The sequence below is a fragment of the Medicago truncatula genome, chromosome 8 (assembly GCF_003473485.1).
Source record: "Medicago truncatula cultivar Jemalong A17 chromosome 8, MtrunA17r5.0-ANR, whole genome shotgun sequence".
In the NCBI taxonomy this organism is placed as follows: Eukaryota; Viridiplantae; Streptophyta; class Magnoliopsida; order Fabales; family Fabaceae; genus Medicago; species Medicago truncatula.
In genome coordinates, this window is record NC_053049.1 from 42,560,943 (window position 1) to 42,677,526 (window position 116,584).

General features: G+C 32.6%; 12 protein-coding genes across 14 annotated transcripts in view; 5 read left to right on the top strand and 7 right to left on the bottom strand.

Annotated features, from left to right (window-relative positions):
• Nucleotides 1-1,522, bottom strand: part of LOC11436175 (probable WRKY transcription factor 51) — a 2,180-nt gene extending 658 nt beyond the window's left edge. The window contains exons 1-2 of the mRNA XM_003630070.3: nucleotides 1,068-1,522; nucleotides 524-670 (exon numbers count right to left, since the gene is read on the bottom strand). Of these exons, the coding sequence (XP_003630118.1) occupies nucleotides 524-670; nucleotides 1,068-1,303 (383 nt within the window). The 5' untranslated portion in view covers nucleotides 1,304-1,522. The remainder of the gene's footprint in view (nucleotides 1-523; nucleotides 671-1,067) is intronic.
• Nucleotides 1,523-7,705: 6,183 nt separating this feature from the next.
• LOC11436176 (ras-related protein Rab7) lies at nucleotides 7,706-10,449 on the top strand. Its single transcript, XM_003630071.4, has 7 exons — nucleotides 7,706-8,146; nucleotides 8,272-8,298; nucleotides 8,693-8,792; nucleotides 8,894-9,040; nucleotides 9,654-9,734; nucleotides 9,822-9,967; nucleotides 10,083-10,449. Exons 1-7 carry the CDS (start codon nucleotides 8,082-8,084, stop codon nucleotides 10,144-10,146), a joined length of 630 nt encoding a protein of 209 aa, XP_003630119.1. The 5' UTR covers nucleotides 7,706-8,081; the 3' UTR covers nucleotides 10,147-10,449.
• A 595-nt stretch (nucleotides 10,450-11,044) lies between these two features.
• LOC11436177 (iron-sulfur assembly protein IscA, chloroplastic) lies at nucleotides 11,045-13,297 on the bottom strand. Its single transcript, XM_003630072.4, has 3 exons — nucleotides 13,037-13,297; nucleotides 12,286-12,504; nucleotides 11,045-11,422 (listed from the first exon to the last, which is right to left on the bottom strand). Exons 1-3 carry the CDS (start codon nucleotides 13,209-13,211, stop codon nucleotides 11,280-11,282), a joined length of 537 nt encoding a protein of 178 aa, XP_003630120.1. The 5' UTR covers nucleotides 13,212-13,297; the 3' UTR covers nucleotides 11,045-11,279.
• Nucleotides 13,298-15,476: 2,179 nt separating this feature from the next.
• On the top strand, nucleotides 15,477-19,452 carry LOC11436178 (probable ATP synthase 24 kDa subunit, mitochondrial). The gene is made up of 7 exons (XM_003630073.4): nucleotides 15,477-15,635; nucleotides 16,146-16,248; nucleotides 16,501-16,645; nucleotides 16,789-16,899; nucleotides 17,883-18,029; nucleotides 18,598-18,720; nucleotides 19,070-19,452. The coding sequence occupies exons 1-7, from the start codon at nucleotides 15,597-15,599 to the stop codon at nucleotides 19,134-19,136; spliced, it is 735 nt and encodes a 244-aa protein (XP_003630121.1). The 5' UTR covers nucleotides 15,477-15,596; the 3' UTR covers nucleotides 19,137-19,452.
• A 1,427-nt stretch (nucleotides 19,453-20,879) lies between these two features.
• On the top strand, nucleotides 20,880-24,249 carry LOC11427448 (violaxanthin de-epoxidase, chloroplastic). The gene is made up of 2 exons (XM_003630074.4): nucleotides 20,880-21,232; nucleotides 22,724-24,249. Exons 1-2 carry the CDS (start codon nucleotides 20,945-20,947, stop codon nucleotides 24,023-24,025), a joined length of 1,590 nt encoding a protein of 529 aa, XP_003630122.2. The 5' UTR covers nucleotides 20,880-20,944; the 3' UTR covers nucleotides 24,026-24,249.
• A 353-nt stretch (nucleotides 24,250-24,602) lies between these two features.
• Nucleotides 24,603-36,755, bottom strand: LOC11439952 (RNA cytidine acetyltransferase 1). 2 transcript variants are annotated; one of them, XM_003630075.4, is made up of 27 exons: nucleotides 36,633-36,755; nucleotides 36,423-36,532; nucleotides 36,061-36,152; nucleotides 35,775-35,946; nucleotides 35,552-35,674; nucleotides 34,963-35,136; nucleotides 33,875-33,985; nucleotides 33,637-33,770; nucleotides 33,455-33,548; nucleotides 32,499-32,594; nucleotides 32,226-32,362; nucleotides 31,951-32,042; nucleotides 31,319-31,442; nucleotides 31,146-31,233; nucleotides 30,955-31,054; nucleotides 30,814-30,866; nucleotides 30,441-30,617; nucleotides 30,309-30,346; nucleotides 28,732-28,825; nucleotides 27,734-27,913; nucleotides 27,534-27,642; nucleotides 27,375-27,444; nucleotides 26,948-27,095; nucleotides 26,263-26,391; nucleotides 25,747-25,872; nucleotides 25,466-25,531; nucleotides 24,603-25,344 (listed from the first exon to the last, which is right to left on the bottom strand). In XM_003630075.4, exons 2-27 carry the CDS (start codon nucleotides 36,525-36,527, stop codon nucleotides 25,087-25,089), a joined length of 3,090 nt encoding a protein of 1,029 aa, XP_003630123.2. In that variant the 5' UTR covers nucleotides 36,528-36,532; nucleotides 36,633-36,755; the 3' UTR covers nucleotides 24,603-25,086. The 2 variants fall into 2 exon arrangements, with proteins under 2 accessions (XP_003630123.2, XP_024629454.1); XM_024773686.2 differs by lacking the exon at nucleotides 36,633-36,755 and having other exon boundaries at nucleotides 36,423-36,623.
• Nucleotides 36,756-39,698: 2,943 nt separating this feature from the next.
• On the top strand, nucleotides 39,699-41,538 carry LOC11427449 (glucan endo-1,3-beta-glucosidase 8). Its single transcript, XM_024773126.1, has 2 exons — nucleotides 39,699-40,024; nucleotides 40,431-41,538. The coding sequence occupies exons 1-2, from the start codon at nucleotides 39,699-39,701 to the stop codon at nucleotides 41,536-41,538; spliced, it is 1,434 nt and encodes a 477-aa protein (XP_024628894.1).
• A 3,258-nt stretch (nucleotides 41,539-44,796) lies between these two features.
• Nucleotides 44,797-50,978, top strand: LOC11439953 (S-adenosylmethionine carrier 1, chloroplastic/mitochondrial). Its single transcript, XM_003630077.4, has 12 exons — nucleotides 44,797-44,953; nucleotides 45,784-45,885; nucleotides 46,466-46,548; nucleotides 46,978-47,054; nucleotides 48,215-48,305; nucleotides 48,588-48,641; nucleotides 48,731-48,826; nucleotides 48,936-49,025; nucleotides 49,385-49,436; nucleotides 50,108-50,169; nucleotides 50,298-50,378; nucleotides 50,548-50,978. Exons 1-12 carry the CDS (start codon nucleotides 44,908-44,910, stop codon nucleotides 50,686-50,688), a joined length of 975 nt encoding a protein of 324 aa, XP_003630125.1. The 5' UTR covers nucleotides 44,797-44,907; the 3' UTR covers nucleotides 50,689-50,978.
• A 2,701-nt stretch (nucleotides 50,979-53,679) lies between these two features.
• On the bottom strand, nucleotides 53,680-54,853 carry LOC11432179 (phosphatidylinositol 4-phosphate 5-kinase 8). The gene is made up of 3 exons (XM_024773127.1): nucleotides 54,849-54,853; nucleotides 54,331-54,463; nucleotides 53,680-54,231 (listed from the first exon to the last, which is right to left on the bottom strand). Exons 1-3 carry the CDS (start codon nucleotides 54,851-54,853, stop codon nucleotides 53,680-53,682), a joined length of 690 nt encoding a protein of 229 aa, XP_024628895.1.
• Nucleotides 54,854-61,876: 7,023 nt separating this feature from the next.
• Nucleotides 61,877-88,089, bottom strand: LOC11432180 (uncharacterized). Of its 2 annotated transcripts, XM_024771996.2 has the most exons (26): nucleotides 87,944-88,089; nucleotides 87,509-87,672; nucleotides 85,080-87,227; nucleotides 83,790-83,865; nucleotides 82,653-82,775; nucleotides 79,266-79,521; nucleotides 78,713-79,177; nucleotides 78,452-78,637; nucleotides 78,043-78,339; nucleotides 76,967-77,575; nucleotides 75,094-75,490; nucleotides 74,838-74,965; nucleotides 74,388-74,558; nucleotides 73,562-73,762; nucleotides 72,697-73,251; nucleotides 72,563-72,622; nucleotides 72,137-72,465; nucleotides 71,049-71,481; nucleotides 68,993-69,460; nucleotides 67,938-68,054; nucleotides 67,717-67,838; nucleotides 66,900-67,635; nucleotides 66,555-66,809; nucleotides 66,067-66,249; nucleotides 63,624-63,965; nucleotides 61,877-63,073 (listed from the first exon to the last, which is right to left on the bottom strand). In XM_024771996.2, exons 2-26 carry the CDS (start codon nucleotides 87,663-87,665, stop codon nucleotides 62,324-62,326), a joined length of 9,564 nt encoding a protein of 3,187 aa, XP_024627764.1. In that variant the 5' UTR covers nucleotides 87,666-87,672; nucleotides 87,944-88,089; the 3' UTR covers nucleotides 61,877-62,323. The 2 variants fall into 2 exon arrangements, with proteins under 2 accessions (XP_024627764.1, XP_024627765.1); XM_024771997.2 differs by lacking the exons at nucleotides 87,509-87,672; nucleotides 87,944-88,089 and having other exon boundaries at nucleotides 82,653-82,791; nucleotides 85,080-85,145.
• A 6,802-nt stretch (nucleotides 88,090-94,891) lies between these two features.
• On the bottom strand, nucleotides 94,892-97,131 carry LOC11442562 (probable WRKY transcription factor 13). The gene is made up of 3 exons (XM_003630083.4): nucleotides 96,751-97,131; nucleotides 96,195-96,443; nucleotides 94,892-95,371 (listed from the first exon to the last, which is right to left on the bottom strand). Exons 1-3 carry the CDS (start codon nucleotides 97,038-97,040, stop codon nucleotides 95,206-95,208), a joined length of 705 nt encoding a protein of 234 aa, XP_003630131.2. The 5' UTR covers nucleotides 97,041-97,131; the 3' UTR covers nucleotides 94,892-95,205.
• Nucleotides 97,132-109,570: 12,439 nt separating this feature from the next.
• On the bottom strand, nucleotides 109,571-115,410 carry LOC11427451 (neutral/alkaline invertase 3, chloroplastic). Its single transcript, XM_003630086.4, has 7 exons — nucleotides 115,232-115,410; nucleotides 114,115-114,857; nucleotides 113,203-113,368; nucleotides 112,880-113,091; nucleotides 110,610-111,103; nucleotides 110,478-110,526; nucleotides 109,571-110,192 (listed from the first exon to the last, which is right to left on the bottom strand). The coding sequence occupies exons 2-7, from the start codon at nucleotides 114,811-114,813 to the stop codon at nucleotides 109,875-109,877; spliced, it is 1,938 nt and encodes a 645-aa protein (XP_003630134.1). The 5' UTR covers nucleotides 114,814-114,857; nucleotides 115,232-115,410; the 3' UTR covers nucleotides 109,571-109,874.
• Nucleotides 115,411-116,584: the final 1,174 nt, after the last annotated feature.

Here is a 116,584-nt window from a genome sequence, read left to right on the forward strand (position 1 = left end):
AAAATTTCAAATATAAATAATTTAAACGTGAAACTTATTGAAGGAATTGATGACATGTTTGCTGTGATGAAACGATGCTTGAAAATCATTCAAAACACTAATCACAATAAATATCGTCGCTTTTTTAAATAAAAAGTTTAGGATTTTCCATATTCTTACTATTGGAACATTAATTCATGTTGTTTCAACAAAGTCATAAACATAAAAAATTAAATTAGACTAAGTTAAGAATTGAATTTCTAATTACTAAACTAATTAACAAATTAAAAGAAAGTAGTAAAAAGATATAAGTTAAATTTAAAGTAATACTTATATTCATTTTTCTTCGTTCTTTTTGCAGATTCAACCTCAAATGAGTCATCATTTAACATCGTCAATCATTCTTAGTCAATCATTGTTAGAGTTTCAAATAATTTTCAAATATGCAAGATATTTCTCCACCGTAATGCTACTTTGTTCAAATACAAAATGAAATTTAAGGTGTAAAAAATTAAGTTTATACATAGTATTTTCCTTTTATTACCTTAGGTTAGGACTGTTCTTCACGGACTTCTTCCCGTACTTCCTCCACTTGTATCCATCATCCATAATCTCAAGCTCTGATCTTGTTCTAAAGGCTATCTTTTGCCCCGCTTCCCCTTTATTTCGCTTAATCCCATTTTTGTATTTTCTGCAAAAACATTATTCCCCACAACCCAAAATATATACACTTTATTAGCAAAAAAAAACTGTAATGTTTATACGAATGAAGTAATGAACCGATGGTATATGCTTCATTAATCCTTCAATAAATAAACAGTCTTACACATTGTATAGTACATGATTGCATTTCCTTAAGGGAGCTTTGTTTATTGTCGTGATTTCTTAAAACAAATCCTTTCAAAGAGTACACTTTTAGACGATAAAAAACACCATTTTGTTCACGTTTAAGAAACTATATTTTTCATGTTGCAAAGTGTACTTCTGAATGAGATTGGTTTTTAAGAAACTTGGAGGATAAAAACAAGCTCCCTTTTCTTAATTTTAAATGAACAAGAGAAAAACAAATTAAGGGAGAAGGAAATTACATGTTATTGTTCTTAGAAGTAGCATCATTGAATTCTTGATTGACATCATTGAATGTTACCTTCTCTAATGATTCGGTACTTTGTGACCGAGATTCTTGATCATGGTGATCAATACAAATATCATCAAGCATAAGATAATCAGATAGTATAAACTCAGAAGAGGGATTAGGAATCATCATATGAGTAGAGTGAGCAAAGTTTGGGGTAGCATGAGGGTTTACAAAATAGTAGTCCATTGCATAGATAAACTCAGTTATGGGTTGTTGGTATATAAATGGTAGTGTGTGCAATTGTGCACATAATATTTTGTTTTTCTATGACTATAGGCCATTGATTTCTATATATACACTATTATATTGCATTATTATAAAATAATGCTAGCATCTTTATTGTAGAAGGATGAAAATAGTGATTTCTCTGATATGCTTTTCTGTTGATCGTTCCAAACACCTTCCTAGATGGATTCCATGAAGGTTCCTATCTTGGACTTTAAGGTGGCGTCATAATGATGACGTTATTTTCTAATTGAGGCCACTAAAGGTTACTGTCTACTGTCTAGTATCAATCACCGTTATATTAGACATAGATCAGAATACATATTTGAATTAAAACTATTTCTTCCATTTTAAGTGTCTTTTTATGATGAATTTTTCGTTTCTATTTAAATGTTTTTTAATTTTATTTTAAGGATATAATTTGTCAATTATATTATTTGTCAATTACTCTTATCTTTTTTAATAAAATTAATTAATGTTATTTATTTCGAAAATTAAAGTTTATTTTTTTTAAACAAAGATTGTTTCTTGTTATCTTCAATTTAATAAAATTTTGTTCCGAACAATGGTTCCAAGATGAGTTACAATTCTATAAATAAGATGGGTAACAATTGTTAAAAATTTCAAATGTGACTCCAGCATTGGTTGAAGCTTTAACTTTTAATTAAAGGAGTTAAAAGAAAGTTAATTTTTTCTTAAATTTTGATTAATGTGAAGTTGGAATAATTTTTATATTGACTTAAATTAATTAAAAAGATGTGCACAATATTTAGAAAGTTGACAATTGTTTGTTATGAGAGAGCGCAAAAAAATATAAATTTGTTGGAGAAAAAGATAATAACGACAATTGTTTGTTATGAGAGAATGATAACATATTAAGTTTATTGGAAAGATAAAGTGTGTGCAAAAATTAAGAATTTATCGGTGGATTAAAATGAGGGTATAATAGAAAGAAATGTGCAAAAATACACATTGCTATTTTGATGTTAATTTCTAAAAAGACACTTAAAAAGGAACGAAGAGAGTTTATTGTATGTTTGATCCTACGTTTATTTTAGGTTTTAGTTTTAAATAGGTTCCGTAAACTTTGTTTAAATAGTTGATCTCCCCGTGAGCTTAACTCAGTTGGTAGGGATATTGCATATTATTTGCAGGGGTTGGGGTTCAAACCCCGGATATTCCACTTCTTCACAATTAATTGTGTGAGCTCTAACCACTGGACTATTTTAGGAATATCCATGACCGTCTTAAACACTTTGAAAATCCTATTTTAATGAATTTATTTTCTTGAAATTCTAGATGTAGGTATTGACATGCACAGAAATGTAGGCTCTTAAAATTTTGGACCCTCAAAATTTTGGATGTTAGAATTGATATGAAATAAACAAATTGGTGGTGTTATTCCCCAACAAATTGTGTCTTTTTATAAAATAAAATAAAACTCATATCCATTGCAGATGAGAAATAATTTTTCATGAGTTTATAATAGTGTTTAGTCTCAAGAAATATATACTCCCGTGAGTTTAGCCCACTTGGTAAAGGATAGTACATAAATCATAATATAAAAAAGGGTCAGGTTTGAACCCTAGACACCTCACTTATTCATTTTAAGGTAAATTTCTTTAGCCGTTAGACTACTTGACAAATATATATATATATATATATATATATATATATATATATATATATATATATATATAATAAATGTGTTTAGGATTCTTCTCTTAAAAAAAAAAAATGTGTTTAGGATTTACCATCATTGCAATGGTTCGATGTGTAGAAATGCGCCCCATTATGTAGAATCACACATGGTCAGTGTCCTGAGTTCATATCATAAAAGTTTCATCCATTTTTTTAAACTTAAGAAACTATACATGCAGTTTAACTTTGAATTTATCATAATTAATTTGTATTGCAGCTTTATTATCACATCAATTTCAACCAAATATTTCTTACATAGTTATAGCTATGACAACTTCATTAGTCAGAATAATATTCCTAATCTGAAGATCAGTGTGTATGCAAAAAAATTATTCTAGTTACTTCAAATTCAGTAAATTAATGAGATGATGATGAATATATTTCTTTCTTTTTCTTTCCATTGTTTCTTTCACTTTTCTTCATTAGTTGTCGGTTTCATGAGCTATCATAAAAAACTTCTGTTGATCTTTGTATTTTTAAACAATTTATCGGTAAAATTCACATACATTAAATATTAAATACAGAGAAGTGAGAGCATTGTGAGTTTAAAGTCATGTTCATGTTATCAGGAATTTTTTCTTATAAAAATTGTGATTACGAGAGTCCTATATAAATATGGATCGTGCTAACAAATGTCCTAAAAATATTTGTTAAAAAGCAAAAAATAAAAATAAGTGACAAACTCAAGATAAAAAAAATCAACTTTTAAAGTTTAGAGTGTTAAGTGCGTCATTTCTAAAATAAAATATCTTTTTTAAATTTTTTATCAAGTGTCATTAAGGAATCTCCCTATAAATATACACAGGCACGTGTATGTACTTTTGATTCTATTTTGAATACCAAAATTAGAACTTGGAAAAATTAAAAATAGACATGCTCTTATTTTTTCACTTTTCATATAAGTTAACAAAAAAACTTTTAATTTTATTTTTTTTGTCAAGAAACTTTTCTTAAATTTACTCATTGAATGTGGCGGCTTGAAACTTGAATGAAATCAGGTCCAAAATGTCTTTAACTTATATTGATTGCTTTTTGCACCCATTTGTAATTTATTTCGTATACACTTCATCCTCTTTTTCTCGATTTTTATTAAGCTTTATTGTTGGGAGTAGCATTCACAAAACAAAACATACCGGATGGAAAGTACAAGGAAATAATTGAACTGATAAAAATCATTGACTTTTGTTGTAAAAAGAAACGTGGACTTCGTTCACCTAACCGTTATTTTTCATCAGCCCCACCATAACGAAGCACGCTTTGGTTATTGTTAATCCTATCCTCTTAATATAAGAAAGAAAGATGCTGTGGAAAGCTTATTTTTGCCCATCAATGCTTGACTGCCACGTCCCAACTTTAAGGGTAAATCAAGTTCTACGCCTTTTGTAACTAAATGATCTCACTTAACTGAAATGAGATCTTGTTACTCACCCAAAAAAATACTCCACTTTTAGCTATGTTTGGTTGCAAAAGGAAAGTGAGAGGAAAGATAGTGAAAGAAAAGACTTTATAAAGAAAGAAAGTGAGTAAAAAGTAAGAGGGTTTTTGGAAGGTTTGAAGGGTTTATATGAATTCTTCAAAATTAATTTATATGGTTATAATATTCTTAAAATAAAAAATATATTAATCATAAATATTAATTTACCATTTTCTAAAAATATATTCTTTAAAAAATTATGAGAGATTTCTCCATTTTCCTCTATATTTCACACCCTCCAAATCCCTACTTCCCCTCCTTTCCCTCCAAACTCTCAGACAAAGCCATAGGGATTTAACCCAGCTGTCTCAAATCCCCTTCGTCTTGTCAAACCTCAAAAATTAACCATTAGATTTCTTCGTATTGTAACGGTCCAATGACTCCTAACCAACGCCAGAATCCTTCATTGATGGAGCGCTAGTTCTAAAGGCCTCTCATCAATTCCACAAGGTGCATAAATACTTTGGCAATTCCCATAAAAAGCATGCTTGACCACCATCACAAGGTGTACAACTTTAATCCTTTCAACACCTCCATTTTTTTGTTGCAATTATACTGACTTAAACGTCAAAGTATTTGCATGTACCTATCAACTCATATCTCAACCGAAGCTGGCCTCTTTGATCTTCTCGTATCACAGACGATTAATCATTATGCGCACATCACTTATGCCTTAGGTTCAACCACGAGATTTCTTCATCAATTGACTATATGTGTATTTCATTGTATATATTGATCGAAGTTGTTATTCTTCCGGGTATTGCTTGAAGAGCGTATCTTCTTTAAGATTAAGCTTCAAATTTTACTCGCATCAAAAGGACAAAATTTAGGTACAATTATGTAAGTACTTTTTGTATGGTTCTTAACTAAAAATACATCTTTTTTTGGATATAACAAACTTTGAGAAAATTACGAATTTAAGAAAATCATTATGAATTTAGTTAAGAACCATACAAAAAACACATAAGAAATTGTACTAAGTTTTTTCAATTGCAAATTTTGTCATACAAGTTTTGCAAAGACAATGTTGCAACTTTCTCGATTATAATTTTTGCACGAAAAAATTACAAATTATCTCATATGACGCAATCACTAAGCCATTGTTGTACCCAAAAGACTAGAATTATTTTTGCTAGGTGTAACTCTTTCACGACTACTACGACACAAAGACTTCAAAGTCAACAAAAATTGTGCCAAGTACATGTTAATTAGTCAAATAAAATTAAACCCAAACTGAGAATGAGAAAAGTAAAGCCATCGTCTAAGTCAAAATACATAGATGTGATCTACTTCCCTCTTTAGTTTTATTGAATAATTAATATATTTATACTATAATATAAATTAAATATATTATTTATTCAATGAATCTGAAAAAACAAAGTTAGCCTCATTACCTGCACAAACACATTTGAATTACAAAATATTCCTGACATACGTTTTGGAAGGAAAAAAAACCTGAACGAACACGGAGCAAATGGATATGTCTTGTTCCTCATTTGGAAAAAATAAATCTGGACTGAGTGATTTTAGTTTTCTTATAAATAAATAAATACCCTCTCAGTTGCTTATGCCGTTATGCCATGTTACTCTCTGCATAGTGCTGGGTTTTATAGTTAAGAGTAGGCTTGACCGACACTAATGTATTATTTTTTAGGGAAAGTAAATGTATGTTTTGATTTCTTCACGATGTTTTGGATTTTTCAAAATGTTTTAGGAATTGGCGGAATATGTTCCCGTGTATTTAGTGTACAAAACCTGAAGGGAAAAGGTGAGATTTAAAAGAAAAATGAAGATACATGGACTAGGCTGGTATGAGGGCACAAGTAGAAGTTTCCACTACGAGAAATGATTGATCTGAGAAGGTTAGTTTCCACTATAGAGAAGGAAGAACAGGGTGTAGACACAAGACAGAAGACACATGCATCTTACAATTGTGCACCTTACAGTTCCAAAGACACACCACATCCCAATAGTGTTATTGTACAAATGGCAGGTGTCTTTGGTGCATAATTGACAAATATCTTGCATTATGTAAAATGTTGTTTCTACCATTAAATCAATAATGAAATATGCTGAAAATTAATGATTCAATGTGACAAATAAGTTTGTGCATAATGTAATGTCATACTAATTTACTTATGAACAGTAGATAAAGATTTTGAAAATGGAGATAGAAGAAAGAAAATGTTTTACCCGTTATTCAAGGGACATCACATGTCATGTCTCATGTGTGTCTAACTAGGATCGTGGCAAAATATTAAAAAGCTAACAACAATCGATGATAACTTAAGAATTACCATAGAAAAACAGAGAAAATTTTAAGAATGATATACAATGGAGCTAAATAATGGATATAACGGTTGGTTTTACTCTCTCTCTGATTCTAAATTGAAAAAGGAAGAGTTCAATGTGATTTATGACACGGAATTGATTTTGATATCGATTGAACTATATTTTATCTCTAGAAATTTTTTTATCAATGGAAAATGAAAGATAAACAAACTAATCAATTAGTTGTCTAAAAACTCTAAAGAAGACGGTTAATTGAGTAAAAAGTAATTGTGACAGAAGAAGTTTAAGTAATCGATATGTTGACATTCATAGTCTAAAATATAGCTAGCCAATTAGTACATTCATTGTCTTCCCTCAAGGTATGAAAATGAGACCCTCCAAAATAATATATTTATGATCAAGGTCTCATGTCAACTGAAGGCCTCGTCAAATGGCCAAGAGTTCAGCAAACATATTAGAAATTATACCACAAAAACTAGAAAAACCATGAATTCAAATCTCATTAGAGTCTCTTAATGAACCATCAAAACGTGTATTACATGTGTTGCCAAAGGAAAAACCATGCACATTGACTTTGATGTAACCAAAGGAATTAATTAATTTTAATTTTAAATGACTTTATATTCAACTCACTTTAAACTAAAATCAATTTATATAAAAACAGTAAATTTTTGTCCCTACAAAATCAACACACAATAATAAAAAAACACGTAACGTTAAATTAAAATTAAAATTAAATGCCAGCATTATAGCTCCTCCTCCCAAAAAGTATTGGAGCATTTTTCTCTAAAATAAATATAAATAATATCACACAATTCACAACCAAACATAAACTCATTTCTCAACTGTCACAAAAAATCCAGCTAAACCTGTCTTCTTCTTTAGATCGAACAACTAGAGGCACGCACGTACATAATCCAATTTCATTATTAAACTTTATAAGTCATCAAAAAAATACTTTATAACATTGAATATAATAATGATTCGCTGTCACTAGAACGTTGGTTTTAGTTGTCAAAATTCACATGATTCTCACCTTGCATCATTCAAATGCAGAAGAAATACACACAAACAAAAAGTGTTATTACCTATCATCATTAAAGAAGAATCAAGAACAACCTCCAACACGGGATTCCCTTTTCTCTGCAACCTTTTTTTTCCCTTCTTCTTTTCAATAATTACTTCACCATTCATTGCTTGATATTGAAAAAAAGAAGAAAATTGTTATATCTGCTTCTTCTGTTAAGTGCTTTTGAGTTTTGAATCTCCAACATGGATATTTCTAGTTCACACAGAAAGAGAACTTTGCTTAAGGTCATTGTCCTTGGAGATAGTGGGTATGTTATCATTTTTTCCTTCTTCATATGTTTGATCATGTCATTTTTATGATATTATTATTCTTCATGGAGTTGTTATTATTGATAAATGTGAATTAAATTTTGATTTTTATATTTTGTTTCAGGGTTGGGAAGACATCTTTGATGAACCAGTATCCATTTGGCATTTTCAATAAAACAGAAAAGAAAAAATTAATAAAGTTAAAGTTTGTAATTTTTCTGATTTTTAGTGATTCATTGTAGGTGCATTATTAATTCCAAATGATTAATTTTTTTGGAGCTTTTCACTGTCTTCCTTTTTTAAAACGACCAAACTTGGTGAATGAGTTGGCAATCTTTTACTTGTATGGAACAGTATTTCAGTCCAGCTGGCAAATTATGATATGTCCAATAGATCCTTTTTTAGGATAATGTAAATTTGATGAAATGACCATGTCAAAGTGTAGTTTTAAAAAAATTACAATGATACATTGTGATTCCACCAAATTCACATGCAAATTTTTAACATAAAATTATGGTATTGTGAAACATTAACTTTCAATTCAGATATGTCTATAAGAAATTCAGTCAACAGTACAAAGCCACAATTGGGGCTGATTTTGTTACAAAGGAGCTACTAGTTGATGATAAACTCGTAACCTTGCAGGTGAGTAGTTTTAAATTTCATTATTTATGAGTAAATTATAATGCTATCACTTTTATTTTTAGGGGTAAGAGAATGAACAAAAATTTACAATGGTATGGCAGATTTGGGATACTGCAGGACAGGAAAGGTTCCATAGTCTTGGAGCTGCATTTTACAGAGGGGCAGATTGTTGTGTTTTGGTATATGATGTAAATATACACAAAACATTTGATACATTAAACAATTGGCATGATGACTTTCTCAAGCAGGTGTGTGTTTTCTATTTGCACAAGTTGTTTTTTTACCTTTGTTTGGCTTACAATCTGGAGGTTATGTGATTATTGTTGCTAATCTTATATACTTAAATAAATGAATTGAAGTGATGGTAGTTTAGAGATGAGAAATGTTTAAAATCATCTGGATCAAATGGAACGGCTTAACCGGTTGAAACGGAAACTAGTTAGTTTGATCCTTTACATTGTAGTTGGGTTGAACAGAAATTGAACTAGAATTGAATTGAATTGGTTTTCAAATCCTAGTTCCATCCCTGTCTTTGATCCTTCATAATAGTTTCGCGTATAGTTTTTCTAGGTCTACCCCTACCTCCAGTGGTTTGACTCTCCTCCATCTGATCTACTCTCCTTGCTACATAATCCACGGATCTTCCAAACCACTTAAGTCTAGTTTCTGCAATCTTTTGTACTATATTTATTTATTTGTATTCCGATACAATCGTGGTTGAACTGATCAAATCAATTGAACCATGATCTGGTAGTCTCACCGGTCCGATTTGGTCCAATTATTGAAATATTGATAGACCCAACTTATTTGAGTATGTAATTTTTTCAAACTGCTAACCATGTGATGTGAAATTGATCTCAGGCAGATACGGGCAATCCTGATGCATTTCCCTTTGTACTACTTGGGAACAAGGTTGATGTAGATGGTGGAAACAGTAGAAGGGTATGTAAATAATTAATTTTTTCAAAATGTTATAATTGAACCTTTTTCATGCAAAATGTTCACCATTTGCCTTGTCAATTGTTGCAGGTTACAGAGAAGAAAGCTAGGGAATGGTGTGCTTCAAGGGGTAGCATACCATATTTTGAAACCTCTGCAAAAGAGGGCTACAATGTTGATGATGCATTTTTATGTGTTGCTAAAGTTGCATCAGAAAATGACCATGATTTAGACATGTAAGAATCTAACTTTCATTTTTCTTGTTAGGCTAATAAGTTCACACAAAAAAATTGGGCAAATAATGAAAAAATCCAAATCCTGTTGGTGACCAATATTGTTATTTTTTGGCAGTTATTTTCGTGGAATCTCTGAAACCCCTTCAGAAGCAGAACAACGAAGTAATTGTGCATGCTGAAGTTGTCGTTTAAGGATGAATGAATAAATTTTAAGGAACATAGTTTTGTTCTTTGGTACAGTATCTTTAGTTGTTCAAATTGTGTTTGGTTCAGGTTCAATGGGTATCTAATTCTATTATCCGTAAGCATGGATAACCCTTCTGTTTTTCTTTAGGTGAACTTGTATTTTTCAATCTTGGTGGTTGAATTAAATATTTTTGTAACATTTTTTTGTTTATTATATTTGTAATTAGTAATTGTATTGTATGCATTACATTTAGGTAAAATGATAATAATTCAAACCTCTATCAATATTGTTTTAATTCTTGGTTAATTCTCATTATTTTGTTTCGAGATTAATTTGTGGATGCATTCAATCAAATTACACTATAATGTTTAGCTAGATGAGGTTTTGATCATTGTCCCCTTCTCCTTTGTTTTAGAGGTTCTCCTTTTGTTCTTGTTTCAATGGGAAGTCACAAGGTGTTCTACAAGACAAACGACAAGAATCAAGTCTTATTCCACTAATAAATAACTTAACAAATAAATACTTTTTTCAATTCACTCTTGTGATTTAAGAAAAAACAAAAAGTTCATTCCCATACCAAGAGCACACATAATCAAAACTCAATGTCCAAAAGTCCCAATGATGCAATAAATGTCTTACCATAAGCATTTACTATCAATCGTGAGACAAGTTCACCTCTCTTGCAACGTTATTACGACATACGTGAAAATGTTATAAGATAAGAACACATTGCAACTATTTTTATGAATTAACATAACAAGTTGCATAAAATACCTCACTAGTTAGTTAAATTCTCTCGTATTACAGCAGGTAGGTTCGAGTACTAAATTTTCATTTTACCACTAATGCAAGTAATGCCATAATCGATGCATCAACAAAGAAAGTTGCTCTAGTTAGTAAATTCTGCTTGTCCGGTATTTATATAATATTGATCATTATTTATCAACAATAAACTGATGCACCACAGGCCACAGCAAACAAACAGAAATGGGAATAACAAACGAATTCAGTGAATTTTTTCTAGACAATTCCTATAACATGATTGTAATAAAATCCTATAATTACTCCCAAGTATCGCTTGAAACATTCACCTTAGTATTGTCACTATTGTCTATAAACATGATTTTACATTTCTGCATTAAATGATTTACCACATCCACAGGTTTGTGTCGCATTAGGATTCTTGAAATTGAAGCCTCCCCCGATCAGAGCATCACTGTAGTCTAATTGCATTCCAAATACGAAGAGTAGGCTCTTAGGATCACAAACTGCGAAAACAAACGAAGAAGTCAAATATGTCATGCGGTGACTTAAAGAGTTTATGAGTTGACAAAAATTGGAACATGGAGCGTTGCAGTTGGTACATTAACAATAGAAATACACAGAAAAGTTTCCTCTACCAAAGTCACAATGTTTTTGCCTGAGAGCCATAAAAAGCAACCTTCTTTTGATATATGTCATACGATAGAATTTAAATGTTCCATCTTTCGTTTGCCAAATATAGTAAGCTTAATTACTACTAAAATCAACCCAAGCACAGCCATAAAAAAAAAGTTTTAACTGCTGTTTAACCAACAATTGCTGCAAAAACCAGTAAAAACAGCTTAAAACGAAATGAAAAAGATAATGTAGAGGTGAACAAGCTTTCAATCAAGTCTTAAGAGTTAATTTTTTTTTCCTGCTTAACAAAGTGCTGGCAGCTGGCTTGCATTTCTTAAAAATAATACTATGACAGATTAAACTTTGTTGATACATGAAGCAAAGACGGATATGATAGTTAATAGAGGAAGATGTCTCTAGAAAGATTAATTAATTCCTATCAGCGAAAAAGTTTAATTTGAAATCGAACCACTCAGTTTCTATTATCATTGAAGCACTAGTTTGATAACATTTATACTTGGTTGAATCTCGCTCTCCCATAGAAAAACAAGCCAAATATTCATACCCACATTGAAACAAAACAGCCACACCCGCTGTGCAACAACAACAACAACAAAAGTTCATAATTAAGATTTTCATCGAGACTGAAACCCATATTACATTTGAAGATATTGCATGCAGCTAAAGCATATCAGCTAAAGAATTAAAAATGTTAATACTTAATGATAAGAAATAGAATAGGAAGACATACCAATTACAAAACCTTTGTATTCAATGATGGAGTCATCTGGCCTTGCATTAGCCCTGTCCTCAAAATCCATTGTGTATGACATACCAGAGCACCCACCCTGTTTGACACCTATTCTTAAACACAGATCTTGACTTCGTTCAGACCTCATCTTATTCAAGTGATTGAGTGCATTATCGGTAAGCGAAATTGCAGGTGCCACGGCCCCAGATGCAGGTGCAGCTAAAATATAGTATGAAAGCAAATGTTGAATAAATACATGGTGGAGACAGACAGGGGAAAATATCACAATATATAGTGCACACTAGTAAATAACAGAAACCGAAATACTTCGTTGCACTCCGATTTTTCTCTCTTTATTTTAGACTCATAGCATGGTATCCAAAAGTCACAACGAACCCTGACTAATCCGAGTGTAAAGATAATGTCTAGTTATGATTCGCAGTAAAGATAATTACTAAGCAATAAACTGATTTTAACAAAGAGATAAGAAATCACCCATGTAGCATCGGTGTTTGACACAAACACACATGTGTCCAACTCTTCATAGGAAATAACAAAACATATATGGAACCTTAATCTTTCAAAAAAAAAAATTAAGGATTAATATAAAAATCCAAACCTAGCAGCAAGTAAGTAAATTACGAGATGGAAATGAATTTAATTGCAACATCATTCATCTCATCCATCCACGATTTCATAAATTAGAAGAAAGTGCGTAAAGTAATAATTGAAAGAGGGAAAAGGGGCTTACCGGAAGCAGAAACGGAAAGTGATCGAATAGAGAGAGGTTTAGGGCTAAAACGGCGATTGAGAATTGGTGTTGAAGATCGAAAAGAGAGAGAGGTATGAGTGATTGGAACGCGAACCAATTGGGGAGAGCAGTGCGCGGTAGTAGTAGTAATTGCAAAGAAAGCAGCACCAGCCATGTTTAATTTGATTTGTGTAGAGAACGAGAACAATAAGAAGAAGAGAACGTTTCCAATATTTTGTTTTGTCTTAATTTGATTTGATGATCATGTATTTATTGAGGGCCCTAGATTTTTGTAAGAAATTTAAATTCACAATCTTTTGTTTTCTTACAAAATTTAGATAAAGTTGTTATAAAAAAAAAAATTAGATAAAGTTGTTTAGAATTTGTTCTTTTTCATTTAAAATCCAAGCTTTAATTTGCAAAACCTTAATCTCCACTTATCTCCAATCCCTCTCTTAACTTAACGACTACATGCTACATCTTTTCTTTAGGTAAATGTGATTATGATGTTGAATATCAAAATCAACCAATGTAATAAGTGATAAGAGCGATACACGAATTTAACTGAGGAGAAAATATTGCCATTTTTTTAGATAGACGTAAAGACGGTAGTCATTGAAAAACCTCACATACAAGTGGAGACTATCCATATTAGCAACTATTGATAAACATCTATATTGTGTTCAAATGTTCGTGTTTGCGTGGTATTTGAATATTCATGATTTTTATTAATCATGATTTTTGTTTCAAATCACTTGTGTAAATCATGTTTATTTACGTTCAAAATTATGGTTAATTGTGTTTGATAAGTGGTCAATTGAACTCATTAATTATTGACTGAATGCAATCAATACGTATTAAAATAATGTTAACCACCGTTTAAGTAGTTGTCGAAATTTGATGTCAAAATTGTTAAGTTAAAATATCATCTCTTTCAAAAGTTCATGACATATTTGATTTTATTGTTGGTCAGTTTACCATATGTTTCTTTTTATTTGAGATAAACTTATTGATATGTGTGGGACGGTTGGCCATTAAATACGAGTACATCTTTCAATTCAAATTTGAACATTAATTTTTTACATTATGGAAATTTAACATTTTCCGTTAGACTTCACTCATATTGGTACTTATATAAGTTTTTTTTTTTTTTTTTTTTTTTTTTTTTTTTTTTTTTTTTTTTTGCGTTAACTATAGGTTGACATTCAACCAAGATACAAGTAAAGTATGACAAAAAATTGTTCTATTCAATGATGAAAATTCAAGTTCATCTGGATGTTTTGTTCTTAAAAAAAGTTCATTAAACATTTAAACTTAATCATGGATCATACATATACAAATTTATGACACTAGTCTAAGCACATACTCCTTCCAATTTCAATTATAAACAAAATTACACTTTTAAATTCATTTAATAAATTTACTTAAAAAAAATCATTTAATAATTATTGATACAATACATATCAAATACATTCATTATTGAATGAATCTAAAAAGTGAACTTTTATTTATAATTAAGACTATAGAGAGAATCGAGCCCTAATCATATCGGCCTTTTATAGGTCTTTGGAATAAAAAAGATAAAATTAACAAAAGGAAGGGAATTGAGTTTGAGATAACATACCAAGTTATGGAATTCAAATGGTGAACATGACAAATAGTTTGACAGAATCCTAGTATGATTATTGATGTAATACTTATTGGACAAACTATATTTACCTCATCAATAAAATCAAGGCTAAATTACATAGGGGGTTTTTAAATTTGAGGTTTGTAACATATTTATCATTTAATTTATTTTGATCACACATAAATTTTTAAGTTTGAGGTTTGTAACAGATTGATGTTTTAAGTTTTTTTTTTTTTAATTACTTCCTTGAATTGGCTTAAAGCAAAAAAAAATTGTTTTTCCCTTTAATTATCATTTGTGGTGGCAGCAACCCCTTGCTTGTTTGGGCATCGGTTGACTGTCTTTTTTGTAAATATTCATGATATTTGGTTTCTTGTTCTAACCTTCTAGGCACATATTGTGCTAGAAGGTAGAACCTTTTTTCTTTGTGGTAATACATCTCATTTTTGCTTGTTTAAAAAAAAAGTTATTCTTTTTGAAAATTTGCTTTAAGTTATTTTGGTCACATATAAAATCCTTTAAATTTGTAAATGTTTTCAATTTAGTTATTCTATTAAATAACTTAAAAATTAATATGTTACAAACCTCAAACTTAAAAAATTTTACGTGACCAAAATAACTTAAAGATTATACTATTACTAAATTCAAATTTAAAGAATTCATAATTTAACCTGAAATCAATGACTATTTCTTGGAAATTAGACGGTTAGAAAGGAAGGAAGAAAGAAAGAAAAAAAAAAGAGAGAGAACAAGAACCGTAGATTTTAGAATAATATCGAACGGGTGAGATAAAGTAAAAGCTATTGATGAGGAATAGGGTACACCTTCACTTCACCATTGAATAGAGAGAAGAACAGAATCAGCATCACAAACAAAGAGAAAGAAAACCCTAACTCGCGTTACAGAGAAAGCTCATCATCATCATCAACCATGGCACTCGCTTCTCGCCTCGCATCCAAATCCAAATTGGTTTTTTCCTCATTTCTTCTATTCATTCTCGCAACCGATTTCATTTCTATTCTTTTTCATATTCCAATTTCTGATTTTCACGTCATAAACTTTAACATTGGGATCTTAACAAATTTTGTATTTTATCCGATTCTCAATTCCTCTATTTGAAACAAAAAAGATTTGTTAAACTAACTAGTTTTTTCATTGGATTTCGATTGTTAAGATCTCATTTTTTTTTATTCCCCTTTGTCTAATTAGGTTATTATTTTCTCTTATCAATCGCGTATTACAATTTCATGCATCTAGCTACAAGTACTCAATCATCATTAGCCATAGCCACATCATAAAAATTAATTTTTTCAGCTAATTATTTACTAGTTGCATTATGGTCACTGAAACTGAATATAATTTTACTGGTTGATATGAGTTATTTGTTTATTAAATTAAATGCGATGGGTTCTTTAATCCACCTACTGATTTTTATTTTTTTTTGCTTGAATTGTGCCCAATTTTCGACTCTTGGTATAGCTGTATGGTAGTCAAATTCTTTTGCAAAGGGAGTTTGCTGTTCCGGTTCGTCACTTTGCTAAAGGGTCCGAAGGGTCCGACCTTCCTGCCCTTAAGGGAGATGGTGAGTTCTCCTTTACTTTAGACTTGTATTTTTTATATTATATGAGCAATCGTAGGGATTTTATGTCGGAGACAGCCATAGGCATGTTGGTGTTTGATTCAGTAGTTGTTTGTCTCTACGTGTTTGTTCAACTTGAGCTGATTTATGCAAAAGAAGAAAAGAAATAGCCACTTTGATTTTCAATAGAAATTTTGTACTTTTTTACTTGACTTTCTGAATTCTGACAAAATACTCTTGATTGAATGACAAAAGAGATGCTGAAGAAGATTTATTTGGAAGTGAAGAACAAATTTGAGACTTCCATCGGAATATTAAGGAAGGAGAAGATCACCATAGCTCCAGAGGATCCAGCTGCTGTTTCTCAATATGCGAAGGTCATGAAAACAATCAGAGAGAAGTGAGTTTCTCCTTTACCTTGTTGTTTTTAATATAGTCTTCTCAGTATTTACCAGTATATATTTCGTAATCTTTAAACATTTAATTTTTGTTGTTTACAATACTTAATTATGTTTTGCCTGCATTTTGTTGTGCATTCTTCAGGGCAAACTTGCTGTCAGTGGCTCAAGATGTCAAGGCTGACATTGATATAGAGACACAAGATATTCCTGATGCTCGGACTTATCTTTTAACCTTGAAGGAAATAAGAACCAAGTACGTGATGTTCTATTTTACTCTCCATTTTTAACTAGATGATGTGCATACATATATATATATATATATAATGTACATTATTATTACTTTTTAACGTTGAAGATCTTTGTTTTTGTGATATGTACTATAATATGATTATTTCTATTCAGTTTACCTTTTTCTCATTGTCAAAGGGCTTTCTCTTAAGGTGGTGTCTAACATGGGCAATCGGTCTTTGTGGTGATGCACAACATTTTTCTACTTATCGATTGAGGGTTTTAAGCAATTCTGACATACTCCCACAACACTGTAGTTTTCTCCCCTTCCCTCCTAGTCACTCTATCTGTCCCACGATAGAACCACCCCCACACCTTCTACGTCAAAAATACTGAAATTCCAGTAGCGTGTTTCAAATCAAATATTTTAGGAATTATATAATGAAATTTGTGAAGATTATTGTTATTCCCACACCCACTTTCTCCTGCCCAAGTCAAAACAATCAGTACCAAAAGAAAGAAGGTAACAGATGAAACAGAAAAAAGAAGAGAGGATATAGGATAAGCTTAAGGAACCAAGAAAACAACAAGAGAGAGATACATTCGTAAACCCAACGCCGGTACCAGTATATCATTTCAATCGAGATTTAGGATATATGGGGAAGGATTCAGCATGGAAGGAACGCCATAGAATCTAGTGAGACTTCAAAATCAAATGATAGACGCAATGTACCACTTAATGTAGTTGTGTCTGTTACACAACACCTTCTTTTAAACATGCGGTTCTTAAAATTGTCAAATCACTCTGTTCTTTACTCAAAATCATGAATTCCCTGAATTATTATTATTATTTACCCGATTAGCTCTCCTTTTCAAACTTAGGTGCGTGCATATGTTTTATATATTTACAAATGCGAGAAAAGGGAACATGATGCAGACATCCCTTGCTTCAGGTTACATCGGGCTCTAGTCACATTGGCTCATATATCTGGGTACATTTCTTTTCAGGAGAGGTCTTACTGATGATCTTGGAGCAGAGGCTTTAATGTTTGATGCATTGGAGAAAATTGAAAAGGATTTAAAGAAACCCCTATTGAGAAATGATAAGAAAGGAATGGACCTTCTTTTGGCAGAGTTTGATAAGATTAATAACAAGTAAGTTCATATTCCTATATTGTATCTTTTCTAGCTTTTCTATGTAACTGTTTTATTGTTTATGTTTTCATGCAATTTAACGGGATACTTTCTATATATTTGGTGATTTTTAAATATTATTTACTGGTGTAGTTGTATTTCAGTATCCTCATTCTATTGTAAAATGATCATTTCATCTTATGCTGTAGAGGAAACAGTTTTTTGTGATAAAATGTATTTTTGAGTAGACAATATCGACCAACTCTTATAATTCATGAAGGTATTTACATGTTTTTGTTCTTTCCAAATATTGCATTTTGTGGGCGCTTGTGTGGGAATTTTATAGTCTATCCTCTATGTGTGGTGTGGTCAATTGTCCTTTCTGTTTCGTTTGGGATTCATTCCATTTAGTTGTTTGAATGCTAGCCTTTGTTTGGGTAATTTAAATGTTTACTTTGCTAGGGAGGATTCTAAAGTGTTTGATTATTATTATATTCATTTGAGCAGAATGAATTACTGGGTTATAATTACTTTACTTATTTTGGTTTTCCACTTGTTGTTTTTTCACCCCTTGATGGTGCCATCTTAGACTTGGAATTCGAAAAGAAGAATTGCCAAAGCACGAAGAGCAGCTGGAGCTTAAAATAGCCAAAGCACAGCTGGAGGAGTTGAAAAAGGATGCTGTTGAGGCAATGGAAACTCAGAAGAAAAGGTATTATTCACAACACCCTTTTTTTAAGAGGCAAAATAACCACTCACAGTACCATTTCTAAGTTCTAACTTCTGTATCTTTCCCTTCTCCCTGATTCTCCTGCTTTTTTTTTTTATTATAACAAAAACACCTTTTTGTTTTTATTTTCTGCCTGATTCTAAAATTGAAGATAGTAGTATAAAATATCCCTACGGCTTTTGAATTTGGAATATATGAATTTCACATGGACCAATTGGTTTGTTGGAAATAGGACTATTGTTATGGTTAGAGACACTTTACTCGTTTCACTACGAAATAAATAAAATTTTAAACCATTATATGATTTATTTTTCCTTGTCTGCTATTTCAGGGAGGAATTCAAGGATGAGCCTGCGGCGGTTGACGTCAAAACTTTGGACATCCGGAACTTCCTTTAAAATGTCTTCAACGTATTTCTATACATTATAAAATATTGCATTTGGATAATGGTGAGACCATGTTTCTTCAATAAGTAGACACCAATGAAGCCAGTTTGAAGATTCTTGAGTTTTCAAGTTCTTTTTTATTCCAAATTCTCGTGAAATCTGGAAGTTGAAGTAATCAAATGTTCTGAGTTTTATTTTTTGTCAAGTTGTTTTTCCCGGATTATTCTTATTAATGTGATGGATGTTCCCAATTTTGATTGCATCCATCTATTCTTCGATATAGGCATCCGTCATTTGAGTATTTTAAATAATAAAGTATTTGAATTCACAAGAGAGAAGACTGGGATGGTTACATTTTGATTCATAACTTGTGGATATGATCATCCAACATGATGATTACTTACATTTGAAAGCAAATTGAAAACCATGTTTATTTAGATACAGGATAATCTTTGCTTCTGCATTTATCCCTCTAAAAATCTTGCAGGGAATTTTTGCCCTTTTTTCTTAATAATTGACTATTTATGGATGCTTATAAGTTCAGGATTAAGTTTTTATTTTACTGGTCAGAACATTTGAGTTTTTATTTTTGCCCTTTTATTTTTTTTTATGTGGTAAATTTAGTTATGAGGGAGAGGATGCTGTACAACTGACGCTATGAATATATTTATATAAATATATGCATTTGGGATTTTGCAGACGTGACATTGTTCTAATTCATCCTCCGATTTGTGTTTCCCGGACATAATGATGTAATGATTGGGTTGCATAGTTTAGTTGATAGAGACGATGCATTGGAATATATATGTAGAGCCGGTGGTTCGAACTTTAGACAAATGAGAATTTGAACTTCGGATACACCAATTATTAGTTATGAAATAAGGATTTTATCTGTCAATTTATTATGAAAAATAATTAAAGGAAATTTAGTTTAAATTAATTATTTTTTTAATTGAAGTGCTAATAAGATTTGGATGAGAAAATTGACAAAATGTGTTAACTTACTTAATTCGTAATCAATATAAGTAACAAAATTAGAAAATAAAGTGAGTATAATAATTATACACGACCTTTCAAAAAAATATGCAATAATTATACGTGAATTCCTTCTTTTCTTTTATATGATAATTTCTTCAAAATAAAAGTTTTTTTTAAGGGTTCAAAATATAAGTTATGCACACTAATGATACAAAATATTTTGGAAAGTAATATTAGCTCAAAATATGAAAGTAAAATATGTTGCATAAAAAAGCCGAACGAGAGTTTGTCCAAAGAAAATAAACCCAGAAACCCATATCCATTTTTCTACATAACGTTAATAATTTTTTTCCACTCAAGAAAAATCAACCATGAACAAATTCCAATTCCGTACCTAAGCAAAATAAACAAAAATTGGAAAAAGAAATGGTAAATAAAGATGAAGATAATTAGATGTTGTGGGAGTCTTTACTAGATTGATGAGAGAGAAAATAAAGTTGACATTGATGAAATTTTTATGATGAAAAAGAGATTGAGCATTTTATAGATAAAATAATGAGTTTTATGATGATTTTTTTGGGATTTTTTTTTATGAGTTTTGTGGATTTTTGGTTTTTTAAAATAAAAAATTATAACGATGTTAACATTTTAATATTTTATAATTCAAATGATTAAATTGAAAAGAAAAAAAAAAGATAAAAGACGAAATTAAATTAAGAAATTAATTGTGTAATTTTACCAAAACATTAAATTTGAATTCTATCTGAAAATAAAACCTGAAAAGTAGGTAAGAAGCAGTGAGTGGCTGTCTGTCTCTTGTTTTCCAAACATTCCATTCTAAGATGTCCTTCAAACTGCAACTTCATCTTCATCTTCCCACACATGTGCTTCAAACTCAACACTACTTTCTCTCTTCTAACCTTTTTCCCTTTTCCCATTCTTCTCCATGCTCATTCTCAATCTCTCTTTCTTCACATACTACTACTCCTTATTGCTTTCCTCCATCATCAACAACCGTGGACTCTGACATGACGACGGATGAGCCTCCTGTGAGGATGGTGGCTATAGTTGGCCATGGAGCTGTTAGCCCTCTCAACTCTGCTTCTTGGGAACAAGTCATGCTTCACACTGTTAAGTATTCTATTTCCTTCCCTCACTCATATTGATCTTTTCTTTGAACTTTCTCATTATTATTATCTATAAGTTGTTTCTATATGAGGATATTATATTGTTGAATAATTTTTATGTGTGTTTTTTGTTGTTGAGAATATTTAAATAAATTGAAAATTGCAAATGACCCTGTTTGGATAAACACTTTGAAGATAAAAAAATAAAGTCCAAATGTTTTGGTATAAGTTGTAAGTTGTTTTCAAAAGCTATCTTGAAGATCTTGTGTAAGTAAGCTGAAAACAACTTATGGACATGTCATAAGTTATCTTATTTCTATATGCTCTCACAAACACTTGTGTCAGTAGATAAGCTCAAATAAGTCATTCCAAAACATACCCGTAAACCCAATAACCAAATTCAGAGCTTCATGTAATCCAAGACTGCTATTTAGGAGAGTATTATGCGTATAGTGAAATGAAAATTTATTATAAGTTTGTGGTGGAAAAGAAAGAGAAGGCAATAATATAATGTATGCATATAAAACAGTAAAATTTGGAGCACGTAAAGTTTAGTTCTTTACTAAGGTAAGTTTCAGAGTAATATACTTTAACAAACCATGGATTGTGTTGAAATAGCATGATTCATAAGGAAACACAAGCAACAAATAGACAAATCTTATTCTGAATTAGCTTCTTATCAATAGAATTCTCCTCAAAGATTTGAGAGTTAAACTGAGAACATATGAAGAACTGATTTAGAACTTGCAACATGTCTTTTGATTTTCAAGAGCCAAAAATGTTTATTGACATAGAAAATATCTCTATTCAATGAATATATTGAGAAAGAGATTTGCTCAAATATACCTGAAGGATCTTTTTTTTTTTTTTTAATTTATAAGCAGCATTGTTTTATCATTTCTATAAGTAATCCAACCTAACTAACTAAGCATCTTAACTCCCCTCTCAATTAACTACTATATCATAACCGTTTTAGCCAGTAAAATCATTATCCACGTATTTCTTTTATTTAATCAACTGCCCGTGCTTTTGATCTTATTATTACAGCTTATTTCTTTCAAATTTGCTTGAACAACATGCAGATTTTGCCTTAATAGAGAATGTAATTCAGATTTGTGAATTTTCATGTGATTCACCTTTTGCTAGACCTTTAGTGTGTTGTCATAATAGTTTTGCTATTGGATTAGTTTTGACTAATTGGGAGTTTCTCAAGTAAAATAAATATTTTGTTCTTCAATTTATGAAAAAAGGCCTCTAAGTTCTCAACTGCTTATGGAGAAGCTAGATGATAGATGTTTATGAAAAAATTGAGATCCAAAAGCTAATTTCAACTTGTTGTAAAGCTATCATTTAAAAGATTGTTTGTAGTCACTGCAAAATTCTTTCAACTTTTCTTTTTTGTGTTTATTGAGAAGCTTATCTAAAAAGTCTCATACTAACAGAGTGATTAATTTTTCTGTTTGCTCCTTGCCATTTAATGTTCCCTTTAATCAGGCAAAAAGATTGAAATGGGTTGATGAAGGGTATGAACTTCTTGTATTTACCGACAAGTGCATTCAATCTAATGAACCACTCCAGAGAGAATTATTGAAGGCTGATATATTAGTGATTGTCGCTGTTACAAACAAAGAGTCGGTTAATTGGATTAAAATCAGCAGCAAAACTATTGAAAATGTAATATGCTTTGACTCTTCACTAGATTTGAAGAACAAATTAGGAGGCTATGAGATTCACAATGAAGTAAGGGGAAGTATATTTGGAAAAATATTGGGGAGTTCCGAGTTATTAGATAAAACCAAAGACTCATATGAAGTAGTGCAAACTGTAACCGAAGCATGGGATCGACGTAGTTCTGACGATATACGGTTTTGTTTGCTTTTACTAATCAATGCCTATATAAGGCCAGTTCCAGTATTGAAGAACCTGAGAGCAAAGGGTTTTTCAACTTTAAACTGTATGTTGAAGAACTGCGGTCGTCAGGTACTTAATTGCTTGTTAGATCCTAACTGTAGAAAAGCTCTTCAATGTCTGAATAAGTGTAGTCCTGTTGATCAAGTATGTAATTACCGATGCATCGCTTCATACGAAAGTGCGAATCTGGAAGCCTTTTCGCTTTGCGTGTTACAGAAAAACAACTGTCTTGAGTTGGAAGCAGAAGTTCCTACCAAGCCATATGTGCCTCCAATGGTTGAATTTCGCGGGCAGAACTTGAGTCATGAAATTGCAGAAGATTTGTTTGTTGGTTGGTTGGGGAGTTTGCAGTGGAGCTGGCGCGTTGTAGCGGGGCAGAATCCAGCATATGATCAATTCCCTTGTCAATATCAGCTATTCTATAGAGGAAAAGCAAAAGGGTCATTTTGGTATGAACCGGTATTTCAGGTAAAAACATTTGAAGGCCAAATGGTATGGAGGAGGAGAAAATATAGGGTTAAGAGAGGTAAGGTATATGGCACATTCTATTTCAGTGTATTAGATAATGGAGTTATTTCAAATGAGTTTTGGACAATTGTGGATGTAGCTAATGACCTTAGTTGGGGTTTGTTCCACTATCATGGAGCTGCTAAAGCTGCAGGGCAGTCTTATACTGGGGCAGTACTTGTTAGTCCAGATGGAGCATTTCCAAATGAAAGAGAGAGGACGAAAATTGTTACTGCACTAGAGAAATGTGAAATCAAAGAGTGGGAGCTATTCTTTGTTGACAATTGTTCATGCATTGATCCTCCATTAGGAACTCCAGAGGGTTCAAGTTTTCATTCTGTAGTCCAAATTAATGATCCAAATTGGATGAATGTGTGAAGCTCTCTTTTAATTTATCTTCTGATGCAATTCAATGCCAGTCGATTTGTTATGTTGCTGCTTTTCGTCCCAAAATCTAGTTATTTGCAATAAGCTTGTTATCAGGGCTTATAATCGAATCATGTATATTCCAGTTCTATGATGAATGTTGATATGAAAAATGCATCCTCTCAATATGACCATTGTTAATGTGGGAGATCAATATCTCAACATTATTTCCTCCATTTTGTTTTCCAATTGATAAAAACCACTCACGTTGAAATTCTGCTTGTAGATCAGATATCCAAAATGCATCTTTTCATTAAAATGTTATTATGTGGTTGAGACATGTTGAATTACTATATGACAGACAAATGCATGGTTATAAAATTGATATCTGGCATTTATTTTAAAATGTTTACATACTTTTTTGAAGTATACTATTTGTCTTGTCTTTTATAATGACCGTTACAAAGTATATACCATTTGTCTTCTTTTCCATAGAGAGCTAGAATTGAACCCTTCGGATTAGTCGATTTTTGAATCAATTGAATCCTGAGTTTTTTATAAATAAAAAAATAAAAAATAAAAAAGGAACTATGGTGCGTAACTGATATTTTGATAGGTTGAGGATTAGAGCTCCTCCAATACAACCATAAAACTCTGAATATATCGCCAAATCAAAATTGTTTCCTTTCCTCGAAAAAAAAAAAAAATCAAAATCAAAATTGTTTCCTAAGAACTATCTTGCAAATAATGTGTAAAACAATAATATAGTTCCTCCACCAAAGGGAGAGAAAAAGAAACAAAACAAAAAAAAAAAAACGGGAATTGCCTTAAAAACAAAAAAAATCAAGTATAGCAGCAGAACAGAATCCTGTACTTCAGATTAACAAAAATGATTCCACTAAGCCATCAAGAACAAGACAAGGAGATCCAATATAGTATCTGATCTTGCAAGACATTCCCCCTTTCTTCAATGTGGGCATGTACTTTGCGGTATTACTGCTGTTCTGACTCCTAACCAGGACCAACAATGCCTGACATCGGCATGACTTGTTCTGCTATGCTTCTTCTCTCGGTCAAGACCTTCTCCTTTCCTTTTTACTTGATTTATGGCTGTGATTGTCCATACGCCGCTTTTTATCGCTCTTATGACTTCCATTCTCGTTTTCAGACTTTAATTTCCGGTTCGATTTTACACTGACAAGACCACCTGTGGGTATTTTCCCACCAGTATTTTGCAAAGCATTGTCAAAGCTAGATTCTCCGTCTTCAAAGGCATACCGCTGGAGCAATTCGGGAGTGAAGAGAGAATCTGATTTTGCCTTCATATCATCCTATACAGTAATCCAGTGATGTTAAAGATAAGAGCTTCTAAAAATTAGATGTGGAAAGAAACAAGGATGGGTATTATCTTAGGATCTTATAAAAAATAAAGCAAATGATGGAAGTACATACCTCAAATTGTTTAGCCCCATCGTTGAGGTCTTCATCCACAGAAACACTAAGAGGTTCCATGACAATCTAGGAACAAAACAGAAGAAACCCGACAAAGAGGGGGAAAAGAAAAACAGGCTCAAGATTAGTGAAGGATAAAAAGCAAAGCTGCTGCAAATTAGTAGAATTTGTGTCCCTACATACTGCAGCACTTGCATGTGAGGATTTCATTAACTCAACTTGCTACAGAATTCAGTGAAAACATCAAGCCAATACACAATGTTCAAGCATTATTAACTTACGTCTTTCAGCCGTGGCATGGTTGATTCGATCTCCTTGAATGCAAGACCATGTAGATATTTGTAGAATTTCTTCATAACCTTTATAAATAGAGACAATATTTGTTGCCTTTCCAACCCCATTTGTCCCTGTTAAACAGAAGTACTTGCACAAATGAGAATTAAGTTCCATTTTTTGAAAAGGAACCAACAGGGAAGTAATTAAACGGAATAAATACTTCAACTTTATGGGAAAAAAAGATGGTCTATTCAAACCTCTTGTAATATCAAGCAATGAATTTTAGAGTTATTCGTTGATTTAATAAACAATTTGTTATGATAATGAATTGACCAATGTAATTAACAAATTTCAAAAGAATGAGGATAAAATTTTCTGCAACATTAATCAAGTAATGGTAGTCAGCATTTGGTTGTCCTTCGTCACTTGGTTGTACAATACATATTAGGTAGGTGCTAACTGCTAGATAAAAACAAGATTGTGTTATTTCAACAAAAAATGTTGCAAGTTAGTGAGCAGACCTCAATGTGTGAAATGTTCTGATTCTGCAGACCTGTGCAGAGTAACACACAAGCTTGAGCATGTGATAATGTAACTGGAATCTTTTCTTGGAAGTACAGGTGCGAAAGTGCAGGAACTAAATCTAAAATCTGTCAAAAAATAAATAAAAACAAAGGTTAAGAGCATACTTAAAAGCACACCACATCAATGGCCTAAACTTCGATGCAATTATTACATCACAACTTCAGTTATTTGTATACGGTGCATAATGTCCAATGCTACAACATAAGGCAACCGTCCTGAACCATTTTTTAGGCCATTTAACTTAAGGCAGGGCTTCATCTCATTTTCTGATTTTGGTCCATCACAATTCTCGCATATTGATGCTCATGAACTTGAAGCAAACACAAGTGAATATTAATTTAATTTGTATGGCCATTTCAGTTTATCCAATCAAGTTTTATAACACAAACTTAAAAGATATATACTTCTGTAAGTGAACAATCGTGTATAGTTAGGGTGTTTGGGGGAAGGGGGAGAAGCAAGATGAAATTCTATTTTAAATGGAATCATCTATTATCAAGAGAGAGTGAGAACTGCTAGGACTTAAGAGTGGAGTACACATAGCAAGTTTACAAGACCAAAAAAGTATCGGACTGGTCATCATCAAGTAAAAAGAATGGTATCCATCATTTGAGAAATTACCAGATGAAAGTCAGCAAGATTGTCAACATAAGCCTCTAGTCGCTTCATATCATGTGGTGATAAATTTTCTTTAACTGATCCCAAAAATTTGTCAGCGGTTGTCTTGATAGGCTCTTGCTCCGTAAAATTGATTTTTGGGTCTATGATGCTGGATACATTATCGAAATAAAAAGCACTATGAATAAAAGGCACTGTGAATAAAATTTTGTATGTTCTATTTTCCTTTTAGGAGCATATCTCATCTGCAGGTTATGTACTTTTTCTCCTCTAACTTATATTTTGAAAGATAAAATCAGGTGGAAAATCTTACTTGTCAGCATGATCTATTTGTTCTTTAAAAAGAAAAAAACATAATCTATTTGTTAATAACTGTAGACTCCTATAACTCAAGGAATTCCATAGTCCACGTCAGATACCAAATACTAACCTCATAGCAAGCTTGTATTCCATGCCACGGAAAGTGGAAGCCAGAAGTTTAGCAAATCTTTGCCTAAAATCTACAAATAGCAAACTAAATCAGAATTTCAGAGTATGAAGCATGAATATGGAACATAGAGATCATAATGGCAAAGGAAGATGAACCCACCCTGGTAAAATGGACCAAAAAAACCGAACTGATTTGATTCATCAACTTCAATTTCATCATTATTCAAGGGTTTCAGGACCATGCATGAATGCTCGCCAGTCACGTTATTCTATCAGGTCGAGAAAACAATATATTAATTGATTGTTTATAAAAAAAATAAAAATACATAATCACTGGTTAAGACAAAAATAAAGCTTAACTGGAATCTGGCCAATGTAGAAAGGAGCAAATTTATGCTTCTTCCAAAAGCGAAAGAGGTCCACGGTTAGGCCAAAGGAGACGCCGAGATAATGGAGCTTCTCCGGGCGCCTTTCACGCAGATGTACTAGCAAATGAGGAAGATCTGTTCTGGGTTTTACATTTTCTTCAAGTAGTGAAACCTGAATTCATAGTAGCATCATAAAAATGGAAAGCATGTGTTGGAAAAATAAACACAGTGATATTCTGAAACTCAAGGTGTTCAACAACGTTCACCCACCCTTAATTTGCAGAGGGAATAATAAAACTGTCTATTTTCAGAGACTGCTGAAGCTGTTGCTTAGAGTCTGTTATTTAACTATAATTAGAATATTCCAGACCTCTCTATTTTAGAGTCTCGTCTGGGAACTCAGTATATAGTCTTAGTAAACTCATAATAACAGAATACACATTTCAGTGACTCCTCTCTTTTTCGTCCTCCTTACTATTTGTAATCTTCTCTTTCTTTTATTTAATCTCTTTTATAAATAATAAAAAGAAAAAACTAGACAGGATGAAAAGAACAAAAGAAAAGCAAAAGTTATCCTTTTTCCTTGAATCAAGAAAGAAAGAGGAAACACACAATAAATCATCAAGAAAGCAAAGCCCTGCTGCATTGCCTGCAAAGAACTCCTCTAAAAATCCCATTAGCTGAACACCATAGAGAAGCCAAGGAAAAATTGTTCCATTTAAAGGGCAGCAGCATATATCCTAAAAAAATTCTCCCATTTGTCTACAACTATAAACAATTAATCACTGCTATAAAGCATTGCCCTTACACAACATTATTTCAGAATTATGAAATGCTTTCTTTACTAATTGAATCTTCGTCGCGATGCTAATCAACTATACTACCCTTAGATAGCATATGATATACATAACTTGCTGAGACAGAACAGAAATGAACAGAACATTATAAGCAAATTAAAAAAAAAAAAAAAACACTTTAGAAGTAACATACCTTCTCTGCAGCTTCTGTAACTGTAATTTGTGGAGTGTGCACCTTATCGTCAACATCATTCTCAGAGATAGACGTGAGTTGTCCTTCATAATAACTGCAGACAGTATGTAATAAGTGATTAATACATGATGTGCTGCTTAATATTTAAATATATTTAAAGACTAAATGCAGACCAAGTTGAAGCATATTTTATATTTACGAAATAAGGAACTGAGAAATCTGCACAATTGTAGACAAGCTAAACCATATTATTTTGGTAGCACCATGCACGAGGCTCCCACTATTTTGAGGGTAAAGAGCATTATATATGCATAGTCATACTCCAAAAATGTAGATACTATTCATGTGACCAAAAGCTACGCCCATGAAGTCGCAAGGCTACTTTCTTGAACTTGAAAATGGAGTATCCAGAGATTGTGTGATCAGATCACACAGGAATATACATATATAAAAGTTTGTTCCCATGTTCACTTTTACCTTCCAATACTCCGCCTCATACAACATTTCAATCTTATAGTTGTAACCTGAAATTTTATCTTAAGCTTGAGAAATATCTTTTTGACTTTATCACATAAAACACTTGAGTTGAGGCCCTCTTCCATTTCAATCACCCCACATGAATCCGATTGTTGACATCTCCCTCTGTTTCTGTCATTTTGTACAATTGACTCGAGATATTTATGCTGTGACTTGTGGTATGATACAGTATCTAATTTTAACCTTGAAGCTAGGGCTGCTTTGCCTTTTTATTAAACTTGTACACCATACACTCTATTTTACTTCTACTCAAACAAAAACAATATGTTTCTAAAGCTTGTCTCCAAGCCTCTTAACCTTTTGTTTATTTATTTCATCTTTCAACTTCCACGTGGAACTATATCATTTGCAAAAAGCATGCATTTCCACGTCGGCTCTTGAATGTGTTGTGTAAGTACATATAAGACTAAGGTAAAATGAAATGGGCCCAAAGTTGACCGTTGGTATTTCTTATAGTTAATGGAAATTCTCGCGGCCATGTGCTCTCACACTATTCATGGTGCTCTCGTACATATCCTTCATAGCTTGAATATAGTCAATCCAAACCCGTTTCTGTTCTAGGGTTTTCCACAAATCATTTGCGACACCTTGTCAAATGTTTTCCCAAATCAATGAAAACCATCTGAACATCTTTTTTTTATCCCTTTGTTATTGCTTTGGGAAGTAAAGTGCTGCCATGGTGGACCTCTTAGACATTAGATCAAATTGATTATCAACAATTTTGGTTTCTTTTCTTAGCTTCCACTCAATCACATTTTCCGTAACTTCATAAATGGCTAATAAGTTTGATCCCTCTAAAATTGAGCAATTTAAAAGATCTCCCTTATTATTATAAATCAGATTTGAAGTGCTTCTCTCCATTCATCTTCAATTTCATTTGACCTAATAATCTCATTAAAAAAACTGCTAGCAAACTAATATTGACCCCAGATCAATATTCATTTAAAGAAATTGAAGAGCACTGAACGCTCTTGCAACAACTTGAGTAACACAACCTAAAGTGAACATTGCTAAGTAAGAAGGAAACTAGATGCACTCACCGTGTTAAAAGCTCAACTGCTTGAGAACCATATCCAAGCTGAAATAAAAGAAAAAAGATGGAAGATAAGAGGCGTGTTACAACTTTGAAAGAATTGGATTAAACAAAACCATATGCCAAATCTAGAAGTTACCCTCATTGCACTAGGATGTGTGGCAATGCGAACAATCCGAGCACCTGAAAGTGAAGGAAAAACTGTATCTCGGAACTGCTCACAAAATTTCCATGGTATTTGATCTCCACAAGGTTGATGACCATGGCTCAAACTTTGGATAGCTGACTGACGAGATATCTGCCCCTCAAGGCAAACCTGTGAATAGAAGTTATGGAATGTAGGAAGTTACAACAAACGGACAAGCATGATAAACAGAAAGACGGGTTTCTACAATCAATGATAGCTTATTAACATTTTCTTAAACTAAACAAACCCATGGGTTCTATCAAAAGAGAGTAAAGCAACCTAATGCCATGAGGATTATTTATGCGTAATGTCAAAATATGCAAACCTGGATGACACACAAAATATCAGGAAGTTGATTCTTCGATTCATCCACCGGTCCTGTCATACAAATATTCTAATTCAAGTCCTGTAAATTTAAACATATGAACAAAAAAAATATATAACTAGAGGGAAAAATCAAGCATACCAAGTAGCACAAATAAGTGGTGTGCTGGAGCATCTGCCATCAATTGCAGATCATTTGGAGAATTCTTGTAATGCGATGCAACATATAATGCCATCATTCGCTGTAAGAATACAAATAGTTTGTTACAGCATTTAAATACGTGCAAATATTAATCACAACCCACCCAACATCATTCAGCGAATCTGTTTTACCTGCAAAAATAATTCACTATCCTTGTGGTAGGAAAATAGAGTATCCCGATTGACATAGTATAGATCACACTCACTTGCTGGAGGTAACCTGATTTCAGAATAACACAACCGTAAATGGGGATTGAAATATGGTCTCATATTCCAAAGAAGTATGAAATGAGCTTTGGTATAACCTGCTAATATTAGGGATGGCATTTGAAACATCTAAGCAAAGTAATGTGTTAAGCCAGCTTTCAATAGGATCCCCAGGAGCATATCTGATGGATTCACTCAGTTCTATTTTCTTAAATCGACAACCTGAAAGTTTAAAATAGTTAGCAGTGACATGCATTTACCTCTGTTGAAAATTGTTACAAAATGGGAATGATAGCTTCAATTAGTTTAGATTATATTCAGATCTTAATTATCGGATTCAGATAAAAATTATTTTCTGTTTTATCTCTTATGAGTTGTATTTGTATTTTTGTTTCCTAGCTGTAGATTCTTTATTATTTTTCCAACCGACTCTGCCTATATATATTCCATCTTTGTATAACCTCTAATTTACTACAATCATATAATGGATCATTGAAAAGCAAATAAATTAATTCTATAGTTCACTTCCTTTAATGAACAACATATATACTTAACACCTATTATCAGAAAATAACAACCTTCTAAAACAACTACTACAATCATATAATGGATCATTGAAAACCAAAGAAATTAATTCCATAATTCATTTGGAATGTATTTGAATTCTGAAAAGTGCATGAGAAGCACTCTATTTATTTAAAGTGAGTTTAAAAAGTCAAATGCACCATACCTGCGCCCTCCGTGCTCTTAGCAGGCATTTGGCTTTTCTCTTGAAGTTGCTGCACTAGTTTTAGTGATAAAGAGCGTCCAGTTCCTTCGTAACTTTGCATGGGGAAAAAAGAACACAATTTTACATTAATCAAGCAACATCAAGAGTTAGCTCTTTAAAAATGAGTTTGACACATTAAACTTGACTCGAGATGGGAACGGAAGGGAAAATAATTCATCGCTAAAAAAATGTTATGATATATGGAAAGTTTCACCAAAAGCAAACACCAGTCATACCCATTAACAGTGGAAGACAGGAAGACCAGATATGGGCCAAGCAAAGACTTCACTGTCGGCAGTGGAATAGCAGCTGCTTCATCAACAACCAATAATTCAACTTGCGAAAGCTTTTCATGTTCGTGTGGCAGTATATACTGAAAGAAATTAGGATGAAAAGAAAGGCCAAAATTACATTTATGATTACTTGTAACCTTACAGCAGTAAGTTTCTTAATATCACAAGACACTTTTTGAGTCATATTCATTCATGAAGTATTGGCAATGAACTTACCTGAATGGTCTGTCTGTGATGCTTGTAAACATTGATCCTTACAACAGTAGCATTCTTGGACTCACCCACACTTTTCACATCAAAATCTTCATGCTCCTATTCACATTGGAAACGGTGGCACTCATGAACAAAAGCCATTCAACTTCTTAAACACAAACGGACAAAAAGTCCTTTAGAAAGGTACTTTTGCCATTTACTCCCCTTTCCCCAACAAATGAGGCAAAAGGGAGACTAAAAATACCCAAAATAAAACAACACTCACTCAGTAACCAGTTATGTATCTGAATGATCATCAAAGTAAAAAGGTACTCCCTCTGGTCTCGAATAAGCAACAAAACAAAAAAATTGATGGTCTTGAATATACGCAAATGTCAACTACTTCTATCTTATTCAATGCTACTATTCTTAAATTACCCTTCAATTAATGTGATTTTATTTTATTTTTCTTCTCACGAAACAAGTTCCCATGAGGGGTAATTTAGAAATTACAATTGTATTCTTTATAACTTTGAGGGAAATAAATGAGATCACTTAATTTTCTTAAAGGGTGTGATTTTTTTTATTTTTTTGTTGCTTATATATAAGACTGGAGGGAGTATAAAAGTTGATATTCCTAAGACAGTGCCCTGCGTCCGGGTTCTTTCTTTTGATTTTCTCATGTATGAAAATTAATTGAATGAGGTAAGCTTGCTATATATTTAGTGGTGACAATATTTCGATTAATTAGAAGGTTCATAGCTACAACACTGTCTAAAATAAACTAGTCCAATTGTGCACCATATTATGATTTAAATGAGAATGAACCATTCGGTAATCAAATATAAATGGCAGTGATTACTTTCTACTCTCATCCATTACCATAGTTACATTCCATCCGTAAATCTTTTTGCAACTAAATGTTATCTTAATTAAAGGATTAATGATAATAGCTATTCAATGAGTGAAAGAACTTGTACCTTGTATTCAAGTACATCAAACCCTTTGCATATAAACTCAAACAAGGTTTTCAAATTCTCCGGACTGGGTGCAGTAACAAAGATATTTGAATACCTACACCAGATAATTTTCAAATGAGGTCGGAAATAAAGTTAGTTTATCTATCATGCATGAAGATATTATTGTCTGAAAAGCACAGTACCCGGCAGCAATAGCTCCAGCAATTGATAAACCAAGAGCAGCTGATTTTCCACGGCCACGGGCAGCCAACAAGGCAACAGTACTGCGAAGCTTCTTGTCCAAAATTGCATCAAGGAAAGTTATGACAGCTTTTCCCTATTAATAGAATACATATAAAATTCACTGGCATGTACCACATAGAAAAACCAATTTGGCTGACCACGGTAGGCGATGAAAAGGTTAAAGGTAAATAATCCTACCTGGTCCAACGTGGAACATTTCCGTATCAGTGGTCCAACAGGGAAATCTCCATTTAGTTCCTCTTTAAGTTTCTTCAGCTCCTGATAAGCTTCTGATAGTCCCTCTGAGTCCTACAGCATCAATTCAGTACATAGAATTACACCATAACTCAAACAAACAAGTATTCTGCTTGGCTACCCACAAAGGGAATGGGGAGGACGAAAGAAAAATCTACACTTTATAAGTAATTGTTTTTGCTGATATGATTTATATGAAAAATTGCAAAGCCATGGACTGTAATCAGCCGTGAGATAGGATAGAGTGAATATGTGACACCAGAAGCTATTAAATACATAATTGCAAATTTGCAACACAACAAATTAGAAAACAATACTTAGAAAATTCATTGAAATAACGTTTTTCAATAATAAGAAAGCAACTAACACTTACAGTGAAGAGTTTTGCACCTCAGTGAAAGACCGGCAACATAAATTGAACATTGTTTAAATTATTGAGAATATATGATTTGCGCCTAGATGTGCTTTTTAGGACAACTTAACCTAATTGTGTGCTATATAAATATAAATGAGGAGGCTGTGTTGCATAGATCATCCCATAACAGGATTACTCCCCTCTATTTCCTTTCTACTTCCTCTCTCTGGCATCTTTACAAGTATAACTTTTGCGGTTATCAAAAACAAATCAGATTTTTTTTTTGTAGAAGCCTAGCCAACTGAAATTGGCACTGGGGAGAATAAAACTTGAGTACCACACTCCAAGGTCCCAATCCAACACCAAACACAATCAGATTAATAGCAAGATTACGAAACAATTATCATACATTAAAAGCACAACAAATAAGAACACCCTCTAGTATCCGGAGGGAGGAAAAAGGAACTATTTTTGTTGTGATCTTCAAAAACAGAACCAAGACACATCAGCCATAAGTAAAACCAGGGAAAATATACAAAAACACATTGTTTTTGTAGGTCTTTCTATCCCCCCCCCCCCCAGACACACACAGTATCTGGATACCCATATGCAACCAAAAACAGAGCGGACAGTTAAAAAAGGAAGGAAGAAATAGTTAAAGGTTTAACAAGGATACCTCTTCAACAGGAACTGGTTTAATCGACCTTATGTGAGATGAAATTGGTAATACATTCAGCTCATCGTCCATGACCACGCATGCCTTACAGGAGGCAATTGATAGTAAAAAGCGTTCATTAAAGCGCCCAGTAGCTTGAGAGTGGGATTCAGTTCGAAATCTGTCGTGGACATCCTGCAATCGGTGAACCGTGTGAAAATTGATAGGAATGATACTTTTGAGAAAAGTGTAGCATAATAGAAAATAGCCTTATAAGCCACTTAACCGTAGAAACATAAATTTATGGTTTTCAAGCTTCGATATAAAGCACTGAGAAAATGATAACAACACATTCATTTCTGTTGGGACACTAAATTATTTATAGGGGCCATATTTTTTATGAAGCCTCGACGAAATATATAAGGCTGTAAATCTATTTTGATTTATAACTTTAAAACAGTTTTAGGATATAAACAAAAGAGAGGGCTATATAATCATGGTCTATGATAACTCTAATAATTAATCAAATGAATTAGTATTTTACTATTTTTTACAAACAAAAAAATGAGGGCTAAAGAATAGAATATGAATTCTGAATCTTCTTACGTACCATCACCATCGTGTACAAACTGGTTAGCGAAGATAGAGAGCGCAAAAGCAAAACAATCAACCCTCCTCCTTCCACTGTCTCTATAGTTCTTGCTAGTAGATTAGGTGTTAACGCCTCAAAATCCTACAAGGAAAAACAAAGGCAAAACCAATTATTTTATGCTGCAGGGTGAAATACATCCTAGAAAGGACAAGTGATTGAAATAGTATGAAGTGTAAGATACCTGAAGAACACACATCCCGAAGGTGTTGCCAAGAACTCTTTCAGAATGCTTATATAAACAATGAGTTAATCCCCCGCCTATCATAAACAATGAAAATGCATCGGCTTTCTCAGGATCCAAAAGACCCTGAGTCGTCATTTTTTTCATCTGCTTGGCGCGTTTTTTGCTATGACTGCATACATTCAAAATCATGTTCTAATCAAGTTCAAATAAACTTAAACAGACAAATCATGGTTTATCAACACAACACCGATTCATCGTCCATCCATCAATTATATCAACAAACCTGCTTAGTTCAAGCTTTTCCTTATAACACCATAAAACAGTTGGCCTGGATTTGATTTGAGCCTTGCTAAGCATATAATGAAGATTAACAATCTGCATACAACAGAATCCGCATTAAGCAGTTAAATTCGCAACACCCTTAGGAGGACCTGCTTGAATTGACTTAAATTGAAATTATCTACTGGCATAAGCACTTGTATGATTATTCGAGTGAACTTATGAAAACAGGTTTTAAAGCTTATACAAAAACAAATTAACATTAATTTAATTTTTATTATATAAATAAGCACTTAAATGATAAGCGCTTATGGTATAAGGTGTTTATGAAGCTAAAAATGGTTGAAAATATGTATAAAACGATACCTGATCACGGGATTTGTCACCGATAATGACAAACATGGATCGATGCCTTGATTTGACGCCATTTTCGATAAGAGTTCTGATACGTTCATCCACCTTCTTCCTCATTTTGTCTGGGACGAAAATTAAACAATCGTATAAGTTAGAATCGATAGTTTAGATTCAATAGTATTTGAAATCAGTTATTATAAGACAAGGAAGCGATAATGAGACCTTGGAGTGAAAACGGCAGAAACTTGGTGTGTTCGTTTGTTAAGTTAGGGTTTATGGAGGGGTTTACGTCACTGCTATAGTGCTAGGTTAAGCTTAAATTTTCCTAACATCTTTTACATTTATTTATTTACACACTACTAGCCCCTTATTTATTTACACACCGGCCCTTAGTACTTCACATAATAATTTTTGGGTGGACACGAGAATTTTGGACCTTCTATCCGGTCACGTCCTTTATGTGTGTGATCAAATAGAGAGTTTAAATCTTTGTATATATCTCATAAAAAAAAAACTTTGTGTCTATCCAATAATTATTCTTTCATCAAATATTTAAATGTTTTTGTTAGAATAAAATAAATTTTAAATGTTAAAACTATGATTAACATTCAAAAGTTTTTTTTTTCGAGGAATTAACATTCAAAAGATAACACTTGATGTTGTTTAAATTCAACATTTTTCAATATAACACCCAAAAAAGGTTTTTTAATATAATATGTATTTTTTTTTAGAGGGTAGAAATACATACTTGAAAATAAAATTTATTATAAATGATATGTTGGTGCATTTCTTTGTATTGTTTATAAATGAATCTATAAATATTGGTTGACTATTATTACCAAAGTGTTGCACGATTATCGTACCTTTTTGCCTTAACGTGAAAGTGGATTGTTTAGGTGCAATAAATAATGATTTTGTGAGTGAGATGAGACTTTGTTTATGATATGTGTGATTTGAGTAACAATGCTCTCTTTTGATCCAATAATGTGTGTTTGTTTCAAGTTTATTAAATTCATTCTTAAAAATAATATTTTTTTAATATAAGGATGAGAATTTTATTCCAAGATATTTAGAAAAAAGATGTTTGTTTAACACTACAGTATTTCTGGGAACCATAAAAATAGGAATTATAATAGGAAATTACTCATGAATTTTATTTCCACCCTTTTCTTTGGGAAAAATTTTCTATTCTCAGGAACGTTTTATACCCGAAAATAAAATTTTGTAAACTTGTAACAAACATAGATATATGTATTCCTATCGTTTTATTTTCAGGAATATACAAATATAACTTAAAACAAACGTAATTAAAACATCTTCTCTCCCCTTCCCCCTCCATTAAAATCTCTCTGCATCCCTTTCATCCGTTGAACCAAACGGCAACATCGCTTCAATGCTTGTGGGCAGTGGCGGAGCCAAGTAGAAGGGTATGGGGGCACCAGCCTGCACAAACTTTTGAGATTTCTTTTTAATAGTATATATGTTGATACATTGACTAGACCACATCCACCAATAGAAATTCAACAAACTAAGAAGATAAAAAGTTTATTTCCTATAAAATGTCCATATGGATCTTGTTTCTTCCCATATGTTCCCTGTTTCATCATTATCCATTTTTATCGATGTAATTAAAACTAAGAAATTAAAAAGTTAATTCTTTTCAATGAAGTAGTGGTATATGTGAGTATAATTTGTTTCCTTCTAAATTTAGCTACTGACCAATAAAGAAGTTTTTTTTCTTTCAAAGGCACAATTAAGTAGTTACGAATTAGAATTAGGTTTATTGCATATGATATGAGTTATATATATGTAATATGGTGCATGAGTATGAATTGTAACATAGTTTTAATTGTATTTTTATAGTATTTTATTTCTAGCAATAAATAATTGAAACATTTTTTAAAAGAGAGTGAAGTTCAGAGCAATCAACAATTTTTAATCCTCAAACATTTTATGAATGTGAAAGTATATAAATAGGTCCATTTATAAAAAAATAAAAAAATGGAATTTGATTTGATGCTCCCACTATTGAAAATTTCTGCCTCCGCCACTGCTCGTGGGGAATGAGATAATAAATAAAATTTGTGACGTTGGTCACATGCTCCGATAAGTCGTTGTAAGGATGTTGTCTATGAGATTGGTTTAATGATATATGTTGTTTATTTCTAATTGTCTTTCTTAGTTATGTGGGTATATGTAGTTGTTTTATGCGTATTTTTTCTTCATGCAAATGAGGTGCAGATGAATGTGGAATGTCCTAAGTAGAATAAAGTAAAAGCACATAGTACAGAGAACTGGGGGACATAGACCTGATCGATCCAGTGACAAAAAACAAACTCAAATGGGTGATACAAATCAACCCTAGGAAGTATAAAACACTCATCCTTGTCCAGAAAAACAATCTCACACAGATGAGCTTGCACAATCTAGCGGATCCGCTTACCGAACCACAACTAAATTGCAAAAAAAGAAGACAGTGTAAAAACGGAATAATAACAGACCAAACTATTTGACAACGAGGTATGAACCTAACCGTCATCACAGATACAAGTCCATCCACCACCCATTGCATCGACCACCGTATCAAGTCTCAAAAGCAACCATTTTTTGTCAATCAATTTGATGTGAAACAGGAGCAATCCTTGATGTTTTTAATATATTATGCCTGTGATTTTTTATCAAATATTGAACCCTTTGTTTTGTTTATAAGCCAGTAAGGGTGACTAAAACGTTTGGAGCAATGTTTATCTGGGAAAAATATGAAGATGATCCTTACTAAATGGGAATAATAGTGCTTCATATTTTTAAAGGATCTGTCACTTTGCACCTTGTTTTTTTTATTGTAAATTTATTCTTTGGGAATCTAATTAAGTGACACGTTCTTTAGCAAACATGTAAAGCACACTAGTTATTGTAATCTTTAGAGACTCAGTCTGATTATTGTATCTATTGTCTTCTCTAGGTAAATTTAAGTATAAATATATTTGGATTTTAGAATAACTAATTTTAGATGCATGTTACAGTAACTACAATTAGAATGTTAGTTACAAGGGTAGCTTATGAACCAGTGCTATTATAATGCTATATTTAGACACTATCAAACTAAACACATGTGACCACTCGATTTTAGCTTGGGTATCGTTGATCATTCAATATGAACAATACAATGTTTTCACTCACTAATTAACATCTTTGTCTTTTTTGTTACTCTGACTTGCCACTATGTATGTAATTAGAATAAGCTCAACCATGTTTCGAACCGAGTTCCTGCTATGTACATTTTGCATGATGATTGTTCTAGCTCATTGCCAACAACAAGGTGGTCAAGGAGCTCAGACTGTACCAGGTGTTGGTGTTAATTGGGGTTTGTTAGCAACTAATCCAATTGATCCTAACATTGTGGTAAATATGATAAAGGACAATGGAATTAAAATGGTTAAGATTTTTGACACAGATCCATGGATTTTAGGTGCTTTTTCTGGCACAGATATTGAAGTCATGGTTGGAATTCCTAATGATCAATTGAAGAAATTATCTAAAAGCATGGATGAGGCAGAGGATTGGGTTAAACACAATGTCTCCAAACATATGCATGATGGAGGAGTCAACATAAGGTAATTCTTTCGTGCATATTTTATTGTGTACAACACATCATAAAAATGTGCCTAAAAAACATATGATAAATTGAACCATCATTTTAATGGTAGAAGAATTGGAGGGGTTGTTAAATTATATCTTCAACTAACAAAAAGTAAAAACAATTGCATATAATTGAAATCGACAATCATAATAATCTTATTAAATCGGATGTTCTCTTGTGTATGGACTAATATGATACGATCATTTCGATATTTAAATCTTTATGTAATTAAGACTTAAATTGTTCAATCCATACGATCTTAAGATTAAATTGATGTTTCACCATGAATTTAGATGATATATAGTAATATCAATTCATATTTGTTTTCTTCCTTATTTGTTGTTGGTGTTATTATTACTCTAATACCGTGTTTATTGTAGATACGTATCAGTTGGTAATGAAGCTTTCTTGAAGAGTTACAATGGTTCATATGTAGGGACTACATTTCCAGCAATGGAAAACGTTCAAAAAGCCATTAATAAAGCTGGTTTTGGGGATAAAATAAAGGTGACTACAGCTTTAAATGCCGATGTATACGACACTAATTCAGAAAAACCATCAGGGGGAAATTTCCGTGCTGACATTTTTGATGTTATGAAGCAAATAGTGAAGTTTCTTGATGAAAATAACTCACCATTTTTAGTGAACATATACCCTTTCCTAAGTCTATACCAAAATGATGATTTCCCTGAAGATTATGCATTTTTCGACAGTTCAAGTAGAACAATTAGTGACAATGATATACATTATAGTAACGTGTTTGATGCAAACTTTGACACACTTGTTTGGTCGTTAAAAAAAGCTGGTCACCCTAAAGTGTCAATTATGATTGGTGAAGTTGGCTGGCCAACAGACGGTAATAGACATGCCAATCCAAATACTGCTAAAAGGTTTTACCAAGGTTTTCTTAAGAAAATGGCAAACAAAAAAGGTTCACCACTTCGTCCAGGGCCTATGAAGGTGTATTTATTTTCTCTTGTTGATGAGAATTTGAAGAGTGTTGCACCAGGGGACTTTGAACGTCATTGGGGGATTTTTCGTTATGATGGAAAACCTAAGTTTCCTATTGATTTTTCTGGCAAAGGACAAGATAAATTGCCTATCGGAGCCAAAGGAGTTCGTTATTTAGACCATAAATGGTGTGTTTTGAGTAAAGAGGTAAAGAACTTGAGTTCGGTTTATGGACCATTGGGTTACGCTTGTGCAGTTGGTGATTGTACAAGCTTATGTATTGGTTGTTCTTGTGGAAATTTGGATGTGCGTGGTAATACTTCATATGCTTACAATCAATACTTTCAAATGAACGAACAAAGTGTGGAGGCATGTAGTTTTGATGGAACTGCCACTATTGTAACACAAGACCCGTCAAATGGAACTTGCTTGTTTCCTATAGAAATCTATAGTGGTGGAACCATGCTTCAAGGAGGAATTCATACGGTCAGAATCCTTTTGATTGGGCTTGTAATGATTTTCCTTACATTTATATAAAGTATGCATGTGGACATGATTAATGATGATAGATTTGAGTAGTTTATATGCAGTGTTCTACCTTTCAATATTACTCCACTTTACCTCTAGCATTGATTTAAACTGTTTTTTTTTTTTGACGAAGCGTTGACTTTAACTTAGAAATTATAACATGTAGCTCAAAATAAATAGTTATATTAAAAAAAAAAAAAAACATTTTCACGCTTCTTTGATTCCACATGTGAACTATAAACCTTAAAGTTTACAATGGTTAAACATGATTTAACCATATTTTTAGGCTTAAATACCACTAACCATTTTAGTCCTTTAATTTATTTTAAAAGTCGTTTCTGAGAAAAAATAAATAAAAAATTTAAAAGTCCAGTTTGATCATTTTAAATCACCAATTTGGTCCCTTGATTTGTGTAATTTATTGTAGATTCGTCCATTCACTTATGAAAACATGCCATCATATTTAATCATTAAAGAACAAAGTTGCATTAACTTATATAAATTAAGAGACCAAAGTGGTATTTAACTTATATTTTTAGGATGCGTGGTTCTAATTAAGAGGAACCGAACCTTATTCCCAAGGTTGCTTATCTCCAACCAAACTTATGGTGTAATGTAAGTTGCTTTATCCACTAAGCTAAAACAAGATTTGTAGCTTTAACATTGAAGTTGAATCAATTCTAACATTTTACATTTTTTTACAAACTTGTTAAAACTTTTTTCTTGCAAGTATATGCCCAGAAATGAGGATGGATATATATCATTTAGAAGAAGAAGAATAGTACTAATATGTTTATTTTACGGGTAGCACTTCTGCGACATTGTGAAGCTAATGTCATCTAGCTAACATGAGATACCTACTTTAAAAAAAAATAAATAATAGAAAATCAGTGAAAGAGAGAGAACAAAAGAAGAGTGCTGGCCTTTTTTACCTATCCTCCTCCTACCCTGCGCTTCTGCACACCACTTCAACCCACCACCATCAGCTCTTTTTCTCTGCTGTCTACCGTCGTTGACGAATTCAAAATACAATTCATAACCTGGGTTTTGATCGTACTTTAAAGTATATTTCTTAAATTTTTATTGAATTTTGTTAGGGTTAATTAAGTAAATGGTCCTTATAAATATTCATAATTTTGTTTTTAGTCCCTACAAAATAAAATCACACTTTTTAGTCCCTATAAAATTTTTCCATCAGCACTTTTAGTCCCTAAAATGCTTAAAGGAAATGTCACGGGGACTAAAAAGTGTGATTTTCTTTTGTAAGGACTAAAAACAAAACTGTGAATAATTATAGCAACTAAAAACTTAATTAACCCATTTTGTTAAGTAGGGAAGTGAAACCTAACAGGGACAAGGGTTTCAGCGAAGAAAACAACACCAAAAACATTAATTTATCTCCATCGGCGATGAAAGGTTTTAGCGACGGCGGTAATGAAAGAAGAGCTGATGGAAACGAAAAACAACAACCTCATTCCGATGGTGGTGGCGAAGAGGTCATCAAATGGCCGTCATACAAAAGAGGAGAGACGTGGCGATCGTCGAAGGAAGAGAAAAAGATAATGGCGGTGTGGTAGATGTGCAGAAACGAACTAGGAGAAATGGGTGTGTTTCTTATGTTTTCACAGCACATTTTGTTTCAAAAATTTAAATGCCACGTGTCAGCCTTAAATTGGGCAATGGTAGGTGACATTGGCTGAGTCCATCTTTGCTCCATTTAAGTCTGCTCCATTTACCCCATTTACCATCATGGATGTGTGACATGTGGCAAAATAGAAAACCAAGGGTTGAGATTAAAAGGGTTGGAAAAAGCACTTGTTTTATGAAAAACTAAGGCTACGCGTTTGTTTTCTGATGCACGCTCCTTCTTCTTCGTTCTCTCACCATCATCACTTCGATGCTTCTCCCTCTTCTCATCGCCGGCGCCGACAATTAGCTATCACCGTATCTGATATTGTTTGTATCAGATTTCAATTGACTTTTACAAGTATAATTTGGTTATTAAATATCTGTTGTGCGAACAATATTATTATATCAGTCACTGTTGTATTGAATCATAGTTAGTACAAGAGCCACAACCCATAAAAAAGAAGAGGGTGGCGCCGCCGTTGTATGAACGGAAAGGACAACGCTGACGAGAGGGAGAGAGAAGCAAGGAAGAAGAAGAAGGAGCGTGCATCAGAAAAGAAAGAAACGCATAGCCTTGTTTTTGACAAAAACAAGTGATTTTTCCAACCTTTTTAATCCTAGCCCTTGATTTTCTATTTTGCCACATGTCACACATGGTAAATGGGGTAAATGGAGCAAACTTAAATGGAGCAAAGATGGACTCACATTGAGTTGGCTTCAGTGAAGTGCTGAGTCCATCTTTGCTCCATTTAAGTTTCCACAATTTACCCCATTTCAAGTCATAGTTGCGTGACATGTAGAAAAAATAAAATCAATGACTGTGATTAAAAGGTTTGGAAAATGTAATTCTTTAGTAAAAACAATGCCTACGCGCTCTTTCTTCCTTCTCTATCAGTGGCCTCTCTCCCTCCCACCGCCGCCGCACCTCTCCCTCCATCCACCGGCACCGCCATCTGCTCCACATCACCTCACCTAAATCATCCTTGGTCAAACTTTTCTCTTCACCGCTGCCGCCGCTTCAAACCGCCATCGTTAAATTCATCATCAACAACGTGTTCTCTTATCCCATATCCTCAATTATTTGATACGTTCTTCTACCTCTTTTACTCAGTTTTTTCTCTTCGTTTTTCTCAGGTCTCAAATCATGGTTTAATTTTTCAGATCAACACAAATATGGAGCCTATGTATTTTTTTCCTTCTTCTTTTCCGATCAAATAGCTTATCTGACTTCTCTTCTCACACTTCCCTTTTTTCCTTGTGGCTACTGAGACCAATATTATCGTTGAGGCGACAAAAGCTAACTACGACGATGGTGGTGAATTTCACAACGGCAACAACTGATGGTGAGAGCGCCGCCGATGGATAGACAGAGAGGGAGAAGAATGGGCAGCGATGAATGATGAGAATAAGAAGAAGGATTGTATGCGTGTGGGATATCTTTTTCATTAAACAAATGTTTGTTGTTAACCTTTTAATCACAACCCTTGATTTAACTTTTTCCACATGTCACACATCTATAACTTGAAATTGGGTAAATTGAGGAAATCTAAATGGAGCTAAGAGCCTAAGATGGACTCTGAAGTGCCACCCCTTCTAATCTCAACCATTGAATTCTGTTTCGCCACGTGTCACGCATCAGGAAACCTACTGGAAAACAATTTATTTATATATCGCCGCAGCTTTGCATGAAGTAACAAGTAGAAAGATAACAAACCCGTTTCTGTTCAAAACGACCTCTTTTGTTCAGTGATGGCTCCTCTTACACTCTCCGTTACGGTGCAAGATTCTGCCTCCGGTATGTTTCACATCACTTCATTTTTGCTTCATAATTCTTACATTCACTTTAATTTTAAACTAATTTCGCATTTACATTTTCGATTAAGGCTCTGTTTCGATAAACAACTTAATTAACCACTTACATTACACCATAAACACGTATCATGTCAGTGCTTATGTATAAGCTTAAGCTGTTTTCCAGCAATAAGCTATTTTTGGATAGCTTATTTTTCTTAAGCTGAAACCAACTTATGGATATGTCATAGTTGTTTCGATCAGCTCTCTTAAACAATCTCTCAAGTGTTTGTGTCAATAGATAGATATGTTCAATTGGTCAATCCAAACATGGCCTATATCCACGAGGGGATTATAAAAATCTAATATGGTATCAGAGTCTATCGTTTGGGCCACCTACCATTTATATTAACGCTCCAATCTCAATAGTATTGGGCGTGAGGGGTGTATTGGAAAAACCAAGTCCCATATAGATTAAATGTTATAAGGTTTGACTAAAGTTTATAAAGAGTGACACCCTTCATCTTACAAGCGAGTTTTGTAAGGATGACTTAGGCACAATATAAAAACCTAACAGGAATAAGAGCAAATCATTGATTTTACCATATTATTGATTATTGACAGTCAAGAAAAAGGAATTATCAATTTTATGCAGTTATTATAAGCAGAACTTCATTAGCAATTAGCATATTTGTTATTTTAGAGAATGCTTTAGCAGACAGATCAACTATGGTAAACAGCGAGAATCTCATATTATTGTGTTATTTAGCATTGTGTCTGCTGCTGTGTCGTGTTATCCGCTTCATCATTTTAACAGATTATATGGTTTTGCAGATGCTTGTACTAAGAGAAAGCAGAACTTAATTCTGAAAAATTCTTTTGCATCTGTTAGTGTGGGACAAGAAAAGCCATTTGACTTCTTACGCACTTTATTCGGTAACTATCATATCTTCTTCGTTCTTCTTTAATTGTAACAAATAGCTGATATCACAACGTTACAGTACAATCATTTTTCTGCTATCAAAGCGAAAAGGAAAGAAAAATTGATAAAAATAGAAAATAATAATAATAAAAACATTAGTAATATCACATCTCATTATTTTGTAGCCTCGCTCTGTTCTCGCACACACCAGTTGCGATCCCTTCATATGTGTATTTTATTTTTTGACTATAAGGAGTGCTAAACATATATTTATATTTAAAAGAACAAGAATTATTTTGTCTGCTTTGATGCATAACATTATCACGGTTACCCTTTTTTAGGCCTCAAATGGTTGCTTTCTTTATGGCATACTAAAAGATCATATTTGTCAAATACATTTAGGCCCTATTTGAGTAGAAGGCTGACCAACACTAAGATGCCATCCCCCAATCCCTCATTCATATATGCAGTGAATAATTGGAGTTCTTTCCCTCTTAGATTGTGTTTAAATATCATGATAAGTTGATAGACAGACAATGATCGTGATAAATTTTGTATTTCAATCTTGCTGACGAGCTTGATGGAATTATGCAGAGGGTGTTATCGCAGGAGGTACAGCTGGAGTTGTTGTCGAAACAGCTTTATACCCCATTGACACTATAAAAACACGTCTGCAGGTAGAATTTTACAACAAAACAAATTATAATGACTATTGAGGGTTGTATTTTGCTGTGTGCTATACTGATTTCTATTTGATGCGGTAATAAGTAATAACCAATGTGGATATCAAGCTTTGAGACTTTGCATCACTGCCAGCTAGGCTTGATTGTTGTGGAAAATCTATAATTTTTGGAAAGACGAGGAAAAAGGAAAACAATAGTAATTTTTTGTGGGATAGGATGCAATTTGTCTAGCACCAATTAGCAATATCCAATCGTCAAGATTTATTATGTATAGAATGCTTAGTTGATTTACATAGTATAGTGGACTTTCCTGAATCAGTGTTAAGTTTTTGATATTTCCATGGTTTTTCTTAATAGCAATTTAGAGGACTCCCATTTTTTTTACATAAAAGGTGCTGATTATGTTTGTTTTTGTTTTTTAAGGCTGCTCGCGGAGGAGAAAAACTATTATTGAAAGGCCTTTATTCTGGATTGGCAGGGAACCTTGCTGGTGTCTTACCGTGAGATCCTCGTGGATAGCATGATGTTTCAAACATTCTAGGTTTTGTATGTTAGTTAGAAATTTTGAAAACTCTAACTCGAAAAGAAGCCAAAAGTAATTGGCAAGCATGGGGCATATATATACATAGTATACATATGATAATCTTTGTTGTGATTTGAAATATGATTTATCTAATTCTTGGTTGTGATTTTAAAATGTCACACACCAACCATAATTTCCATATATTTGTTAAAACAACTGAAGTTGGGTTACTTGGAAATTATGATGATAATCTTTGTTGATATTGATATAGGAAAGAAACATATTAAGAACCCCTTGTTGGAGACTTATTGATACTCCTGTCCGATATGGAGTTTTACATTCTACTTACATAGAATTTGCCTATTTGACATTTAACTGAAAGTTGTAATTTGAAAACGTAAACAAAAGTATTGTCAAAATTTGATTAGCTTGTGGTTCTATCTTACCTAGACCCACCCACTCTTAGCAAGAGCTATACAACATCACATGCCTCTTTTGGGTTCCTTCTTACTCATAAAATAGTTCATGCATTGAAGAGTTTTGTGACTCTTGGGAATCTGGGCCTAACACAACCCCACAAAACCGGCTTGTGAGGTGAGGATTGCCCCCACTTATAAACACATTGTCAGGCCATCTCTTATCCGTTGTGGGATTCTTTAACAGTGATAAACTGTGATCCTGAAATTATCCTGTTTGTGTTTCGTGTAGTGTCCTTAAGTTTGTACTTTAAGGCATAGTAATGGATGTCTCGACACTCATTTAGTTAAATCTGTTAACTGCACTCATCATTCTTGATACTTCTTACATTCTATGGATCATTTAGCTATATAAGGTTGTCTGGACTCTGGATCACGTTTTGTTACAAAAGGGGGGTTGAGCTTGACTCAACACCAGCTATTAAATTTTTGGACCCTCTCCTTATATTAAATTTTGTTTGGAAGAGTAGTATCTTTTATAGAAACTATTATTTATTCTAAATTAAATGTTTTATGCATACTTAAATTGAAAGAGAGATATATATTTCACAAATTTATTTAAGCGGTTTTCAGGAATTATTGTTCTATGCATACCAAGATTGATTCATGAATCATATCTAGGTTCGTTCATTAACATCTTTTCTTGGTTTTAAATGTGCAGGGCATCTGCTTTATTTGTTGGAGTTTATGAACCTGCAAAGCAGAAATTGCTAAGGATGTTTCCTGAAAATCTGAGTGCTTTTGCTCATTTGGTAAGATACTGCTTATATAAACATAAGTATTCACATACATCATGCTATATTCACTTTAGAACAAGGCACATACTTAACACTTCAACTCAATTGTCTCATTGCTTTAAAGGCATAAGTCTGGCTAATTGTGGTTTTGTGAAGCCATCTATTTGGCTTGTATTGGAGTTGATGCTATGTCTATGTTATCATTGTTTTGTTGCTGGCACTCACTTTTATTGATGCAAAATGCTTTAATATTTTTATGGGATTAAAGTCTTTGATGTAGTTTTTAAACTTCCTTAGACTGCAGGTGCCATAGGAGGCATTGCTGCATCTTTTGTTCGCGTTCCAACAGAGGTTGCTAAATTCTCATTTTTGTAAAAATGATATTTCTATGGTTGAAAACTGTTTCATTGGGCAATTTCATTTTCTTTAATGCTCCACAGGTTGTCAAGCAACGGATGCAAACTGGGCAGTTTACCTCAGCTTCTAATGCTGTTCGCTTTATTGCATCTAGGGAGGGCTTTAAAGGATTTTATGCTGTATGAAGTTCCCCATCTCTTTCTTTTAATATTTTATGACAAATCCTATTCCCCGCACCTGTGATATTTTGTTTAAATGTTTCTTTGATATTGATATTTCAAATCACAGGGGTATGGATCTTTTTTACTGCGGGATTTGCCCTTCGATGCTATTCAGTTTTGCCTCTATGAGCAGATTCGATTAGGTTACATGCTTGCGGTAAATTTCTAAAGTTCTATTTTTATGTATTTTAAGGACTAAATTTCATTTGGTTGTCTCTGACAAATTCCCAAGCCACTGTTGTGATATTTTATTGCTAAGAATGGTTCCCCCCTCTCAGACCTTTCTGGCAAACACAAGTTATTTTCTCATTTCATGCTGCTGTTTCACTGTTAAAACTTTTATGTATATGCAAACATAATTTAGTAGCATGGATTTGAGGCTGTTTTTTAAATCTAAAGAATTCATATCAACATGTAGGACATACCTATTTGGGGTTTATCAAAGATATCAATGTTGCTGTTTTCTCCACTGCTTCATTTGTGCTTGGTGATATGATTTGTATTTCTTTTTGCTAGGCACGAAGAAATCTGAACGATCCAGAAAATGCAATTATTGGTGCTTTTGCAGGTGAATAAATGATATTATAGTTCTAATGTTACTTTTACAAATACAATAACTTGTATATATACACATAATTTTCAGCACTGTACAACCATGAGCTTATGCTTTAACTGTGCTTCAAGCTGAGGCACCTTATGAATTAATGTTTAAAGATGTGTGGTTGTTTGACTATCCGTATTTACTCTGCCAAATCAAAACCTTGAATCTTATTTTGTCAAGCTATATTTCCTTACAAGGTTTGCAGTTAAACTAGATGTCTGTAATTGAGAGGAAAGTCAATCATCTGCTAACCTAATTCTAGATCTTAATTAAACAGTGAAGAAATCAGTAGGTAGCATCAAGATAAAAATAATTTAGTTTTATTTGGCAATAAGATACTTGCTGTATATGATGTACATGCATGACAAGTTGACAATTTGCACTACCATATTTCAGACACGGGAGCTTATAACCTAAATGAAGATATATTTGCTAAAAAAACCGTGTTGCTTTTATTTTCCATTTCTATTTGTAATTTTTTGTGGATGGTAGGTAAATGGGTTTGTCGGTAATTAGGATTCTTTTAACTAAATGATGATCATTTGTTTATTATTTTGGTTGTGTTTGTGCGTATTTGTTAAGCATTATGGTATGTCCTAGCTGCCTTGTGATGTGATATACCATTTTGTTTCTTGTAGGCGCACTAACTGGAGCTATAACTACGCCCCTTGATGTCATCAAAACAAGGTTAATGGTTCAGGTAAGATTTAGTCCTGTTTTTACCTGATACACATATGATACCTCTCGTGTCTAATTACTCTGCAAGCAAATCACAAGAATATACAATGTCAAATCCACCCATTTACGAAGTTCCTATTTTCCTCCAAGGGACCTGCAAACCAATATAAGGGAATTGTAGATTGTGTTCAAACCATTATTAAGGAAGAGGGCCCTGGTGCTTTTCTGAAGGTATGTGTGTTCTGTGTTTTCTTTCTAACATTGTAGCTGGAATAGTAAAGTAGCACAATGCAAATTATCTTCTACAGCCTTGGGCAAATTCAGAAAGATACAGCCACATGGCAAGAAATATATTTTGGAGCTTATAATATAGTAAATCATATTCTTATATTTATTGCAGGGTATTGGGCCAAGAGTACTTTGGATAGGCATAGGTGGTTCGATATTCTTTGGCGTCCTTGAGAGTACAAAACGTTTCCTTGCTGAGAGGCGTCCTACACCTAAACTAGCTCAGTGCTGCACAAACTCGGAAAAAAAGTAAAGATTAAGAATGCGTGATTCTTGATTCTAGGACTCATTATAAAGATGTCCCGTGTACAATGCATTACCCCTCTGGTTAATTTGAAATGTATTCCATCTAGTTTTGTAGTATTCGGGTTGCATATCATTAGATATTCTCAGGTTCAAAATCCAGGGCTTGGATCGGTTAGAGAGACGACCTTTTGCCATATCATTTGTTATTTTCTGTTTTCAAAGATTTGTGCAGTTTTTGTCTTCTGTGCAAGTATTTAAAAATTAAGAATTAATGTAAAATAAGTTAAATTTTTCGTATCTAGTAAAATAAATTAGTAATATATAAAAAAAGTAAAATAAATTAGTACAAAATACATTTTATTTCAAACAAAGTACATGTTTTGGGGACCGATAATTACATCAATATCATTGCTCTTTAGGCAAATCAAACCGAAAATTTTATAGGGACGAAAACCAGAAATGACATACTCCCTCCGTCCAAAATTGTATGTCGCTTTAGAAAAAAAGATTGTCTTAAATTATATGTCGCTTTACAATACCAATGAAATATTTATGTTACTTTTCCTATTATATCCTTAATTATTAATTACTCTCTCTTCTTTCAATTATTTCATTTATCTTTTCCATACCATATATTAGGGATAATTTTGTAAAACAATTCATAATTTCTCTTCCCCACGCAATATTAATTACATTTCTTAATACGTGTGAAATTGCCAAAACGTCTTACAATTTGGGATGGAGGGAGTATATTACAGGGGCGAAAAACACTATTAACATTTTGATTATATTTGTAGTATTTGAGTGAGCTATAAAACTAATGTATACATTCCCATATCGTAATTTAAAATACTAGGACTTAATCTCTCATATGATATTCTTTTATTTATGATCATCATACACACTATTGCATGGAGATTACCTTTATAAAATTATTTTGGGATTTTTTTGTGACAAGGAGATTTTGCGTTTAATAATGCTCGCTGACGCAATTTTGGCAACATCGAGTAAATTGTCTTTTCTATTAAGTTGATAAACAAAATATGGTCAAACATAATATCAGTTAAATGAGTGTAGCTCCTACAAAGTTGTAAATAGAATAAGATATAAAAATTATTCAGCACTGTTGATCCAATATTACTTCAATTATATGCAATGCTTAATAAACCAAATCCTTGTATGATGGAGGAGGATTATGATTCGTCCAATCTAGCATACAGGGAGCACTAAATGAGGAATACAATGCATTTGATATATAAGACTTATGAGTTCATAACTATTGATGTTTTATCCTAAAAAAAACTGTTGATGTTTTTTAGCCTCGGCATTCTCTTAAATGAGCATAAATTCTCAGTTTTATGAGAGTGAGAAACTTAGAAGAAAGTGAAACCAATCAGATTTCCACTTTTTAATGTTAATGTTGACAAAAATTGCTCATCAAGATGTTCGGTGATTTAACTATGTAATGAAGCTACAAGAACAAGGATCTAGTGCACAAAGGAAAACTTGCAACAAGAAAACCAAACAATGATGAATATGGCAGCAGGCATTAAAAATCAACAATCACACAACCAACTAACTATAAGGAATCTTAAGTTAGAAGATTTGTTCTAGTATAGGAATCATGATGAATAGTTTGAAGTCTAAACTAAACAGAAAATGTGAATAAGATGTTTGTCACCTCTAACATTCAGGAATGGAGCTAGAAGGGGACCAACAGTGGCCATGCTGAGATGATTTTGCTAGTGAATAATAATAAGATAAATGAAATAAAGTGTAACAAGTTAAGATGTATTAAGAATAAGCTGCTCTCCATCTTCATCTACTGTACCATCTGTTAGTGTTAAGCATTTATATGGAGATCACCCTTTCTCATCATCATAACCTCTGCATAGGAAAAATAAAACATCGATGAACTCGAGAATAGATGTCATAAACACAGAGTACATTTTATATGCACAAATTTCAGCAGCCTAATTAACTAATGTCACAAACTAATTTTTTGGTTTCCTGATTTGTAATTTACCATCTTCAATTCTTCATTGCTAATCTCAACAGATAAGAGGTACATAAAAAATTCTATAAGAAAAATAAAATTGCAGATTGTTATAAAGAAAATATGAAAAAGCTCTACACATTTTCAACAAAATATCACATCATTCTGACTTGTATCTAAGCACTTGAGAAACCCTCCCTTAAAAAGGAAGAAGACTCTCGAGTCGAGTCCCTATCACGTTCTTTCTTCCTATTTAATTATTCATATTTCTGTTTTATCTATCTCTAATCATCCTGAATAAGTTGAAAGTTGAAATTAATAATCATAGTCACTACAGACATGAAGTTGATATGAGTTAAAAGTGAAAAAAGAAGCATTCCATATGCATATGGATTACGCTCATCAATGATGAGTGGAAAAACTGAACCCCTTTGGATTTTCTTGTGGAATTCATGTACCTCTTAATCTGTTTACAATCTCTATCCATACCAAAATGTTTACGTCAGTGTTTCAAATATTCTACTTGCAATATTAAGCAGAACTTCTATTATGAATTATTTCTGATACTAATCTGATTTGAGAATCAAGCAGCAAGTGCGCATTTTATCAAACCGTCCGCGGACATTTTTTAACACTTGAAGCCATCTACTCTATTAGAGTCAAATGATTTTCTACATAAGGTCATGATTATAAAATAATTAAGTATATAACAATTGAAAAAAGGTGATAATAGTGGTAACCATGAATACTATATCAAATTTTCCATAATAGTTTTTTGTTCAAAAAATCAAATAATTTACCTGATGCCAAGTTGCAAATTAAGAGTCAGATAATCGCCATCTAATCTTGCTTTTCCTTCTTATTATTATGTGTTACTTCTGAATATGGTCTAATTTTCTCCACAATCAGAACTCTTTGCATATATTCCATTTCGATAACAGAAAGAATCACACCAGATGAGGAATCAGGACATATACAATCTCCATCGGGATTTTGAAGGCCTCATATCATCAGTCTTTTCTCTATCACTTTTCCATTTGAGCATATGCAACCCTCGTACATTGTTCCATTTGAAAATGTGTATTTTCCGTTGCCATGAAGTTGTTTACTCCTGAAGTTACCAATGTCGACATCCCCATTTGCAAATCTAAAAACTCCAGATCCATGTATAAGTCCATTTGACCAACAACCATCAAAAACATCACCATTAGCCCAACTCATGATCCCTGTTCCATCCATTTCGTCTTCTTTCCAATTTCCGGTGTAGACATCCCCATTTACAAATCTATAAACTCCAAGTCCATGTCTAAGTCCATGCGACAGACAACCATCAAATTGATCACCGTTAGTCCAATTCAAAATCCCTCTTCCATCCAATCTCCCTGCTTTCCAATTTCCAGTGTTAACATCCCCATTTACAGATCTATAAACTCCATATCCATGTACAAGTCTATTTGACCAACAACCATCAAAAACATCACCATCAGGCCAACTCATAGTCCCTCTTCCATCTCTTTTATCTTTTTTCCAATTTCCAGTGTAGATACCTCCATCCTTCCAAGTTTGGGTGCCATTACCATGACGGCAATCTCCAGAGAACTCACCCTCATAATTTGGTCCTCATGGATGTAAGAATAATCGTCCTTTCCTTGCCATATCTCCATCAATCCAATCACCCTCATATACTGATCCACATGACAATGTGAACTTTCCGTTGCCATGAAAAAGTTCATCCTTGAAGTTACCAACGTAGACATCCCCATTTGAATAGAATATCTGATTAAACCTACAGTTTACAAGAAACAATGAATCATAATCATAATACACGGCTGCAGAATAGAATGCTAAGAATGAATATAACAGAACCATGCATACATGCATGCATGCAGTGGTTTTGAAATAAAAAACAAAATGGTACGTACTATCCTAGATTATGATTCTAAGTTCTAACAAGCAAGGGAAGAGAGAAGTATGGGAAACATATGCAGATAATTAATAAAAACCAAAATCAATATAAACCATCGTATGATGCCTCTACCAACACAGAAGAGCATTAATTAAAATAAATAAATAATAGCAACGTTGCTACTTTTTTTTTGGTACATAACGTTGCTACTTTCTACCAACAGAGAAAAGAAACTACAGTACAGAGTAAAGTGGTTTGCGTTTACCCCATTGCTTAGGTCGATCTCCTTTTCTATTCTTTTAATCATGGTTATTATTCAATACTTTATACTATTTATATATAAAGAGAATATATTATTTTGTTACTTTTCAATCATACTCTTAAACAATCCTTCAAAAAAAAAATCATACTCTTAAACAAATTTTTCTATAAAAACTGTTATATTATTAGTGTCAATGTGTCATTTAAAAAGATAAATTTATTTTTTGGAAGGAAAAGATAAATATATTTTATTATAAAGATTTTCTTTTTAAGGATATTTTGTTACAACATTTATTTTAAGGACAGTTTGTTACAACAATTTTCCTTTTAAGGATATTTTTGTTACAACATTTATTATATAGCTTCCACACCAATCTGCAACCTAATAGCCGGTTACATTTTTATCCATTATCTTTATTGTGTTCTTTTTTTAAGAGAACCAGTCACATCTTTATTAAATTAATGTGTTATTTTATTAGTAATTGGTGTTTTGTTTCTTCATTTTTTTAAGAGAACCAATTACATTTTAAATCAACCTGATATTTAAATAGAAAGTGGAGGGTAAAACTGACCAATATAAATCCAATCCAAAAAATGGCGTATCTCCTTGATATATTAAACTAGCTGAAAGACGGATATTTACGTGCCCGTCTTTTCACATTTTTTATTGCGTTAACGGTTGTAAATCACGAATTATGTTATTTTTGAAATTTTGATTTTGATTAAAAGAATAATATTATGTTCGGGATTTTCAAATTATAACAAACTACCCAACAAATTTTTGTTTATCTATTTGACTAAAATATGTTTTTGGTCCTTGCAAATATAGTGAATTTGAGTTTTGGTCCCTAGTAATTTTTTTTTTTGAAATCCATCCCTGTAAAATTTTTTGTTTTTTAAAATAGTCCTGGACTTACTTTCTTGCTTATTTGGCACATTTCGGTCTACGTGGCAGTTGATGATTGTACAATCAGGTATACGTGGCATACAAGTGGCAAATATTTTATTTAAACTAATTAAAAAACATTTAAAATAATTAAAAAATATATTTATGAAATAAAAAAACAATATTTATTTTAATTTATTAAAAACGCCATATCCCTTCTAGTTCACCCTCCTCTTGTTCTTCGTAGATCTCTTCTTCGTCCATTCAACCCTTCATCAATTCATTCTCTTCAAATCAAAATTCTTTTTTTGTATTTCTCATCTGGGTCACATTGTATTTCTAGAATTTTGATTTTGATTTGGATGAATATGAGAACAAAAGGGATTTTGATTATAACACTAGAAACACAGTGTTCTCAGATTCTTGCAATCTCAACTGCAATATGCTGCCTCACTAACTTTTCTATCTATTTACTTGTTTATGTTGGGCAAAAATTCTCACTTTTCTATCCTTTTAACAGAGAGAGACATGGAGATTGAGGGGGCGGAAATAACTTTGGGATTGAAAGTTCAATGGGTTGAACAATGGGTGATGTACATGGTTGTAACAATGAATTGAAACCACGAGATCTGAATTTATGGTGAGAACCCCAACGTCGGCAACGACGACAAATATATAGTGAGAACGGATGGGAGAGCCGGAGTGAATGGTAAAGAAGATTTTTTCTGGGTTCAAACTATTGTTTCCATGTTGTTCTTCAGTACCCGTGTTGTGGTTTGTTGTTGCTGGGCTATGAATTCATGAGCTTCATTTTTTAATTTTTTTTATCAAAATAACAAGAGGATGAGAGAAGAATTTATGGGTTTCATTTCTTATGATTTTGAATGGGAAGATGAACATGATATAATAGAATGAAGATGAAGAAGGGGGGAGAGGAAGAAGAGGAGTGCAGCACGTGAGAAGAAGAAAACCAATACAGCCACCGGAAATTAATTTAAAAATAAATAAAAATATTTTCCATATTTATTAATTTATTTAATATTTATTTAATTCCTTTTAAATTCCATGTATGGAAGTTGGTCCTGTCAACAAGTGACAACTAAGAAGAATCTGCCAAATCAGCAAGAAAGTGGATCTAGGGACTATTTTAAAAAACAAAAAATTTTGCAGGGATGAATTTCAAATTTTTTTTTTACCAGGGACCAAAACCTAAATTTGCTATATTTGCAGGGACCAAAAGCATATTTTAGCCTATCTATTTCAATAACTTTTTGACTTTCATAAATTAAAACATTTCATTACTTCCCAATGCAAAATTCTATATTAATCTCCTTAACTAATGTGAGAGCACTTTTAACATTTCTCTTAAATCAAACATCTTTCTTATTTATTCCATTGCGTAAATTCTTGTTCGGTTTGTTGGAAACTTTTGTGATTCCAACTCCTCAATCCATCAGATTTTTCATATGTTTCTTTCAAACAGTTACATTTTCGTTTTCCTTGTATGTATTAGCAACTACCCGATGGGGTGATAAAATTTTGCTTAATATTTTATAGTAACTCATTATTCCATTTATTTTAATGCGTACAAATTACGAACAATAATTTTTATAAAAAAAATTATTCCATTTGCGCTTCTATGTTGTAATAAACTATACTTAATTTTTTTTTCCAAGACAAACAATATAGCAAGTACACCATCCGTTTCTTTTTAAGTGTCTTTTTAGCGTGTTTTTTTTTGTTCCTATTTATCAATTATTTTTATCTTTTTCAATAAAACTAATTAATGCTATCTATTTGGAAAACTAAAGTTTGTTTTTTCAAAATAAAGTTTGTTTATTTTTTATTTTAAACAAAGTTTAATTCTTGTTATTTTCAAATTTAAACAAAATTTTGTTACAAACAATGGTTCCAAGAAGAGTTAAAATTTTATAAATAAGATGAACAACAGTTGTTAAAAATTTCAAGTGCAAAGTAAAAGAATAGATTTGAGAGAAAAAAATAAAAGACTTCATGAATGTTCAAAAGGAAGAAAAAGTGAACGACTCATTAGAAAGAGTTGGAAGAAAGCAAAGTTTTTCTTAGCTTTTGATTAATGTGAAGTTGGAATAATTTTTATATTGACTTAAAATAATTTAAAAGATGTGCATAGTATTTAAAAAATTGACAATTGTTTGTTTTGGGAGAGAGAGCGCAAAAAAACATGAATTTGTTGGAGAGAAAGATAACAACCGACAATTGTTTGTTACAAGAGAAAGATAACATATTAATTTAGGTTAATAGTGTTTTAATATAGGTTATTTCCGGTTTTCGCTTCTATAAAATTTTCGTTTTAAATTGCATCCTTATAAAAGTTTTTTTTCCAGAAAACACCCTCCCCCATCCAACTTAGCAAATTCGCTTACGTGGCACTGATTTGACATTTTTTTTAATTGGCCACGTGTAAAAAATATATCCACATAAGATTTTATTTTTAAAAAATAAAAAAAATCCGAAAAATCATAAAAATATTCAGTTTTTTTTCCAAAAATTTAAAAAATCGAAAATTAATTTTAAAAAATTCAAAAAAAATATAAGGTTTTTTCCGAAATATAAAAAAACAAAAAAATAGTCATATTTGTTTGCAAAAAATTTAAAAATCGAAAAAAAATTAGATTTTTTTTTTCAAAAATTTAAAAAATTAGAAAAAAATCAGAAAATGTAATCAGATTTTTCTTAAAATTAAAAATATTTTAAAAAATTATGGAATTTAATTTTCAAAATTACAAAAGAGGTCAGATTTTATTAAAGAAAAAAAAATCCTGAAATTTTTAAAAAAACCTGTATGCATATATAGAAAAAATTCAGATTTTTTATTCGAAAATTTTATTCCACAATTTTAATAAAATATTGGGAAAAAAATCATTTCATTCCACAAATATAAGATTTATACCTCCTCTAAGGAAAAACTTAATTTTAGGAAAAATGGAATTTCCACGACTTTTTTAAAACCCTCTAAATTTGTATCAAGATTTTTAATTTTTTTTTTTATAAAAAATCTGACCTTTTATTTTAATTTTGAAAATTAAATTCCAGAATTTTTTAAAATCTTTTTAATCGAAAAAAATCTTAATAGTTTTTTTTTCCTTCTAATTTTTAAAATTTTTGAAAAAAAATCTAATTTTTTTTTCAATTTTTCCAAAAAATATGACTATTTTTCTGTTTTTTTATATTTCGGATAAAATCTTAATATTTTTTCTGAATTTTTTAAAAATTATTTTTAGATTTTTTAAATTTTTGGAAAAAAACTGAATATTTTCATGATTTTTTTTATTTTTTAAAATTTATTTTCAAATATTTTAAAAGTAAAATCTGATGTGGAAATATTTTTTTACACGTGGCCAATTAAAAATAATAAAAAATGAAAAAAAATGCCAAATCAACGCCACGTAAGCTAATTTGCTGAGTTGAATGGAGGAGGGGTGTTTTCTGGAAAAATAAAGTTTTACAAGGATGCAAATCAAACTGAAAATTTTACAGGGGTGAAAACCGAAAATGATCTATAGGAATTTATTGTTGGATTAAAATGAGGGTATAATAGAAAGAAATTGTGTAAAAATACAGTTATTTTGATGGTAATTTTTTTAAAAGACACTTAAAAAGAAACGGAAGGAGTATAATATAAATTTGAGTTTTTCTATTCACACCCTATATATTTTTGGTTACACCCAGTTTTTTTTAAAAGTTTTTGATAATACTAAAATTGTCCTTTTATATAAATTTTCTTAAAATCTTGATTTCATTCATTGTCACTCTAAAATTCCACTCTCTTTCACCCACCAACGATCAAACAATCCTGATGTTCAATTAATCTCTATGGAAGATTAAAGAGTGAATCAAAACATCTTTCATTCATACTCGATTGCATATAAATAAGTGAATTTTTTCTTCTTTTTCAATAATGTTGGTTTCAATTTTATTCTTCTTGTTAAACTGCACTGTACGACAGTTTCAGTTTTACATTGTTGAGGTTAACTTAAATTCAGTTTAAGTAGGTTCATGTAAACTTAGTTTACATAATCTACTTAAACTTAGTTTATATAATCTACTTAAACTTAGTTTATATAACCTACTTAAACTGAGTTTAAGTATGTATACTTAAACTCAGTTTACATGAGCTTCTTAAACTAAGTTTACATGATCTATTTAAAATGAGTTTAAATATGTACACTTAAACTTAGTTTACATGACCTACTTAAAATAAGTTTATATGTACATATTTAAACTGAGATTACGTAGAATCATTGAACAAGGTTGAACTTTTAAATGTACACTTAAACTCGATTTACATGACCTACTTAAAATAAGTTTATATGTACATACTTAAACTGAGATTACGTAGAATCATTGAACAAGGTTGAACTTTTAAATGTACACTTAAACTCAGTTTACATGACCTACTTAAACTGAGTTTAAGTATGTACACTTAAACTCAGTTTACATGACCTACTGAAACTAAGTTTACATGACCTACTTAAATTGAAGAGGGATTTTAGGGTGTAACAAAAAAAAAAGGAAGATGCTTTTCGAAAATTAATTTTATAGAAGGGTAATTTTGTCATTTTGAGGTGCAACCAGGATTAATCAGGGTGTAATTAGAAAAACTCTATAAATTTTTATTTTTTTGAATAATATCAACAATATAACATTCTTATAGATAAAAATTGTTTAATAGCATAATTGAAAGTGAAAAAAGACACCCAAAAACCATGTATTACACTATATACAATTTAGATAGATACGATAAATACTTAAAAATAATATTAATGATTAATATGATTGAAGGAAGAAAAAAAACTCATTTATCGAAAATGTGTTAATATTTGTTATTTGTGAAATACTTGCATAGAAACGTACATAACATGTGGCACTTACAAACATCCAATGAAATTATTACAGGTCATAAAAGCTTAAAAAATTATTGAAATGTTAAAATTAAATAAAAATGAGTTTTCTTTCTCTTCTCTTTGCTTAAACCTGTGGAATAAGTCTAGAAACTCCAAATATCTCTTGTTGTTTAAATTGTGAAGATGGTTATGTCTCATCCACTGCTCATTGCAACACCATAATTAACGGATCCAAATCATGCAGAGATTGTTTCTAAACCATGTTGTATTGGGTGTTTTAATAACTTTGCATTTGGAAATTCAAATCTCTTGAAAGGTTGAAATATAAAACAAGAACATAGATTTAGTTTATGAGCGATTCAAAATAAGACATGATCTATACCACGTTGCAAAAGGATGACGATGGTTCTGTTTCTATTTTCATTTTTTTTTAAATTAAAAATAAATAATGATATGTCATGATTTCATTGGATGTTTGTAAGTGCCACATGTTATGTACGTTTCTATGTAAAAATTTCTCTTGTTTTTTGGCATGTTGATTCAATTTGTAAATATTTGGCAAATAGTGTGCTTCCGGTAATCCTGTGTTTTTGGAAGGCAGCTTGAGAAATATATTTTTTTGGTAGATAGGCAGAATGACAAAGCATTTAAACTCACACATAAGTCGCTCTGTTTCGGTTTTAGTTGACTGAGAGTACACATAACATGTTACCAAGCTGCAATAATTTTGGAATAAAGCTTATTACGAAAGCAAGCAAATAGGCCCTGTACAGGTGCCGCAGATGGACGTGTCAAAATTAAACATTGCACGTCATCATGTTTTACAACTGAAATTGATAGAGGGACTTATTTGGTAGACGTGAAGCAAATTGAGACAATATTGCTATTTCAAAACATTTAAGGACAAAGTTGAACGATGGTCACAAATTCAAGAACAAACTAGCCTAATCACTCAACAAAATAATGCTTTTTAACAGTAACTCGGTAACCCCAAGGGTTGATAAATTAATTAGCATCATTTAAAAATTGATCTTGGATCTTGTAATTGTTGCATTGCATCCCAATGCGCTACAACAGATTGAAAAGAAGGTCATGCAAATAATCAACAATTTAATTTTTTACAATGCATATACCATTAAAAATTCAATGTATTTTTTATTGTCATATTAATCTGTCAGCATCTCTGATGTACTTCTTTTGAATAAGAACCAAAGATAATCAAAGAACTTGATGAGACATTGAAGGCATACATAAACGGGGTATCTATGCAAAACATGGCAAATGGCTTTTCATATTGATGTACATGAACTATACATTATATGGAGCAAAAAAGAAAAAGAAACCAATGGGGCATTATATTCTATTGGCCTCAAAATCGATAACAAACTACCCTCTTCTCCCCTACAAAAGAATTGGAGAAAACAAAAACTATAAGGGTGTTTACTAGAATGAGCTACAGATACAATTCACCTAATATACAACCATCAAGCATCTACTCAACAAAAAAATGTACATGTATGTATATATAGGTCAACAACCCATTCAATATTCATTTCATCCAGCCATTCTAGTTTGTGCTCAGCATCATTCAATGTGTGCGACTGCAACCCCACATTGTTTCTGAACCAGCAATGGGTCAAGGTCAAGAACCAACTTTCTGTCCAACCCGGTTTGTCCAACCATAATGCAAATTTACAGTAGAAAGTTTCACATCAGAGGGAGGTAAGCTCCACCGTGACCTTTCCTCAGCACTAAGGGTGCTGAATTGTCAGGGACCTTATCCATTTCTTGCGCGCATGCATCGGTGACATCCCCAAATCCAGTTGCCACTGTAGCCAACTGCACCCGCAACCTCAAATCCCTTGTCCGCTTCAGTAAACACCTAAAGGATCTTCCTAAATATTTAGCCCATTCAGCAGGCAACCCTCCCCCTGTGAGCCATACAGAGAAATGAGATTGGTCCCCTCTGGCAGCCACTTCAGCTCTATAAAATCTAGCTAAATCAGTCAACATTGAAGGCTGAAGAGGTAGAACTGCCACAAATTCAGCTACAAACTCCTCCAAGACTTCAGGTTTGAGCATTTGGTTCCATAGCACCAAAGCCCATTCACTTGGCTGGTTCAAGTTATAAGCTTCAGCTACAATTAAAGCTTCTTGGAAACGAGACTGCTCAACTAATGCCCGTCTAGCATTGGTTTCTGATCGATAAAGCCACTGGAAATCTGGCATTCTTATTTGAAGAGACAGAAGGGAAGCTTGAGCACAATCGTTACGTGTTTTATTGCCAGCATCAATGGAAGAGTGAACTTCAGCAGCTTCAATGAAGTAGCGCATGGAATCCAACAAGTCTTCATTCTGGTCCTTATTATAACGCCGAAACCACTTTTCACACGATTGCTCTGCTCTAGATTCCAAAAGAGTGGCTGTCTCATGTTTCATATCAAAATGAGTATAGACCTGTAAAGAACACAACATTATAATCAATATATTGTTACATTTTAAATCTATTTGTTCATGCTTATAAAAACAAACAAACTATTTGTTCATATTTAGCTCCATATTGAAGGATGTTAAGCATCAATGACTATGAGGAACAAGAAAAACTTTATCAGCAAGTGGAAAATGCAATGTGGCCACTTTTTAAAAATGATCCTGCTTTGTATTAAAAAGTGGGCACATTGCATTTTCCACTTACAAATCATCCGCTAAGTGGAAAATGCAACATTACACCACACACATTCAAATGATGAAGTATTTCAATAAACACCCCCCCCCCCCCCCCCAATCATTTCTTAAAGAAAAATCATTTGACTCTGACGGGCACAAAAAGTGGCATATAACTAGACTAAATAATTATTCTAAAACAATAGGTACTGACTTTACAATATACTTAACTAATTGATTGTATTTGAATGTATGCAACATACAACCATCAATCTATATATTTATATCTATGCTACACAGACAATTTAGCAGATATTTCATCAATATAGAAAAAAATACAAACCAGGGCAAATGCATCAAGGTCATTAGAGTTGAATTGCTTCAAAGATGTAAGGACAGCCATTCGGAATCCTCTGACTGTCTCAGCAGTGCCTGTGTTCGTGTCTGCAGCAGCAGAATACTTCTGAAGAAGAAGATCCAATTGACCATTTTCTATAAGAATGCCAAGAATGAAATTGAGAGCGTGAAAATTTCCAACTCCAGTTATCAGGCGAGCCAAGCATGGGAAATCACCCTCCAACACATAAGCCTCAACCCTAGTTGCAGCAAGGGCCACAAGAACATCAACTCCATCAAGGCAAGCAGATGATTTGTAGAAGTGATGGGACAGAATAAGAAGCTCAACCTGAAAATGCCAATTTCACACGGCAGGAACATTGTCAGCTCAAGACAAAAAGGAAAGATTCAACCAGAATCAATAAGATACATTCTCAACAAGTATTTCTCTAATCCAATCCCCGAGGGTTGGCCTGGTGGCGAAGGCTTGGGACCTAGGAGTGTGCTCCTCTCTAGGTCTCAGGTTTGAATCCCTCAGATGCCAATAATTCCTGTGTTGGGCCCCTCGCTAGTGGACGGTGGGATTGGTCCCCCAGATTAGTCGGTCCTTGAGCAGGATACCGAGTTAAAAATAAAATAAAAAATCTTATCCAAATTATAGCTTCTGAGCAATTATCCTTTAAAAAGACATGAGCGCACAACAGCAGCGGAAGAGAGGGGTATACTGGTTCTCAAGTTGTAATTGGATAAAGAGGAGTAAATTTTATAAATTGGATCTTGCAAGAATTGTAAGAACACAAAGTTTAAGGTGTAATAAGTTGTCTTCTAATCCTCAACATTCACGTAAAACTTGATGATTTAAATTCACTTCTCCTGCTCTTATAATAAATTAGTTCACTTGATATGTTCTCTCGATCTCTACATACAGTTTTCTATCATGTCCACAACTGAAATTCTACCAAACACGTGCATTGACTGGATGGTGGCTTAAAAACCTGTCTTTTTCCTTTCAAAAAAACTTGCAAGTCTATCAACCAATTAATACATGTCCCAAGTCCTTGGACGGGTGATACTATGTAGCAAAATTTGAAATATTTGCTACACTTTGGCGCTTAGGTGGAAAAATCTAGGACAATTCATTAGTTACAGATAGAAGGTTATAAATGTTTGTAAATAGACCACGGGAAACTATAAGTCAAACTATTAAAAAATATTGGCAAAATTACACAACTCGTCCCTTAACTTAAATTCAGGTAACACTTTTGTCCTTTATCTTTTTTTGTCCCGATTTAGTCCTTTATGTTATAAAATGACAATATCTTATCATTTTTTATGAGATTTTTTCAATAAAATATGATTTTTTAGGTGTGTATGATGAAGATTTGGGTTTTTTTATGAGTTTGATGAATTTTTTGAGTTTTTGATTATTATTTTTTGATAAAAAGGGATAACTATGTTGATATTTTATAACATAAAAGACTAAATCGGGACAAAAAAAAGATAAAGGACGAAAGTGTTACCTAAAATAAAGTAAGGGATGAATTGTGTAATTTTGCCAAAAATATTTGGAGTTCAACAGTTTATTTTTATAAATATTGTTGATTGTTGTTCTCTTTGTAAGTATTCTACATTCTTTCTTTGCTTTATTACTTTCTTCATTTTCTGCTCTATTTTTATGTATTCTGTTTTATTCTCTTTTCAATATTTGCTTCATTTTTTAAATCTTTTAAATCCTATTTTAATTCCTGCTGTTTTTAAATTATTTTAATTCTATTTTTTATATTGTCTTAATTCGTTTTTTATTTGTTTATCCTTTTCCTGTCTTTGCTTTTGTTTTTTGTCCATTCATGTTACTATTATAGTTCTGTAGACAGTGTCCAGTGTCTAAAGAACAAGTTTCCTCATAAAATTTAAGGGCTGCTATCTAGTGCTAACAGAAAAGGCCCGGGATGAAAATTTCTCCATCCAGTTCAAGGAGATACAAACATGAAACACCACTCCTTGCAGTTCTTTTGAAGTCTTGAATTTGTAGAGAAGTGGTTGTTAATTGTTTATAACAGAGACTAATGATATTTTCTATTAATTAGGTCTATGGTTCTTGACATATATTGACAGTCTTTAGGATTTTTAATCATTTCTGCAGTTTTTTTGGTGTATTTAAAATTTTCTCGCCATGCTTCCACAATAGGCCATTACACTATCCGTAATATGTATATGACGGGTTTTTTGTGCTTGCTGCCATAATCCACCACACTATCGACAACACTGGCAATATTCTTGTGCCTTAATAAATTTCTTCTTAAAAAAAAGAAGAGTAAAGGGAACCATAGTTAACTGTTGACTACATTTATCATCATCTCAGATAACATGAATTATAATTTTCTCAACAGAACCATTTCTGAAGAAGATAGTGAAAAAAAAAATGTGAGTGACAAACATCAGCATGGTACCTCACAGGCATGTGGTATTTCTTGTCCAGTTATCACCAAACGCATTAAAGCATGCCCGATCTCTGGTTCAGAGGGACAAAGCTCTGCCCACTTCAAGAAGTCTGAAAATCTCCAGAGCAAGGGAGCAGGGCCTTCCTCTTTTTGTGAATCAATATATCCTCCCCGATGCGCAGCCAACACACCCTGTACAATATAAATATTTAATCAGCAATAAGTCATGAATCCTTATCTACTTTACAAACTTATACTATATCTAAACAGAGTTGTTTGACACAATCTCTTCATAACTGGAAAGAGATGTAAATTAAAAAACTGTAAATCATAATGATATCAATTCACAAATCCAGGTTAACTTCTTCATTCAATAGATGGGAACCAACACACCCACAAAAGTCCATCTAATGATTAGGATCCACCAATTTCCATAAACCAACCATAGCAAAAACATCATCAACTAGAATCATCATAATAATAAAAATGAATCAAACCTTCAGGAAAGATTCTGCAAGTATTTGAGCAATACTAGCAGCTGGCATTGGATGAGTCTGCACCAGAAATTTTGCCTCCTCAAAGGACTCTTGTGCTTTAAGAGAAAGCAGCTGTAGTAGCTCAATTGGTTGCTTGTCGAAGGCCTCATGAAACGAGAGGCCCAAGGTGTTTGCAGCTTTTATGACCGCTATTATTCTCTTACATAGCCCACGCCCACTGCCTTCGGTAAAAATAACCACCAAACTCTCCAAAACCTAGCATTTTGAGCCAACATTTCACCGCATTGTACACATCATCAAGGGAAAAAATATCAAAGATGGGGGAGGGAAGGTTTGGACAATTACCTGGAGTGGGTCAGCATGGCGCTTATCATTCAGTAAACCATATGTCTGCAGAAGTGAATGTACCTCCTCATCAAGCATTGACACTGATACATTGCTAGGAGGAGTTGACATAGAGGCAAGCTTCAAGGCTGCATCCACAAGTTTAAACTCAGATGGTATTTGCCCAGGGGAGAATTTGTATTGCAGTTGCTTGGCAGCAGTGATTTGCCCAAATTCCAATAAAGAAAGAACGGCCCTTTCCAGCTCTGCCGCTCCAACCCTCTCCTCCCACCTAGAAAAAGACATTTCCACTTTCAAGTTTTCTTCCTGTAACTGCACCTCATTTTTGAAACTGATAGTATTGGAGCTATCGTCGGTATCTGCACTTTTTTCAACGGATTCAAGAGCTGGGCGTCTTAACGCCACATATCCTTTGGCCCTTCGTTTTGGCTTTGTACCCCCACCAAAAGAAGTTGAAAGACCAGCATCCACCACTTGGTTCCTGTGAGAGATTTGGTTGTTTTCCCTGGTCTCATATTTTTCTACAGTTCTATTCTTCATTGTATTTATATGATTATCCATCTTAGCTATTATACTTGCAGTTCGGTCAATAATACTGGAGTCGTTCTTGATAGCATTCTCCCCGATAGAAAAGGTAAAATTGAAGTCTCCTTCACTCTTCACCTGAGTCTCAGACTCAACTGCCAAGAGCCATACTTTGGTTTCAATTTCACGAAGAAGTTGCAACGGACAGACGCTGAAAAATTCAGCAACAAGATCAGCAAAGATATATGATTAAAGTTGAAAATAGAAAGTAATCCTCAAATATGTTCCATACGGGTTGGAAAGACTAATCATCCCACTCAGCCATTGCAGAGAAAGCAATAAAAGTTCATGAAGCTCCCTTGCAGGAAGATCTTTCTCCACAGCTTCGGCATGTTTAAGAAAAAATAACCCAGCCTGCATTCATTACCGTGGAATAAACTTATAGCATAAAACAACACAGGATAATTCTTTAGCTGAACACTGACTATACCAGAAAGTAGAAATCAGACATACTTGAAGAGAAGGAAAGGAATATCTGATGAATAGTGTGTGGCAGTGGCTCCATAAAGCAACCCTCTCTTCTGGCACATCCCAAAGAAATTCCTTCCATTCAGTTACCATAGATTCAGCCTAGCATTTGTGGAAGAGGCAGAGAGATGAGGGGATAGTGTTCATGAGAAATATAAAAAACTATTACCAAAAAAGCTAAATGTCAGAAAGAAAAAAATTTATAATGGCAAAGAAAAATTATATAACTCAATATACGACAGAATTTATATAACTTTTTTAAGATCTTCAATGTGCTTATTAAACAGTAAAACTCGTAAACAAGAATTCATCATTCTCAATACAAGTGATATTGACCATCCATTTGATTAAATAAAATAATGATATTTACACCAAAATTTATACAGATAGCATCATTACAGTACGAGTAATTGAACTTAACAAATCATTAGACAGTTCTGTGCAAGGTAACTGAATCACATATAGACGTAGTGATTAAACAATATAATATAGCAGTACAGCATAGCTCAAACTACAAACAGTTGGTAGCTTTGTGACAGCTGTAACTAACTCACCAGAGTTGTAGGATAAAACACTGTTAGTGCAGGATAAGGCCCAGCTATATGTAGTTGTTGGCACTCATTTGTAACAGATTCAATACTATGCAACAGAATTTCTCAACTATGTTTTCTCACCTTTTCCCTTCCTAATAAGCAATACAAAATGACAAAAAAAAACACTACTCAAACCCCCTATATTTTGTAGTTTCCAATATAGTTTCAGCATTGATTTAATATCCACTGATGTATAATTAACTAGTCTAGTATGATGTTTGATGGACCAAAACTTATATTATTCAGATACGAGACAATAAGAAGAGCAGTCAGATGAAAATCTGTACTAATATAACAAAATGAAATAAAGAAAAAACTAACTAAATTAGCTATAAAGGAGTTCTACTGTTACTTCAGTATAACCACTCAATTGATTGAGGTTCAAATAAGGTATAGTCTATAACAATGACTCCAATTCACAAACAGGTTTACAAACTTAAATACTACCTGAGATTCAGTAACATGATGCATAGCAGATTTCCAGGGTGCACCACTGGCCTCCAACTGCTTGGCCCAATTCCTTGCTTGCTCCCAGTGCCTATTTTTTTCTAGAGCAGACAAGAGTGAAGCATCATCCCAATTTTCATTACCTAAATGCAACTCATTGTCTTTACGAAGTAGAGGCTCTGCTAAATTAATTTTCCAATAAAGCCTTCGATAGTATGCCGCTGCATTTCCACCATCACCAAAGTCTGTGGCAGCAAGAAGTTGCAGCAAGCATCTTTTCTCATAAGGAGAAGGGCAGGTTGAAAGCACAGCATCAGCAGATGTAGCAGCAGTAGAACTAATCCATGATGTCCCAATTTGCCCCTCTCTTCCTAAATTTGCATGTATGTGCGTCGGTTCTTCCTTAATTCGAGCAGAAAACGAGCCCAAATGTGCAGAAGCTTCTGAGAGGCGCATTTGTGAAAATGCCTAGAGGAAAAAGAAAATTCAAAATTGGAGGGTTGTTATATTTTAAAATTAAGGCTAAAATCAAATAGAAAAGGCACCACAAATTTATCAGGTTGATATCAATATTGCACCAGAGACATTATAATCCATGCACAGATTTGGTTAAAAATACACTTTCAGATTGGTAAAAAAATATTTCCATGGAAATATCATAAAAATAGTTCACAACAAACAACACATACTTACAGGTTTGAACTGACTTGATAAAAGTGACTAACTCTGTTCTTAACAAGAATTCAGTTTGATCAAATATTAAATATTATACAGAAGAATCCTCAACAAACTAACCATCATGGCAGGGAATTCTCATAGAAAAAATGGCCAAAGATGTGGATATTAGATGGTCAAAGAAAAAATGTTGAGGGAATATTTATGCAATTTAGATGTGCATTTTAAATGGTCGAAGAAAAAAAGTTGAGGGAATATTTATGCAAAAAATTTCGGTCAATTTTGATTGCGTAGAGTAGACTTTATTTAGTTTACAGCATCAAGAAAGTGCCCAAAGTTTCACAGTTCAATCCTAGAAGCAAAATATGAATGTGAAGATTGAATGAAGCTTGAGACTCTTAACATGCTATATAGAAGGTGACCATCAATCCTACACGCAAAATATGATTTTACTTTGTTTCTGTTAGCTTATCTTAGATTATCTCATAGAATTAGCTTCTTACCTTTAGACAATCTCTTGATATTAGTTTCTTATTTCTTAGTTATTATTATGATTTGTTTTCCTATTTAATTAGGATTTGGATCCCTGTATTAGTATAACAGTTAGTGTTTAGTCTTATTGTATCATCAAATATATCTGTCAGATATGATATGTAAATAAGTAGACGTGGTTTGATATATATATATATATATATATATATATGGGGAATGCTAATACACACGCAGTCAAAAATTAGAAGGTGTGTATTAGCAAGGTACACCTTTTATGTTTTGACAAAGATACCCAAATATTCCTTTTAAAACTGGTAAAATTGAATGGGTATTAAGGTGATTCAAGTTGTTATATTTTGTTTCTCTCTCCCAATAAATGACTCTTTTCTGTGAACTAAACTTTCAGTCTTTCATGGCTTCATATCATCTCCTTTGCCCAGTTTTATACAATAATAGTTGAAATCAATAAATCTCATTGCTCACACCCTTTTGATTTGGAAGCATCTAGACTTTTATTATTTTTTACTCTATTCAACATAGTGTTATTCCAAATTTAAAAAATAAAATAAAATAAGCTTGCGATATTGTTCTTGATAGTTCCATCGCATCCTTTTTTTTTTTTATCGGAAGTTCCATTGCTAACACTCACCTTCTAATTTTTGAATGGGTATATATATATCATAAGACAGCACAGTTGTTTACGACATATTCTCTCAGCCACTGTTATCGTTTTCTCTTTCATAACATGGTATTGGAGCCCATGTATACAATACAAAAAATCAAATTTGTTGTCTACGATACTAACCTATGATTAAAAAGTAGTACAAACTAATCTCAACAATCTCATGTATAATAAAGAGCCAGGTGTATTTTCAGTTAGTTGCCATACCTGAAGAGCACGGATGAATGGCAGCAAGGGGCATGATGGAAGGAACATCTCAAACGCCCTTAGCAAAGGCAAAAACAATTGCTGTTCACAAAGCACCGCAACCATCTTGGAAAGAGAAGCAGGCCCTTCATCGGAAAAATTTGCAGAGTTAACAGACCCACAATGCTCTGCTGTTATTTCATCCTCCATAGTTTTACCTTGAGAATCAAATATTCTTTCATTTATAGAAGTATTTGAAATGTCAGACATTGCAGAAGCAGAGGAGTCTAGTGAAATAGGAGTTATTAACCGTCGACGTTTAGGACTTTGCCTATTATAATGAAATGTGAGCACTCTGTCACCTACAGGAAGGGCATTAGTTGCATTTACAGCCGCTCCAACATTGTCTGCAATCTGAGAAGCAATATCGTTCACCTTGATTGATGAAGTTTCTCTGTCCAAAACATAAAAGGCAATGAGCTTCAACCATTGAAGTAAGTCACACATGTTTGAATTGAGTGTGTGTGGATCAGTTAGCACTTGTTTAAGACTTTAACACTTGGAGCTTATAACAACTCATCATATTCAATTCAACCATTGAATTAGACAACAACCAACCACATTCCTACTAGGAGTCAATTAGAAAATGTTGCTCTTGTGGTTGTCATGCATATTTTTAAAAAAATTGGACACCTATAATTATGGAATCAAACAATAACAAAAAAACATATGTACTTCACATTAGGTTCAATATGAGCAGATGCAATATAAACAATTTCAGATTAATGTAAAATTTTCTAAGCATAATATTCATGATGGAAATTATAACTTGTCAGTAGATTTTGTGAGAAACTGGTCATATGAAAATATTATCCCAGCTGCAGTCAAATTTAATTTCATCAATGATGTTACCGATTATCGTAAAATATAAATAGAAAGACTGGTTTTGACTAAATGTCACATCAGACTACTTTAATACCCAATGTAAATCAAATCACGTAAGACCGCAGGCCCTTCACAGCAGAAATGGCTTAATATATCAAACAATAAAAAGAGAGCATAACCTGAATACGATTATGAAATCGTCATTTGAAGGCAGTTACAATTACCTTGCTGCAGTAATTTCCAACCAAACTGTCAGACATGATAATGGAGAAACATCAAGGAAACATGAAGCAACCATTGCCAATATTGACCAAGACAACTCTTTTGCTTTCATCAAGAGAGCCTCTCCTGGGCATTTTTGCTTTTCACACACTGCTAATATTTGGAAGAGTTCAACTGGAACACATATGTTTTCATCAGGAAAGGGTGTTGGGTTGCTTTTCTCCGGTGTGTCCAAGAACGATGCAGAGCCTGCCTTTTTCTTCGATTGCATTCCTCTCAAAACTGTCAACATATGAAGTCTGAGACGTGGATCACTGAACTCCTTTGATGCCTAGCATTCATAATCACAAAAATAATAGAAGAAATTTCATTTCAACAGAACTTGCACAATTCAAACTTTTTGAGTTAGAATAGGATACAAGACTTACCACTTGGACTACTGTATCATATGGATATCCTCCAATCTGGGCTTCAGACAAAAATTCGATCTGACAGGAACCAAAATATTGTTAGTTTATTAGTTGAGGAATTAATAGAAGTAATAAGAAAAGTAGAAACATACCCAGTCACTGTCTCTAGCTAATACACAAAGGTACTTTGTACTTAAGGGAAGCTGGTGCAGCCTACAAAAATTTGTTACCAATGACCAGTGCTGGCTGGAAACCTTTCGGTGAGATCTTAACTCATTTCCATCACCATTTCCACTTAATATCCATGACCCATAGGTATTTCCATCAACATACGGTGGAAGGCTTGCCTTTTCCAAATGGTGTAAGACAAGAATAAGAGCTCGTGAAGGCTGTTTACTTGGAGTTGGAGCTTCCACTTCTGAAGCAATTACAAGAGAATCCTTGTGCAAATACTCATCAGCTAGAGCTCGAGCAAGAGATTCTGTTACATCACTTTCATGGGATATTGCATGAAACACAGATCCATTAGGCGATAATTGCTTGAGATTTTCATTAGTTTCACTTGATTTATAGAAAGAAGATATCCGTTTTAGCACAGCAATGTCAATGCGCATTTTGCTGGCAGATAAACCACATAATTCCAGAAGAAAAGCACAGGATGCAGCAAGCATAGAATCCTCGAAATGCAAAATTGCAGTTGACAAAACCTGAAAACTCAATCACAAAGCTCTCACTCTACCATTCAAAATTTCCGAGTGTTTTCTATCAGGTATTTGTAAAATTTTTAAACTCTTAAATTAAATGGGTTCCTGACAAACAACATTTGGAAGTGTGGCTTGAAAGTAATATCATTATGAATCATTACCGATTCTGAAATTTATCATCAAGTGAAGATTTTTATCAGGTAACAAACAAAGCATTACTAAACATTTGCACCAAGTGCACTGGTTTGTTTCATTTATCTCTCATTTCAAGTGCATAACCAGGCAATCCAGAAAGAAAGAAAGAAAAACTCACAGATGAAATTAGAGTATCTTCGTTTTGTCCTAGTGGTGAAAGAAGTTTCTGAACATCTGATTGAATGTTAGATTGCCCATGAGATGAATTACTGCCGTCCCTTTCTGATTTCAGATTTTGAACTCTATGGCCAAGAATTTGGTTAAAAGCTGCCAACGCTCGTCCACGATGCAAATGATGCTCAAGTCCAAATCCATTTTCCTAAAAAATCAATTTGCATTTCACATATACAGTATGTAAGGTACATGGATAATACGGGTTGTCCAATAACAAATTCAGGATAGACTCTTATACCATTTTAGTTTTTAGGTCAACCATAATCCTATAAAATCAGATTATAAGGTGAGGATTGTCTAGACTTTACAAGCTCTATTTGCGTCTTATCTCCAACAAATATGACTTGGATTTTTCCCAAATCCCAATATGTATGTATTATCTTGCACTTGGGCAACCCTCCCTATCGATGCTTCTATGCATCCACTGCGCGCTTGTCCAAACCACCTACCACAAGTGTCTACCATTTTTCTACAATGGGAGCTACCACCTTCCTCTCTACTAATTGTATCCCGAACCCTATATGTCTTGTTTGACCACTCATCTGTCTTAACATTCTAATCTCTGCAACACTAAGTTTATTTTATCGTTAGATCAGTACTGCCCAACATTTAGTCTCATTTAACATAGCAGGTCAAGGTAAGACTTTCCTTCAAGCAGACTGGTGCTTTTATATCACAGATCACACCAGAAATATCTCCATTTCATCCACCCTACTTAAATCATATGGTTAACAAAACAAAAAAATAGCAATTATATTAAATATACATACTTCAAGTAAAGGACTATGTAGTTCTTCTTCAATGTGTCGTTGGATAGTTGCCTCCCAGGAGACTGCACTTATCTCGGTATGCAAATCAGCACTTTCAAATAAGTCAATATCTCTGTGTAGCAAAGATTCCCCCATAGGGAACGCTGAAAATGATTGACAACCAAGAGGACCCTGTAATATAAAGAAAACTACATAACTTGGATAGCATATACATGCAATGTATCTGCAGTAGCATGCAAACTACATGATAGATTAAGATATTTATAAAGCAACAAAAAGAGAGAAGAAAAGGTCAGTAATGAAGCTGTCCTAACATGACATAAAAACAAAAAATATTTTAAAAGAATCAGTATCAGACAGGAATAAAATTGAACGAAAATCAATAAGACAAAACTGTAGAGAAAAGGCAGCAATCGTATCCAGTCACTCAAAATAGAGAGCAAAGCAGACCTGGACATAAAGCTGTATCAATCTTCGAACTGGCTTAGAAAACCAGCATGGAAGCATTTGTAGAAGTGAAGTATCACGTCCGGTAGACAAGAAAATGTCATCGCGCCAACTAAGATAGTCTAATAAAGCTGCATTTCCAAATTGTGATAGACGGGAAATTTGATGCAAGGAAGAAAAAAGTGGAGTTAGTTAAGTGCAAATATGAAGTAGGAGAGTAGACGGAAGAGTCACCCAACAAATGAGGCTAATAGCTAACCAGTTTTTGCTTTGGGGACCAACAAACACATTGTATCTTGACCAAGACATGCTCCAACAAGCGTGCGCCACAATGTAGGAAACCTTTGCAGAGTCGGTCTAAGGTTCTCCAAAGTGCACTGGGCAGAGGAATTACTGTGCCTATTTACACCACCACTATTTAAGCAGCTTTCAATGGGGACAGAAGCATGCATCAGGGTTGCTAGAGCTGCCATTTCTCCCCCTCCTTCAGCAATGTCATCAACAGTTCGAATTATTTCATCCAACTCCAGAACACCGAGGTCGCTTCTAGGAGCTAAATCATGTGACATAATTGAACGAGCATTGGCAAGTGAGGCCTTGTATTCACACCCCTTAACTCTAGATAAGAGCAGCCATCTTGCCCATTCACAATCAACCTGTTGATATACAACATTGATGAACAAAAAAACAAATATCAGTACATAACAAGAAATTTCACCAATAAAGACAAACCATAAGGGTGTGTTTGTTTCAAGGTTTCACAAAGATTCTTTGAAGCGTGGGATTGAAAACGTAACATTCTCATGTTTGGTGCAAGCATATAAAAAGCACTCCCGGGTATTATTATTTATTCTGATTAAAATTTACACATTAGTTCTCAATTTTATATTTCCATGTTCTACGGTGGGAATCTTGTGTTTCCATGGACATAGAGCACAACTAACAATAACTTCTCACTTCCTCTATTTATTTGTTCTATTTTTAGTTTTTATACTTTCAAACTGAATAAAATTTGAACAAGTTTCCAAGAATATCAAGCACTTGCCAAACACAATTTTGGAAATAATACTGTTAAAAGTCCCACATCGGTTGAAAGATGGCTTGAACAAGTGTTTATAAGTGGGGGCAATCCTCACCTCACAAGCCGGTTTTGTAGGGTTGTGTTAGGCCCAACCACAAATTCTAAGATGGTATTAGGGCCACTTCCAAGGTCCGTATGGCCACCTGCTATCAGGCCACCCACCATTTATATCCACGCACCAAGTCCAATAGTGTTGGGCGTGAATATAAATGGTATTAGGGCCTCTTCCAAGGTCCGTTGGGCCACCTGCTATCAGGCCACCCACCATTTATATCCATGCACCAAGTCCAATAGTGTTGGGCGTGAACGGGGGATGTTAAAGAAGTGTAAGTGGGGGGTGATCCTCACCACAAGCCGGTTTTGTGGGATTATGTTAGGCCCAACCACAATTTCTAAGATGGTATCAGAGCCTCCTCCAAGATCCATTGGGCCACTTACTATCATGCATGTTTCCGCTACCGAGCCACCCACCATTTATATCCACGCACCTAGCCCAATGGTTTTGGGCATGAGGGTGTGGTGAAGAGTCCCACATCAGTTGAGAGATGGCCTGAATAAGTGTTTATAAGTGGGGGAAATCCTCACCTCACAAGCCGATTTTGTGGGGTTGTGTTAGGACTAACCACAAATTCTAAGAAATGTTTCTAGCAACATTATTCGTGGGCATATAATTCTATACCTTGAAAAAAACACCCCTAAATAGTAACATATACAGACAACACTATTCATTGTAAATAAAAGAGAAAGGTAAGAAGAACAATTATATGAAAGGCATATCAATAAATCGATAAATACACACACATATAAATAGATGCTCAAATAAAAAGCACACTTTTGGCGATTTGTAACAAAGCCTCGATTTTAAACATTAGGTACTACTACTAAGTAATCTAGCATCATGTGACTCAACCGCTTGTTGATGCTTAATAGTATCATTCATTTCAAATAATGAAAACCAAGTACAAACAATCTGAATAGATCAAACACATACATTAATAACACACAATGGGTTCTTCAAAAAAAAAAAAAACACAATGGACACAAAACTTACTGCAGATTCCTGTAATGCATAAAGTGAATCGAGATCAAGGACCAAACGATGATGGTCAAGGTAGAGATCCAAAAGATTTGGCATGTTATATTGTGCACAGTGATGCACAAATATTTTATGCAAAGCTTGTACAGTTCCATCTCTAAGTAATGAAGTCTCATTGGGATCATCCTCCAACCTTACGTTATTTTTGCCAGATATGTAACCCGAACGAGCCAAAAGAGCTACCAATTCCATTGTCCCTTCCCAATATTCCCTCAAAAATATAAATCTTTTTGCAAGCTTTTCCTCCGCAAGCATCCTTATCCATCCAGAGAAAATATCAGGTGAAAACTTGTATATTTGAACATCTGGAACTTCCATGCATACAGAATCCAATTCTTCAATAGAGCATAAGAAATTTCCATAATTAGAAGACTTCGCATCGCATCCTGAAGATGACTGTACAACATCCAAATTGAGTTGAAGGCTTCCAGCAGATAGGGCATATGCAGGCATTAAGTCTAACAATCTAAAGACTTCCTTCCAATGATTACGACATACATGATAGTCAAGTTCCGACTCCCACAGTAAATAAATGTCTGAACGAAGAGATTGATTCAGTATCATCTGCACACACAGAGATGAATGATTAATGAAAAGAAAGTTATTATAGAAAAAATAAGTTTGTCCTCAAATAGTTGCAGAAATTGAATTAGTGACTAGGGAAGTAAATTATTGTCATAACTAAAGGTTAGAAACCCTTTGGTCTGATTTGAAGTTCAAACAAAACAATTAGATTTATCTAGGAAGACAAAATGCATATTAGATGCAATCTCCAAGAAGGCATAATCACTTTAACTTCCAAACTCATCCCGTAGATCTGGTGTCCTGGTAAAAAAATCCAGTTATTAAGAATTCTCTTAATGAAACTTCACCTTCAACCATTTGTTCATTTAGTTAATGACAATAAAATATAAAACCCAGCATCTAGAATGCTCTTACAGGGAAGAAAATTAGCAGCCGTCATTGAAATTCAGCAACAAATATGATATATCAACACTAGCATGTAGTAACAAGACAAAAAAACAACTAACCCGATCAACAGTTCTTTGATCCCAGGCATCAAACCAGACAGCAGCAGCAGCCCAATATCCAACATAACCATCATCATCATCATCAACTTCCAGAGCAGAGGAGTTTTCATTAATATTCATCCATGTATCTAAGACAACTCCATCAATCTCACCACATTCGATGACAAGACTATCAAATGAATGGTTATGCAAGAGCCTTAATCTATTTTCTAACGTTGAAACAGGGTCTGATGGACCAATAGTATCTTTCAGCCGGAGATGATATGTTTTCCAGAAGCCACTGCTTGGATAGAGACTCTACTCACACACATGCATACAGACAAATATGATTGCAAGTCTCAGCTCATGGAAATTTCTCTTTCATGTACTAAACATTGACCACAAAACAAGACAAACAAATTCCACGTACCTCAATTAGTGAAATGTCTTTCAATATCTTCAACTCATATGGTCCTAGATAACCATATCTTTTCATTTCCTCGGCAATCTGGGCTCGTAAGGATCTCCTTACAGTGCCAAACAAAAGTTGTTTGAGGCAATATTCAATATTCTCACCAAGTCTTTGAAGTGTTGCAACAGCAAGTTCAGTTTCACCCTGTATAATTGCATTGTCAATCATATTATTTTAATTGAGATTTGTTACATCTAAATAGAAAGTTGAATACAACACCTTCATAAATAAGTCATAAGCAACAGCTCTGCCAATATCACGAACTTCAGTAAAAGTATCATGAGGCCCTTTGTCAACAATGAAATCTTCCGATTGATGAAGATGCAGTTGAAGAACAGCCAAAGGGAGTCGACCAGAAAGCAGTGCATCTTTAACCACAGTCTTGAGGTCCAGATTACCCAACTTCCAGCGTGCCATCATCTCTCTTGGATTTTCTAGAGGCAGAACATTCTTTTCCGAATGAGATAAGTTACCTAATTCCTCTGAGACCAATTTAGACTCGGGATCAACAGGTACAAGCGCAAGATTTTCATTATTGTCATCGCCTGATGTTGGTAAAGGAAAAGAAAGCTCATGTTGGTTCAACATATCCGATGACTCTAAATCTGATGGAAGAACTGCAAGTTGGGGTTCTTCGTGCAGCATCTCTATACTCATAATAGATGACTCTTCTCCGCTTTCAACCTGTAATTTTTAGCAATAAGGTAACATTTAATATTCAGGAAAAACAATTAATCAGTAGTACACGTAGCATAATTGTGGAGCACCATACCAATCCTTGACTGGCCTTTTGGAATACTGTCCTATGCCTACATTGCAGGTTTCGGATGATCTCCAAGAAATGAGCCAGCTCGGAAAGCTTTTGAGCAAAATCCACTTCAGTTTGTAGTTTCACTGGTTCAATTGGGGGAAGAGAAAGCAGTCTCGTCTTGTTCAAGCCCTCTGGTACACATGTGTAGTTTTTGTGTTGTAGTAACCCATACTTACGAAGCATTGTAGTCGCAAAGCAAGTAGCCAGTGTAAGAAGCCTAGATATCATAAGTTGGAATTAAATTTCCTTTTTGGAATGAAAAAACAATAAAGAGATGCATGCTATACACTGCTTTTTTTCATAAAAAACTTTCCCCTTTTTCTCCTTTAGATATCACCACGGAGAAAAGGATAAGGCACAATAAATCTAACAGAATATCAACAATCCAAGTGTAATTATTTGAATAGCAAAGTTGATATGCCTGAGGTTATCATAAATTCATCCACTGATAGAAGAAATGATCGCAATACTGAAATTTCCTTCTTCATTAAAGAGGCAACAACAACAACAAGGCTTTATCCCACAACCACAAGATGGGGTTGTCTACATGGATCAAACGATACCATAAATCATGTCTATAATCGAACCATTGGCCTCTAAATCTATCTTAATAGATTCACCTATGATTTTTCTTGGACTTCCTGCCTCTAGCAATTGGGCTGCCCTCTATCTGATTTACTCTTACTACAGAATCTACATGTCTCCCCTCCACACTTGCCCAAGTCAAGATTCAATCATCTTTGTATTATATCCAAAAACCATTTAACTCTAACTCTCTTTCAATGATTTGACCTATAGTTTTCCTTGGTATGCATCTACCTAAAACTATTAGATTATCCTCCATCTGGTCTACCCTTCATATTGGTGCTCCTACAGGTCTTCTCCATACATGACCAAACAACCTAAGACGAGATTCTACCATCTTCTCTACTATGGATACTGCCCCGATTTTCTATGATAATTGTATTTCCAATTCTACGGTCTAGTGTAATCACTCATCTACAGTAACATTCCCATTTCTGCTACTCTTAGTTGACTTTCTGGTTCGTTTTTTACCATCCAACATTCAGTTCCGTGTAAATGTGCAAGTCTAACAGTTGTAAAATAAGTTTTTGGTCCCTATAACTATATTTTCTTTTCAGTCCCTCTAAAAGATTTCATCAAACAATGATCCTCCAAATATTATCCGTTAGCAAACCAAGTCCTTGTTGTTAAACTTAGTTAACAGCTGCAGACATGACAGTGACACATGGCTTATTTTAATTGACCTGGCATTATTAATATTTACCGAGCAAAATCCTCAATTTTTTTCATTAAACGCTAATATAATTGGAGAAACATCCAAGCCCCCAACTTCATCTTCTTCATCGTGACCTTCATCTTATTCACTCTTATGATGAGATGATGTATTGCAGAGAGAAGATAAGCATTGCATCCATCAGAGGAATTGGAAAACAAATTCATATACAACAGGGTCTGAGAGAAGGAAAGTGAACAGAGTGGATTTCACATACAAAGCTGAGAATCTTCTCTCTTCCCAAAGTCTTCATTCCAAAATAATCCTAGAAAAAATTAGGGAATATAAATTTAAACCTTTATTAGGCATATATATTCATACCCATTCCCTCTGCAAGAAAACATGCATCCAAAGTCATAACTTGGCTTATTATACTCCGAACGAGAAATCACAAGCAACACACTCAATCAAGAGAGACATATTTGTATTAAATGAAATTCCACTTCCATGACCAATTTACAATCTCTCTACCAAATAAGGTTTACCAAACAAACAAACAACTTAAAAACTTGTTACTCTCCATTGAAATTAAGGTCAACTTGGTCAGAGAATAGGAAAGTAATTCCAGACTCTGCAAAATAGATTTCCTCACTATATTCAAGATGTATTAATCCTCTTTCATAGAAGGAAAAAAAATTGAAAACAAAAACATATTATTGCCAGCCACCAATTAAAGATCACAACCATGTGAGGTTGAATGCATGATCGAAACTGATTAAGTTGTGGTTTGCCAACTTTTGATGTAACAAAATGTTGAAGGTCACAACGAAAAAGATAAAGTTGGGGGCTTGGATGATTCTCCAATTTTATTAGGGTTTAATGAAAAAATTAGGGATTTTGATCAGTAAAAATTAATGCCAGGTCAATTAAAATAAGCCATCTATCACTGCCACATGCGCAGCCATTAGCTTGAGTTTAACAGCGAGGACTTAATGTGCTCACATAAAACATTTGGAAAGTGTACATTAGGAGGAATAGGAGCAAAAACAGGGGATGTAGTTATAGGGTTCAAAAACTTATTTAACCCTAAATATTTCCTTCAAGTTTGAGAGCTATTTTTCATAGCAAATCACAATTGAATTATTCCTCCATTTATCTACCTTACTTGGATCATAAAGTTGATGTATCCTGATAGGGTACTGAGACCTCCTATTAGGAAAGTGTACATTAGGAGGAATAGGAGCAAAAACAGGGGATAATGACCCTGTGTAACTAACTACAATTAACTGACGGAAGTTAGTGAGTTACAACAATTAGGTGGTTGTTTTGTTGGGTTTTCTATATACAGGAGTCATAAGGTTAGTGGAAGGTATAAATTAAGAACATTCCTATGGGTACAGGTCTCTCGAATACCTGACACTATGTTACATGCAGTTACAATAAAGATTCATTATTTTGATTCATACTTTTAGAACCTATCATATCCCTTTATCTCTCTGTCACTTCGTATAGAGAAATTAAAACATGAGACTTATAGTATTGAATGTTTTCTAATATTTACATCTGAGTTATAATATGTTTGCCTTAAGCTAAACTTGCATTTCATATACTCTATTTTTACTTCAACTTTAGAGGAAACCATGAGTTTCCAAGGCTTATTGTCGTATTTACTTCTGAGTCATGTTTGCATTGATCTCTTCTCTTGATTGTCCAATTATGAATATATCATCCACTCACAGAAAAAACATTTTGGCACCATTTCTTGGATATGTTCGATAAGTACATCTAAAAAATTAAAAATGTGGGATCATAGTTGACCCTTGGTGGAGACAGTGATTGAAAAATCCTCTGTATCACAATGCAAATACTTCTACTAACAAATGTTTCTATTTTATATTTTTTCCTAAAATAAATTAATATAGCTATCCAAAAAATAGTAATAAGCTAAAGGATTAAATACCAATTGATGACACATATATCTTTGGAGGGCCAATATGAACAGCTGCCCTATATAATTATGACACATTGACGCCTTGCGAATAGCACCTTGGTTTAGAAATGATAAAGAATGAAAAATAAAAGTATGAGACCCAATGAACATATAAATTTACCTTGAAGCAGCAGAAGTTTCGCTATCACTACCGCTTTTATTAAGCATAAGATAAACTGCAGCAAAAAGCAATCTCAAAATCCCTTCTTCCGCTAGATTCACATCCACAAGCATTTCCAAAGATCTGCCCATCAATAAAACTGGAAAGTGAATTTCATTAGACAATATTTGCCATTTAAAAAAACCTAAATACTATATGAACACATGAATGTAATCAATCTCTTTACAACGTCATTTCCATTGAACCAGTACCACTGTAATATAACAACAACAACAACAACCAAGCCTTATCCTACTATAATGCTCTATCATATACTACCTCCGTTCCTTTTTAATTGTCACATTTTGATATTTTACACAAACCAAGACAATCAACAATTGATACTACTTTTGATGCAATAAGCTATACTTTTACTATAATGACCTTATTCATTTAATATCTCATTTCATATATTTCTCTCTCCGCAATAAATAACTAAGGATAATATTGGTAAAACAACATTTAATGTTGCATTGAACTTTGAAAGTGACAGTTAAATAGGAACAAAATCCAAAAGTGAAACTTAAAAAGGAACGGAGGGAGTAACATATTTCTATCCAACTCATTAATCTCTAGATCTTTCTGAATAGTAGGGAGTGATAGATATTTATAAAGAATAGGAGGAAGAAGTACAAAACAGTTTATTAAAAAGGAGTTGGGGACTTCGGACGGGGGGGGTTGCAGAGCCTCGAAGTTTTGCACTGTTCTATACTTGTAATTAGGATTTATCCCTATTTCTTTGTAATAACATAGTAACATACCAGATTTCTATCAGATTGCGATTTTTTTTTTTTTTTTTTGAAAGAAAATATTACTGATTATATAGGTTTGTCCATGTAAAATTGGGCCTGGATCTCCCTAGGAACTTCTTCCAACCAGTACCGCTCTTGTTCTAAACGGGGCCAGTAGATAAGTGGCCCTCTTCCTATCCCTCCTAGTATAGACAAAAACAACATTATCAAAACTTCCTAGGTTTCTTTTGATCTATCTGATACTTCTTCCCCAAATCGTACAAGAACTAGGGTTTCCGTTCATCCCATTGAATCAGATTGCTACTTTAGAACGCAAAAAATATACAATGACTAGACTTTGGCTTACCTTTCTATTTCATCAAATTTCAAGTAGTCCAATGCTATTTGTAACTGACGAATACGAGAAATTTTGATGTCCCATCCTGACAGAGAAAGAAAAGATATAAGCATCAAGAGGAAATTTATTTTATGAAACTCTTAAGTATGTCAATTCCATGACAAAACACAAACTCATCAAATTTCGAATGAATAAATAGACATCACCATCAAAAGTTGTGTTCTTATTTGTAAATTTTTTTCATCTATTTGCATTTAATAAGAATTTTATTGGTTTCTACCAAATGGAAAATTACAAAAAAGTTATAATGGTAATCTTGAAATAGAGGTGGTTTTAGTAACAAAAGACGATAAATGGCTAAAAGCACCGATTCAAGACAGGTAGATTAGTATTGGTCCAGCTGATGGTGCTAAAAAAGATTATGTTTGTAATTGCATCCTATTTACCTTGCCCACTATCTCTAAAACTTGCCAAGACACCAAAATATTGAGGTTGACATATTGGTGGAAGAAATCTATTGCAACAAAAATAGAGTAGCAATACACAGCGTACCATACAGTAAAATACAGAACAAGAAAAAGGAAAAACAAGAAAAAGTTATTTGATGAAATTATAGAAGAACAATTTTATTTCAGGGGAACTATTTTTATATAATATGAATTTTATAAAAATGAAGGAATTGGTACACTACAATGAAAAGGAAAGTAAGACTCAATAGAAAAATAAACTTTAAATGATAGGAAAGGAGAAAGGGAAGGGAGTCAAGATCATGATATCCTCCTTCCAGAAGGTTGCAAAAACAACAATTTTGATGTCCTCCTGATGAATCAAGCTCAAAATCCTCCGAAGTACTCAAATAAAAAAAGCATTATTTGCATTTTGGGTTCCCGTGATATTGAATGATTTAATTTTTTTTATTTAATAATAAATTGTCTTTTCAGTAGTTACGAAAAAGATTAACTTAATGATGCAATGATTGCTTTTCCTAAATTTGATTTATATACCTGTGTTTCTGCAATTATTCATTTTCATGAAAAAACTTCCTTTCTGATAAGATAAGAATAAGAATTGTCACAGGCCCAAATGAATACCTTCTGGAAGAATGGCCCAAAATAGACCATGTAAAAACAAATAAACAAACTAACTATATCCAATGATAAGGGCCTAAGGGGGGTGACTAGAAGATGATAATATATATATATATATATATATATATATATATATATATATATATATATATATATATAATACACAGCGTCATTATGCCAGGTTATAAAAAGATCATTTTTTGTAACTCACCGTTTTTCGAACACAACTGATCTGCCTCTTCAATTCCTTCATACACAAGTACTCTGTCCAAAATTTCAATTTTCCAAGGAGAAAATCTTTTGGTTGGTTGTCTTGCTTCCACATTGTCTTTAAGCAAAACTGAAATCCCTCTGTCTATACTTGGTTGGCGATAACCAATGTACTCAACAGGAAGAAAACTTGATAAGATTGAAACAGAAGGAATATACACTGATAGACCATCTTCTCTCACAATATAGAAACATCCCTGAAATGTGCAACCAACTACTTCTCCAAAAACAGCTTCTTCTTTTCCATTAAAGTGGTATACATCATATGCACTATCTAAAAGGTTGTCGTCGTGGGCATCTAACTTCACTTGCAGATTAAAATGCACAAGTTTTGAGCCTCTCTGATTCTTTACATTCTTCATTTTCGAGAGAATAGTAATTCCTATGGGAGAAAAGGAAATAGAATCATCTTCACATAGTTTAAAATTGGGAAGGAATATCTTTCTCATAACAGGTGACTTCACATCAGAATCGGTAAATTTGTGATCATTAGTTGCATTAGATACAGGAGAAAAACCACTTGAATAGGGACCAAACAAATTACGCCTTTCTTTAGATGTGTAGCCATCAATTTTCCGGAGCGTATCACCCTCCACTGCTTTGTCTGGGTAAGAAACACTTCCGCTTTTTATGTTTAAATCATTTGATTGAAAATTTCCCGAGAAATTAGAGAATGCTACTTGACAATCTATATCAGAGCCACCAGCTCCCCAACCAACCAACATCCCCAGTCCAAATTGCTGACAATATGGAAGCAACTTCTCAGAAAAATAGCTCTTGTCAGTAACATATTCACTTAAAGATATCACGTAGATCACACCACATGCATCAACCACGGCAAAAAAGTAGGTATGTGAAGCAATAATTAACCTTTTAAATGATCTTCTAAAAGAATCATGGTGTTGATCGTACATGTTATCCTTAATGTCAGACCCTTGTCTAATGCATGTACCATCATCACTCAAAGGCAATTTTTCTGACGCATGGAAATCAAAAAGAGGATGAAGTCCACAAGCCTGTGAAACATTTAAATGTGTCACGAATTCACCGGATATTGCAGAATATAGAGTAATCAAGCCGGAAGAATCAAGACAGACAAGAAGATTATCACAAAATTGGAAATCCACCCACTCAACTTCCTGAACTATGTTTGTTCTCTCATCAAGTTTCACCACTGAAACCCACTGAATACCTGAATTGTCTAACCTGGCAACAAGAAGTAAATTTTTACTCCGGCATCTATGCTTTGCACCGCTATTATTGACAGACACATGATGCATCAATGTCAAAAAAAAACCCACCAAGCAATATGAAGCACTTGAGAATATCTTAGGGCATTCATAGAACCCGTTAATCTCAATACCAAATACTTTGGAAAAACAATCAGACTTAATATCCTCTGTACCCGAGCTCAAGCTTGAGTGATCGGAAGCATCTTCTACTAAATCAGCTGGTTCCGGCTGTTTTTCCTTACTCTGGACTGATTCTTGATTGAAGAGATATTCCAGGGATAGACTTCCATCAAATATGTTAAAAGAAACCACTTCTGTAGAGCGAGGAAAATCCTTATTCTCGGGGAACTTGGTCCTGAGACTACCGTCAGCAATAATAGTTTCAACTTTTGTGAAAAACGACTTTAGGTATCTCTTAGTCGGCGCAGAGCCTCTCAAAAATTCAACTCCACCTTCATCTCCTACTTCCATATTTTGAGCTAATGTAACGATAGGCCCCCATTCCACCCACCTACCTTGTCTATAGCTACCTTCTAATGCAGATTGAACTATTTCTTTGGCTTTAGTCAGTTTGGGAAAAGCATGGACTGTTACCCCACATGTTCCCGAGACAAATAAAAATTCTCTAAATGAAGCATCATTGTGTTGATCGTAGGTGTCCCCGCAACGAGCCCAGGCCAATGAGTTCACATCACTAATAAATGGGTAACTATTGGATCTTGAACATTTATTTTCAGCAACATTCGTATGAATACCAATTTCTGATCCTGAAGTGCAAGGCAAATCATTCACCAAACCTGATCCGTTAGGCCTGTCATAATCATTGCTGCTTTCGCCACCACTAGAATTTGACTCCCCTGCAATCATCAGAGCAAATGCAAACATCAGAACGGTGATTTTTATCTCGAACAGTCTTACAAGTGTTTATATCCGACGCATATAAGTTGAATCAAATAAGTCGACCCCTATGACTCCTATGAAGCACAGACACTCCTCGGATTATGTGTGTCCGGGTGTCGGACACGCGTCGGTGTCCGAAACCAACACACATAATCACACCAAATTATGTAATTTTTTCAAATTATTTTCGGTGTCCGGTGTTTCATAGCTTATAAAGAAAAAAGGAAGCAGCAATGACCTTTGACGAGAGGAAACAAGAGAGCTTGATTTTGATATGAATGCAAAAGCAGAATCTGTCTAGTAGGAGAAATAAAAGCTTGACGAAATTCCGAAAGTGGAATTTGGGTCTGAGATGGGTCCCATTTGTGCAACTGAAGTACAGCAGGATCATCCATTTCACTCCTGATTCAATTCAACAAAACCTTAATAATCAATCTCATTAATTAATTAATCATTTATGTAAGAAACAGTAAATGATAATTATAACTATTCAAGCTCCAAAGTCGAAACACTTTTCATCTTTAAATTGAACACTATGAAAATCAACGCAATGACCAAATTTGAATTTGTGAATTTAATTTAATCGATTAATGAATATTATTATTGGAATAAAACATGAATCAGCGATTGAAATGAAATAGCATCGATCGAAGGTTAGAGAAGGAAGTGGAACCTGAAGGTTAGAATAGGAAAATGTTGGAAGATGGTTTCGGCATGGATGAAGAAGAAGAAGAAGAAGAAGATTGAGTTTACGAAGGAATAGAGGTTTTGAGATTGATTCAGATTAATTGAGAATGGAGCGAACAAAATCAAACCGATCCAACTCTGTTTAACTTAACCATAAAATCAAATAAATATCCCGGATATACTTTTGCATTAAATTAAAAAATATAAAAATAAAAATGTGTATTTTTTTTCTTCTTTGTCGTGGCTGTGTTCACCTTTCATATATTATGCATTGTTCATACCAATTGAGATAAGCTGAGACAATAAAAATGTGTTATTTTTTTGTTGTGTCCACAATTGAAACCGCAAACTTTGCATTATTATACATTGTTCTTACCAACTGAGCTCTCACAAAGACAATAAAAATGTGTATAAACGACTAGGAGACAATACCCTATATGTTTGTATTCCTTCTTTTTTATAAAAATATTTATAAAAAAAAAAAACACGGTATTAAAAAAAGTCATTGAAATAATAAAAATTGTATGAAAATAAATTAATAATTGGTATATTTGAAAAATAAGTAATACATGCATCTAGTGATTTATAATGAGCCTTAAATCTAGAGACCACCTTTTTTTTTTAAATAGTCTTATAATTAGAGATTTAGAAAGTATTTATCACTCTCCTAATTTTTATTTTTTTTATTTACATAGAGGGTCGAAAGCCTAAAAAAGAAAACAAATTACAAATGAATTAGACGATTAAACAAATTACAAATGGAGAAAACAAATTTAACATTCAATCCAATTTCCATTTGCAATGCGATACAATTAAAAAAATATTTAAAAAATATTTTCTTAATTTTTTATAATTATTCTCAATTAAAATAATTAACAAACCATAATAATAATTTCATTGAAAGTTTCTTTAAAAAAAGAAAAAGAAAAAAGTTGAAGGACCAACATCAAAGTGCAGGGACTAATAATATTTTTAACTAAAATAATAATTAAAGTTGGAACTTTTTTGTCTTTTAGTGTGCCACGTGGCGTGGAATGATTAGTTCGCGTGACACGCCGTTAGTTTTGTTTTTTACAAAGTGCAGGGACTAATGTGAAATAAAAATAAGTGCAAGGACAAATGTTAAAGTTGGGCAAAAGTGTAGGGACTAATTACATATTTAAGCCTAAATTATATAAAAAGGTTTTAAAAATGAGTTTGTTCATTATAAGAAGAACTATTGATCAAGAAGGATATTGCTAGAACTCATGATAGATATTATTCAATTTTTTTGTATAATATCATGTACCTAACATGATGATTGATTAATACTTATTTATGAATTTTATTTGATTGACAAATTATTTGTTATTTTAATTTTTTTTATCTAATATCAAATACTCCTTACACATTAAAAACATGTTTTTGTTAGTATTTTTTTTTGTGGTGTTCGAGATTCGAACCCCGAACCTTGCATATATCATGCATTGTTCTTATCAACTGAGTTAAACTTTAGTATATAAACTAAGATATTGATAATGTACATTTGCATTTACGTTTTAATTATTTTACGCTCATTATGAGACAAAGATATTAAATTTTAGGGATTAGGGTGTATAGAAAATTCAAAGAATTGTGTTTTGAGACATTTAGTTTTTCCACAAAGATGATAATCTTTCTTTAAGAGAAAGGTCTACGCATATTTTAAGGTTTTTACAGCTTTCACAAAGACATGAAGAAACATTTTTCGCGCTATGAATTTGATTTTTATGTATTTTCTTCAAAAAAGAAAAATTATGTTTTAAATATTTAATATCCTTTTTACTTATTTGATAAAATAAATGAATTAGTATTTTTCTTTTAAACCAAAATTGAGTATAATTAAATAAAAAATTATAATAGTGTGGATTATATCAAGATCGCAATTTTCCAATCAATTGTATAAATGTTGTTAAATTTTTTTATTGCTGAAGTCAAATCTATAAAGATTATTAAGTATAACTTGTCCTTATATAAGTTAAATTAAAAAATGAAGATTTTTAAGTATAACTTGTCGTTGTATAAGTTAATTTAAAAAAATATTTGATTTCATAAATAAATAATATTCATAATTTTTAATATATTATGATAAAATCAAACAATAAACACTACATTGTACGAAAAGAATAATATTATTTAAGGGCATTAGGATAAACCCGTGCAACACACAAGTTAAATACCTAGTACAAAATAACACTGAAACAGTGTATATAAAATAACAATAAAACAATGCATTTGAAAACGAAAAATAACGCGCAACATATCCCAATTCAGAAGAAATTGGGTCTCACTAGTAAGTCTGAAAAACTAGAATTAACTATTATCCATATCTCTTCGTATAGGATCTCATTTTGCTATATTACATCTCACTAGTAAGCCCGAAAAACTAGGAATAAAATGCATTAACACCATTTACAAATCATTAAACATTCTCTATAAAACAAAACATACCTCAAAACGTAATGAAAACTTTAACATTAAATAAATGCCTTCTTTTATTTATTTTCTAAATAATAATACACCCATTGTAGTCTACACCGACCAATATGTTACGAATCTCACACAGTTGCTCTTGAACCGTAGAAGCACGCATTAAACAATCTTGTTCTTGCTTGACTACACCGAGCAATATGTTACAAAGCTCACGCAGTTGATCTTTAACCATAGAACCACCCACGAAACAATCTTTTTCTAAATAAACACTCGTTCAACAATCTTTTTCTTGATTAACTAGACCCAACAATGCGTGTTACCCATATCAAATTTAACAAAGAATCACTCATGCAAAAATCTTGTTCTTCACCCAAAACCAATGAAGAACCCTTGGAAGAATCTAAATTGGACGGAGCAATTTTGATGGGCAAGATACTTTTAGATATTCCAAAAACCCTTTTGAAGAAAGAGTTGTTGACTAGAGGAAAGTCAGTCATCAAAATCCAAAAATAGGCTGGTGAAATTACAGGGGAAGATGATATAATTTTGTAGGAATTATATAGGATTGTGAAACTCCTGAGAACCTAAACAGAAAGCAAGGTTTTGTGACAATAGTTGTAGTAGTTGTTGAGGTGGAAGTGGTGGTGGTGGTGGAGGGGATAAAGACTGGTGAAGTATGGTTTCTTGCGGTGGTGGTCAGGGGAAGAACAAGTAGAATGGGTTTGTTGGTTTCTTTGTTTTCCATCACCATTTCAGCGCGCGTATTTTGATAGAATAAAGTTGATACTAAACAAATGTATCTTTGATAATAATATATAGTCATATTTAGGGATGTTGTTGAGTATCCATGGGGTGTGGATAATATGATACCCGTCCCTGCTCCGTTGGATACTTATAATACCCGTACCCGCTCCGCACCCGTACCCATGTGGGTACCCGCTATACAAATAACATGCGGGTATTGAAGTATCCATGGACATCCATAAAATTTTTTAATTTATTTATTTTTTAGTAGAAAGAACCAAAAATAAGCAAGGGAAAACACCCCGAAGACACCACCAAAACAACACCAAGAAATAAGCGAACGGAAGGCTAAACTAACACACCAAACAAACACATGCAGGAAACAAAAAGCATAGAAAAACCCAGGGGGTTCGGCCGGAAAGGGGGAGGCAAAAAACCCTCACCCCACCCCCCAAACAACCCCTGGAAAACCAGCACCGCAGATGAAACAGCCCATTTTTTCACTAGGATTATTTTATTTTTATTTACATTTGCTTAATAGCTTGTTTGTGTATATGATTTGGGATTAGTGGATTTTTCGCTTAGAAAGGTATTTTCGTCATTTTAAGACTAATAGTGTTTTGGTCATTGGGAGTGAGGGTAATTTAATACTTTTAAAATAAGAATTATTTTAACATTTTGAGGTGTAGAGTTGTTTCTACTAAGTTAGAGGTAACTAGTGGTAATTAATTTGGCGTGGTAAATAATGATGTTTAGCATGTTTAGCACGTAGTAATATTTTTAGAATAATTAGTGAGAGTTTAAACCCAGTATGGTTTGTAGTAACTAAGCACGTTAAGGAGGTAGAAAAGAAAGTGGCTAATGAGAGAATTAGGGTTAGAAAACATTTCATAACAATTGATAGAGTGACTTGTGAGAGAAAGTGTGAAGGTAGAGAGAAGAATAGAAGAGGAAGAACTTGAAGGAGAGGAAAACCTAGAGCTAAGGAGCCTAAGGGGAGATTGAAGCCTAAACTAGAGCAGGTAAGGGGGATAGTTCTATTTCGTTAAATAATCTAGAAATCTTCCTTTTCATTTTTAGGACATAATCACTTTTGAATGAATTGTGTTTTTTATAATTTTGAATGTTGATTTTCGTGCTCATAATTGTGTGATAAAATTGAGTATGTGAAATTTGTTGAAATCTTGTTGTGGGTACTAAAATTTCATAGTTTAATTTAACTATATTGAAATGATGACTTTGAAGTTTTAGTTTAAAATGTTAAAAATGATGATGTTGTTGTTACTTGATGTTGAGTTCATGATGAATATGTGATAAATATTGTTGATGAGAATTCATGAATTTGATGAAGTTTGAATAAGTTGTTGGTATTTTGTTGATTTTTGAAAAAAAAGGGTCGAGAATGGTGAAGTTTGATTATAATGAATTGAAGTGAATTGATGATGTTGTTGTGTTGAGTTAGGTTGAATGAAATTTCTGTTTTGAACTATAAGTTTTGGATGTGAGATTGTTTGGAAAAAAATGGGTTTTGAATGAAAAGTTGTTTTAAGTGTTTTTGAAAAATAAGTGATTATGAGGGAATTGGAGTAAGTTGTATTATGAAACATGTGACATAGCTATTTTGGAGATTTTTATTATTTGTTGATGAGATGATATGATATTATTCCGCTGTTAGTTTTGAAAAAAAATTAATTATGATATTTTGGAGATTTTTATTATTTGTTGATGAAATGATTATATTATTTGCGTGATTTACCGCTTTGAGAGTTTAGGGTGTTACAAAACTCAAGATGCGAAGGAACCACTTTCAAGCTAAGAGTTTCGCTTTATCCACCACAGGCCTCTCAATGTGTAAGCCACCAGCAAAAATAAGGTCATAGAATTGTGAGACGGAGAGAGTAATAAAAAGGATGTTCGCTTGTTCTCGCGGTCGGTGGGCTGATGGTGAAGGAGGCTCTAAGTATTGTAATGATAAGATTTTTTTTAAATGATAAATGTTGATGGTTAGTTGTTAGATTAATTTTATCTCCTTCATCTGAATTGAACACACAATCTTCAACTTCTTAATTCTTAACTCAAACCCCGATAACGATTAGATTATTGAGACTCCTCAACCCTTATGAAGCATTATTGATAAAGAGTACTCTATTGTTGCATACATTGATCAGGCCATCGTGATCTAAGTCCATAATTCGACAGACATGTATATTGTGAGTTATACTTGAGGAGCCATGTGGTTAATACCCTGACTCTTAACTTTAACGGTAGCATGAAACTGAAAATCTAAGGTATGTCTTTGGTTTCATGTAATCATGCGAAGGAATGTTGGATCACAGATAATACTATTTGGCAAATAATAACAGCCTCACTACATTAAGTTGAATGAGTTGAGGGATTACGAACTAATGGATACACATAAGATAACGGGTCAAAGGACCAAATAATAAAAGTTTTTATTAAAATTAAAATAAGGATACGCATAAGAAAAAATTAAAATTGAGTTAAAGAAAAAAAAAAGTAAAATTATTTTTCTTTAAAAATACAGAGTCAAGACATAAATCCTTGGATTGGTCGTGATTTTTTCACATGTACATATATTTTGTTTTTATTAAACTAAACTTACCTACCACCTTTGTAGGTATTGAATTTTTAAATCTTACTCGAATTCAATTCAAGTATATTTACACAAACTCAGTTCAAACACGCTTATGTGAACTCAATTTAAGTATATTTACAAAAATTCAGTTAAAGTTGAAGTATGCTTAAACAAGGTTGGTCAATTTGAGTTTTTTGGAAGCTGAGTCCGAGTGCGAGGTTTTTAAAACCTGACAGGCGGTGCAAATAGAAATTTTCCTGGAGTTGAAGTTGTTCCATTATCCATTCTATTCGATTCTCTCTCCGTAAACCTTTTTATCCTTATTGCTTGACCATGTTAATTTTTACTTTCTACACCGTCAGAAACAATTGCACAAAAAACTACCCCTTCCCATTTAAAACAAATAATTATTACAAAAAAGGTCCATCAGTAATCTGACATGTCAACATATGTAAACCATATATTGTCAAAACAATGATGTCAAGTATATATAATTTGTCAAGTGAGAATATTTAGACTTCATAACATAAGTAATAATAATAAGCAAGACTTCATGTGATTCTAATTATCCTTTAGTAGAGTAGGGTCCCTATCTTCTAGCTTTATCTACTTGTTTTCAATATGTATATAGACTAATAGACAGCTACAATACATGCAAAAAAAAAAAACCTAAGAAAATACTCCCCCGGACTTTATTATAAGAAATAATTGACTTTTTTTGTTCATAGAATAATTAATGTATCTTGTTATAAATATAAATTAGATACACCACTTACACAATAAACCTAAAAAATCAATTTTTTCTTATAATAAGAACCGAGTAACTTAAATTTTGTTCAATAATTATAATGATGACCAGATCGTATAAAGTAAATAAAAAATATTCTTTTAGATGGTATTTGAATTTTCTCAATTTTAACTTTGATAAAATAATTTATAATATTCTTTCATTTTGAAAATACTTCTAACCTAGTAAATAACTCTTTAATACACTCCAAAGGAGCAATACACCACTCACACACACACAAAAATCACTTCTACGATGTAACCTTTATCCGATCAACCAACCTCTACCATTACCTAAAAAATCCTATCATCCAAACACAGAAAATTGAATAGGCAAGGCAAAACTATAAAATATGGTTACAATTCACAAATGTTAATCACTATCATTATTATATTTTGATTGGAACACCATACTGGATATATATTCAAAATGCCATGCATCTAGAGAACACCAAGACTAAATAAAAACATGAAAAATCAGCAGTCATATGGTGCGCTTGGAAGGGATGAAAAAAATCTTAACATGTTCAAATACATTTATCAATTTGACTCCATTCTGTACTTATTTGATCGTTTTCATCTCGACAAAGCACACCTAGACCTTTAATATTAGTAGAAAACATACATATACATTTATAAATGTAGCATTATTATACATGTTTGTGTATGAACTACCATAAGAAATTGTCAGATTGAGTTTGAGAGTCTTCAAGATCATTGGAAGGAGAGTGTACATGTCTTCCTTCATATGTTGTTATTACCATCCTTGGATCTTCAGCTAAGCGCTCCACACGTTTCTTTACACGACAATTCTCCTGTGTGCAACGGTAATAGCTTCTACACATTTTTAATATGAGACAAATTAACTTGGTAATTAATCAGCAGTCCAAAATAAAGTACGTTAGTAATTAGTTGTGATGAAAAAGAATCTTTAACATTTGAGGGTCATAATGAAAGGAATCTTTAATTATCCTTACATTAAAACCTTCCCGAAACCAGTTAATTAAAGCTAACTAGTTGTGATGAAAAAGAAGTAATGAAGGAAAGAGGGATGTGGAGATTGGAGGGAGAACATATGTTGCATGTTTGGGACACAATGAATCAAGGTTCCAATATACAGTAGAGTACTCCCTCCATTCATTTTCTTTTGATGTTTTAGCTCTTGACATAAGTTTTAAGGAGTAATTAAAATATATAAACATTTGTGTGTTTTTTACTTAAATATCCTTATTTATCATTAAATTCACATGTGATAAACCAAATGTCATAACTACTTTAATAGTTTATTGTGTTTTCCAACAAGGGTAAACTTGAGAAAACAATAATAAATTCACCAAAACATCAAAAATTTTAGAATATAGTTGAAGTTCTAAAACATCACAAGAAAAAGAATGGAGGAAGTACTATCAAATCAAATATATTAATTCTTTCAAATTATTACTCCCTCTCCATAATAATAACCACATTTGACCATTTTGTATAGATTAATTAGAGGCACGGTTAGGAAAAAAAAAATACAATTAAAACTATATTAAAAATTAAAAGCAACAAACTTTTTGATCTTTTTTCCAAATGAAATGTGACAATTATTACGAGATTAATTGAGTAATTATCAAAGTAAGACAAAAAAAGAGAACCTTTGAATTTTAGTTTCATATACCTGGGATGTTGGGTGTTCTTTACAACTTTTTGTCCATACTTCCTCCACTTGTAACCATCATCCAACACATCCACATCAGTACTCAATGTTTTGAAGCAAAACCTAGGCTCTCTCACTTTCTTTCTTCCCTTCATTTTCTTCATTTTCATGGTAGTAGAAACACCCAAATGATTATCACGATGATCTACTCCATTTCTTTTACCACTATTATTCATGCAATTACTTATTACTTCTCCTCCCAATATTGCCCTATATTGAGACAAATTTACAACATCCATCAAACCATCGATATATCAATCTCTTTAGCAAGATTAAAAAAAATAGTCAATTAACTAATTAGCTAAAACAAATTGAAGTAGCAAAGGAAATTTAAAAACGAAAAATATGGTAACCAATAAATATGTCTCTAATGTAATCTCTAAGTGTTGGAGACATCAAATTTGGTAAAATATGGTAACCAATAAATATTAATTTTTCCGTCTCTAATTTTCATTTTTATTAACCTTTTTCGATACATGATAAAACAAATATGAGAATTGAACTGTTTTTGTCTCACCATGGATTTACAATGGATCCATGCAAGGATAGGAATGGAGTACTTCCTCCAAAGCTAGAAGTGAGGTATTCTTTTGATTTTTGAGGATTGGTTGTGAGTAGGGTTTGTGTTAGGTTTGATGTAGAATCTGATTCAGATGTAAGTGAAGAAGCTATGGAACTGAAGGCTTTCAAAGATTGATTGCAATCTAAAGAAGGGAAAGTAAGGTTTGTTGGGAAAGGAATGAACCCCATTTGTGTGGAAATCTGATTCTCCTCCTCAAATAAGTGGTGGTCAATAATTTGGGACATCACTTCTTCTTATGATCTCTCTATCCTTCTCCCTTTTCTTCTCTATATATAGTTGGTGATCTTTCTAGAGCTAGCAAAGAGGTTAGGTGCAACTTATATAGTGGGTTTCTCTCAAGCCTTTGGGACGACACATACATATACCCCCCTTGCCCTTGGTGTCAAAAACTCACTTAATAAATAATTAAAATATATAAAAAGTAATGTAGTGTCAAATATGATACTTAATATCTTGCTCCCTCCGTTTTAAAATATATGTTCAATTTTTACAATGTGCACTATTCACTTGACTTACTTTTTAACTAATGTATAAATACAAATATTAGCATGGAAGATGTTGTTTGATTTGTTTCGAAAAAAATATTTTTAAAATATTAAATTTTTATAATTTTTTACTTTAAATAATTAAAGATATTAACAGTCAAAATTGTACATTAATATATATGAAGTTATTGATTTGGATATATATTTTAAACCGGAAGGAGTATACTACTCCAATAAAACTCTAGCATATATAATAAATTGAGTGAACAAACTAGCAAAAAGTTGAAAAAGGAACCTAAATATATGCTACTAAAAGTTAATGTAAGAGAGACTTTATAATTAGTAACTATTCAAACAAAGCTGGCGGTTTGCTGCATGTTATTATAGTGATGTACTATTTGTCTAAAAAGCTTATAAATTCCACCTCCTAATTTGTCACAGTAAAATTCCACTAACAATAAATATGTAAGGTCAACAATACACGACAAAATGTCTCAATAGAGTAGTATAGTAGCTATATATCTTTGTTTGGGATGTTGCCTTCCCTAAAACTGTATGAAATCCCATGCAATATCCTCGTTACTGTAGATAATAATGATATTACATGTACCAAAGTGAAACTTGTTGAGTGCACAATAATAGAAATGGTAATATAAGTAAAAAATTATTGAAATCATTATATTCATCAATTCAAAATAAAGTATTTTTAAAAAAAGTGAAAAAAGATCATGGCCGGTTTATAGGTGCTCTTTTGGATTATTTTATTATAAAGTTGTTAGTAATTCCTTTAATAAGATTTTATTTACAAAATCAACTCTTGTTATACTTCATTATTGAAAGAATTCAAGTCTCTCATAGAATAAAGATTAAATTCAACGAGAGCTCATAAATAGTAATGACAATCTTCTCTTACAAATAAGTTTTTTAACATCGATTGAGTTGATCTAATTCAAATATAAGACTTATCTTGATGGATGGTCTAAATGAATGCATTTTTCTTTTGTTCTTTTGAGTTGCCTTTTTCTCTTGTCAAAAATGCCCTTAATTTTTAATACAAATAACACATGTATTAAATAGATAAGAATAAATTTAAATATTAAAAAAATGTAACAAACATGATATAAATATAGACTAGATAACCTTCATAAAAGACACCTCAAGGTGTGATTTCCACTTTTTAGTTATAACTTTGCTAAAAGACACCTTCATAAAAATTAATTGGTGTCTTTTAACAAATGTTAATAGAATAACTTGCTAAAAGACACCTTCATAAAAGGTGTCTTCTAGCAAAACCATATATATATGTTTTTTTTTTTCATTTATCATTTAAAAAGTCTAACAAACTAGATGACTATATTTATGCTTACTTTTTTTATTATCCCAATTATACCCTTAAACAACTTTTTCTACAATAAAGATTGTTGTTGGTGTCATTAAGAAAGAATTTAGATTTTTTTTGTTATATTGTTAGTGTCATTGAAATAGATAATCATTGTTAGTTTGGTTTGTTATAACTTGAAAACAACAAAAATTTATATATTTTAGTTTTAATCAAAATTTTATAAAAAAAAACACTGTTCATAATTTTCAAATGTTAGCGCAATAAAAAGAGTGGAAAGAGTGCTCGTCTTTTCGCTAGTGATACATAAATGTAATATGAGTTGAAATTTACATTCGCTTTGTATTTCAAAAATATATAATATTCAATCTCACATAACATGTATGACTTCAAGAGTCATACTTTTTTTTTTGAAGAAGTTAAAATGAAATTTATTTAAAACACAAAGAATCCTAGCAAGCACAGGGAATGTTAAGCCATAAGACTTAAAGAGCAACATACAAAGGAAAAGTGTCCGCATATGCGGAACACCCAAACAAACACCCATGTATCGAATATAAACTTTTATGAGTAAACCAAAAACACCCTCCAAATCGTTAAAAAACCTCTCTAAATAACCATTAAACATACCAAAAACCCATGTAACTGCACCTTAAACAAACCACACCAGTTAACATCCGTGTATTTGAAAACCAAGAAAACCCACAAAAAGCATAACCACCGGTACAAGCACCACCACCAAAACTACCATTAACCACCAAAAAGCCACCAGTAATCCTCACAAAAAACAGCATCAGCCACCACAAAAACCAATAAACTCCACTGACCCTCTCATCAGCCACCACCGCACACCCCTAGCCATCACACAACCACCACGAAAACAACTACGACGTTTTCGATGCTCTCTATCACCACTTCATCACCACCAACACGCAAGTCCACCACCACACCACTACAAGTCAGACTCTTCTCTCCACCGATCCACCAAAACAACATCGTCGACAGCACTACAAAACCACCACGTCATCGCCGCCTTCACCTTCTATCATCGCCAAAACCGTGCCCTACTCCACTACAACACACCAACAAAAAATAAAACACGCAACATTTCAAATCGAAAAAAGTCTCCGCCGTTTCGAAGAGGAACAAAAAAAATCAAACACACACAAGACCATCGGAGAACAGCAACCTTAACGCCGGCGCCGACAGATCTGGCGTTTAGAGGTGGTGCAGAGGATTGGTGTCACTCGTCGCACCACCACCCTGACCGGCTACATCTTGCAAATTGAGGGTTTGGATTGGGGTGGAAGAAGGTGTAAGCGGCGGATGTTTGTTAGAGAGATGCGAGTTTGTTAAATTAATAAATCAAAAGTAAAATTCTCAAATTTAGATTACACTCAAAATTAAATTGTAGATTATGAGTATCCAAGTTTTTGTTAAATTAATAAATCAAAAGTAAAATTCTCAAATTTAGATTACACTCAAAATTAAATTGTAGATTATGAGTATCCAAGTTTGATCTTTAATTTAAATAGTACTTAATACTTAAAGTTTATATACGAGCTATATACTTTAATAAAGATTGTTGGTGTCATTAAAAAAAAAATTAGATTATATTTTTTTATTATATTGTTGGTGTCATTGAAATAAATAATCATGGTTTGTTTGGTTTGTTATAACTTGAAAGCAACAAAATTTATATTTTAAGTTTTAATCAAAATCAAAATTTCATAAAAACACTGTTCATAATTTTCGAACGTAAGCGCAATAAAAAGAGCAAAAAAATGGCCACGTGAATGCCGTCTTTTCGTTAGTATCTTATAAAGTTTATGGTTAATAGGTCTTTACCCCCCTGCAATATAGGTCATTTTCGGTCTTCCTCCCTGTAAAATATTTTTTTTGATTTACCCCCTGTAAAATATTTTTGTTTTGATCTATCCCCTTAATAGGCCAAACAAAAACCAATTTTTTTTTTCAAGAAATTTTCGTTTTTGTTTGGCCTATTAGAGGGGTAATTCAAAACAAAAATATTTTATATGGGGTAAATAAAATAAAAATATTTTACAGAGAGGAAAACCGAAAATGACCTATATTACAGGGGTAAAGACCTATTAACCTTAAAGTTTATATACGAGTTTAGATCATCTTTACATAAAAATAAGATGAGAATGTTGCATATTTATAAATTTTTAACGACTTTATCCCTTTTAAATATGAAACTTTGATTTTTTTTTTTCCCTACTTTTCTTACACCATTTTTGTTAAAGGAATATCATAGACAATGATGATGGATATTGGATACAATATCTATCACTACATTTCAGCATCGGCGGTGAAGTATCATTATGAAGGGTGATTGCTTATTTGACTTTTCACAACGAAAAGCTTATTGCCTTTTCCACAGCCCTTTTGCTCTTTAAAACTTTCTAAACTCGAGCTAACCCTACATACATGATACACCTACCTTTTTTCTCAAATTCCAAACCAAACTTATAATATTGTTATCATCTCTTGAATTAATTAAGTATGAAAATCATAATTATCTTTATATTTTCTCATGCCTAAAAATATTTGTGGACCAATCTAGCCATCGAAATCATTTGTAGTTGATTTATCTACCCGTTTGATATAACTTGGTCATTTAGCTGTTTAACTAAACACCAGGATCATGACTTCGTTTATAGAAATTTTGGTGAATGAAGTGAAAAGTAGCTGAGTAAGAAGAATTCATAGAGTAAAATAAGGATTGTATATGATGTATAGTTACTAGTATATTAAAAAAAGGATCATTGTAAAATTACGAGTAAATAATCATTTTCGTCTTTAAATATGTAATAAATAGTCACAATAATCCTTCAAAATAGCGAAATTACAAAATAGTTTATGATTGTGCACTACGCTAGTCAAATGGTCCCCAACAAGAACAAAATGCTTCTATTTCTAATCAAGAAATGCTTAGATCTTTCATACACACTCCTCGTTTTAACCCTCTGTTCGTTAACCTCGCTTCAACCCTCTAAGAACTCTAAAGGAAGTGTTTTAACTAACAAAGTGCGCAATTAAATACTATTTTATAATTTTGTTATATTGAAAGACTATTGTGACAACTTGTTATATATTTAGAGACAAAATTAATTACTTGTCCAAAAATCATATATGAACACCAAACCCTTTTTTTTTTTAACAAGCCAAAATGAAATTTGTCCAAAAATCAAAATGAACACCAAACCCTAGTGTCGGAAGATTAATATATTTTATTTTTAATCGATTGCATTGACATTTAAGTAGTCGGTTACAACAGATTGAACGTGTGACTTTTTTTGTAACTGAGACGGTTGTTTATATAACCGATTTTTTTAAAGGAATAATCAGCTTCTTTAGATATCACTCTTAAATAGTCCCTCCATTTTAAATTATATGTAGTTTTGGGAGAAAAAAAATTGTCACAAATTACATGCCCGTTTTACAATATAAATAACATTATTAAAAAAATATATAAATAATATTATTGTTGCTTTTTCTATTATATCTTTAATTTGTCTTTCTTATACCATTTATTAAAGATAATTTTGTAAAATAACTCATAATATCTCTTTCCCATATAAAATTAATAATACGTATGAAATAACCAAAACATCGTATATTTTAAAACAAAATTAAAACAACTAATAATATCTCCTACCAAATTAATAATACATTTGTATTCCATTAAAAAACAATACTATATGAAAGGCAAGTTCTATGGTACACCCAACAATTTAAGTGTATTGGTACACCAAATCCTTAAATTAATAGTTAAATGAGTTATTTTTTGTAGGAAAAAATTATTTTCTATCACCTATAATTATAATAACTAAATCTTATTTACCAAAAACGTCAACGCAATAAAATTTGATTTTTCTGAATTCTTATTACTCATAATAGAGAATTTTGAGTATTTTTTACAATAAAATGTAAAAAAATTAGTATGATTTTTATAAAAAATGAAATGATGTTTTTTTTTTTCTTCATATAAAATGATATTTTCTAAAATATATATGTCAACAAACACCTATTTTCTTCATAAAAATGATAGTTAATTTATAAAAATTGTAAGCGAGAATACCGATACACCGTAATTTACGGGTGTACCATAGAAGTCCCATATGAAAGGGGTTTATATCACGAAAAAAATGAAATATGGGGTTTTGCTGGCGTTAGGATAACGTGGTGATGATGTGAGAGTGGATACGTACCATGGGAGGAATAGTATATTGCATCATTTACAACAAGGTCCCTCGGATTATCAAATGATATATATCTTTTAAAAATGGCAATGCCTTTTCTTTTATGGTTTGAGCCCTAATTAAACTGGATAAAGGGCATGGTGGCAAACATACATCATTTCTTTTTGTCTTGCTTGTAGGATCCCATTATGACATTTCAAATTAATTACCAACTATAATCTACACTGTTCCTCAATTCACTTTTTCCTTTTTAGTCTCGTCCTTAATTTAAATCCAAAATAAAACACACACTTACAAAAACATGAAGAATTATTCTCTTGTCCCAAATTATGTTTTAAACATTTCACACGAAATATAATTAATTTTGTGTAGAAAATAGATTTACAAGTTGTTTTGTAAAATTGTACTTATAAATGATATGAGAAAGATAAATGAAAAAATTGAAAGAAGATAGAGTAATAAATCATTATGGATATAATAGAAGAAGTAACATTAATGTTTCATTGGTATATTGTAAAACAACATATAATTTAAGATAAATTTTTATTTGAAAGCGACGTATCATTTGGGACGAAGTAACAACTATTGTGTCAAATTAATTTTGACAGAAATTAGATTTTTTTTTTTGAAAGAACATGAATTAGAATCATTGCGTCAATTTTAATTTTTTTTTAAAAAAAAAATAATTTGTCAGATTTTTTTGTGTGTTAACTTGTTAGTCGAACTTGGTTTCTCTCGAATAATTTGTCTTTGATGAAATTCATTAATCACTTGAGTTCAATAGCCTAGTTTTACTTTATAGCTTTAACCTCACACAAATATCTTAAACGTGACAAATTAATCACATATCAATAACTCTATATTATTACATTTCAATATTCTAATATTAAAAAATGTAGATCCTACTTAAGATTGAAGGTCTTCATCGAGAAAGGCTCGTTTGGTGCACATGATATGATATAAATAGGATATGATATGAAACTAGATAAGGATAGGAAATGATATAGACATGATAAACATTTATCCTATCACATAACAAACATAATATCATATATATCACAATTAAATGACATAATTACCCTTGCAATTAATTATAATAGAATATAATTAAGATATTATTAATTATCCTATATTGTAAAATAAGGATTTTAGTGCTAATTATGATGAAATAATTCTAACCCACCAAAAACTAAAAATAAAAATAACAAAGGGTGAGTAGGATAGGGTTAGAAGTGAGTTTAAGTTATTCTTTCCTTTGGTGCACCAAACAACAAATTGAAACAGGATATGATAGTTTTATCCTATCATGTCTTCCTAATGTGCACCAAACAACCCCATATGTCTTATAGGTACCCAAGATCATTTCTCCATAATAAGGAGATTAACCACTTGAGTAAATTTATTCATATATTTTTTTTTGTACAAATAGGAGAAGAAGAAAAAAAACTATCAGGAAAATAAAGTCCCACTTTGATATTGTGCTATGTGTAGAGAAATGATATTTGTACAACCATTTTGCTACAATTTTTTGACAACTTTCTCTCTAATACTCATATGATGTTGTTATCCTCACTCTTCATTTTTCTCTCTCCATTGTTTTTGACCAATCAAAAGAGAGAAAAACAAAATTGTCACCAAAATTGTAATTAAATGGATGTACAAATATCATTGCTCATATGTGTATATGCCTCAAGATTGCAAGCTCTAAGCTTAGCAAGATAGTCTCCACATGCGGTATCTTCTCAAAGAGTATAAAGCTTGATATTATAAAGTAGCTGCATAGTGTTAACATGTTATGAAATCAACTTAATTGTGGTCTTTGAGTTTGAATAACACAAGTACACAGCAACTCCGAAATACCAAACTCCCAGGCCACTATTTCCATGATATATAATTCCACATGGAGGATGTTGGAGAATCCTATATTACCCACAAACTCATGGAACCAAGCACCATCAGAATTTCGAATCAATTCCCCAAAGTTTGAAATACTAGGGTTATCGAGGCTACTCCCATCAACATTCAAGATCATTTCAATACCATCATGATCGTTCCATCAAATCATTTAAAATCATTTGATTCACTTTTATGAAAATTTATATTCTCAATGTGTTAAAATTGAATTATTTGAAAATAATTTATTAATTTGAAATTTTAAAAAAGTGTTGTACATTTTTTATAAGGAAAAAAAAAAAAACGGTTTAATGATGGCGAGTTGTACTATAGGGAATGATTACCCCATGCTCCTCCTAGTTATATTATATGATCCATTCCATGGTGTGTGCAATTCTTGTCCGTATCCTGTCACTAGCTGCATTATTCTCCTTTGTTCCTGCCTTTGCTAGAGACAAGACACCCCAATCCCATGCTGCTCTTCTTACTCTACCAAGATGAGGAATTAAGCTGTTGTTGTTGTGACAAGACACTGCATGCCTCTTGCTGTACATTTCTACATTTCGAAGGCCAAATCTGAATGAAATGTTGTCTGTTTCTGCAACTCTTATCAGTGGAATGCAGTGCATTATGAAAGAATGTAATTAAATTAAATTAAAAAATACACCAAAAGCATTCATAAAATGAATAATAAGTATTGCAAATGACACAATTTCAACATTGTTAAAATTAAAAATGATGAATGAATCTACAAACAAAGAGAAACAAATAACATAAAGTAGCAAAATGTTTATAAACGTCACAAAATCAAAATGAGCGACGTGTCCATATATTTAAATATGTAATGTTAATTTTTAAATTATTGTTTAAATTTGTAATAGAATGAAGTTGATATGTCAATCTAAACCTCAAACTACAAGTATATCAAACAACATGTATTAAAACGATGAAACACAACACTGCACTCGGACAATAAAGTTATAGAAAACACAAGAAAAACCATATTGGTAATTGGTATGGTTATCACTTGGATAAAATAAAAGAGAAGTGATATAGGGAGTGATTCTGCCGCAATAGAATGACCGAAAAACACGAATCTCTGATGGATTGGAAAGAAACAAAATAGAAATGCTAAAGAGAAGACATAATTTCCTCTCTAAATACATATCAAAAGGGATTTGAAGATATCATAGTTTATCTATAAGAATAATTCTTGTATAGACACACATATTTGGATACACTAAAAAGAAAGAAAAAAAATTAAATAATATATATTTAAAATAGTTGAATAATGTGTATTTTTTAGTGCGTGTAAAAAATTTATGTGTCTAAGCAAGAATTACTTTGTCCAAACAATTAGAAAATATTCCAACCAAAACAACAAGCATGTACTAAATGAGTGTGTGTATAAAATTAATCATATGCATTGGAGAAGCTCTTAGAGATAAAACCGGTTTTTTTTTCCCAACGTGATTAATGTGAATTATAAATAAACCAAACCAAAATCTAGTCTCGCTGTTATTGAGAAGATAAATTCTTACAGAGAAAATTCATTTAAAATACATAACAGAGAAATATAATTTATCATTGAATGATCAATGATGGGAGGATGAATAGAAATTTAACCAAAAATCAGGTACTAAAGAGAAATGCTGGCTTAAGGACCCATGTTAAGATTTTTTTTTGGTTGAATATATTAAGAAATCATATATAAAAATGAACTTTAAAAAGTGTATGTTTAATATTTTAAAAATTTAAAATTTATCTTTTTTATACGATTTTTTTTTAAACTTAACTTATATCTTGGGACTCAAGTTAAATATCATTAATTAAGAGTAATGATATGTATTCAATCATTGTGTGACAACTTTATTCTTTTCTAATATTTTCTTATACCAAAAATAATAGAGAAAGAGGGACCGAGAAATTAAGAATATAATAAAAATATAAAAAAAAAAAAAAAACTTGTTTTAAGATGATTGTACAAAAATCATATCATTTAAGCTTAATTAATACATTCCTTTGGCTATTTTCTTATAGCAAAAAACAGGGTTTTAACGTTGTACTGCAATTTGATCTCCACGCTAGCTAGCTGCACTATTTTGGATTCCAAGAATAGCACGAAAAAACTGATACACACCTAGTCGTGTCTTCTAGCAGTACTTCACTTCACAAGCTAAAGCTAGCTGAAGAAGAATTCAAATCATTCTCTGTAAAAAAAGGAATAAAATGATGCAACGACAATCATGGTCGTTTAAGTGTGTGTGTATGACTGAAAATGACAGTTCAAGCTCAAGGCATTGATGTGTTTTTAGTGTCATTAATCTGGATGTTATCTGATATTGTCTCCATCACCAAATCATGACCCAAACCATGTCCTCTTGCATTTGCCGGGTGAAAAACGTTTAATTTCTACTCTTCTTTTTTACAATGCAAGTGATTGTTGCCTTGTTTATACGACTGTTATAATTTTATAAATTTTGGGTCAAATAGCTCCCCGGATCCTTTAAGTTTCATGTTTGTCTCAGATAGATCCTTTAAGTTTCTAAGATTTTAGATAGGTCATTTAAGTTTCGAGTTTGTTTTGGATAGGTCCTTTTAAATTTCTAAGGTTTCAGATAGATCCTTTAAGTTTCGAGTTTGTTTCAGATAAGTCCTTTATATTAACCTCCGTTGAGTCAAAGTTGATTTGATAGAAAGGACCTATATGAAACCTTAGAAACTTAAAGAACCTATCTGAAACCTTAGAAACTTAAACGACCTATTTAAAACAAACGTTAAACTTAAAGGATCCAAGGAGATATTTGACCTAAATTTTGAGATACCAGGTTCAATTACTACTCTCTTGTCAAAAAATAAGTTCAATTTTGAAAACACGATATTTATGTGGTGGTGATTGAATATAACCATGTAAATCATTCAAAAATAAATATTACATTAAACATTGTGATAATATTTGAGGTCCTTGTGTCAAAAAAATAATATTTGAGGTCCTTTGTTTTGAAAATGTGTTAACTCTCGTGAAAATGTAAAGGATTTAAATTATATATATATATATATATATATATATATATATATATATATATATATATATTACGTGTAATTCTTTTTAAGTATGCATCTAATTAATTATAGTGGATTTTAAGGTGAGGGTTTTATTAAGTACATCACCGATTAAACATTACTAAAAATTAGGGTTAAATATGTTTTTGGTCCCTATAAATATGTCAACTTTTCGTTTTAGTTCCTCTAAAATTTTCTTTCAACTTTTAGTCCCTATAAAGTTTTCAATCTTCACTTTTGGTCCCTCTTTTAAAGTAAACTCATATGTAGAATTCATATTATTTAATAAAATTTTTCAAGAAAAATTCAAAATATTATAAGAATGACTCCAAAAAAAATTAAGAATTTTTTAACAATACATGAATTTAATATGAATTTTTATATTGTTTATGGTTAAAAATTCATATTTAATTTGTGTTTTGTTAAAAAAATCTAATTTTTTTAGGAATTGTTTTTAGAATATTTGACACATTTCTGTACAATTTCATTAAAAAATACAAAAATTAAATTAAAAATAGGGACCAAAAATAGTGATTGAAAATTTTATAGGGACTAAAAGTTGAAGGAAAATTTTAGAGGAACTAAAATGAAAAGTTGACATATTTATAGGGACCAAAAACATATTTAACCCTAGTTTTTAGTAATGTTTAATCGGTGATGTACTTAATAAGACCCTCACCTTAAAATCCACTATAATTAATTAGATGCATACTTAAAAAGAATTACACGTAATATATATATACAATTTAAATCCTTTACATTTTCACGAGAGTTAACACATTTTCAAAACAAAGGACCTCAAATATTTTTTTTTTGACACAAGGACCTCAAATATTATCACAATGTTTAATGTAATATTTATAGGGACCAAAAATAGTGATTGAAAATTTTATAGGGACTAAAAGTTGAAGGAAAATTTTAGAGGGACTAAAACGAAAAGTTGACATATTTATAGGGACCAAAAACATATTTAACCCTAAAAACTATTAGATTAATCAAACTCACATCCTATTAAGGTGAGGTTGGTACTATGGTTACAATTGTTTTGCACACTCTTTTGCGAAATTTGCTTAAGAAATGGATGATGGACAGAAGTTTTGTTTAAGATTCTAGATGTGATAGTAGATTGAACTAAATGAATGTGATTTGGCTGGTGGGTAGCAGCAAAAAGATGATTGTTAGTGAAAGGGGAATAAAGTTGTGATCTAATGTATAGAGTGTATAATAAGATGCGAGTTGGATTAATCTAATTGCTCTTAGTAATGATCCACCGGTAAGGGACTTGATAGTACCTTCACCTTGGAATCCACTCTAATTACATTTCAACATGTAAACATCTTTCCCTAAACAAAAACATAAATATCTGTAAAGATAATTTATGAATTATCATTTATCATAACAAGGTAGCGCATGATTTAATTACATGCATGTACCAAAAAAAAAAAAAAATCACCGCCATAATTGATCTCACCCAATAATTCTTTCAATCCTGGTTCACAAAAACCGAAAATCAAATATTTTGAGAAATCCAACTCAAACAGAACAAAAAGGCTTAAAAAAACCATCCACCTTACCATTGATGGGTACAGTAAAATCAGTTCAATTTAATTTATTTTTATTACTAATTTAGAATTAGTGCAAATAACACATCACTTACATTCACAAGCACAAGGGTCCAATCTTTCAAGTGGCTATCCTTGAATTCTATGGATACCACTGCACATTTTCATAAAATTGTATATATAATATGGCGGTAACAGAAAAAGATAGTATGATATACAAATTGGGGGGAAATATTATCTCTAGAAATGTAGCACAAAAGTTTCTCATCATCTAGATTAACTGTATCTTCCGTATGCTACTTAATCCTCAAGTATTGACATCATGTTTCAATTACATTTACACATTTACTAGTATAAGACAGTTTCATCACAACCAAACCTATATATTTAGCATATTGTTTCAAGAATAATATGCTGCTAACCAGAATAAATAATGTGAAATAAAACTATCAGCTGCCCAAAAAGAACCAAATGAATTGCAATCGAAGACTCATACAATGTAGGTCTGCTTCAAATTTTTCCTCCCACGCTTTCCTTTTGGGTTGGCATTAATCAAAGCATTCACAAGATCAGAATCCTCTTCAGTTATCAGTATGTTTGCTTTACTTGGGTCTGCAAGCAGCAGCTTTGACACAAGGTATCCCGCAATTGACCATGTCTGAAACAATTGAGACTGTTTTCCAATGAATCGAGATCTTTTCGTGTCATAATATTCTGGCCATTTGTCTCTTGATATACGTCTCTCAGCAATTTCAACAGCTTTTGCAGCAATATGTGGTCTGTTCATCTTTATGCATGCAGCTGTGAGCTGCAATACACATTTTTTTATGTTAAAACATTGTACATTGTGTTAATTCAAACATGCAATGCTAAGGTGAAGAAACCAGCTAAGCTATGAAAGGATTTTGCATGTGTTAAATGAAAAAGATTTAATAGGACAGATTATGATAAGAGCTAAGGTGAAAAAAGTATAGTAGCTATAAATGACGACTGCTTCGTCATACACAGACAATATCATTTCGTTGCTGACTAATTGCAATCTAAAAATAAAATTCGGGATGCAAGTGAACCAAACTTTGTCATTGTAACAAACCTGCCAGAGCAGTGATGGCCAGGAGCCTCCATTATGGTAAGACCAAGGCCTGCAAAAAAAAATTAAATAAAATCATTTCATGAAAAATATTTTAACAGAAAAACATAAGCAGAGGAAGGTTAGATTCAATACGTGTTCTTAGGATCACTGCCGGTGATTATCTGCCACTCCTGACCTTCAAGAGCCGGATAACAAATCTTGAGTGGCATATCTGCCACCAAATCCGACCATTTGGCCTCAATAAGATCCAATATGGCATGTGATTGTTCCTCTGTGGCCATACTACTGACGACAGACCACAAGTTTCCCAGTGAAAAAAACCTGAAATCCATGTGAGCTGGTTGTAAGTTACCAATTAAGTAGCCTCCTTTGTTCGGCATCCACTCCACTAACCAAGGAGAAATCTGGTCCGGGTATATGTTGAATTTATTAACTGCATCATATGAGTACTCCTCTGTCTTGTAACGGTAAATTTCATTTAATCTTTTCATATCAATCCAATAATATTCTCTAATATGAAATGAGAGAGCGACCAGCCGATTGTTCAGTGCCCGTATAAGATCAGCTGATCCATCCTCAGGAGTAAGCATCTCACGTGCACAACGTAAGGCAGAATAAAACAGTGCCTAGAAACAGAAAAATAAAACAAAAAGCAAAAGAAAATACACATTAGATAAGTTTATTTGATCGCTGATTCCATCTTTAATTGTAACTCTTCTAAGCCTCTCAGAATCACAATGTTTTCAATAAAAACAATAATTTTATTTGACAAAAGTGATACATGCAAGCAAAATTTCAAAACATAGTACAAATTTTTTAATTTTTTTAGTTATTAGCAAAGTTTTTTTTAGGCAAGATAGAACCATTCAGGATTTGGATTCTCTGCAACTACTAAAAAATCACAGCTTCATTACTGATACACTGATAGATGAGCTGCAAAATCACAGAATTTGGGTTGGGGCTGCAGAGGCTGCATCACACTCAAGTTTTCGTTGAGATGGTAGTAGTGGAGGTCCTCAAAATGATGAAGAGAGGACATATTTCCATAGCCAAGAAGGTGATGAAGGTATGTGGTGTTGGGGAGAGTAAAGAGAAGTGTTGTTTCTAAATGTGCTGCTTCAATATAAAGAAAGGGATGTGGCTGTTTGATGAACATTAAATTAATCTAACGGCACGGGGCTGGGTGTGCTTGTGTTTTTTTTTGGCAGTTTGTTTCTTTTTCCCTGTTGCCTTTTGTGTTGGTTTTGCTCTTTGATAAGGGCAGTTGTTTTTGTTCTTGTTTTGTAGTGTGTCTTGGTTGGCTAGAGTCCTTTTGAGGCTCTCCCCATTGTATCTGCTCTTTCGCGTGCTGAGTGCATCCTGTGCTCAGTGTTTGTGCTTTCAAAAAATAAAAACGAATCTAACGTCTGAGATGTGCGTGACAGTAGGTTTTTATAATTTGTTATCAATCCAAATCCAATCATTCACACCTTCTACACAATTTTACAGTGTGATTCCCCATTTCACAGAAAGTGAAAACAAAATATAAAAAACTTGGCATGAAAGTATTTATATGGCTTAGCCAAGGCAGTTGGGAAGGAATAGTAAGACATATATGAGGAAGGTGGAAAGTTTTGGTGTCTTAGTCTTCACTTTTTTTTACCATTAACTGTTGGAATTTACAAAGGTGAAATTACACAGATTTGGGGACCTTGTGACATCAGGGACCTTCACTTCAAAACAGTAAAAGCCATGAGAAGCTTTTGATAATGTACCATACCAGCCAGAATCTATATAAAGAGATGTGTCCTTTTTGTAGTTTCAACAATTCAGTTGTGTAATTGTATAAACACAATAGTATTCTAAATTTCGAAAATCTATCATACTGATGGGGCCGGATTTGGAATATGTTATAAAACCTTATATTGCAATTAGTTTATTTACCACAAGTCTTATCCAACAGCAATACAATCAATTTCAGAATTGACTGTTGCTACTGTCTACTAATATGAATTCACCGGCACTCCAACCTCATCTTTAATCCATTCAAATTCCTAGGGCATAAAGGTTAATGTGAAGTTTCGCCTTTCATGCATAAAAAGATATAGTTAAGTCACTTTCAATTTCAAATGAATAAGAAATACCAAATACCAACTCCGTTAACAAAAATAAAAGACAAAGCATAGTCAGTACTAAGAATAAAGAACAGAAATGCTGCTCCTCAAACTAGCAAAGGAAAAATTTGTTCCTTTTTCTTGCCAAAATGGTGCAGAATCGCAGAAAACAGTATCATTAACCCAATCTATCTATGTAAATGCACTGTCATGAATAAGTCAATAAGCAGCAAAGTTTTTTTCTAACCTTAATAAGAAATAGTTAAATAAATAGCATGCTAATGAAGGAAGACAGGAAATCGCAAACACCTGAATCTCCAAAGGATGCCCGTGTATGCCCATCCTTCGATCTATCATGCAAGAACCATCAGTTACTAATAATGTTGGGAACATGTCAAAACCATCAGCAAGACACAGCTTCAAAATCATCTTAATTCCTGTTTGCACATCAACTCTCTCCTGAACAGATAAATCCCCAGAGCATTTTCCATATGCTCGTAGTAAAATAATCCACCACAGCCCTGAGATCACATGTTAAATAAGTTAAGCATTCCAAGCAGTATTATGGTAAGTTTCTTTTGTTATGTAAAAAAGAGTAAAAAAGATACTATAGATCCTATCAGTTATTTTACCGGAATCAACAGGAGCAACACGGCCAATGGCTGCCTCTCCAAAGTCGGGATCCAAAACCTCTTCCGTTGCAGAGTCATCACCTTCCAGAGGAACTGTCCGAACCTTAAAACTAGCAGGCATCAAACCTTGTCCTGGACTATGACAATCCATTGTTTTCTCCCAGCTCTGAAATTGTATATGTTTGTTCAATGCTCAAGTGTATCATAAACAACAGAGCTACCACATGACAATACATATAGGTCTTAGCCAAAGAAGTACCCACAATGAAAGATTACTAATGAAAAGTGTTATTTCCTTTAATAATGAATAGCTGAGGGGCCTGGGACACTATTCTATTCATAGACAATTAACATTAATAGTAAGTGTCATACAAAAGCTTTTTCAGCATCCTCATAGGACCCCATTGAGTAAATCACGGGAATTAAGAAAGTTGATTTTGGTATTAAATTTGTTGACAATTGTTATTGTTTTACAAGTTTATTCTTCAAGACTGAGAAATTAGTTAATGTTTTCATCAAGGTATTTATCAGAGATTGCAGAAAAAGATGTAACATTATTTAGAGTATGTTGGTAAAGAAATAATTAATGCAGTTGAATATTTGAAAGATTTTTTTATAAAAAGGGACAACAAAAAACTCAAGAGGGTCCTATACTTAGAGACGGAGGCAGTACTGTATTCACCCAAATATTTACAAGCAGATAGAGTTAGATTAGTGAGACTTTGAATTGTAATGACCAATGAATGAAATAAGTTTGTAAAGACATAACACAAAGAATAAGCACATCAGCTCAACACAATCAATTAAAAATTGAACATACGCAGCATCTCAGACATGTAAATACACGAAGTTGTATCAAATTTAGTTATGTTCCAAGAACATGCTATCAGTAATATAAGACTAAGAGATTACCTGCAGCTGAAGTGTATGAAGAATGAAATTACGAACAATATCATACTCTCCCTTCAATAGGAAAGCGACTCCAGATGGAATAAAATCACGAATAAAGACCTGGTCATAATTCAAAACATTGGTACTGTTTGGATCCTTTGCAGCAATAGTTCCAATAGGATTCCCACAATAATTAACTACAGACTCCCTCAGTAGATCCCATGCTTCTTCCTCAATAGAGTTGAGGCTAATTGTACCAAGATTTTTCGTGACAGTCCCATTTGTAACATTAGATGACAAAACCTCTTTTTCCTGTTCCAACAGTTGAACATCTTCAAACTCTAAAGAAGACTTTGCACTCATCACATTGCTAACCAGACTAGATTTTTCAACATCACTCGCAAACCTAGATCCATTACCGTCTCCTGAAGTTATGCCACTCACATTTTCAGCCTTTTGGCATTTACATGTCTGCAACCATGGATGACTATAGGTCTTATAGTCACAGAAACTGACACTGGTCAATGGAAATCGATGAGGCCTTAACTGGCTTTGAAGCATGCCAGAGCTCTCAATTAAAAACCTATGCCTTGAGGATTTTTTCTTCATATATTTTGTTAGCAACTGGGAAGTGTTGACAAAAGGCTCATTATACCCTCCGGATTGAGGAACAACACTGGACAGAACCTGAAAAACGGCTTTGGAAGCACCGAAAGACATGCTGGTTTTAAAATAAGGAACCCTACCACCTAAAATTTTACCTCCTGTAGAGTAAAAATTGAGATTACAACCAATGAGTGAGAACTACTTAACAAAATTGGATGATAATAGCATTGCAATTTCAATTATTAAAAATATTGGCTGAGATGGTAACAAAGACACGAATACCGAACACGACACTGACATGTAGTCAAAGGTATTAATTAAAAAACAAATCCATAACATACTAGGTCACCTAATTAAGATAGAAATGGCAATACATGATGAAAAATAAACAGTGGAATTATGATCTAAAATAGTTTCTACTAGGTACCCATAAAAAAAAAATAATAATAATAATAATATTAAGGAATTCAAACTCTGAAGCAAGTGGAGAGAGTGTTCTGAATGGTTTCTCAATTGAACAGAACGAACGAACCTTTTGAGCCGAAAAGCACTGAGAATCTGAGACTCTCGTGTGTGTATCTTCAGATTCTGTATATTCGTTCGTAATTAAATTCTCACTCGCACAAAATGCATCGCAAACTATTTATTTTCGTTCTTTCTTGTGATGAGTGATTTGTTTTCTTTTTAGTTTTTCTTATCTTGGACTCTTTTCTTTTCCAATTCTAGGTTTTTTTTTTTTTTTACTTTCTTGCGTATGCCACGTGACATTCTGTTCTGGCATCACCTGGGCCTCAAAAGTAGTAAATGAATCAAACAAAATAGAGATTTTTGGTGTGCCACAAAATACTACTAGTAGTATACTTTTTAATTTTGTCTGCTTAATGAATAAGGATATGATTGAATGTCATGAAAAAAAAAAAAACTTGCATCAACATAATTTATGGTGGCCTCGTTTAATCATCTCTATTTCTATTAAGAAATTATCCCGTGTTTATAAAACAAGGAAAAATATTGTTAGCAATTGTAATAAAAGAAGTAGAAAATTTTGGTACAATTACTTATGTGCTTTTTGAGAAAATTATGGATTTGAGGAAATCATTGTATTTTTAATTAAAAACCACACGAAATGCATCTAAGGAATTGTACCTAAGTTTTCTCCATAAAAGAATACGGTTGGTTGGGGCCACGAGCTTAACTCAGTTGTTAATCACAATATGTAAGATTTAGGGTTCGAAACCAGAAGAAAAAAAAATGGTTGATAGGTAAGGATTAAGGTTAGATAACTATTATCATGTTACTAATAGTAATAGTAATTATTATGTTACTAATTGGAATAGTAATAGCTTGTTTGGTTTCACGGTGGACGTGCCTTGTTTCACCGAGCAATGGTCGTGAAAAATGAGAAGCTCCAAAAGATAGATTTCACTTGCAAGGCTATACCAAACACATTTTAAGTATTCATCGTGAAACTCAAGTATTTTTTATTGGACAATACTTCTTATTACGAATCATGTTTTAATAAAGGGTAAAAATAATCCTTTAAGAATTAAATTTATCTCCAACAACAACCTGATTTCCGCCACCTCCTACTATTATGTTCTTTTCTGCCACCTCCCACTATTATGCATTTGTTTGGTTTCAATTCTAAAAAGGTAAAAGGTGATTATAGAGGATGTAAAATTGATTTTAAGATGGTTGGATGACTTAAAGTAGAATTGATTTTGTTTGTAGAATTGATTCTACTTGAAGCTACAATTTCTAATTTTTTATTTCTACAATCGATCTTAGCCTTAAATTCATTGTTAAAACTATTTTTACATAAATACATCCAAACATAAATCACTTTACATTCAACTCACTATTATCGAAAATCAATTCTACAAAA

Coding starts and splice junctions, on each gene's coding strand:
- LOC11436176 (XM_003630071.4), top strand. CDS start 8,082: ATGGATATTTCTAGTTCACACAGAAAGAGAACTTTGCTTAAGGTCATT. Junction 8,147..8,271: donor ATTGTCCTTGGAGATAGTGG/GTATGTTATCAT, acceptor ATTTTGTTTCAG/GGTTGGGAAGACATCTTTGA. Junction 9,041..9,653: donor ATGATGACTTTCTCAAGCAG/GTGTGTGTTTTC, acceptor AATTGATCTCAG/GCAGATACGGGCAATCCTGA.
- LOC11436177 (XM_003630072.4), bottom strand. CDS start 13,211: ATGGCTGGTGCTGCTTTCTTTGCAATTACTACTACTACCGCGCACTGC. Junction 12,505..13,036: donor ACTTTCCGTTTCTGCTTCCG/GTAAGCCCCTTT, acceptor ACTATATTTTAG/CTGCACCTGCATCTGGGGCC. Junction 11,423..12,285: donor ATACAAAGGTTTTGTAATTG/GTATGTCTTCCT, acceptor TTGTTTTCGCAG/TTTGTGATCCTAAGAGCCTA.
- LOC11436178 (XM_003630073.4), top strand. CDS start 15,597: ATGGCACTCGCTTCTCGCCTCGCATCCAAATCCAAATTG. Junction 15,636..16,145: donor TCGCATCCAAATCCAAATTG/GTTTTTTCCTCA, acceptor CTCTTGGTATAG/CTGTATGGTAGTCAAATTCT. Junction 18,721..19,069: donor ATGGAAACTCAGAAGAAAAG/GTATTATTCACA, acceptor CTGCTATTTCAG/GGAGGAATTCAAGGATGAGC.
- LOC11427448 (XM_003630074.4), top strand. CDS start 20,945: ATGTCCTTCAAACTGCAACTTCATCTTCATCTTCCCACACATGTGCTT. Junction 21,233..22,723: donor AACAAGTCATGCTTCACACT/GTTAAGTATTCT, acceptor CCCTTTAATCAG/GCAAAAAGATTGAAATGGGT.
- LOC11439952 (XM_003630075.4), bottom strand. CDS start 36,527: ATGAGGAAGAAGGTGGATGAACGTATCAGAACTCTTATCGAAAATGGC. Junction 32,363..32,498: donor ATCACAGACAGACCATTCAG/GTAAGTTCATTG, acceptor AATTTCTTTCAG/TATATACTGCCACACGAACA. Junction 30,618..30,813: donor ATATTTTGTGTGTCATCCAG/GTTTGCATATTT, acceptor TTCTATTCACAG/GTTTGCCTTGAGGGGCAGAT.
- LOC11427449 (XM_024773126.1), top strand. CDS start 39,699: ATGATTGTTCTAGCTCATTGCCAACAACAAGGTGGTCAAGGAGCTCAG. Junction 40,025..40,430: donor GATGGAGGAGTCAACATAAG/GTAATTCTTTCG, acceptor TGTTTATTGTAG/ATACGTATCAGTTGGTAATG.
- LOC11439953 (XM_003630077.4), top strand. CDS start 44,908: ATGGCTCCTCTTACACTCTCCGTTACGGTGCAAGATTCTGCCTCCG. Junction 47,055..48,214: donor AACCTTGCTGGTGTCTTACC/GTGAGATCCTCG, acceptor TTAAATGTGCAG/GGCATCTGCTTTATTTGTTG. Junction 48,306..48,587: donor TGAGTGCTTTTGCTCATTTG/GTAAGATACTGC, acceptor AAACTTCCTTAG/ACTGCAGGTGCCATAGGAGG.
- LOC11432179 (XM_024773127.1), bottom strand. Junction 54,232..54,330: donor ATTGGATTGATGGAGATATG/GCAAGGAAAGGA, acceptor CAAACTTGGAAG/GATGGAGGTATCTACACTGG.
- LOC11432180 (XM_024771996.2), bottom strand. CDS start 87,665: ATGGATGATCCTGCTGTACTTCAGTTGCACAAATGGGACCCATCTCAG. Junction 75,491..76,966: donor ATGCATTACAGGAATCTGCA/GTAAGTTTTGTG, acceptor GTATATCAACAG/GTTGATTGTGAATGGGCAAG. Junction 63,074..63,623: donor ACCTTGATGCATTTGCCCTG/GTTTGTATTTTT, acceptor TGTTCTTTACAG/GTCTATACTCATTTTGATAT.
- LOC11442562 (XM_003630083.4), bottom strand. CDS start 97,040: ATGTCCCAAATTATTGACCACCACTTATTTGAGGAGGAGAATCAGATT. Junction 96,444..96,750: donor GGATCCATTGTAAATCCATG/GTGAGACAAAAA, acceptor GTCTCAATATAG/GGCAATATTGGGAGGAGAAG. Junction 95,372..96,194: donor AAGAACACCCAACATCCCAG/GTATATGAAACT, acceptor AAAAATGTGTAG/AAGCTATTACCGTTGCACAC.
- LOC11427451 (XM_003630086.4), bottom strand. CDS start 114,813: ATGTCTTTCGGTGCTTCCAAAGCCGTTTTTCAGGTTCTGTCCAGTGTT. Junction 111,104..112,879: donor GGCATCCTTTGGAGATTCAG/GTGTTTGCGATT, acceptor TTCTGTTTCTAG/GCACTGTTTTATTCTGCCTT. Junction 110,527..110,609: donor GGCAGTGATCCTAAGAACAC/GTATTGAATCTA, acceptor TTTTTTTTGCAG/GCCTTGGTCTTACCATAATG.